General features: G+C 41.2%; 1 protein-coding gene across 2 annotated transcripts; it reads right to left on the bottom strand.

The window, feature by feature from the left end:
* Positions 1–16,203: 16,203 nt before the first annotated feature.
* Positions 16,204–111,449, bottom strand: ARHGAP25 (Rho GTPase activating protein 25). 2 transcript variants are annotated; one of them, XM_056124556.1, is made up of 11 exons: positions 111,187–111,449; positions 64,102–64,301; positions 53,860–53,947; positions 50,262–50,378; positions 33,079–33,286; positions 26,838–26,970; positions 24,722–24,795; positions 24,049–24,170; positions 22,757–22,953; positions 20,212–20,744; positions 16,204–17,516 (listed from the first exon to the last, which is right to left on the bottom strand). In XM_056124556.1, exons 1-11 carry the CDS (start codon positions 111,335–111,337, stop codon positions 17,309–17,311), a joined length of 2,031 nt encoding a protein of 676 aa, XP_055980531.1. In that variant the 5' UTR covers positions 111,338–111,449; the 3' UTR covers positions 16,204–17,308. The 2 variants fall into 2 exon arrangements, with proteins under 2 accessions (XP_055980531.1, XP_055980543.1); XM_056124568.1 differs by lacking the exons at positions 50,262–50,378; positions 53,860–53,947; positions 64,102–64,301; positions 111,187–111,449 and adding exons at positions 41,623–41,792; positions 42,112–42,128.
* Positions 111,450–144,179: the final 32,730 nt, after the last annotated feature.

The raw sequence follows: 144,179 nt of genomic DNA on the forward strand, positions 1-144,179 counted from the left end.
CCTTCAATGCACTGCTCTCTGGTTGTAGAAGGTGGGCTAAGAGGGACCCCAAGAAAATTTAGGTTATGACACCCACCTCGTCTTTTCAACACAAATCATCCTCCCCTCAGCCAAAGGCAATTAAGTCTCCACTTAGATTAAGCATCCTGGCTCTGAAAAGCCCAGATGACCACACAAACCCTGTAAATAGAGCTACTTACACACATAGAAGGAGAAGAAATCTAGCTTCATCTGCCATCACATTCCTTCAAACCCCTAGTTCCCTCAGAACTGCACCACCTGGAACCTACAAAAACACTTAGGGCTTAAATTACCCTTATTTCTCAACCACCTGATTTTGACATTAGTCAGTACTCGTTTCTTCTAATTTTTCTATCTAGGAAACAAGTTTTTTTCTGAGGGATCCTTAAAAATTGCCAACATTATAAGCATGGGACATGGTGTAAACTCAAAACCCTGAACTTCCAGCAATCACAGTAAGAAACTGGGCTAGTTGTGTGAGCTTATCAATTCTCCTTTGTTTGTTCGGTTATATAGTTATTGATTTAGTGAACTAGAAGTCATCATCCTAGTAATCTTTACTTCTTAAGATTGTGTTACCATTAATTGGAGAGTCCATGAAAACCATATGAATCCTGCACTGTGAACAAAAACAATTTTGACAAGTTATCAGAAATTATCATCATTATTAGTATGATTATTAAAAGAATGAAGGTAGGGACTGAGGGTAAGGTTTAGCAGTAAAACACTTGTCTTGCATATGTGAGGCAAAGAAAATGACAAGGAAGGAAGGAGAAGGAGGGTAAAACAGATCTTCTCCTTGGGGATAATTTTTCTCCAAGTGACCTTTTAGTTAAATTTAAACAATTTTGTAGGGAAAGTGCTCAGGTCCAAACTGCCATCCTGAGTCCATGAGTCAATCAATACATATCACCCAAACCATTTCACTTCCTTGGTACTTTTTCAAGGTGTCCCTACACAAAAAGAGATACCTAAGGGCACCATTCACTAAGTACCTTGCACTGAAACAACTTAGTAAGTTGTTTTAATTATTTAGCAGCTGTTTGGGAAAAACACCCATATATTTAAGAAAAGCAACATGATTTCTTATTTCACTTGTGATTACCCACAATTGCTAGTGGAGTGGTGCCTTTTTTGTGTACCCTGTGGTTTCTCACACCTTGGAATGAGACTGAACACTCTCACCCTCCTTTCCTGTATCATGCCATTTTTGTGAGACACTGGCATTTGATCACAACAACCACCTACATTCAGCTTAAAATTTTTATATCACTGAAAGGAAGGAAATGACTTAATGTTGGTGCTATGAACTACTTTATGTTAGAAAGTTGTTCTGGCTGCTCTGGATGTCAAAGATTCCTTTTTCAATCATAAAACAGATGGGGCTACATTAAACTGAGAAACTGCACCTCAAAAAAAGCAGTGAATAAAATACAGAGAGAGCCCATGGAGTGGGAGAGAATATTTACCCAAAACCCATCTGATAAAGATTAATATCCAGGATATACAAGACACAACAGAATTGTACAAGAAAAAACCTACAATCGTATCAAAAAATGGGGAGAAGAAATGAACAGAAGCTTCCTCAAAAAAAGAAATACAAATGGCCAAAAGGCACATGAAAAATGCTCTACATCACTAATCATCAAGGAGATGCAAATAAAAACAACAGTAAGATATCATCTCACACCACAGAGACTGGAACACATCAAAAAGAACAAAAGCAACCAGTGTTGACATGGATGTGGGGAGAAAGGAACACCCCTTCATTGTTGGTGGGAATGCCTATTGGTTCAGCCTTTTTGGAAAACAATATGGGCATTCTTTCAAAAAACTAGAAATTGAGCTTCCACATGACCCCACAATATCACTTTTGGGAATATATCCCATGGGTGCAAAAAAGCACAGCAGAAATGACATATGCACCTGTATTTTCATTGCAGCACTGTTCACAATAGCCAGAATCTGGAAACTCGAGTTCCTGAGAACAGATGACTGGTTAAAGAAACTTCAACCAGGTGTGCCCCAGGTCCCGCACACCTGGGTTCCTCTGCCGGTTCCTTCATGCATGAGGCTCATCTGAACATGTGGAGAGTGGTCTTAAGATTATAAAACCCAGCTCCCGGAAGAGAACAACACAGAATCTCCTGCCTCCGTGCCTGGCTATCTTCACCCGGGCCCCTTGGAGGAGGGTGGGTTGAGTTTCCCTCCCCGCCCAAAGCAAAGCCCGGGCAGCTGAAGACCTCCGATTTCAGCCACAGCCATGCTTAAGACCACTCTCCACATGTTCGGATGAGCCTCACACATGAAGGAACCAGCAGAGGAACCCAGGTGTGCGGGACCCGGGGCTTAGATCTCCAAGCCTGCACAGATTGGGACTGGGCCTCTTTCACCCAGATCCCCCATCTTCCAGTATGTAGACATTACACCCACCAACTGCCCCTGGCTCCATGTAATCTCATCAAAGGCCCCCTGGTATATTCAATATACCCAAAACCAGTAACAATGAAGGGTCTCATTCTCCTGACCCTGAAAGAGCCTCGAATGTGGCATTTTCTAAAATCTCAGGGCTGGGGTGAAGGAAACGTTACTGGTGCCTGCTTGAGGAAATTGATGAACAACAGGATGACAGTGATACAGTGAAATTTCACTCCATGATGCAAAAAGAAGATGCCTGTTTTCCTCAAGAACACAAAATATGATGCCCTTGTGAATTTTCTGTGACTTCTAGGATATCAAAGGCCATATGTGAGGACTTCTGCTAAAACCGTGGATCTAACGCATCAATTCAGGGACATCACCATCTATGTCCTATGAGTCTTACCGAGTGGTAGAAAGACCAACAATCATCAGTTTTATCTAGAGTTGCTTTATCCCATGCTTTGACGGATGCAATAAAGCAAAACCAGTGTGTTGCCGCTGAGCCAAGTTCTCAGACCAAAGTAAAGACTACCCTCATTTTGCTCCTAGTCCACAAGTCCACAAATTATAGATTGTAGAATCCTTCTTAAACAATGACTGGTATTTGGGGGGAAAAACTTTTATTTGGGCCCACCAGTGAGGTTCAGGGGTTGTTCCTAGCTCTGCAATTAGAAATCACTCCTGGCAGTGCTCGAAGGACCATATGGCAAGCCAAGGATCAAATCCAGGTCAGCCTGCAAATGCCCTACCTGCGGTTCTGTCATTTTAGCCCCAATCATTGTCAGATCAGGGCTGAGCATCCTCCACCCAGAGTCTCCTGCCCCCACGCCTGACTGTCCTCGCCGGTGCCCCTTGGAGGGGAGCGGGTTGAGTTTCCCTCCCCACTCCAACCAGGGCTCCGGCAGCCGAAGACCTCCAGAACCAGCCACCACCATGCTGAGACCACTCTCTGCACACATGAAGGTACCGGCAGAGGAACAAAGGCATGTGGGTCCCGGGACTGAGATCTCCAAGCCTACTCGGATCGGGGCTGAGCATCCTCCACCCAGATCCTCCAAATTCCAGTAGGCGGGGGTCACACCCACCAACTGCCCCCCCCCCCCTCCAGCACCGTGTAATCCCATCAATGGCCAAGACTCAGAGACTATAAAACCCAGCTCCCAGAAGCGCGCGGCCACATTCGTGGCAGCGCAACATCTTATTATCTCATTCCTACTTTGGACAAACTGGCAGGCTATCGAATGTAACCTGCCCACACAGCAGAGTCTGGCAAGCTCTCCGTGGCATACCCAATATGCCAGATACCAATAACAATGATGGGTCTCATTCTCCTAACTCTGAAAGAGCCTTGAATATGGCACTTTTAAAAAAATCTCAGGGCTAGGACGAAGGAGACATTACTGGGGCCTGCTCGAGGCAATCAACGAATAACAGGATGGTCGTGATCATGATCATTATTAGTCTTAATTAGATAATCCATCAGAGTGTTGGCTACTGAGACCTGATCTCACATCTAATTACTCCTAGTTTTCAGGGAAAAAACTAACTTTATTTGAACTAGGCTTTTGCTGCAAACCACCAACTAGGAAAGATGTCTGGGACTTTACAAGAGATGCCATGGGCAAGATGTAGTTTATGGCATGGATACAGGTTTTCTGTTCTATACTATGGGTCTTCACCCTTCTCTGTAGATGTGTAATTTTTTTAAGCAGGAAGAACTGAAGAGGCAGGGAAAAGCCCCAGATCTCTGCCAAACTGGGAGCAATAAGAAGAATAAAAAACATTATATAGTAGAGAAGAATTCTGATCTCAACCTGTCACCTGGCAGGCCCACCAGAACATCCTCACCCTAAAGTCCTATCAAGCCCACACAGCTTCTGGTTGACATAGGTATGAATGAAGAGTGCCCCCTAGTGGCAGCAGTGGGCTGCCAACCTTTCGAACTCCCCATTTTTTGTTTCCTATTCATGTTAGTTTTATTTATTTATTTATTTATTTTGCTTTTTTGGTCGCACCCAGCGATGCAAAGGGGTAACTCCGGGCTCTGTGCTCAGGAATCACTCCTGGCGGTGCTGGGAGACCATATGGAATGCTGGGAATCGAACCCAGGTTGGCAGTGTGCAAGGCAAACGCCCTACCCGCTGTGCTATCACTCTAGCCCCTCATGTTGGTTTTAAAGGTTATGTAAGTCAATGATGACTGGAGGGATAGCTCAGGATAGGAGGTGTCCTGAAAGTAGACAAAGGATCAAACGATGGTCTCTCAGTATCTGTATTGCAAACCATAATGCCCAGTTAAAAGAAAAATGCCTGCTATTGAGGCAGGGGTGGGGTTCAGTGGGGGTGGTAGGAAGGCTACTGGGGACAGTTTTTGGCAGAATATGTACACTGGTGGAGGCTGGGTGTTTGATTACTGTATGACTGAAATTCAATTATGAAAGCTTCATAACTGTATCTCACAGTGACTCAATTTAAAAAAAAAAAGGTTAAGAACTAGATGCTTATGATTAAATACCATGCAGTTGGGACCACCATGACAAAGACAGTTGGAAATGCTTGCTGAAAACAGGTCAAGAAACAAACATGATAATGTCTCAGTACCTGTATTGCAAACCATAATGCCCCACAAGGGGGGGAGAGAGAAAGACAGAGAGAGAGACAGAGAGAGACAGAGACAGAGACAGAGATGGAGATCAAGAGAAAGAAGGAAAGTATCTGTCTTAGAGATAGGCTGGGAAAAGGGTAGCAGGAGGGAAACAAGGGCCACTGATGGTAGGAGATGTACACTGGTGGGAGATGTACACTGGTGGAGGGATGGGTGTTGGAACACTGTAACTGAAACCGGACTAGCTTTACGATCAGCTTTGTAACTCTGCATCTCACCGTGACTCAAAAATAAAAATAAAAATTTAAAAAAGGATGGGAGAAACATGCTGAAAGTAACTATAGATCAAACATGATTGCCACTCAACACCTCTTATGCAAACCACAACACCCAAAAGGAGAGAGAGAACAGAGGGGAATGCCCTGCCACAGAGGCAGGGTGGGATGAGGGGATGGGGGGTGAGAGGGATACTGGGATTCATGGTGGTGGGAAATGGGCACATGGGCACTGGTGGAGGGATGGGTATTTGATCATTGTATAATTGAAACCCAAGCACAAAATTTGTAGGCCTACAACTGCACCTCATGGTGTCTCACTAATAAAAATTTTTTAAAAGTAAAAGTAAAGTAAAGGCCCTCCCGTTGATCATCGATTTGCTCGAGTGGGCCCAGTAATGTCTCCATTGGAGACTTTGTTGTTACTGTGTCTGGCATATCGAATACTCTCGGTAGCTTGCCAGGCTCTCCGAGAGGGGCGGAGGAATCGAACTCAGGTTGGCCATGTTGGCTGCTTGCAAGGCAGACGCCCTACCCGCTGTGCTATCGCTCCAGCCCTAAAAATAAATAAATAAATTTTTTAAAATTACATTAAAAAAAGGGGGGATTAGATGTTTAAAAATGCCGTCTTTGCCTTTCTTATGGAATTTCTCCAAATTCTGGTTCTATAGGCCTTCATGCCTCCATGCCTGGATGAGTGTGGACTGCTCCCTCCCTCAACACATCTTCCCAGTGATTTACATACTAGGAGGGAAATTTATACTCAACTCATCTGGGACAGAGAAGGTGGCTTAAAAGGCTGTAGCAGATGCTTTGCATGCTGGATCCCTGGGCAGTGGCCCCCCTCGCCCCCCCCCCCCCCACCTATTAAAGTCAACTCATTGCGCCTCTATTCATCTACCACTTTCTTTTTCTGAGGACAAAGTTGTAAATTACACACACACACACACACACACACACACACACACACACACACACACACACTGGGGTCATGCCTGCTTCCCACAACAGGGAGAAAGATATGGCTGCTGGAGAGTCGGGAGTGGGTGGATTAGGGAAACTTTAAAGGAAGAGTGACAAGAGAAGTGGTTTCCCACCCTCCCGCCCTCCTACCCCCCATGACATTTCTGACGCCTGCCTTTTCTCAGTGTCAGAGTGATATTGAAATCTCAGAAGGAAAGGGCTGAGGAGGAGGACAGTCAGCAACCAGCAGAACTCTAACCCACGTTCACAGAGCTAATCCACTGGCAAAGTGTTCCGCACACATCCACGGGCATTTAAAGTGTATTATGAGGCTAAATATTCATAGTGATAAGGAATATAGGGTTGTCTCGCTTATCTCCCCAAAACATGGCAGGGCAGTATATGTTTGTGAACTCAGAGTTTCGTATCAGGTTAAATGCTGTTCTCACATGGCTAATAAAATACTATTGTTGACAATATACATCATCTAATCAATAAATTAAAGATATGCTATATAATACAAGTTAAAGAAGTTTTCCCAAAACCATTCGGTTCCTTCTCTATGGGTGTGCAAAATTTTCTGTGATAGACTACTTTAAAAAAAAAAAAGCTAATTCCTGGTTTCCCTTTATGAGGATATTAACAGTTTTTATGTTAGCCATGTTTTTTGTTTTTTTTTTTCCTTTTTTTTAATTTTTTTTTTTATTGGTGAAACACCATGAAGTACAGTTGCAGATTTACAATTTTTTTGTGCTTCGGTTTGATTATACAATGATCAGATACCCATCCCTCCACTAGTGCCCATTTTCCACCACCATGGATAATATCCCCCCCACCCCTATCCCCCCATTCCCCCCTGCCTCTGTGGCAGGGCACTCTATTTTGTTCTCTCTCTCCTTTTGGGTGTTGTGGTCTGCAAAAGAGGCAGTGAGTGGCAAACATGTTCAGTCCATAGTCCACTTTCGACATGTATCTCCCCTCCTGGGAGGATCCTCCAAACACCCTTTATTTGGTGTTCCCTTCTCTATCTGAGCTGCCCTTTCCTCTAGAATGCCCGACTGGCCACTAAGCTATGGAGTAATCCTCCTGGTGCTGATCTCAGCTATTCTTGGGTATTAATCCCATATTTTGCTACTTTATATCCCCCAGATGAATGCAATCTTTCTATGTCTATCCCTCTCTTTCTGACTCATTTCGCTTAGCATGATACTTTCCATGTTGTACCACTTGTATGTAAATTTCATGACTTCATCTTTTCTGTTAGCCATGTTTTTGCTGATGGTGTCCAGGGTTTGCTTCTGGTTCTGTGTTCAAGAATTACTTCTGACGGGGCTCATGGCTGACCAGAATCAAACCCCAGTTGGCTGAGTGCAAGACAATCACTGTACTATCACTTCGTCCCAGATATTATTATTTTTACTTCTGTGAAGGTATGATGAAAGATGGGGATCTCTTGAGAGCTGTAAGTGACATTACAAAACAGATCTCCCACTGTGTTGGGAAGATCTATGTCCTTCCCAGCATGCCGAAACCCTAACTCCTTAAACAGCAGCTCTGCTTGGAAAAAATGATCAAATGAGGTCACCAGGATGACCTTTAACTCAGTGTCAGAGGTATTTGCACCAGAAGCACTGGAAATATGGACACAAGAAAAACGTAGGAAGGAGAGGGTCCCAGAAGAAATGAACCTTGCTGGTACTTTGAGCTTAGACTTCTGATGTCCAAGACTGAGAGGGGGAAATTAGTCTCCAAAACTAATACAGCTGCACTGAGAGTTTCTCTGGTAATTGTAATGTGAAGCAGAATTGAAAATGATACTGAATAGAATAGAACTGAGATTCCAAAGCAGGCAGTTCTCACCCCAGAGTCCTTAAGGAAATGGAAAAATGTTGTTAATGGTTCACCCTCTTGACCTGTTTTGAAACAGTGCTGTTCCCAAGCTATTTAAGAACACCTTGGAGAAAGTATTTAGGGGGGTTCACGAGGAAGAGATCTGCCCTCCTGTTGTTCATCGATTTGCTCGAGCGGGCCCAGTAATGTCTCCATTTTGAGACTTGTTGTTACTGTATTTGGCATATTGAAAGCTTTGCTGTGCGGGTGAGGTACTCTCAGTAGCTTGCCAGGATCTCCGAGAGGGGCAGAGGAATCGAACCCGGCTTGGTCGGGCTGGCTGTGCGCAAGGCAAACACCCTACCCCTCTGCTATCACTCCAGCCCTGGGGGTATAGGTCAGTGGTAGAGCATTTGACTGCACGAGGAAGGAATCTGTTTTGTTTTTTTTTCTCTTTTTGGTGAGGGTGCACAACCAGCAGTACTCAGGATTCATTCCTGGCTCTGCACTTAGGGATTACTCCTGGCAGTCTCAGGGGAACACATAGTATGCTGGGAATCGAACCTGGATTGGAGGCATGCAAGGCAAACACCATACCTGCTGTGCTATTGTTCCAACCACAGTAGACTGCTTTTTAAGTGGCACTGAGTGCTAACTAGCCTTACACCTACACCTTTCAGCATCTTGGCATCCCTCTGAAGTGCAGCACAGGTGTCTGAGCTCAGCATCTTCAGGCATTTCTCAAGTGCTCTGTGAACAGAGCTCCTGGAGAGCAAAATACAAACACAATCCATGGAGCTACCCCAAGCTGTGCAAGCACATTTCTGCCCAACAGCCTCCTGTATGCACAGTATGATGAGGACTTGAAGCAATAACAGCTCATTTTTTCCAATCTGCATCAGTGGGGCTCAAAGGCTAACCTGCTTTTTGAGTGAGCATGCAGAGAGGAGCTTGGATAAAATCCTGCCCTGCAGGGAGAGTTCTGCATGGTTTCAGGCTTATCCCAACTGCCTACAAGCTGCTGGGAAATGAGATCCAAAGTCTTCTACTGTAGACATATCTATTAAACATAGTAATAAAACTCCTTTATGGCCCAATACAACTTATTAGCTTCTATCCCCAACACAAAGCATTCAATCTAAAGGATATATGCACATTTATGTTCACTGCAACACCTGGTACAAAAAATAACCTATAGTTTTGTAGCATATAGTAACAATCCAAATGCTCGACTATGGATGTAAGGATGTGCACTATGGTAACTAAATTCCTAGTTTTCTGAAGAAGGACCATATTGTCCTCCCAAAAGGCTGGACCTTCCCAGCAGCAGTGAATGGAGGTCTCTTTCCTGAAAGAGGAATTGAAAGAGCTATGCTTGGAGTATCACGTTTCACTCAAATGAGAGAAAGAATCCGGAGATGATAATCAAGAATCAGGGATGCTGTCTCGTTTGCCAAGGCGTCGAAAATCAGATGGGCTGGACACATAATGAGATTTGGAGATGACTGCTGGACTAGAGCCATTACCAACTGGATTCCACAGGATGTCAAAAGACCGCGTGGCCGCCCACCTACCAGGTGGTCAGACTTCTTCATCAAGACACTGAATGATCAGTTTGAGGCTCTTCATATTCCTAGAATGAACAGATACCATTGGGCTACACTAGCACGCGACAGGGACAAATGGAGACATTACTGGTGCCCACTTGAGCGAATCAATGAGTAACAGGAAGTCAAGTGATCAATCTTATAATTCATGATGATTCAACAAAAAAGAATGTAAGAAAAGAAGTTGTGCTGCATATACACAACATGAAACTATGCAGCTCCAAGAAAGAACAGAACAATACAATCTGCCACAACATGAATGGATCTAGAGGATATCAAGCTAAGTGAAGTCAGTCAGAAGGAAAGGAATAGAAACAAAATGATCTCTCTCAATATTTTGGACTTAAAGGTATACGGAGAAATAGCAAAAAAAATGAGGGGTGGGGTGTTAGAATTATGTGCATGGACACCACTATTAAGAGTACTGTAAATCACAGAATCCCAACCAGTCAAAGGAAGTTAAACATTTTCAGGGGTAGGGAAATTGCAGTGCCTGTGACTAACCTGGGCTAAATCCCTGGTACCTTATATTGTCCCCTGAACGCTTCTAGGGTTGGTGCTTATTCACAGAGCCAGAAGTAACCCCTAATCATCATCAGGTGTGTGCGTATGTGTGCAAACACACACACACACACACACACACACACACAATCAACCAGTATCCTTACCACCACCTAGACTAGGAGAAGGCATTTTTAGCACGCTCATTTAGATGCCTGCTGGTTCTCTCCATTACAGATACTTTTTTTTTATTTACATGGCTACAGAAAGATCTTCTCATTTGTCAAAATCATCATTATCATCACCATTATCAGACCTTCATTTCATCAAAAGAGATATTTGAAGTCAGACTTTTCAAAAAAAACACTTAAGCTCTAAGAACTGTTTTTCCCTTCTGTCTTGGACTTCTTTTCATAGTTTCCCTGATACCGACTTTTATTTCTCGGTGAGCTACTCTGTACATCTCCACTGAAGTCCTGGGGTTTGGGAGGTCATGAGACAGACATTCTGGCTTCTTCAGAAGGACTGAAAGCCGTGCCCCAGGCACTGGCACAACCATGTGGGCTCTGAGCTTCATGCAGATACCTCTGCCTGAGAGATGGGAGGACTAAAGCTTGAACGGCAGAGAAAGACAGTAGCTGCGCTTGCCCCCACACCTGCACAATTGCCTGGAAGCAGGAAGCACCCAACCCTGCCAGAGTTCCATAAGACAAGCATTCACACTTACTGCATTTGTGTCTTTGCAGAGTTTCCAACTTGCAAACCACCTCCCACTTCCTCCTCCCAGGATTATGTTCTTCCAAACAATTATCCAGGAAGAGGCCACCACCTGACCTTGTACCTTGTCCCTGTGGCCTGACTTTCTTTGCGTGGTGTTAGATGGTAACTTCTCTCAGACTGTTTCCTGGTCCCATTTTTAGGAGGTTTCCAGTAAATTTCTTCCAGACTGGTCAAGTATGTCTGTTAGCATATGAAAGCAGGCTAACTTGCAAAAAGTTAATTTGCCAGACAAGCAATTAACTTAATCACTGGGGATTTTTTTGAAGTGCTAGTGTGCTCCCAACATCCTCTGCTCCCTGAAGCTGTCAAAAAAACAAAAAATTTTTCCTTTGGACCAGAGAAAATCTGCAGAATCACAACAAAAGGCAAGATCAAAAGCAGAAACTAGTTACTTTACTATTAAAGGGGGTACTTCTATCTAGTTCTGGGGGCTTTTTGAGAACTAACTTGGTGACTACAAATCCAGCACTGGACTAGTGTGACAGGCAATACTTGTTACCTAATAAATGCTAGTGATTGTCACTATTGAAATCGAAAACATCACACATACATTTCAATGATAGAAATTAAACAATACATTAGATGAAAAACTTACATAACACTTTATTTTTTATTTTATTTTTTTTAGCTTTTTGGGTCACACCCGGCAATGCACAGGGCTTACTCCTGGCTCTGCACTCAGGAGTTACTCCTGGCAGTACTCAGGGGACCATATGGGATGCTGGGAATCAAACCTGGGTCAGCCGCATGCAAGGCAAACACCCTACCCGCTGTGCTATTGCTCCAACCCATAACACTTTAAATAGGAATAGCAGGTGAAAAAAGACAACTAGCAGTTGTCTCATCATTTACTTTAAGTAAATGTAGCCCTGTCCTGTAGCACTGTCCTCCCGTTGTTCATCAATTTGCTCAAATGGGCACAACAAATTGTGAGACTTGTTGTTACTGTTTTTGGCATATCGAATACGTCATGAGTAGCTTGCCAGGCTTTGCCGTGCAGGCAAGATACTCTCGATAGCTTGCCAGGCACTCCGAGAGGGGTGGAGGAATCGAACATGGGTCAGCCGCGTGCAAGGCAAACGCCCTACCTGCTGTGTTATCGCTCCAGCCCTAAGTAAATGATGAGATAATATTTAAGACAAATTATGAGGCAATAGTAATGAGTCCAAATTTAAATGAAATTAAATGGTCTCATCATTTACCCAGGATGGAGGGACTGGAAGTCATATCGATATCCAATTGCCAATAATTTCACCAATTGGGTCTATATATTGAAGCCTCCATTAACTATCAACAGATGTGGTCCTGAAAACTTCCTGGCTGAGGAGGGAGCATGTTGGAGATATGGAGAGAATGGCATGTGCAGAGGGAGTTCTGTGCCCTTTCTTCACATCCTGTAACATATACAAGTAACCTTGCAAGTAAAATGTTTCTCTAAGCTCTGTGTGATCTAGAAAAAAAGGAAACGTGCAAGAGACTGGAAGCTATTAGAGGTTATTCTTGTCCTTTCATTTGAGGGGGTTGTTTCTGATAAAGCTATTACAGATTAGCAAGACTGCAATTAAAATAACTTCAAATAGAGCCTAAGTTCCTAGAAACAAATCCACTGCATGCTTTAGAGGGTGTGACGCATTTTACTCTGGATTCTAACTCAAAATTTTATTATCCCTCCATGGAAGAGAATATGGGTAGAAGGCAAGAATCTTAAGAGTCACTGAAGAGTGGGTAATAGAAACCCTCAGGGTCACCTCCTCTCAACCCCCTTCAACACCTCCATATGAGCACTGGCCATTCAACTTATGTCCCTGGACCTCAGTTTCCCTTCCTATTAAATGAACAGCTTAGATTAGACCAGCACCAAGCTGTCATTATTTGCTGCTTTACTGTGTTTCTTAGTTTTCAAGCCTCAGAGAAAAAGTCAAGTAACAATGTACCCACATGTTGACATTCTCTGATCACTTTTTAAAAATATAATAAATATGAAAAAATAATAAATATGGTATGTTCTTGGAGGGCTGGGTGTTTGATCATTGTGTGATTGTAACCCAAACATGAAAGCTTGTAACTATCTCATGGTGATTCAATAAAATTTTTAAAAATTGTATCCTTCTCTTCCTTTCCCTTTGTGTTTTTGTTGCTGTTGTTTCAATGACTGGAGTGCACTGTCCGTGATGTTCACCCATTTTCAACTGGGGGATTCATCAGAGATCATGCATAGGGTGTGGTCCCTGCTCACTCAGCCATGGCACTCAGAGACTGGCACTCCTTTGTGGCTGCTTCCACACACACTTGGTTGGGCTGAGATCTTTGTTGTCAGTTTATTCCTTATCCAAAGTCACCCAAGGCTGAGCCAGGGACCCTTCAGGCACTGTTCTCTCCCCTGCCACCAGATGCCAGCCTGGATACATGGAGTGGCATCAGGATCAAAACCTTGACTCCATCCACCCATCCTTCTCTTGCAGACAGATGTGTTTGTGCAACACATTATAAAGGTGATCCTTTGTATTGCAGAGGTATTCTCTAAGTGACTTCTCTTTCCAGGCAAGCACAGGGCCTGGCCACTGATGGTATCTGCAAAGGAAGTGGTGGAATGTGGAAGTTTACATGACTCCAGTGTATGTACATCCTCCTGTCTCGAGTCCCTGAAATACAATGGCTGCTGCATCATGGTACACCTTGTCCTCCTGTATCTTGGAGCCTGGGATGTCCTCTTGGTGTTTCCTGCTGTATGCTTTTCTGTATGAATGGGACTCAGAGCAGGGTTAGAGAATTGATCAAAACAAGAACGCTTAATGCTTAACAAGAATTTTGCCCACAAACTGTACTGGAAATGCTATACTGCATCTCTTCTAGCCTTAGACTGTAATAGAAATTCATTGAAGAGAATTGTTATTGTCTAAGTGTTGTAGACATTTAGACTCCCACCCCATCAACAACATAGCCAGAAAACCTAACCGCTAACAATGATGGTTTTAGGATGTGGGGACTTTGAGAGCTGCCTAAATCATAACTGCAGCACACCCCATGAATAAAATTAATGATTTATGAGACCCCCTGCCAGAGTCCCTCCTTCTTATGATATGAGAAGAGGGACATTTTCCTACTCTGATCTTTAGCTGATGACCTCTAGAAAGGTGAGGGATTTATTTGTATTCTTTAGAAGTCACCAGTCTCTGTTTTATAATATAACAGCCTCAATGCACCAACAAAATTTAATACAAAATAATTCAAAATTTAATACAATTGTCCTCTTGTATTTAATAGGAAATATCCTATTAGAGGACAAACTTAATACAAAATGTCCTATTCAGAGGAAAAACTTGCGAGGAACCATCAGATCTGTTTTAAACTTAAGAGAAAGTGCCCCTGTGTGTGCCAGGCTTCAGGCTGTTAAGGAAAATTAGATTTTGGCCGGGAAGAGGGAGAGGGAGAGGTTTTAAAAGTGCATACAGTAGAACTTTCAGGTTCTCGGCAGCTGTGTAGCTAGAAGAGGGCCTAAGGTGAGAGGTTGTGCATAAGGTCCCAAAAAAGTTAGATTTAGTGAAAATTCTCTCTTGGATAAACTTTGAAAGTGATGTTGGAGTCCATAAAAGCACCCCTGACATGAGCAAGCCAGGAACCATTTTCTGGTTCTGAGTCCTGGTTCTAGGGATCACACATCTGGGCATGTTACACAGCTCAGCCTTCTGAAGAACAAGGTACAGGGGCATGGACTCAAGATCTTCTTTCCTGGACATTTCTTAGAGTTGTTGTGGCCTGGTATCCTGGAAAATATGTTGTTTGTGCTCTCCTTCCAAGAACGGGAGACTAGGAGCATGAGGCAATGGAAGCAAGCCAGGTTCCCTCTCGATCATGAAAAGCAGTTGACTCTCCAGCTTCTAGTGGCTACTAGAGTGGCTTCTTTGTTATTTCCTAGTACTGTAGGAAGGATAGAACAAGAGGCATCTCTGATCGAGAGAGCTTGGGACTCAAACACTACCCCTCCCCCTACCACTTAGCCTGAGCTATTCCTCCCACACCTGCTAGGCCCAACGATGTGTACCTCCAATGTGACCCCAGAACCTCCTCTTTGAAGCTGCCTTTGAAGCCAGCTCCTTCCAGGTATGACACTCTTTCAGCTCCCAAAACGTCTGTTTAAGGGCCTCAGGGGAAAACCAGGAAAGAAAAGGGGAAAACCAGGGGAAAGCCTGTCAGAACTTCAGATACTCATCAACACAAAGTAGACATACAAGAAATATTTCCATGCTTGATGTTCTTTCATCACAAAACAAGTAAATGCCGGGAAGTCAAATATTTTATTGCTTTACTCAATAATGTTCCAAATCAGTTTCCACTACTATCTTCAGCAAGTCAGCCTCTATATGAATGTTCTAGGTGTTTTCCCTGCCCTCTATCATTGTGGTCTTCATGAAACAGAAAGAGGATGAAGGAGGGAGGCTAAAGACTTAAGTATCCTAACCCCTGTTGTACTATTCAGATGGTTAGAAATGCATCAGGGCCATTGGCATGGGGATAGGGGGATTACCCAAGTGAAGAAAACCAAGAAAGAAAGAGAACAACAGAGAAAAAGAATAAGAAAGGAGACTCATATAGCAAGAAAAGATAAACTCTGACTATGGTAATCATCAGGGCTGGAGCGATAGCACAGCGGGTAGGCCTTGCATGTAGCCAACCCGGGGCAGCCCCTGTTCGATTCCTCAGCCCCTCTTGGAGAGCCCAGCAAGCTACCGAGAGTATCGCGCCTGCATGGCAAAGCCTGGCACGCTACCCGTGACATATTCGATATGCCAAAAACAGTAACAACAAGTCTCACAATTTGTTGTGAGATGATACTGGTGCCTGCTGAGCAAATTGGTGAACAACGGGAGGACAGTGCTATTCAGTGCTATGGTAATCATCAATTTCAAATAATGAGTTAAGCCATGTGGCTTCAAGAATTCTAGTAGATATTTAGGAGTCATGGGATGAAACTAATGATGTAACACCTGCTGAGTTATCAGTGGCCACCAAAGTTGAAAGCATGTTTGTTTGTGGTGCCACACCCAGAGGTGAGGTCCGAGGGATTGAGTTTGAGAAAAGCATTTATTCCAGCCCCTTTAAGACAACAACCTTACTCCCTGAGAACATCTTTTTATATTTGTTTTTATTGCTTCATTATGATGTCCTGTGTTTTCGTTATGAGATGAATGATATAGCAATGCAGTAGTACAGCAACATAATCAACAAATAAATAAATACGCCTACGTGAACACGTGAATGTTCCGGTATTTTCTACCTGATGGGGAACATAGAAAGCTTGAGACCACTTAAGTAAAATGATGACAGAGCCATAAAATCCTCCACCATGCCTACCTAACAAAGCCTCGAGTCTCAGCAGCAGTCTACCAGGTGGGCTTAGTGCAGCAGAGAGGGTCGGCTCTCTGCTGGTCACTTTGGGCCTTGTGTCCCCTTATACTAAGAGATCATATGCACTCTGGAGAAATAGAAAACCATTAACATCATTATTATTATTATTATCTGAATCCATGACCAGGAAATCACATCAGAAAAGAAAGGTGTGCAATCTAGCCCTTGTCCTGCTTATCAATCATGCCCAAGAAGAGGGGTGTCTTTGCCCCCAGGAAGGGGCAGTTCACTTATTATCACAAAGGCATTGCATGGTTCCATTTTTTCATTTCCTTCTTTGCTTTATTTGAATATGATTTTCTTATTGGCTTTACTTTCATAAATATATTTATGGCTTTTTTTTGTCTTAGTCTCATAATAATTTTGAGTTTCTCATGCTTGAAGGTGCTTCAGTGGTAGGGGGCAACAGGAACACTGGCTTCAGCAGGTGCAGCCCCCTACCAAAACATGACACATGGTAGGAGAGCACTCAAGTGTTGCATGTAGTTTTCTGTTCCAGTCTTCAGAGATACTCTGAGGCCACTTGCAATTTACATTGTTCTGCAGAGAAAATGAGGAGCAGACTCCTCAGTCTGACTTAGGTGGGCCAGCCTGTTGCCTGGTCCTGAGATGTCACCTGCCTCCAGTGTCGCACTTATCAGTTTCCATTCAGTCTTTGACAGTTCCATACCACTTGCCTGAGACCACTGAGGAAGAGTGTACCCTTCTGAAAACAGCCACAGTTTGTGTCACAGAGGTCCACATATGTTCCCACTCATCTTCCTAAAAACTCTATTCATTTATTTACTATCAGATGGGATGTTTTCCCACTAAATGCTTTCTCCTTGTTGGGGAGTAATTTTGCTCCCCAATAATTGGTTAGTACCAATATAAGGAACGGCATTGGCTTCTGTAGGACTCTCATGCATCAGTCTTGGGTTCTTTCATTGATCTAACAAATTCTTTGACTTCCTCTTCCAATGCCTTGTTCCTTCTTTCTACATCTTCCCGGGAACGTTCCACATTGCGGAGGCTGATTTCCAAGGCTTCAAACTTCTTCTTCTCCTTCTCGAGCTCTTCATTAAGCCTCACGACCTTTGCCCAGACATCATAATTTTCCTTCTCAAGGCTACAAGGAAGAAAAGAATGAAATATATATTATTTATATTATAATTATATATTATTTATATCATAAGATATATTGTTTATATTAGTCTAAATAAAGTATATTATTTAGACTCTTTCTTCAGATTTACTCACAATTTTCTTTGTGCATTTTTATTCCTCATCACTGGATCATCTCCCTTCTCTATCTCTTAATTCACTTCACACCCCCCTCCCAACCTCACAGTGAGAACTCGCCAGAAAATCTGAATTTTTGACCCCTTCCTTAGTCATTTTTTATGACATCTTGTGTTAGTTTTTCATGCCATTTTATATTGATTTTTTTTTTAAAAAAAATCTTAAATCAGAAAGAAAAATCTTTGAAAGAGGAGCACCTCTGATGTAGGTTTATTTATTTTCCATGGCATCTTGTGTGGTCCTGATCAATAGAAATACTGAGCAGGGGCCAGAGACATAGACAGGAAGTAGGTGCTTGCCTTTCATGTAGCTGACTCCAGTTCAATCCCCAGCATCACATGGTCCTTCACGCACCACTGGGTGTGCCCCCTTTCAGTAGCTTCATGTGTGACCCCCAGAGCACCATCACAGGGTCTGAGCAACAATGTGTTCTTGAGACCAGTTGGCTGAGAATCACTGGAAGGGGCCTCCAGGGCACCTGAGCACCTGTTGAGAGCTCCCATCACCCTCCAAAATAAATGATGACTGCTGCGTCCCCTCTCTATATTCCTGTTTCCCTACACCCTTGCCAGAAGATGAACCCTTCTCATCCTGCTCAATGGAAAGCACAGAATATTAGGTGCCCTTGGGCATCCAGATTTGGAGATGTAGTGGGAATTGCCTGTTGGGGAGCAGCAGAACCAGCAGTCCTGGCCTCACTTCTTATCCCCGGTAAAGGATTTATTGAATCCGCAAATCCCCAGGATTTTCATTGCTACTGGCTAAAATTCTAGTCTGGTGCTAGGAGTCACTACCCACCCCAATCTCTCTGCCAGGCTGAACTCCCTAGGAATGAGTGTAAATGTCATTTGTTTTAAACCAAAGGGGAGAATTTGAGGTTCATGGGAAGACCAAGTGACTGGAAATTTCTATTTTATTCTGCAAGATGCTGCTTCCCCCTTCCATCCCCCACATACCCCATCTTTTATTCCTTTGGGGGCAATGGCAGCCTCCACAGCAGCCAGGCCTTCCCCTACATCCTCAGTGACTCCCACATCAGTGTTACTAGTCAGGGGACCTTTTCAGGGATAGCATTGGTCACTGATCAGAAGTCCCCCAGTGCTTACAATTTTAATTACAGTTTTAATTATAGTTATCAATTTTATGTTCTTAGACAAGTGAGCTACATTTTACATCTATATGAGCAGCATTTTGTAAGCAACCAAGGATGAGAGCTCAGATACCTGGTTCTGATAAACAAAAAAATGTCCCACACTTCAAAAAGCACACCAACTTAACATTCTACCATCTCATGATTAGTGTCAACTATGGGCTAATATGGATTGAGGTTTCCTCCCAAGAAAAAACTGGTATGAAAGAGATTTTAAAAATTTCACATATTCAAGAGAGAAAATTGGTTCTAAGACTCGGGGCTTTGTATGAAATTGTGGCAATCACTTTCTCATCAGCTGCCTCCAGCCTATAGCTTAAGTTCAACTGAAAATGATGATAATAAAAATTTGGACAAGTAGAATTATTCATAATTTCTGTATCCATTTATGAACAAGGTCTTAAGTATGTCTATCTCCTGCACTCCTGCACTTTGCTGCCCTCTCTGCTGCTAGTTAAGCCCCTGCTCTTTCTGGGCATAAACACATTAGACCTGCTCTTCCCAAGGCCTCTGCACCTTTCATTCTCTCAACCTGGCCTACTCTCCCTATGCATGTGATATCAAGGATTTCTTCTTTTCCTTCAGTCTTTGGCTTCCAGGCTCTGTCTTGGTGAGTTCATCTAACTGTGCTTGTGAACATTAGAACCTCCTCTCATTAGAACTCTTCACCTCCTGTCGGCAGTATTTCTCTTCATGGCATATTTTCTAATTACTTATTTGTATTTTCTGCCTTCCCCACTAGAAAAAGGTTCTATAGGCATAGGGACTTTTGCCTTTTTCGCTCCACTCTATTCTGCATAGTTGGGATAGTGCCTGGTACAGAACAGGTGATCAGTAAATATCTGTGGAATCGGTGAGAAGCAGTAGCAAGCATTTCTTAAGATTCTCTAAATTAATTAAGCATAAATAACCTTGAGACAGTGCACCAAGTAAGGTGCTTCCTTGTACCTAGTAAATCTTGGTTCAATCCCTGGCACTACATATGGTTCCCCATGCACTGTCATAATTGATCCCTAAGTTCAGAGCCAGGAGTACAAAGCCTGAGCATAGTTGGGTGTGTCCCCCAAACAAATAAAAAATAAAACAAAACAAAAGATACCAACATCCATGAATAACTACTACTGTGAAAAATTAAAGTGATGTCTGCTAAAAATTTAATTTTTTAATACAATAAATGGTTGTGCTATTATTAATTTACTGATCTTATCACTCATTTTCTGACCCTTTTCCTCATTAAGCTTTCTGCTACAAATTACTGAATTCTTTAAAGTAAATTTTATAATCAACATTCTGTGGCAGATAAGAACAAGCCCTATTTATTCTAAAGGTGGAAGTTACGTGGCTACACAGGGTTCCTCAGGATGTGACTTACGTTTTAATCTGTTTTTCATATGTTTGCTTCTGTGTTTCTATTTCCTCTCGAAGCTCCTGGACCATCCTTTGCAATGACTCAAGATCCTCTTCCCCACAGGTCTTTTCTCCAGACCCAGTTTCAGATTTGCAGCTGGAAAGGGAATCTCTCTTGGAGTCACACGTATGGGAAGATGAAGTTCCTGCTTTGTTCCCAGGGGATTCTGGCAGGGTTGGGACGTTATCATAGGTAGAAGTCCGCTGGGAGTCAGAGAGGTTGGACACACCTTGAGACATTGTTCTCCTATGTCCTTCCCCTGACTTCACCTCTGAGGAAGGAGACCAGAACTCATTTTTAAAGATTTCCACTTTGTTGCTGTTGACACCTTGCAAAGCTGATATCAAGAAACATTTCCGGTTAGGTAATGTCTGAGTCCTTTTCCGTGAATGCAGTTTCCAGTCCCCTAGCTTTTCCAGGGGGGATGTGCTGCCCTCTTCAAGAGATTCATCATTTGGCCGCTGTCCAGTGGGGCTGGTTGTGTCTGAGTCGCTGGTCTAGGGAAAAAAGGGCCTCCAATGTTATTTGGGTTCTTCCTATATGTGACATATTCCCCAGTAAAGGATCAGATTTAAAGCTCTTAGCTGCACACCAAGGCATCTCTCAACTTGTCACTTAAAGTGACTTTCTTCTATGAGACATTTTTCCAAAAAAGATATTGCACTTAAAAAATTTTTGCTTTTGGGGCTGGAGTGATAGCACAGCAGATAGGGCATTTGCCTTGCATGCTGCCGACCCAGGTTTGATTCCCAATATCCCATATGGTTCCCTGAGCACCACCAGGAGTAAGTCCTGAGTGCATGAGCCAGGAGTAACCCCTGTGCATCGCCAGGTGTGACCCAAAAAGAAAAAAATAAATAAATAAATTGATGCTTTCAAATAAATTCTTCAGGTAAAAGAGTGCTCATCTAGGTTGCTTTTCAAACCTCAGAACAAAGAGGGCTTTCTAGACTATGAGTCAAAATTCAGGCACCATTAGAGTTTAGTAAATTCAACCGATATGGTTTTCATGACCCCCCCAATTAAACAGAAAAAAATCATAACTGACTCAAAAAGGAAATGAGGAACTAGGAAACATATTTACAAAATCCATTATAGGCAATAGACTATTATCCATAATATATACAAGTTCATAAAAATTCAGAAAAAAAAGACTAACAACCAAGATAAGACAGCGAACAGAAGAAAAATGCCATAGGCCTTTACAGATAATAAAAGATATTTGGACTCTTTCATAGTAAGAGAAACTCAAATCAACATTAAAGTCACTTGAAAAGAGTTTTCACCCATCGGTTGGGCAACCTACCAAACATCTGACAACATACTCTACTAGTGAAACTAAGGAAAACAGGTTTTTTTCAGGCTTTGCTGTTATACGCACAAAGTAGCACAAACTTCAATGTACAATTTTTATCAAAATACATGCATATTATAAATCAGTTTACCCTCTGACTCAACAATGCTACAAAGTTTATTTTGAAGAAATAAATGAAGTTTACATAAATGCTACAAAGATGAACCACAAAATATTAAAGAAAAATTCTGCCCTAGAGAATAAAGTGACAGCCCCCAAAGGTGGTTGTTTAAATTTTCCAGCATAGCACCTACCCATAGTTGAATAAACAGCTGAAATAATAGCATAAAATAACTATTACCAAATAACACTAGAATAATTTCACTGTGTCAAATGTGAACATTTCTAAATAGCAGGACAGATACTAAGAAAACTCACAGCCACTACCACTATCTACCTTAAAAAAACAAACATAATAAAAAACATGTAGTTATCTCAGAACTACTAGTCTGGGAAACAATTACCTATTTCTACTCAACCAGAACTTTTAAATTCATTTCTTGGTCTCACATGAAAAATTAAGTTGCTATATACAGACCACATGTTCTTTAAAAATATCTCTCTCTATAAATATATAAAAATATTTGACCTTTGTAATGTATCACACTAAAATCATCTACATTTCAGAGTCTGCAGAGCTTTCAACTCTGGGAACATGAGCCCCAACCCTTGAGTACAAATGAGGGTCCTGACATTGCCAAGACAGCTTATCAAGGAATGAGAAATACTACACGAACACATCACATACACTGAGAAAGAAATCACGTTTCATGGGTTAGCAGGAAACCAGCTTTCTCTGGATTTTCACCAGGAACTTTTAACGACTTTTATGAAAACAAGGATAATATGATCCCACCCCCTAGCCTAGTAAATATCCCTTGGCTGTGTGAAAGGGGTTCTCTTCTTCAATGAGAATGCCACTGCTTGCTCACTGAGCAAATGGTATATGTTACAAACTATGCCTCCAACATGTCAACAGAGACTCCATTTTGAAAGGGGTCAGTCTTCCCTTATACATACAAGTGGGGTCAGCCTTCCCATTGAAGCCACTGCTAGAGCAGAGTCCAAAACTCCCCAATTTGTCAACCCAGGGCAAGTCCTACATGGATTGACCCGAGAACTAGAGAAGTTGGACAGAGGAGGAATGCTACTCACGGTGTTACTAAAGCTATCTGTCCGAGAGATTGGAGGATCTTCAGTGGCATCCCAGCCCACAGAGCTACGAGCTACTGGAGGTTTCTTGGGGTCATTTTTCTGGGCAGGAGGGGACAGAGGTTCATCCTTGGACTTAGGGAAGAGGACCTCATGGTCTCTGATCATCATTGTCATCACCCTTTGAATCTGAGGAGTCCCTGAAAGAAAGAAGGAAGAAATTTTTAATGTTAGACCCAGAGTAGTGGGATAATAGGTGAGCATACCCAAGGAATCTCTCCTTATGAGACGGCTCCAAACTCAGCTATAAAATGACAGGGCTGAGAATAGACATTTTAAATATTGTATTTAATGATAAAAATAAGTAAATAAAGTAAAATAAAATGACAGGGCTCCAAAGAATGAGTTTTGCTCCTCACAGAATTTTTCTTAATTGCTTGGAGCAAAACACTGTGAAAGGGATGGGGCAGAAGGATGATATGGGTGTGAGCTGCAAAAGATTACTTGCAGACCACTATTCTCTGGATCAGTATTGATCAGAAAATAGAAAATGGAACAAGAGAGAAAAGGAAGGCCCCAAGTGGGCCTAATTATGACATTTATGCCAGGTATATTGCCTCCCTAAGCCCAGGCCAAGACTTTTGCTCACTGAAGTAAGTTAATAGCCTCAGAGAACTTCAACACAGCTTTATAAGCAGACTTAATTTTTTGGGGGGGCTTAAGGTAAAGAAGTCATCTCAATAAAGCATTGACTTATTTATTCATTTATTTTAGTACTCCCCAACAGAGTTCAGGAGATTCAGAAACTCCCCCTGAGGATTCTTTTACAACCAGTTCTGCAGTTCAAAAAGGGGCTGATGATGCAGTGCTGCTCAGATCCTGAATTACCTGGATTACCTGAACCCTCCTGGCAGCAGTTGGGGACCTCCAGGGTTGTACCTGGTAATATCTTGGGGACCATGATCTACGAGGGATATAATTGGGGTTGGCTGAAGGCACCATAACTCCTCTGCTCTTCTGACAGTAAAGTATTAAAATTAATAAAAAGCTAAAAAACATTAGCTAAATGCATTTTACACTACCCGACTGCATGGTAAATGGAAAAGTCTGTAACTTCTATGCTCTGCTGAGCTATTGAAAATGGACATCATTCCTTCCCTTCCTCTCCCACAGTCTAGTTAACATTTTAGACAAGATAACCAGCTGAAATGCTTGGAAATTGCAGAAAAGGTGAAAATATAAGGCATTGTAGTTGCCACTTCCTTTGCACCTGCTACTGCAGGGGGCCAGCCTACCTCTCATAATCACTGCAGGATCTTCAATCTTCGACCTGATGAGATTTACTCCAATCACAGTAGCTAGATTATCCACACTCATCTTGTTAACACCACAGTTCAGCTGGATTTCATGTAGGAACCTGCAGGAAGCCAGGGAATCCGAGAGTAGAAAATAGTAAGTTGCCAGAAGGAAACACTTCGAGGTACCAGTAAGATCTCAGGGATGGAGACTAATTCCTTGTCCCTAGTCGCATAAATGGGACTACATTAAGTACATATTCTGTCCAAAGATTCCATATGAAATGACAAATCTGTCCAGCCTTGGCAAAAGCACACATAAGATAGTTTCTATGCGCAGCTGATTGGGGTTCAATTCCCAGCATCCCATATGGTCCCCCGAACATTGTCAGAAATAATTCCTGAGTGTAGAGCCAGGAGAAACCCCTGAGCATAGCCAGATGTGACCCAAAAAGAAAAAAAAAGTTAGTACCTATGGATGTTAATTTTAAAGGAAATCTACTGTTATCAATCAAATCACTTCAATTTAAACATTTATCCTGTAGACCCTTATTAGTGCTATTGACTGGAGCTGAACTTCCAAAGGTCAAACCAGCTTCTCTGAGGAGTTTGCATGGAGGCTTTATGGCACAGGGTGGGGCTAGGAGCCATGGGGCAGAGGTAGGAGACTCACCTGCAGATGTAGCTCAAGAGGTTGTAGTTGTCTCGAGGAAGGCTGGAAAGCTGTTTCATCAACTCCTGCTGAGCCTGAGAAGAGATTATTTTCTTAATTTGGTAATTTGTACGTATTAAAAGATACTAACACCATTTTTAAAAAGCCTGCTTACCGCCAGGGATGAAACCTGGAACATAACTAGCATACCTGAGCAGACACAATATTTGGTAAGTCAACTCTCTTACAGAGTTTGGAGAATTTCAAAAGACTTTTAGAATAACTATATATTCTTAGGGAGTTTCAAAAAAATACAAAAAGGCTCATAGCTTCTTCAGCATATATACATATATATAAATACACATACATTTCAATTTGTCTATAATAAGGGTTTTTTTTCTTGGACTCAGATTTACTGAAAGGCAAGGATTAGTTGTACTTAGACTTGGAATAACTTTGTTTCATGAATTCTTGAGAAGTCACAATTCAAAAATGACTTGGATCAAAATCAAATTCCGTCAAGTTACTTTAAAGTAATAAGGACAACACTTCTGAGAAAGTGACTTTTCAGAGAACTGCTGACCAAAGCCAGACTGCAAGCTGAATGCCAAGTGAGAGACTGTACTGTGCAAGCTCTGTGGTGTTCCTGAGAGCCCAGCAAGGTATATGAAGAATGCATGTACCTTAAGTACATACAGGCGTGAACAAGAAGCCTTGCCCTGTTCTTTCCAGCTTTGCTATCTTCAGGGTCTGTAGTTACTCTCCGTGGCATGAATTTGTAAATGTGCACCAGTTCACCTGAGTAACACAGGCTCTCTTCAAGCTAGAACTCCAACTCATACAACCTGACCATCTCTTCGCTTCTGGAGAAAACAGTCTGAATTTGCTAGGTGCAGACCCTTTGCTCCACTGAGATCCCTTTCTCCTCATCCCTGCTTTTCTGAGGACAGTAGGGACCAGACCTCGTCACATCTTCATTGAGGAGGCCGTGCTATCTCTGCTCAGTCTAGATATACACTGTGAAGAATTAGAAATGATGATACAGCAAAAAAATGGGGGGGGAACAAGACTAAAGCGAGGACTTCAGTATGAGTCTTAATGTCAGAATAGCAGTCATCACCTCTTTTTCTGTCCTTCGGACCACAAGAAGAGATGCCACCTGAAACATTTATTTCCTATTCCTAACTTTTAAACCTTATTCTGTAAAGTGTTATTACTTTACAAAAGTGAGCTGGTCCATCTGCTTAAATTCAGATTTCCCTATCTTCTTTACAACTCCCCTAATATATAAATCATAAGCAAAGTACCCTGTATCAGATCACGCAACTTAATTTTTCTGTTGGAAAATAGCATAATGTCTACAGCATATTAGTTGCAGCACTATTATTCACTTCCTTTCATAATGATAAATGCAAAATTTCCCCTTTTCTTGTGCCAAGATCAATTTTAAATCACAAGACCCTTAAAGAAATCTAGATATTTGACACATGACGTATGTATATATATATATATATATATGTGTGTGTGTGTGTGTGTGTGTGTGTGTGTATTCTTAAGAGAGAAAATATAATATATTAAAAATACTCCAGTGTATAAGAGTATTGATATTTTTGGAATCAATAATTGGAAAATGTCACTCATCTTTATTTTATCCCTTCTTCCTCAAACCAATACCAAGAATCACAGATGTTACTATGAAAGTTGTCTGAGTTTGTCTTATTAAGTACACCTGTTACTTTCTATATGTGTCTATTTTAATAAAATAAAATTAATAATTTGATTTTGGGACTAGAGGGATAGTACAACAGGTAGGTCATTTGTCTTGCATGTGGGCAACCGAAGTTTCATCTCTGGCACCAGCAGGCTCCACTAGGAGTACTTTACTTTTCAGCATTACCACATGTGACCCCCAAATCAACCAACCAAAAAACCAAAAAAAAAAAATTTGGTTTCTTGGTCGTTCTGAAATTTTCAAATGCCCTAAAGCTATGTGTGGGTAATGGTGACCACACTTGACAGTTCAGACAAAATCTCATCAAACTCACCAAAAGTTCCAGGGACCCCTGTTGCTTACCAGAACAGTGTTCAGTAACCATCACCTCCTGTTGAAGCAAGCTATCTCTAAAGAGATACTAACCTTTGCCTCATCAGCATTCATGAGCTGTCCACAGACCAGGAACCCTTCATACTGGCTCCAGGGAACTACAGGCTCTGGTAGGTCTCGGAGATAGAGCTTGAACAGAGAGGCCACTGTGTGCACATCTGTATCTCTGCAAATAAATAAATAAATAAGAATAGCCCTTGAAAGTCAAATTCCAGAACTCTTCTTTCCTTCCCTCTGTGATCCACTGAAAAGAATTCAAGGTTTCAAAGGATAATTAGCAGGAAATCACTTTTCTTTTTTTTCCTTTTTTTTAAAAAAAAAGATTATCAGATTAAACATTTTTAAATATTTGTTCTTTCATAACAAACCCCTAATACTTCTTCTTTTACCTCTTCTACCCGATTTCCTTAAAGTATAAATTTAAGGTCTACTTCCTCATTAAGCCTGGTTTAACTAGTCTAGTATTCATTGCTTTCTTCTTCCTCCAAGTCATTTTTTTTTTCAAAATTAATTTTATTTCCAAATTTTTTTTTATTTTTATTTACCTCCAAGTCATTTTAGTCCTTTATAATTCAGTGTTTTCTAGCCTTCAGATTGTCAGATAACCCAGTGATAAGTCCCTCATCTCCATGGCCATTGATCTAGTCCTTCAGAGGGTTTACCATGGTTCTGGGACTCATTCAGATGTTGATAATGAGAGAGAAGCAAAGGCAGAGCCATGCCAGGCTCATAAAGAAGCCAGAGAAGCTAGGCATAGGTTTCGGTTCCAGAATTCCTAGAATTGAGGAGATACCTGGAATTGAGTCATGATTTCCCCGAAGTGAGATAGCCATGGTGAGGCAACTAAAGGGTACCAATCAGATGCAGGTAGGGAAGCCCACCTATATAATCCTTATGTAACTCTTATGCAACCCTTATGTAACTCCAACTTATAACCAATCAGTTAAGTACAAGTAGTCGAAAGGCCCTCAGATTGCAGCCAAAAGTCTGTGTTGTATCATGTTAGGCATAAAAGCCCCTCACCTTTGAGACTCAGACTGTTCATTCCAAGAAGGCTGCCACTGTGTCAATGAGCCGCTGAGCTAGCCAATAAAGACCCTTTGCTTATTGCATCACAACTTGTTTTCCTGAGATTCTTCTGGGGAGATCTCAGCGCGGTTTAACAATATGACCTTTCATTCAATCTATAAGCACTCCTTTCATTCAATCTATAAGCACTCCTTTCATTCAATCTATAAGCACTGAGACGAGATCATTCTGAACAGGAACTGAGTGTTGAAAATAGGCAAAGGGATATACCTGATAACTTTTCAGTATCTGCATTGCAAACCATAAGGTCAAAAGGAAAGACAGTGAGAGAGAGAAACAGAGAGAGAGAGAGAGAGAGAGAGAGAGAGAGAGAGAGAAAGAGAGAAAGTGCCTGCCATAGAGGCAGGTGGGAGAGGGGACAAACTGGGGATATTAATGGTGGGAAATGTACACTAGTTAAGAGACAGGTATAGGCCCAAAAGTCCATGGCTTTCTTATATACAAATAATGAAAGAGACAATCCCATTAAAAAACAATCCCATTCACAATAGTACCTCAGAAAATCAAGTACCTCGGAATCAGCTTAACCAAAGAGGTAAAGGACCTATACAAGGAAAATTACAAAACACTACTTCAAAAAATAAAAGAGGACACAGGAAATGGAGACACATCCCCTGCTCATGGATAGGGAGGATCAACACTATCAAAATGGCAATAATGCCCAAAGCACTATACAAATGTAATATGGTCCCTATCAGGATACCCATGACAGTTTTTCAAAGAAATAGACAAAACACTTCTGAAATTCATATGGAACAATAAATCCCCACGAATAGCTAAAGCAATCCTTAGGGAAAAGGAGATGGGTAGCATCACCTCCCTCAACTTCAAACTGTACTGCAAAGCAGTAGTAATTAATATAGTATGGTATTGGAATAGAAAAAGACCTGAAGAACAATGGAATAGAGTTGAATATTCTGTCAAGACACCCCAAAATATGAACACTTAATCTTTGACAAAGGAGCAAGAAATGTGAAGTGGAACAAGGAAAGCCTCTTCAACAAGTGGTGCTGGGAAAACTGAATAGCTACCTGCAAAAAAATGAACTCTGACCTCTGTCTAATGCCAGGCACAAAAGTGGTTCAAAGTGGATTAAAGACCTCAATATCAGACATGAATCCATAAGATACATAGAGGAAAATGTAGGCAGATATTGAAGCTAAAGGCATCTTTAAGGTGAAACAGCACTGACCATGCAAGTGGAAGCAAATGGGACAACATCAAACTAAGAAGCTTCTGCACCTCAAAAGAAACAGTGACCAAAATACAGAAAGAGCCCACAGAATGGGAAAGAATATTTACCCAATACCCATCTGATAAAGGATTAATATCCAGGATATACAAGACACTAGTAGAATTATACAAGAAAAAACCTCCAACTCCATCAAAAAATGGGGAGAAGAAATGAACAGAAGTTTCCTCAAAAAAGAAATAAAGTGGGGAGAAGAAATGAACAGAAGTTTCCTCAAAAAAGAAATACAAATGACCAAAAGGCATATGAAAAAATGCTCCACATTGCTAGCCATCAGGCAGATGCAGTCAGTTTCTTATTGTGAGAGAAGCCTCAAGTACTTATGGCAGAGACTACCAGGTCTCTAAAGCCGGAATTATTTTTTATGCAGCCTTATAAGAAAAGTAAACCGACTCCTGGTTTATAGAACATATAACACATAGACTGCATATATTTCACAGCTCTGTAAGAGAAAATGTACCCCACCATGTCACATACTTGAAGTTCCTCAGTAATGAACCAATTATTTCATACTGAGACATTCTGAAACTTTTAAGAGCAGTCCTGGCAGTTTGGGGTAAAACTGTGATGTTAAGGAGTTCAGACCATGTGAGTGTCTCCTCAGTGTCAGTGAGGGGAAACACAGAATCAGCAGTCCCCAGGGGCCATGGGGTGGGCAGTACATAAACAGGCACAAAGGTCCAGGATTGGAAAGAAGGAAGGTGTTTGAGGAGCAGAAATGAGGGATTGAGTGGAAAGTTCTACCTTAGTATTTGATGCACATTTTTATTTGTTCTGACAATCAGGGGTAGAGCTGACTTCTGACAGCTGTTTGGTGCCTGTGAATTCTCTGCTGAAAAGAAGGAGAACTGGCATGAAGCCCTACTATGCCCCACTGTGACTCTCAGGAAATTGGGGGTGGGAAGCCTCCCTTTTACTTGGGAATTCTGGAAATCCTGCCCCTACTGAGTCACTTCCTTAAAATATCTCTGGGCAAAGTCCTTGTCAAAACATGAGAAGTTTGCCCCGAAAATAGCAGAAGACAGCAGAAGACATCCAGCTGGCCAATTTCAGGAGCTCTCTCTCTTAAAGTTCTGAATGGGAGTCTCCACCTGCGCCTGCAATGCAATGCCCCTTAAGGTCTTTTTTTTTTTTTTTTTTTTTTTTTTGCTTTTTGTGTCACACCTAGCAATGCACAGGAGTTACTCCTGGCTCTGCACTCAGGAATTACCCCTGGCGGTGCTCAGGGGGACCATATGGGATGCTGGGAATCGAACTGGGGTCGGCCGTGTGCAAGGCAAACGCCCTACCTGCAGTGCTATTGCTCCATCTCCACCTCTTAAGGTCTTGATCAGTTTGACTGGAAACTCTCCTCACGCATATTCAACTGGCCTCTCAAATTCCTTGAACCTTACTGAGTGTCACGTGACTCCTTCAAGCCCCTTTTGTCCACTCATTGACTGATTGCAGATAGTCCTTTTCTTTTTTCTTTTTTAAATTTTTTTTCATCGATTTGCTTGAGCGGGCCCAGTAACGTCTCCATTGGAGATTTTGTTGTTACTGTGTTTGGCATATCGAATACATCACGGGTGGCTTGCCAGGCTCTGCCGTGCAGGCAAGATACTCTCGGTAGCTTGCCGGGCTCTCAGAGAGGGGCGGAGGAATCGAACTCGGGTCGCCCATATTGCCTGTGTGCAAGGCAAACGCCCTACCGCTGTGCTAGTCACCATGAGATGTACAGTTAAAAAGCTCTTCATGATCAGGTTTCAGTCATACGATGGTCCAAAACGCCCCCCTCTACCAGTGTCCATTTCCCACCACCACTAAAAGTGACCAGTTCCCCTCCTTATTTATTGAAATTTAGCTTAAATGCCATTCTCATGGGCACCATGTAAAGCTGCGAGACGATGTCAAAATAAAACCCTATTTTAAATTATTGCTGTATCATCTAGTTTTATTTTGGCACTGAACACAATGAAAGTTACACAGTAATTACTCTAAATTTATGTCTTTGCCCTCATTTTAACAGGGCTGACGCCAAAATCATTATTACCATGTAAGTTTACATTTCAATTTTTTCTGAGTCTGCTATTCCTTCAATCCCTTCAACATCCTTAAGTGTACTTTAGGATCAAGGACTGATAATATATCATGATTCAGGAGGCTGCTGTACTCAATACCTGATCTACCAGAGATCAGCCAAGACCCTCAACTGCCTGGGTTTCTCCTTCCCTTTTAGCACTGTGTCATGCCTCTATGTCTGCTTCTACTGAAACAGGAATAAGAAGTATATTGTTTTTGTGGCCCAGCAAATTTCATACCAGTGGAAATTCAACAAAGAGATTTTAAGTTCATAGTTATTTATTTAATACACACCAAATACACTTGCACTAGAATCTACCATATAATAGCTCCTTTGTTTCTCTTCACTCTGGTTAGGCAATTTGGGGGTTCTTGTATTCAACTGTGTAGAAGATTTTTATGTATTCGCAAGGTTTATGTGTACCCTTTAGTTAGTCCTGGAAGATCTTGCAGAATTCCAGCCCTTAATTCAGGAATGAGAACGTCGTGGCAAAGTGTGGTAACTCCCACACACCAAATATCCAAACCCCAAGATTAAGTTGACAGGTGCATAAGCTCAAGCCTAGGGCAGGTATCTGGTGAACCCCTCCAATCTTTTCTTTCTGACTATTTACATTGCCTTAGTAATAACTTATCTGTACCTTTTGATCAACTTCAGCCTAATGAGACGTGCTAGAAGAAAACTAAGTGTGAAGGTGGCAAGCTTAATGGAATCCATGCCTACAATGACATAGGATTGGTGGTGCTACTGAAAGATTCTTGAATTTGATGCCTATAGCTCGCCTTAGTTTCAATAACATCTCTACCTGTTGCCTTACTATTAAAATATAGAAACCTCAGCAATTAATCTATTGCGTGACAAAGGAGCAAAGAAATGCATAAGGTGATCCAAAGTAGGTCTATGGAAGTAAACACAGACTATGAGAGATGCCTCAGAGGGAGCACAGGCATGTCTGGTGGCTGAAGTGGGTGATAAGGAACAGAACAGTGAGCACATCCAGAGAGCAAGGCAGTTAGTTCCTCATGATTTTCTCATGATTTTCCCAGTATCACCCATGCTCCGTAGTCCTAAATAAGTTCTTAGTGAATTTAAAACTTTGGAAATTGGTTAAGAGTTCAGGCCTGTCATACCAAGTCTTGGTTTGTGGGGCCTTGATTTGGGAAGAACAATGGCTCTTTCTTGCCAAGGGACAAGTGCATACAAGTATTCAGGGCGAGCACTGCACCACAGGCAGTGTAGCATGCCAGGGTGAGGTGGTGCTAGCCAAGCATAGCAGAGAAGAAACACTTAGATACATGGCTAAAAGAAAAAAAAGAGGTGGGGCTGGAGGTGGATGTTGGGATGAAATGTCACCCCATCTGATATGCCCCAAACAAAGCTTGGCAGTGTCCATAGAGGAACCTGGGCAGAACGCCAGGCTACCAAGATGTCAGTGTGAACTCCCTCCACAAGGGCTCAAACTAATAGAATTTGTGATTTCACCCTTGCAGTCAGAAATCCTAGATCTGGTCATTTCTGGGAAGCAGATCCCCTCAAGAGAAGTACAATGTATTCTCCACAATGTTGAGTCTGACCACATGGCCAGTTCTGATGCTATAAGTTCCTCTTCTTCCCTATTCTTGTACTTTCCCTCCTATGCCTCTTGATTGCCCAGCTGGGCTCTAATTCTTGCTCACATCCTCTCTCCATAAATGGTCAGCACTCCTAACTGTGCTCTAGATTCCCCATGGTTGAATTAGGAGCAAAACAAAAAGCTCTTTCTGCTGCAGGTGAGAGCTCTGTGAAGTGCCCATGCAAGTCCAACAGCTCAGCAGGAAAAAGGGACCCCCTGTGGCTAGCAAAGCAGATTGGAGAGTGAGAGGACAATGTACCTGTCAAAGGAGGGTCGCTCCCCTGCATCGAAAGCATCTCTCAGCTGTTTCACCAGGTTGTCCTGCCCAGGCAGACGGAAGATGCCTTCCTCATGCAGGCCATGCTCCAGGATGAACTCAGCACACTTCTCCACCAGAATGGGCACCAAATGGGGACCAAACTTCTGCTCATAGGCCACGGTCTCATCCAAACGCTGGCCAAACACCGCTGGGAAGAGAAGGAACAGGAACTGTTTATTATTCTGATTGCCCTCAGCTCAATAGAGGTGTCAAGTGCTTTGCTTATCATTTAAAAATATGTCATCTATGACCTCAAAAGTTTAAGGACAATGCTATAAAAAAATTAAGACTATCAACCATATTTTCTATGATTATACCCTGGGAACAGACTCTGTTAGTCTTTTCCATTTGACCCATACTTTTACATATTACAAAAAACAAAACAACCTCCACTTGATGAGCACTTGCTGTGTCCTAGGAATTATGCTATGTACTTTGTATACTGGGCTGGAGCGATAGCACAGCAGATAGGGCATTTGCCTTGCATGCAGCCAAAGCGGGTTTGATCCTTCATCCTGCTCAGAGAGCCCGGCAAAATACCGAGAGTATCCCACCTGCATGGCAGAGCCTAGCGAGCTCCCTGTGGCATATTTGATATGCCAAAAACAGTAACAAGAAATCTCACAATGGAGATGTTACTGGTGCCTGCTCTAGCAAATCGATGAGCAGTGCTACAGTGCTACTCTATACTGTATTTCATTTCATCTTGACAGTCATCATGTGACATGACGAGGTGGTTAAGAACTGTTACACCCAACTTTACAGGTTCTGATGAACTTGCCAAGGCCAGGTGGGAGAGCCTGGAAGTCAGAATTCAAGCCCAGACTGTAAGATCCAAACTCTTGACTAAAATGGTCAAGCAGGCCCTTTGAAGTTAGCTTGTGTCTTACAGTGTTAGAATATAGTCATCTGGCATGTGGATGTCACATACTGTGTGTTAAACTACTGTGGCATTTTTATCATTCAGGCCTGTTTACCACATTTTGCTATTAGCTACTATTAGTACTGTCACATTAAACATGTTCATTCTGCCCAGCAACCTGGAGCAATAGCACAGCGGGTAGGGCGTTTGCCTTACAAGAGGCCAACATGGCTGACCCGAGTTCGATTCCTCCGCCCCTCTCTGAGAGCCCGGCAAGCTACCGAGAGTATTCGATATGCCAGACACAGTAACAACAAAGTCTCCAATGGAGACGTTACTGGGCCCGCTCGAGCAAATTCTGCCCAGCAAAGTTCCTGGAATATCTGAAGTGCAAGGTAGAACTTTGAATTAGTGATTTAATTCATTAACATTTGGATAGACAAACATGGGCTTTCATTCTTTTGAACTATTTATTTAGGAAAAAATCCCCGTGGTTTGAGCAATTTTTTTAATTCCGTGGTATGCAAATGACTTTCTAAAAATATTTTTCCAAACTACACTGCCTCCAGCAAAGCATGTGTAGACCAGCTCTGCCCCATCTCTGTCAGCACTTGGTTCTACAATTTTTCCACCTTGGTGGGTGGTATAACAAGGTTACTTTATAAACTTGGAGAATTATTGGCTCCCCATTTTCTTATCAGGGCTCCATACTCTTTATGTCCTGGAAGTTCAGTGGAGGGAGATTCAGAAGACAGACCAGGCTTCTGCTCTGTCCCTCCTGATCTTTTCCCATCATCCAGACCGCACTGGAACCACACCAAGTACTCTAATCCTTAGGGCACTAGTTCCCAGTCTTTTGTTTTTTGTTTGTTTGGGGTTTGGGGGGTGGAGTGATAGACAGCACAGCAGGTAGGGCATTTGCCTTGCATGTGGCTTACACTGGCTTATTCCTCCGCCCCTCTCAGAGAGCCCAGCAAGCTACTGAGAGTATCTTGCCCACACGGCAAAGCCTGGCAAGCTACCCGTGATGTATTCAATATGCCAACACAATAACAAGTCTTGCAATGTTACTGGTGCCTGCTCGAGCAAATCGATGAACAACGGGAGAACAGTGACAGTGACAGGGTTTTTTTTAGACAATTCTTTCTGTGTGTGGTCATCTTCTCTAGCTAGTTCCTAATCCTCATGGATTTCATGTGGGAACAAAGAGCAGTAGTGATTTGCCGAGCCCACCAAATCCTCCCTGCTCCTCACTACCCCAGGCCAGACTGAAATCTCCTTCTGCCCATCACTGCTGAGGCCTCTTGGATTCTCCCATGTCCACAATCCCCTGTGCCCCTCCCTGCCTTTATAAACCACTGGTCTAAGAGAGCACATCTGCCCAATTTGAGCAGTGATCGACCCTTTCCCTGACTTCCACAGCAATGCTTTCCAAATGACCCTCCAAGTTCTGAGGATTCCTCTACAGCCCTCCCACAGCATATCAGGAACTCAGACAAGAGGATTTTGAGCAGCAGGGAGCTCTGATCTGCTCGTTGGTTGTGTTTTACTTTATGGCCTCCTGTCTCTTTGGTTAAATATTTCTGCGACTAAATTTGGAAATGAGATCTGACATTTCTTAGGTTGACCTTATGCCTGATAATGGCCTACTTTTTTTTAATTTTAAATAAATGTTATTTTTGTTGTTGTTTTCTTTTCTTCTGTTTGTTTGGGGCCATGCCTGGTAATATTCAGGGGTTACTCCTGACTCTGCATTCAGGAATTAAGTCCTGGTGGTGCTAGGGGACAATATGGCATGCCAGGGATCAAATCCAGGTTGTCCATGTGCAAGGCAAACATACTACCCCTATACTATTGCTTCAGATCCTGGCCTATCCTTTGAATCTCAATTCCTGCCACACTTCAAAGGCACCACACCCCCAGAATTCCCAAAACAAGAGCATTCTCTTCATTTTGAGCCTATCATCCATGTTCAGTGTTCATCTTCTCCTTCCCACAATCCACTGGAGAACTCTTCTCAGTGTCCAATCTGTTCATTACCCCTTCCTTATCTGTAGGAATCTATCCGTCTTCCTTGGCCTGACTCAAATATCAGCACTTTTGCCAAGCCTTCCCTGTCCCAGCTTGAGAAACTCTATGCCTACTCTGCACCCATATTCACACTCAAATTCTCCACCTCCTCCCAACACTGTGCTGTAATTACCTGTGTGTAGTTGTGCCTACTGCATGACTATAGGATTCCTGGTGCCAGAAATGGGAGGAGGGGCTCTCCTCATCCCCAGAATTTAGCATAATGGCCTGACACAAGGAAGACTGTCAACACATTTTGCTGAACGACTTAATGAACCAGTAAATCTTTAAGCAAATGTTTTCCATGGTTAATAGCAATCTTGGCATTTCTTTGGTTTGAATGCTAAGAAATTTTAGCCCTGAGATTTTAGCAATGTCACCTTACTCTTTCCCAACACTTTTGTATTGGAGGCTCTTTCAGGGTAAGGGCAAAGAGGCCCGTTATTATTACTGTTTTTGGCATATCAAATACGCCACAGCATACCATATACTGCTAAAATCTTAGGGCTGGGACGAATGGAGACATTACTGGCACCCGCTTGAAAAAAATCTATGAACAATGGGATGACAGTGACAGTGACAAATGCTAAGAGATGGATATCCTCAGTAAACCAATTCAGCTTCACACTAATGTTTGGGTGTATCACCACACAGCAGCAGCAGGCCACATGGAATAGGTCACAGAGACCAGCAAGATGTGATTCTTACTCTCAATAATCTCAATACTGAATTATGAAAATGAAAGAGAATCACGTGCAAAAAAAATGATAATTAAAGAACATGGACAACTCTAGAAAATTAGGCTTCTATTGGTCCATGAAAGAAACTGTTTAGATATTTTCACCAAATGGAAGAAAATGCTTGAAATCCTTGGATTTAATACAGAACATGTGGCGTTTCAGGGATCACAAAGGTAAGAATGAATGTATTTCAGAGAAATCGAAACTTGGACTCCAGGGTCCCATGGGATACACTGCTGGGAAAGAAATCCCAAACAATGTGAGGATGTGCATGAAGACATCAGGCACCCGTGTCTTTCAGGAGAGAGCTTCCACTTTATGAGTGACTCATGTCCTTTTAACCTCACAATGGAGTCACTCCTCTAACTTTTCTCCCCACTTGAGCCTATCAGTCATGTCCAGTGTTCATCCTCTCCTCCCCACACTCCTCTGTTAGTCATGGAAACCTCACTCTCACTGGTACACTCATTTCCCAACATTCCTTTTCCCGCCTTTATCTTTACTCTGCCAATTCTCTCTGCCCTCTCCACATCTTTATCAGGTCACTGAGAGCTAAGTAGGAACATAGCAAAAACAATGTCATGGAAAACTTCTATTTCTAACCTCTTTAAGTCCTTGGTACCAAATCTTCACAGTTCCCCTTGAGCTCACCAGCCACTACCTTTCCCCATTTCTTCTACCCCCCATCTCAGCATATGACCTTGTCTCCTCTCTCCTTTATCTCTTGGAATGAAGGATGGTGTGAACCTCCTTGTCTCCAAGCTCTGTCTCTCCCAAGCTTTCTGCTCTGTTTGTCCATCTTCCCTCTCTTAACGGGAGAACATAACACTTCACCCTATCCACAAATGATGCTTTCTTGGACTGTGGATTCCATTCGCTTTCTACTTCTCCTAGTACTTTAGTTAATTCTTTTTCTGTATCTGAATTTTTCTTCTCATTCAATTGAAAAGGTCCCCATAAGTTTAAGGGTTTTCCTACTTATAAAAGAGCAGTTTCCCAAGCCAGCTCCCATACAAATGATGAAAGCTGACCTTTCTCCTATATACACAGAAAAATGGGCTTACTTCTGGCCCACGGGAAAAAAGCATAGGTGCTTAAAGTGCCTGCCTTACACACATGCAGTCACCAGTTCAAATTCCCAGTGTCCTACATGCAGAAAGCATTACTAGCAATTTTGTTGTTTGAGCTGGCAGCTCTACTTTCTGCAATCCCCAGTGCCACAAGAGATTTCAAACCATATATCACAACCAGGAGTGTGCCAACACCATAAAAAAAGGTAAGCAACTCAACAGCTAGGAAGAACGACCTCTGGTGAGCGTGAATGAGCACTGCTGTGATCTCCAGTGAACACCACTACCATAACTTGCGTGTGTCAGCTAAGGGGCAACCCCTGGCAAGCATGTGTATTAAAGACCACAACTTAAGGACAGTAAACCTTGGTGACCACTGGAGCCAACTGTGCAAGCACCGAAATCAGATGTTCAAATACCCTGCTAAAAACATGTAAGCTCATAGCTAAGCCATGTGTGCAACTCCTGTTCACAGTAAAAAGAATAAAGGAAAAGGAGGAGAAAGAGAATGAAAAATATGAAAGAAAAAGAAAAGGGTCTACTTCTGAGGTCACCCATCCTCACAGCCTCTACTTCTTCACTTATCCATCACTTCTCACCTATTCTGCCCATCCCAATCTGCTTTCATCAGCCTGTGCTTTCCTACTCAATCTGTGCACTAAGATTTCTACTGCACTTCTAATGGCCACCTCTGCTCATTCCTATGAGTCTATTGCTTATGCTCAACTGATGTCTGAGATTCTACTGATGGGAAGGTTTTTTTCTTTCTCAAGTTGTTCTACATAGCTATAAAAGCACCCACTTTCATTCAATCCCATTTCCCTGCAGACTCCTTTGCAGCCTTTTGTACTTGCCCCTTCCTGCATATGTGCCTTTGCTGTTCACTTCCTGCTACGAATTAGGCTTCTTGGTCTAGTCATTCTACTTAGTGGGAAAGTTCATATTAGTTCAAATTCATTTAGAGATCACCTATAAATGAGTAATGCATGCATGACTCATCATAAACCTGCATGTCAGATCCCAGTCTACCTCTGCTGCCACCCTTTTGTCCCTCCTCCTTCAGTCTCATAAATCCACCATCTAATGGCAGCACTACATGTGTATTCTCTAATATCACTCTCCTCACACCCCAATAGTCCCAGAGTGCTATTTCTCTTGTAATCCTTCTCAAAATCAAGAGCTTTCAGTCAGGCACTAGACTAGTTCCTAGGCATGGAGAATTTCAGGTGTTTTTTGTTTTGGCGGGGAAGAGGGATGGAGGGGCACACACAGCAATGCTTAGGGCTTATTCCTGGCTCTGCACTCAGATCACTTCTGAAGGGCTCGGGGGACCCTGTGTAGTGCCAGAGATCAAACCCAGGTCAGCTGCATGCAAGGCAAGCACCTAACCTGCTGTACTATGATTCTGGCCCCAGCACGGAGAATTTAAAGCCATTAACACAACAATATTTACACTTGACCAATCTAATCAGTAAAAATGTGAGTGTTAGGATTATCTGAAACTCTCCTCTTGTCCTACAAACAGATCAGTGTATTTTAAATAGACTAAATAGTTTCTCTTCTCTGTCCGCACTTCTGCTATCAAAATTAATGTCATGGCTTCCTCTATAACCCTGCTTCTTGCAAATTTCTTCTACTGAAATCCACAAAAACAAGAGCTGAGCATCCGAGTATACTGAGCATCTGTTCAGCACCACCTAACTAGTAGTTGGAAATTATAGTAAAAAAGAAGAAAAATTGACCTTTCTCTTAAAGCCTCTGGAGCTAATAACTTTCCTCATTTTCCCCACCTGGAACCACACTTCTCGTGAATCCCAAAACCAGCTGTCTTTTGCTCAGGGGACTTGGTCACTCCCTCCTCTGCTCAGAGAGTATCCTGCATATGCCTCTATTCTATGGTTTATGTAGTTTTATGATTTATTTAAGCATCTCTCTTACCCTGGACAGTGGTTTCTTCAAAGCAGACAGCCCGTCTGCCTTTGTATCTATTTTCATTTCCTGGCACAGAGCCTGGCACCTGATGGATGGGTCCTCAAGGAGCCCTTAGTACCTGCAGTCTCTTGTTCCTCCCCTTCTCTGTCCCATCTCTCCTGAGCACGCTCTGTCCAGCACTTCTCCAGACTTGCTCTTATCAAGAAAATCAACATTATCACATCTTCCAATCCAAGAATCAAATTCTCAGTCTTTGCCTGAACTGCTCCATCAGCAGCATGTGATACAGTAAATGGCCCCTCCCCTTGAGACACATTTCACAAGGCTTTGGTCCACTACTCTTTCCTGTTCCTCCTATTTAACTCATTGGCTACTCCTTCTCAGCATTCCTGAGTGCTTCTTCCTCTCCTCCCTGTCCTCCTTGTTGAAGTGTTTCTGATTTCCCCTTCTTCAGCGGCTCTTATTTCTCCATAATCTCCTGGCTTTAAATATCCCCCCATATGATGAAGACTCTGAACTTCACATCACCGGCCAGAAAAATCAGTGTTATTCCCTTAAACAAGAATAAACACTGCATGCTCGAGAGATAGAAGCCCATGGTCCCTTCTTACAAAAGAGAAAGCATCCTGTTCTTTAGTTAGTCTAGGTTAGACTTGGCCACTCTTCAATTCAAACTACCTATGAGCAGTTTGAAATCAAAAACATTCCTGAAACCCCAAATATCTTCCAACCCCTGACATTTGGCTCTAGACTGCCACCCTTCGGGCATAGGCAGCCATGAAAGAATTTAGATATAGGGAAACAAATGAAATGAGAATTCCCAAAGAAGCTAAGAAAGAAACCAATGGAAGAAGAAGAGAGCTGGCAGTGAGGTGCTGGGCAGACAGAACACTGTTCACCCCTAGGAAACCATGGAGCAAAACCCAGACTCCTGTTCCCTGCCAAGGTTACCCACTCCTTCATGGAACCAGTGCTTTTTGCTCTTCCTACTTTCTGTCAGCATCTTATTAACTCATACCTGCTTGTCACTGTGGAACAATCATTATTAACAGAGACACTTTCATTTTAACAAGTACAAAATTCAATACTTAATTATAATCTATAATCATCATTTAAATTATTCATACATTAAATCAATGAAGTTAATTTTATGATGATTTGCCCTGAAAGCTTTCATGTGTGCTCTCATTTAGCGCTCTTAAGAACCTTTCAAAGTCGATATTACTGTTCTATTTTACAGATAAGAAAACTGAGGCACAGATTAGGAACTTAACCAAGGTCGCATATGCCCTATTGTAAGTTCTAAAACTAGCATTTTAAAGCCTTCATCTTCAATCCAGTGAAATAAAGCTGTCTAGATGACATTTCAGACATCACCAAGTTTCAGAGGGAAGAAGGAAGTGGTGAGGAGTTCACAGGTTAATCCTCCTCTTTACTTTTCAAGCCCTGGTCCCAGATTTGAAAAAACAAACAAACAAACAAACAAACAAACAAAAAACCTGCAGGGGATATGGTTGTAATTGAAAGGAAGGGTTAGCTGTTATCTCCTTTCTATCTCTTCCTTCCCTCCTGGTAACTGAAATGCTCCTGGGTTAGGTACCGAGCCCCCCTCTGTCCTGCTAGTCCAGCTCTGGCCACCAGGAGGGCCCTTCTCGCCACTACTGTCCAGCATCCCCATCAGCCCTGCACCTACAACTGCTTCCCAGGGACTTGGTTCCAAGATTGTCTGCATCCCTGACAGGGAAAGGAAGAGGGGTGGGGAAGGTATCCTTCAAAGAAAGCGCAGAATCACACAATAGGGAAGAAATACCTTTCTTTCGTAGCTTGGGAGTTTTCCTCCTGAAATTCCAGCAAAAGAGAAGTGCCCGGGCAGTCAATTCACAGCCTAGTTCCCAGCGCTGCGTCCTGGGACGCTGAGGCATGGCGGGTCGAGTGGTGAATCCCTGCCAGGCCAACTCCAGGCCCTCCCTCCTCCCTGGGCTGGAAGAACCATCCTCTCTGGCTTCCAGATCAGCACATGCTTGTAAATACTGCTCAGGTTCTGACTGCGGCACGGAAACCATGGGATCTGTCAGCACCTGCCCCGGGGCCCTCCCTTCCTCCTTCCCACACCACTTCCCCCTCCCCACTCACCTTTACACACATGACTCTTGGCTTTTAAAAAGTGAACATAAAGCTGTCAGGGCCCGCAATAAAAATAAGTGCCTTCTTTTACTTAGCAGCTAATTGTCAACTGCCATTCAATAGAAACCATGGAGGTGGACTAATTTTTTTTTTTAATCCCACACACAGCCCTTACCAGCATTGCTCCATATATCAAAGCATCTGGCAGGAACACAGGATTTCACTTAGTGCTGATGAAGCCAGCCCACTCTTCTCTGGAAAATGCTTTCAGCGATGCACGTGGTACAGTCAAGAGTCAGAGTGATCTTGGAGGTGGGCTGCTGAGTAAACTGAGATGAATTCCTCCCACCTTTCAGAAGTCAGCAAATAGTGTATCAACCCTTCGCAGACATGCCCAGGAGACTCGAAATGGACTCAGCATCCTAGGGCTGGCCACTGGGGGTGGTAAAGAGGATAGACAGGAGAAGGAAAGGACTGCCAGGAAGGAACCTTGGCAGTGGGATGCTGCTAACCCAATGTTTATTCTTCCACTTAAAGTACAGGAACCAAGGATTTCTCTGTGGTCCTGCATCTTCCTTCCATGTTGAATTCACTCCTATGTCTTTGCAATGTTACCTCAGAATTGTTACACAAATCTCTCTACCATCACCACCCTCATTTGAGTCACACTGGGTGAAGATCAGCATCTTTAACAAGGTGATTTCTTCTGGTATCAATTTCTTCTCACTCCAGTGCCTGTTCTCCTTTCTGTCACAGGACCTTCACACATGCTATTACTCTGACTAAGACACCGTTTTACTTTCCCCTTTGTGCTCTAGTTAGTCTCTAATGACCCTTCATACTAAGCTTAATTATAACTGGTTCATGGAAGCCTTCCCTGAATTTCCTGACAAAAACACTCCCTTCCCACATGGCAACATGGTACTTTTCAGTGTTGTAACTTTAGGGTGTTTGGGGGATTTTTATTGAATTTTTGAAACTTTTCTAGAGGAAGAGTTGCTTGAGAGAAAAAGCTTTACCTCATTCCCCCCCCCCCCCTCCTTTCTCACCATTGTATCCTAGAGAGAACCATGCTCTGTACAAGGCACATATAAAAAAATATGTTTGGGGTAGATGAAGAGCTCCAGAATTAGGGTGTGAATTAGAGGAGGGGTAAGGACATTAATGGAAATCAGTACAAATAATCTCTTAATGTTCATTTTTGCTAAAGCTCTAGAACACACACAGTAACATTAATGCACAGAGGTATCACATCCCCACAGGCCACCCTGCATGCTGTACATTGTGAAATCATTCTCTGAAGAATGCAGAGAAGTTAAAAAATGAGAGGAAGAAAAGGAACCCAAGTCATACTCAATATTTATGTACTCTGTGCCTAGTGTTGGCAAGCACACAAAAATGCTTAGACTTGAGACTTGCCTGTGGGCTTTAGTGTTTGATTGGGCTAAGCACAACTATGCATAACCAAGTACAGGGCTGAAGTGCCCAGCAGCAGCCTGAGAAAAACCTTCAGTTTGTCTTCCAGGGGAAGAGGGCAAAAGCAGGTCCCAATGGGGTAACAATTTGCAACGCAGACCGCTTGCTCCTGGGAACAACACAGAAACCAAGTTTCCAGAAGGGTCCAATGAAGGCAGAATCTTCTTACTAAAACATAGGGGTTGTTTGGCAGAAATGGGACTTTGAACTTGAGAACAAGATGCTGGAAGTTGAGATGTGATTGTCTTTTGTCCCTGCCTCTTATGCAAACAAGGAAAAAGATGGAATTGTTTCCAGAACTTAAAAAATGAGTATATAATTTCCAGTTAGAACCATAAAAGAAGATAATGGAAAATAAAAGACATAAACTGACTGCTGGAAAGAAAAGAATGTTGAAACACCAAGGTGCTGTTCTTCAAAGTGTGACCTGATGAGTTTTTAAGAATTACTCGCTTAGACTGTGACCTGTTTCTGGCACAGAACTAAAACTTGGAATTTCCTGTCGTGAAAGAGGTACCTAGTTACCAGTAGATCTTGTGATTAGAGGGTTGAAATTTTTAGAGCCATTCTGGAACTTCAGAGAAGGGTGAGGTGCTGATGCTTGAATCAAGTGCCAAAGACCAAAGATTTAATCAAGCATGACTATGTAAAGAAGCTTTCTATAAAATCCCCAAAGGACCAGATTTAGAGAGCTTCCAAGTTGTGAATACATGGGAATTGGGAAAGAATGGCAGGTTCAGACAGAGTACAGAAACTCCAAGGCCTTTCTCACGCACCTTGCCCTATGTAGCTTTTTTAATCTAAATATTCCTGTTAAAATCTTTTATAATAAATCAATAATCCAGAAGTGAACTGGTTACCTGAGTCCTATGAGTGGCTCAAGCAAATTAATTAACTCCAACCAGGGGAGCAAAAGAACCTCAAACTATAGCTGCTTAGTCTGAAGCACAGATGATTATCTAGACTTTCCTGAATATGTGTGTGTGAAAGGGTCGATCTTACTAGGACTCAACCCAATATGATCAGCCCTGATAAGATCAATGGGTGGATCAAGATTGAGTAAAACTATAGAATACCTAGCCCAAATCCAAGAATTGCTTGGATGTGTTGGGGAAACGCACACATTGAAATGGATTCCACAATCAGACAAGGAATGTTCAGAGCCACTGCAGGGGCAAGAGTCAAGAAGCTGGGTGTGCTGTGGGATCACATTGGTTATCTCTTCCTTTAAGGAAGGAAAGGAGAGAGAAAAGGGTTGGAACATGACAAAGCCTTAGCACTGTAGAGTTGTTACTAGAGTGACTTATTAATCTCAAAGTTAGGATTCCATTTTCTAGGGTGAACAGATAGGCAACGATGTTCTGAAAATATCCTGAAGTCAAATGCAAAATTATTTCATTTCTCTGGGGAAAGTTCCTATGACTTTTATCAGATTCTTTAGTTGGACTATGAAGAGCCCTTCACCAAAGCTCATCATTAACATGCCTGTAGGAGGAAATTTTGGAGGGAGAAACACATTTACAATCTAAGTGATAATCTGATCATCAATTAAGAAAGCCTAGAAACAGAAGTTGGTGTTGCCCTGGAAAAAGGAGGCCATTCCTTAGCAGCTACTGTGCTGGGTATTTAGTGTTGACTCTGGGATACATCATTGAACAACAACAACAACAAGATCAATCCTTCCAAGGAGTTTGAAGTTTTCATGCTAGTGAAAAGAGAGCAATGATAATAACTAAGATATTTAAATATTTATCACATGAGAAGTGGTAATAGTGAAGGAGAAAAATAATGCAGGAAAGAGGAATGGGAGGGACAGGGGTTCCCAGGGGAGGAGGGAAATGGGGTGATTTAGAAGCAGGCCCTCAATGTTTGAGTATAGACAGATGTGAAGACAACAAAGGACCCAGTCGTGCAGCTAACTGCTACCTGGGGTAAGAGGCAGAGGAAATAAGACATGCAAGGGCTCTGAGCCATGAATGAACCTGGGTTATTTAGGGAAGGGTACGAAGGCTGATAAAGTTAGAGTGAAATGACATGGCAGAGGTTCCAGAAAATAAGTTCAGAGGAGTATGGGAGGTTGAAGGGCTATTACTAGACTTTAGGCTTTTTTTCTGAAAGAAAAAGGAAGCTACTATGGAGTGTTGAGCAAAGAACAATCTTAATGAGACAGGTTTAACATGTTTACTATGACTGATCTGCTGAAAACAGACTGAAAACGGCAGGACGAAAATATGGAGATGAGTTTGGGCAAACTGCTTACAATCCAGACAAGAAAGTATGACATCTCAGTCAGTAAAGTGAAGCAAAGATGGTGGGAAGTGGGCAGTATCTGGGTGAAGAGAGCCATAGGAACATTAGCCATGCATGTCAGTGGTTACAGGAAGTTTATACCCCGCCAACCCAGCCTCCACCCAAATCCTCCATCTTCCAGTAGGCAGGGGTCACACCCACCAATTGCCCCTCCCCCCCCTCCCCCGGCCCCAACTCCCAGCACCGTGTAATCCCATCAACGGCCAAGACCCAGAGACTACAAAACCCAGCTCCGGGAAGCGACATCTTATTATCTTATTCTTACTTTGGACAACCTGGCAGGCTACCGAATGTATCCTGCCCCACGGCAGAGTCTGGCAAACTCCCTGTGATGTATCCAATATGCCAAATACCAGTAACAATGATGGGTCTCATTCTCCTAACCCTGAAAGCTTGCCTTGAATATGGCACTTTTTAAAATCTCAGGGCTAGGACTAAGGAGACGTTACTGGTACCTGCTCAAGGCAATCAACGAACAACAGGATGATCGTGATCATGATTGTGAACCCAGCAAACACAGACTGGGGGCAATGTACAAACATCACACTGTGTTGGAAGAAACCTGCTTTCAGATAGCCCTGGTCTGGCCCTGAACAGCTGGGCCTCTAGGACAGATCATTTACTTCCTCAGGATCTAAGTTTCCTGTCCTACAGGAAGAGCACATGCCTGACTTGCTCCTTGTTCTCAGACTATGAAAGTCAGAGGAAGTATGTGCCTGAGGACATGGGTTCTTGGGATGAGCTCAGTATTAATGCAAGACAATGTCGCTCAGAGACAGCCCATCAGTTGTGCCCAAACACTATTTTTTTGGGGGGTGGAGGTAAGGGCAATAAAAACTTTTCAAACTCCTCTTTTGTTCTATTTGGTTGAACCTGTCTTGCTAATCACTGAACCTCACCATTTTGCCCTATGAGACAACCTGATTCAGGCTGTCCATTAACTGTAGTTAACTGCTATTATCTGCCACTGATCCTAGAGACTTACTCTAACTCAAAGGGATATTCTGTTCCCTGTGGAACTTTTGGTTCTACCCTAAGAACTTTTTACTTTTTATTTTTAAACCTACCGACACACCCAGATTTTCTGCTTTTTCAAAGATGTCTTTTCATCCATGATTTTACTTCAAAAGGCAGCTTCAGATGTTTTATCTGAGCTGCACATCAGAGCCTAACTGTGCTCTTAGAAGTAATAAACAGTATTGCATTCTTACTTCTCCCTGGACTTTTTGCTGCCTACAGGACTTACGCTTGACTTGTTTTTCAGGGTGAGGAGCCTTGTGGTGCAGTACAGGAGAAATCCCCACATGTATGACGACAGCGCCTTAGTGGCTCACCACGGCCAGACTGAGAGAAGACCACAAGCACTCAGGTGCTGGTCATAGTACACTGACAGCATTTTTGACTCCAAGCTGGTGTGTAATTAGGCCCTGTCCATTACCGAGGGCCATGCAGTTAGCCTTGAGCACTGGACTGGGAAAAATGGCCAATGTCGATATAGCTCATTCCTCTCATTCAGAGCTCTAGGGAAGACTGCAGCTAAGACCAAGCAGGCTGCAAAGCATACAAATGCCTCAGCTCAGCCTGATGAGCACATAAAATATGTTATGTCCCGAAACAAAGTGGGGTGGCTCATGAAACTCTGCTCCCTTTTTCTAATAGGAGGCAGCTGTCTGGGTTAGTTATGGCAAACTTTTGTTCCTGGCTGTGCCCTCTAGGCTGTCTCTTCTCTTGCAGCCCCACACAGGCCAGCTTCCTTGTGGCTCATGGGTCCTCTGATCGTCTCCGGACCTCTGATGAGCCAGATAGATGGATGTTCTTTCTTGGGAGTTAAAAATGAGAGTGGATAGGTTGGTGGAGGCTGGGACAAGGAAGTGGGAGGCTGGCAAGGCAGTATTTGGGATAAGCATAAGCACAAAGGGACTGTTAAATTTTGGGTTTGGGGTTTTGTTTGTTTTTGAGCCACACTCAGGAGTGCTTAGGGCTTATTCCTGTCTTTGCTCAGGGATCTCTCCTGGCAGTACTCAAGGAGGGAAACTGGATCAGCTGCATGCAAGGCCTTAAGCCCTGTACGATCTCTCTGGCCCTGAGGTGGTTAACTTGACAAAAAAGGAAAGTAGACAGAGAAAAGTAGAAAGAGAAGCTGTATGCCCCTGAGAAACCAAAAAGATAAACTCAGAGCTGATGGTCCTATTCTTGGCCCCAGCCCCTTAAGTCTTCATTCTCTGCTCTTGGTTCCCCTGAGTAATTACTGTGCCTAACCAGCAAATCTCTCATGGTTGGTTGTTTAACATTGCTTGTTGCGATTTCTATTTCTTGTAACCAAATAATCCCAAATAGGTGTCAGTGAAGATTATATAGCAACATCCTACTTATAAAATGAAAGGTACTAAATTGTACAAACTCTACTTTTTTCATTATGGACCAAATAAATGTATACTTGAACAGTAGCTAGAAGGTAAACATAAAAATGAATCTATTGTTTTAGGGGTGATATATATATATATTTACTTTTTCAAATTTCCATAAAATTGTTAGAAAACTCATAATTTACTTTTTCTTTTGGGCATCATCCAGCAGAGCTTGAGGGACCCTGTGCTGGGGATTGAACCAAGAAGCACCATAACCCCTGTACAATCTCTAATGGCCCTGGAGTTCATAATTTGTAAAGAAGCTATTGTACAATTAAACAAATGTTTAATATTTGAGTTATTTAATCCCTCCTAACTCATTTCCAAAACAGCAGATAGTATAACTAATATAGATTGTTCAGTTATTGCACAGCTAATCCAAGTGTGTTCCTATAAAGTAGAGGGAAAGTAGTCATTAAGATCTGTTATGCCAGTTCTTTTACTGCTGCATAAAAAGAAAAACCTTAGTTTCAGATGATTTTTTCACATCAGGTTTTTTGATATGATTTTATTTTACACACAGGGCCTGCTCTAGTGTAGTCACACCAACAGGGTTCCCAGAGACCCCAAGTCCTTGAATTGCTCAACTGATTGGAGTGTTCAACTCTGAACTCACTATATGCCTGTAAGACTCAGGGCCTTAGCACTGACCTTAAAAGCTATATTTACTCTAACCACCTCCTTCTGACCAGCATCTTTATTTTCCTGCACTTATCTGATCAACCTAACCCAGCTTCCACACAGTTCTTGCCATGAACTGCCTCAGGTCCCTCACCATTCCCATAACCCAGTAGACTCAGATTGCTACAGAATAAAAGGACTGCTTCTGGGAATCGCATGTTGGATAGTAATCCAAAGTATTTTAGACTTCATCAGTAAAATGCCCCTTTCCTCTCCCAGAGAAGCTTATGATGCTCTTACAAGCATCCCTAATCCCCCCAGTTTATCTTTGACCTTTCCTTTGAGCTTTATCTCTCATTGTCATAATTCTTCAAGTTAGGGTTGATTACTTATAAGTAAAAATTGCTAATAACTCTGGACTTTGTATTTGTGCTGAATTACTTGCTTTTCTATTTCCCCTATAGCCTTTTCATATTTTACTATAGAGCAATGCTCTTTGCTTAAACAGAGAAAGATCATTAATGCTGTGCTCCTAATATTTGGAAGTTGATTGACTAGGAACTATATCTGCTCCTGGGTGTCTATAATTGTTCCTTGATTCAGGCTTTGGTTGCTGTAGTCCCTAACCCCCCAAAAGGGGGGGTCTCACCACGGGACCTGGATAGACCTTCGGTGAGCGGCAAAGCTACCCTAACAATGAATTGAAATGGGGAAGTCTAGAAAGCATAAAAGCATAGTCTTGATGCAAGCTGTTATGACTTAAGAGATGGGACTCCCATAGTGTAGGATAAGCTGAGCCAGGCTGAGGACTTAGTTTGGGATTTATGGTAAAAACTTGCTTGTCCTTAGAGAACTAAGTTTTGGAATCTATATCTCTTACTGTGTTTATCCAAATAACTACAAGTATTAATAAGAAGTAGACTTGTTTAATATGTATAATTAAAGGAAAAGAGAAGATCAATATAATGCGTGTCACCCCTGAGCAAATCTCTCTGTATTGCCCCTGGAAACAGAGTGTTTCCACCCCAAGAGAACTGCTTTCATTGAATCGCTTTACCTCTGTAAATGATCAAACATACCTACTGCATAGGTATATGCAGTCCTATACCTCAACCCCTTTCAGATGTTCTGTAAGTATGCTAACAGCTCTGCATTAAAGGGGCTATTTTCACCATCAGTCTGTGGTTCCCCTTCTCTTTGTTCCTCTGCTGGGGAGGCCAGGGGAGGTGGTTCTCAGCCACTGAATGCATTGCCACCCACCCACCCTTTGAACTCATAATCACACAAACTTGCTGATGAATACAAAGGCCCTGCACACCTTCTAGCTAATCTAAAATGGGCTTTGACATGAGCCAGTGAGGGGAGCTGGAGCTCTTACCATGCACAAGGTCTCAGAGTTGTCTTCTCGTCTTCCAGGACCACCGATAGAGGATTCAGTTGTGCAGCCATTTCCTCCCCCTCCCTGAGATATTAATGGATACCTTTCCAGAGAAGCCTGCAAGGTTCTTACCTCCAGATGGTGTGCCAGCAACTCTCTTTAGGAATTTAACCCATTCCCCCATCTCTGTCTGGGAGTTTGCCATGAGGACATAGGAGTCCTGTCCTGTACGATTCTGGTCCATTGAAGCTAGAGGAAGAAGCAAATTAATACATGTCTTAGAGTGGTGAGCAGGTAGAGCTAGGGGAAACCAAAATCGAATTGCTTCCTTGATTCAACTGAACTACCAGTCAAACAAAGCTAGAACATTATCTGCTTTGCCTCAGAGGAACTAAGTAAAAGGAATAAAACTGCAGCTGTTTCATTATTATTGTTTCCAAGAAGCTCTTACTAGAGACAAATCAGTGAATACTGTGGTCTGAAATTAGGATGACTTGGGCTGAGAGCTGCTTCTGGGAGGACAGAAGCTATTTCCTAATGAAAAAGAAAATGGGGGAGAGACAATTTGAGGGGACAGCATTGGTGTCAGAAGCATCAGGAGTAGCCTACACAAGTCTGAAGACTTAAGTCCAACATGCTGATCGTGGCTACTTTCTTAAGTCAGTCCTGAGCTTAGCCGTGGAGGTGGGAAGAAGGACACCAAACCACAATTCAAGTCAGAGGGACCACAAGCATGTCTACTTCCTGGTCACCATTACTGCTCTTCTTCCTGCACCCCAGTTTGCAAATCGCAAGTTCTCAAAACACACTTGATGGAAAAGTGAAATCTGTCAGCATGTTACCATTTTCACTTTAAACCCAAGATTATAGATAGGAAGACAAAGAGTGGTTCCTGAGTTGGTGTACTCAATGGACAAGAGGATGGAAGAAATGATAGAGGGAGTAAAGTATATCCTTTGATATACTTTACCAAAAGAGTAAAGTATATCAAGAGAAGGAAGAAAGTTACAAAATGAGGAAATAGGGAGAGAGAAGATAGAAAGGTGAGCATTAGATAGAGGTGTTAGGAAGGAAAAGAATGTAAGAGCAATCTCTCTCAGTTGTTGGGATAATATTAAGTTACAGAATGACTCTGTAGATAGAAACCCATTGTCACATCTGGGAATTTCCCTTAAAAAGAGCTTGTTTGAATATGCCAGTTGTGTTCAACTTGAATTTTCTTGCAGAACAAACAACTTTCAAATTCCCCGTGGTACTGGTCCCTTGAACCCATCTTGTATCACAAAACTTCATATTCAGGTCCTCAATTCTAACCAGACATGTCAGTCCATAGAAGCCCTAGACATCTGGGAACTTAGTATCTATCAGGAACTAAAAACTAGTGATAGCAGAAGTAGAATGAGAAGTAAAACATGGTCAGGGTTACCATAGGGTATGCCATAGGAATCACAATATCCCTTTGAGGTAGAAATATGGCTCTAGTATCACTTCAAGATGGTAATAGCTAAAGCCACAGATAATGCAACTGAAGTACAGAGATAGACCGTCCTGTTAGAACCCAGCAAATCATCGCCAAATTCTGAGCAAGGCACTGGTTTCCTGCATTCACTAGAGCTCCCATTAGTTATACTGTTCAAATTTGACATAGGCCAAAATTTGTGAAGCATCCTTTTCCCACTCCCATGCCTACACTCCAGTCAGGAACATGACTTTTCAATTTGTCCTGTGTCTTGAGTTAATATTTGAGTTATTTAATATTTACTTCTACTCTTGTTGTAATCAATCCCAGCTCTCAGGATGGTCCTGAATGACCTTGATTTTCAAAGACTAACCCTTTTGTCAGAAGATTAAGATGAACTCAATCAGGGTGTCCCAAAGTATATAGAAGGTGAGGCTTAGTGATTTTAACATGAATTTAAGAATTTAAGAGGCACAGGTATTAGGGTGTATAAGGTATTACCGTGGTTTCTCTCTCAGGAAAACTGAAATTGACACAGAGATCATGGATAGCAACTCCGTCCTCAGACATAAACTTCCTCTGGTTTAAACATCTGTTTAAGTTCTGTCTAGCCACTTTTGGCCTCCTGACATTTCCCTCCTCAGAAATGAACCCCCTTCTTGTTCTAGTTTTTTCCTACCTATGAAATACCTTTCTAATCCTCCCTTAAAACCTAACTCACATATTGTTACCTTCTTCAGGGATTCTTAATATCTTCTCCTTGGACTCTAAATTAACCAGTCCAGCCTCTAATTCCTTGTCATCTGACCTCTATCACAGCAGTAGTCAAATTATCCCAAAGATAGGTTTCCTTTTCATGAAAACTGAAGGAAATACTTAATGTATCCAAAACTACAGCCCTGGTCATCCTCTCTCCCCTTCTTTTCCTACATATCACACACACACACACACACACACACACATAAACACACACACACACCTCAAAAAAGCTTGTCATCCACACTAATTGGCACATGAAATTCATATGCAATCAAATTCAATTGTCAAATACCAAAAATCCTCATCTATCCCATCATGTAGACCAAAATTTGGAATCAACCACTGTTATCACCATATCAGCCAGCACTTTTTTTAACTGAAGGAACTAAGGTGTGTGTGTGTGTGTGTGTGTGTGTGTGTGTGTGTGTGTGTGTAAGGTTTTCTCCAGAACTCTATGGGAATGCTGCTAGTGTGAGAGATATGAGAGTACAAATCATCATCCTATCTCATTCCATAATCATAATGTGCCCTAGACTTTTTTGGAACCGGAGTGAATTTGCAGTCACAACTTTCAAATAAGTTGCCTTATATTACTGGACATGTGTTACTATGGATAGTTACTAACCACAACATAAAGGAAAAAGGAATCCTAGGACTAGAAGCAGTCTTGTGGAAAAGAAGTAAGGTTTTCCTTGTGAGGAGACACTGAAAAAACTAGGTTCTTCTTCAACATTAATTTCTATTTGGTAATTTCATGGAGTTATCCCCAGTATGCCCAGCACCTATACAGCACAAATGATATGCCAAGTACTATACCAATGTTTACTTATACAGTAAATAATTTATTGAATCCTCATTACTATCATTATTGTCTACATTTTACAGATAAAAGATAGGGAGAAATTAAATATCATGATCATAATTATATAAATAGTAAGTGGTGGGGGAAGTAATTAGATGGACCAAGGCAGGCTGGCAGGCTGCAGACTGGGCACAACTAAACTCGCTGTTCCCTTGCCTCCTCTAGCAGGTTTCTTATGCACACTGCTCTGCCTGTGTGAGCAGTGAGAAGTACATCCACACAGGGGTGATCAGGGAACCACATAAGACTGACTACCAAAATGCAACTTCCACATAGTTCCATTTATATTTTAACCATTAATTTTTAATGTCCCACTGCTCATCTACGATGGGGTCCTTTTTATTTTTTAAATCTTATTTATTTTTGGCTTACATTACTGCTATTAATGGTTTCTCATGGACAAAATGGTGGGACTTGTAGCTTTAAGCATGCATTCATGAAATTCATATGCAATGAGGCTATGCCCATCCATGTAGTTCACTTGATGAACTAGTGTTCATTAACCTGTGTACATTCATCACCTTCACATGCAACTATTCTGCATTCTGCTGATTAATTGGTCAGTCACCTCAGTGAACACTCTATACTTCAAGGATACAAAGTAAAATGGGAATTTAATGTGCCACCTTGTCCCACAGCTTTTCACTTACCTGGAGTAACTTCAAACACAAACTTCCCAGCTTCTTCTGGATTTGTTGCAATCTCCTTGATTGTACTTCCTGGTAGGTACATGCAACCCTGAAATATCAAAAGTCAGATCTTTAATGATATTCAGCAATCATATCACCTATGAATTGATATCAAATTGGAAAACAGGATGACGAGCGGTGGAGACAAAGATGGGAAAGAAGAGTCCTAGTTTTCATTGTGTTGCTTTTGCTATTTGGGCTATTGTCAGATGGTGGCTATCTGAGAGCAAGGTAGGCGATAAACAAGATAAAAGGACAAGGTCCTAAGCTAAGGGGCACTACCAACAACACTTGTCTCTTCCCACATTTACAAGAATCATGATTTACTGGCCAAGAGACATCTGATTTTTACGAAGGCAATGATAATATTGAATAGATCATATTTATACATCTGGTCACCAGTATGAGCACTGAGTACACATAGCCATTCAAAGGAAAAGGATACTTTGCAGCAGCAAGAGGTACTAAGAAGTTCATTCTAAGGACTAGAGAGATAGTGCCTCAGGCAGATCACTTGCCCAACATGTGTCCAACCTGGGTTTGACCCCTCACAGCACATATGGTACCCTGAGCCTCACACAAAAGTAAACCCTGAGCATCTCTGAATGTAATCCCTCCCCAGAACAAACAAAAAAGTATCCATCAATGGCAGAGGGAAATGGGCACTGGTGATGGGATTGTGTTGGAACACTGTATGCATGAAACACAATCATGAATAACCTCCTAATTCACAGTGGAAAAAAAAAGTTCATTCCAGGTGCCTGCCCCTTTGTTAAGCACTTTGAACATATTTGAATACATTATTTAGTCCTTTCAGAGATCCTCCAGATAAGGCATCCTTACTTAAAAGTGAGAAAACTGGGGATAGGAGAAGTTCTACCCAATGCCACAAAGCTAGTAAATAGCAGAACACTAATTCTTCAGAAGTGGGTTCAAAGTCATGCTCTTTATTACTACAACTATAATGGAGACCTGTGACCTAAATGCCACACTGGGAGTGGGAAGGAGAGGAGGGATCTGCATGCAGGAAGGATGTAGGATAATTAAGCTCCTTACGAATATGTATCAAACAAGTCACTTCCACAGCAGCATGCATATGCACTTACATGTAATATCCAACAAGATCTCCAAAGCAGCTTTGTATGGCAATATTTACTACTTTTTACTTTGCGACTGAGTGAATCTGCACTTTAAATGTCTGAGACTACAAAGAGGGATATAGTTAATTATACTGAGTTAGTACTCATGACTGAAATCTCCCCAACTGCTACAGGTTGCATGTATTGTGAGCTGAGGTGCATTTTTTCCCTACAGAACAAAGTATAGATGGAGAGGACTGCCCTCAGTCAGAAAGAGACTCTTAAAGATTTGTCAGATCAGCCAGAAGCCTTAATTAACAAATCAATGTTTCTTCAGAGTCTAGAAAAAGAAATGTCTTGGGACTGAGTGGAAAAGAGCTTAAAACAAAAAGAAGAGGAAGAAACACATATAGAAGGAAAAGATAGATGAGTAAGAGAAAGAAGGAAAGAGGTGGGTGAGAACAAAAGTCCATATAAGTTTTAGACAGGCAGAAGCTCACCTAGTAGAAAAAAGTCATTTAAGAAAAACCAGACTCTCTGAAGAAGCTCTCTAAATTATCATTTGCCATCTAAAATAATATTTTTCTCCAAGAAAAAATACAAAATATATAAAAATATGAATACGACTTTTATTTATGAAGAGTCAAGTTCTGTGTAAATTTATTATCGTACCTAATATTCGTTAAAACTCTGTGAAAGATTGTGTAATAAGGATATTAGGTGCAGAGGGTTAATTAGCTGAGCGTAGTTTACAAAGTTACTGTAAATAGGAAATCTATGATTCAACCTCAGGCACTGGTATTTCAGAATTACAGAATGCGTTACTTATAATACTCACTTGTTGGAAGAAGTAACCACCGGATTGAACTTTACTCACACCAATGCATAAACGGCAAACTGCAGACCCTTTCCACACAATAAGAATGAGAGCCTTGGCCATTAAAAATGAACAGAGCAGAGAGAAAAGGAACAGGAGTGGAGAGCAGCATAAGGTATGAGAGGAGGTGGGAACACTGAAGGGGAAGGAGGCGTTGTCTCAGACAAGGAAGGACCAAAGTGGCTGTGTACAAAGGGTGGACTGTGTACAAAAATGGAAAGAGGGGAACTTTGTGTTGGAGATCACGAGTCCTATGGCAATGATTCAGGGTAAAACACGGTGGCAGCGGTGTAATAGATGTAGATAGATTGGTTTGTTCTTGGGCCAAAGATCACAGGACTGTGGTACTTACCTTGCATCCAGTCAAACAAAGTTAGAGTACCCAATACCACATAAGATCCTGTAAGCAACAATTTAGGTCACTTCTGAACACAAAGCTAAGAATAGTCCTTAGAGAACCACAGCATGTGGCCCCAGACCCCCTATCAAATAACTTGACTAAAATAAAAAAGAAATATTAGATCACAAGAACAAACTGCTACATTTTCAAGAACTCTGTAAACCAGTTGTTAAACACAGCAATTATTACAATTAAATTATATAAACTCACAGTGCAATATTTTATATTAAGGCAATATTACTTCTACTCAAATATTACTAAAAACCTACAATTTTCTAATTATATGGTATAGCTTACTGTTATTTCTATTCCCTTAAATAATTGCCATCTACAATGTAAAAGACTGTAACATGGTACTTTGCACATCTCTCTAGTCTGCATTCAATGAAGTCACCTTGAAAAGCTTAATCAGCTATGGTAGGAACATTTACACCACAGAAACTGGCAAATGCTGCATCCAAAACTATTCCTTTATCAGAGAGAGAGAGAGAGAGAGAGAGAGCGCTGGGTGATGCAAACCAACCTGTGTTAACTTAACAGATTCAAGATGAGGCAGAGGGACAACATAGCTTGGAGACTATCTCAAATCCTTGTGGCAGTGGAAATTTGTGGGCAGATCTCCAAGATTATTTTTAAATTCCCTGAGAAAAAAGTTCTTAAAAGCAGTAGTCTACAGCTATTTCATAGACTTATTGACTGGTCGAGCTGCACAGACCTTTCTGAAAACTCAGAGAAAAATATCTTCCACAGAACACCAAGGTTCCATGAAGCACATATATTTAAAAAAATCTATTATATGAATTGCATGATTCAATCATTCTCTTTTAGCAGATATTCAGTCTACTGTTTCATATTAGAAATAATATTACATATATCTTATTATTTCTCTTGTATAGCTTCTTACAATGAGAATAGTGGGTCTAATGATATGAGTTTTGGCGCAAAGGAAGGGGACTAGGGCTCTTGGAAAGCTGGTCATTTGATTTTCTAGAAAGGTTTCATGAACCTACATGAAACATATACATCATCAATGTACATGGGTGCCTTTCTCATTTGATTACTCTAAAATCAAGTGGGGATATTTCCTTTCAGGTTTTGTTTCCAGGTTGCATGTATTTTATAAATGTATAATTAAGAAATAAATAAAAATGTTTAAGTAATTTATACTTTATAGAACTTTTAGAAAAAAAATTTAAAAATTGCATATGTAACTCCAGTATTCAGGTAAGTCTTGTTAACATCTCTGTGTATTTTTCTTCCCAGCCTTTTTCTATAAATACAAATTCACAACTTTCCTCCTCATCCATGGGATTAGTACATATAATATCATCTGCTATACATTGTACATCTTGGTTTTGTTTTTTAAATATTATGTAATGAAAATGTGTATTTCAAAATGTACTAATTTAAAGTTTTAATAGTGGAATTACATTTTATTGCACAAATATATGAAAAACTCCAGATAAAACTTAACCATCGCTGCTGGGTATTAATATCCTTACTATAAATACCACTGGTGAAAACCCTCTTAGGGGAATTTAACTACCTACATCAGTCTTAATAATCAATTCAGGTTAAATTTTAAGAATTAGAAATGCAGGATCAAACAAAGAACTTGAATTTTTTAAAAGATTCCTCCAGAGGATCCTCCCAGGAGGGGAGATGCATGTCGAAAGTAGACTATGGACTGAACATGTTTGCCACTCAATGCCTCTTTTGCAGACCACAACACCCAAAAGGAGAGAGAGAACACAGGGGATTGCCCTGCCACAGAGGCGGGGGGGATGGGGGGTGGGGGTGGGGAGGATATTATCCATGGTGGTGGAAAATGGGCACTGGTGGAGGGATGGGTATCTGATCATTGTATAATCGAAACCCAAGCACAAAAAATTGTAAGTCTACAACTGTACCTCATGGTGTTTCACTAATAAAAAAAAAAATCAAAAAAAAAAAGATTCCTCCAGAAAAACTGTCAGAATTTGAATTTCCACTAACTAGGCATGAAAATCCTCTTCTCTAGTCTTTACCAACACTGTAATTCTTGAAAATATTTATTGATGTATAAGGAGACAATGCTAGCTAATCAGCTTTCACAGCACTTCTTTGTTACTCAGATAGAACTTTTTAATACATACTTATTGGCCATGATTTTTCCTTGATAAATTATCATTTGTGCCATGTGGTTATTTTTCTATTGAACTGTTTGAACTTATAGACTCGAAAAAATTATTTTAAGCATTAAACACACTTATTTACCATACAATTTTCTCGATTTTTGCCGTTTTGTTTTATTGTGTTGGGTTTTAAATAGACATTTTTATTTCTACAATTAAATTAGTCTTTCTATTATGCTGTCTTTGCTGTTATACTTGAAAAAAATAAACTCTCTTCTGAAGATTATGCTCTTAGCTAATTTCTTCTAGTACTTTTTTTATGAACTCGGTAATTTGAGGGATGGAGGGGCATTCCCACATGTGCTCAGGGAGTACAGGGATCACTCCCGGCAATTATAGACCAATCAGGCAGGACAGTTAAATGAATAAAACCAAGGATCACCAGGGCACTCCAGCAGTGCTCAGGAGCTTATGTGGTGATACCCAATGGTGTTCAAAATCCTCCAGGGCAATATCTAATAATGCTAAGGATCATATGGTGCTTGGGATAGAACTGGTGCCCCATATATGCAAGACATGATCTCTGACCTTTGTGGTTTTTCCTAGCTCTTGAATTCAATTTTCTCTTTTCTCCCCACACTTGTTCTCATATACACATATATATAAATATACAAACATGTATATTTATAGTATGATATATATATATATACACACACACACACACACATTGCAGGCCAGAAGGGAAATAGAGAATTAAACCTTTTACCCAATTTTCTTCCTCAGCCCAGTCTTACTGTCCCAAATTTTAATTTCTGAACAAAATTTTCACATGAAAGTCTTTAATGCATCCAGAATTATAAGTGATATGACATATAGTATGGAAAAATACTTTTACGCACTCCCTTCCCCATTTAACTCTTATCTGTAACTTTCATTACTAAATACTTCCAGATTCTAGGGACTCCAGAATTTTGTTAAATGGTAGCATAATAAATTACTTTATCTCTCAGAGAGCCTGGCAAGCTACCAAGAATATCCTGCCCACACAGCAGAGCCTGGCAAGCTCCAAGTGGCGTATTCGATATGCCAAAAACAGTAACAAGTCTCACAATGGACATGTTACTGGTGCCCGCTCAAGCAATTTGATGAACAATGGGAGGACAGTGATACAGTGCAGTACTATTTTGAATAAATTTTTTTCTCTATAAAATTAGGGTCATAAAAATCTACAAAGATGCTACTTAATAAATAATATAGAAAGATCAGCCCAAATCCTCAATTATTTTTTCAGTAGGATTTTTAATTAGAAATGTCCTTACAATACGATGTTTTTATTATCGCTAAGAATTGCATAATAGTACCTGTCCACATCTCCTCTTGAGATGTGCAATTTCTTAACCTTGTCTTGCCCAAAGCTGCCTGAGGTGTGTATTTTCTTTAGGGCACATTTGCCCATCCCTCCTTGGGATGTGAGTTAGTTTTATCCACTTTGGAGAAGTTGTATTTTCTCTTGAACACATTTCTTTTGTTTGTTTGTTTTTAAGAACTGTGATTTACAAAGTTACTTATAGTTGAGTTTTAGGCATATAATCTTTCAACACCAACCCCATCACCACTGTCAACTTCCCTCCACCAGTGTTCACATATTTCCTCCCCATTCCAACCCCCACCTCATCTCCACCTGTCAATAGGACAAGCACATTACAAAATTTCAGTAATTGCAGCTTAAATTTCATATTTTCAGTTTTGTTGAGTCTGTGTTTTGGATATATAGCTATACCACTCATCCATATCATCACCTGTAACTGAAGCCCTGATGCCTGTTTACCCATTACTTCCTATTCTTTTCTTTCTACCTTGATTTCTTTCCTTCTCTGTCCTTTTCTTTTCTAAATTCTCGGGTCAAGGGTGATCTAGGCATCTCCCCTTTACTACAATACATCAAGTATTGTATGGACCATACGTAGGTCAGTGAGGCTATCCTGTATTTGTCTTTCTTCTTCTGGCTTACTTCACTCAACATGGCATCTTCCAGTGCCAACCAGGTTGAGGAAATTGCACGATTTCATCATTGAACAAGTATCTTCACCCCTTCCTTCCCTCCCTTTATTTCTTAAATAAATTTGTTTTTTAAAAAATAGAATTACATGATAGCAAAATATTTACTTTTGTATAAGGTAATATTCATGAAAGTGTCAATTTGTTTTGGGTCCACACCCCTCAGTGCTCTGGGTTTACTCCTGTCTTGCACTCAGGGATCACTCCTGGAGAGAGTCTGGCAACCAAATTTGGTGCTGAAGATCAAATCCAGATTCCTGTGTAAGGCAAGTGCCCTACCTATATTACTATCACCCCAGCTGCGATATTGTTCATTTTTCAATTAAATATTATTTTTTCTAATTTTTTATTCGTAGTAGATATTTCTAAGTATGTGAGACAGAATAAGTGAATTTAAGTGGATCATTCCTTCTAATGGAATGGTTCTTATTTTATATATACTTTAAATTTCCTATCATGTACACATGTAGTTTTTGTAATCAATATAGACATAATCATATAAAATATACTTACTTTCTCTAGGAAGTTATCATTTTATTCTTAAAAGCCTGTTCAAAATTTTTATATCCAAAATGAGTATTAGGGCATAGCACAGCGGTAGGGTGTTTGCCTTGCGCACAGCCAGCCTGGCCAAGCCGGGTTCGATTCCTCCGCTCCTCTCAGAGAGCATGGCAAGCTACCAAGATTATCTCGCTCACACGGCAAACCCTGGCAAGCTACCCGTGACGTATTCAATATGCCAAACACAGTAACAACAGTCTCAAAATGGAGACGTTACTGGGCCCGCTCGAGCAAATCAATGAACAACGGGAGGACAGTGTCTGTTATTGTTTGAGTATTAGACTTTAGCATATGCTATTCTTAGTCATCTATTTAGGGGTCGTGTGGTTTTGTTCATTAACTTATTAAGCGTAATCCATTAATTTCCTGTATTATATTAGTAGATTTCCTAAAGAAAACCACACTTCTAATCTCAGAAGAAGCTTTACCTAATTAAATTCTCAGTGGACTTTGAATTTTCTACCTTCAGAAGTAAGAGAGAGAAAGCAGGAACTTCAGTAATTTATTTTACATGCTAGTATCAGTTTACACTTTTGCACAACAGTTTTTATAGGTTTTATACTTGTTTATTCCTATGACAATGCATATCAGGTATCATTCCATTTTATAAGACGGGGTGGTGCTGAAAGTTATAATCAAAAAGTAGTAGAGCCAGGAAAAATACACAGTTTGGACATAAGCCTGTACTTCTCACCCTCTGTAGTTTGCGGAAGCAAGTCCTACCAAGCTGCCCTTTCTACTGTTCAAGAAAGCTATGCACTATTGCCTTCTTTATGTAGATGAGAAGCTCTCTTACTTCAGTGAGTAATGCACAGTTCACCCCATATTTGGCCTGCTATTGCAGGCTTCTACAGATTCTGTGCAGTACATAAAGTAAAGGAAGTCTATTATTCTTGCATAGAAACTGGAAAAGAACTTGGAGTAATGGTACATTCTCGGAGGTCCTTTCCTGGCCTCCACAGTGGCTAACTCAATTTTGTCCTCAATCACAGGGCCCTGATAACTAAGTGCTGCTGATACATCACAGATCCTTAAGCCTGGCTTTAAAGAAAATTGTTCCTTCCAAGATGCTTCACTTCATTTCTGGTCACATTCCACTATACCTCCCCAACATCCTCATAATTCTTGGGGCTTTTCATATTCCTCTAGATTCTGGAATCCATCTTCTCTAATACGTTCTTCCCGACCAAATCCACTCTTCCTCAACAGCTATGAGCTTTGGATACCAATATCAGACATTCTGGTTGCCCATATCTAGTTTAAACATGGTGTCCCAGGGCCAGTGTTTGGGAGGGGAGTGGGTAAGGGAGAGTTTTGAGGAAGTGGGTTTAGACAAAAATGGTGGTACTTAGGGAATCATTCCTGGCAGTGTTCAGGATACCATCAGGAGACCTTGGGGTGTTGGGGATCAAACCAAAGCCAGCCACATGCAAGGCAAGAGACTTAACTATGTCCAGACCCCCCCCAAGGTCATTAATATGTCCAGACGCCCCCCAAGGTCATTAATATCACCCTCTGTACTCTCTGGTACAATGATGGCCATGAGAAATCAAGGAGGTATACAGAGAAGAGATACTAGACCCAAGATTTAGTATCAAATCCCTCTCTAGCCCCATCCATTCCATCAGGATATCCTATTTGTTCTAACTCCAAAGTATATCCGGAATATAATCATTTCCTTCTAGTCCACAATTTCCACTAAGATTCTAAGCATCATAACCTTTCACCTGAATTAGTTTCAGGTCTCCTCCCCCTAGTCCTAAATCTGTTTTGAACACAAAAACCAAAATCATCATTTTAAAACATACGCCAAAAATGTTTACTATTCATTGGGGATCCTGCAATCCTCCCTATTATACTCAATGCTTACAATAGTTAACAATGTCCTTTGCAAATTGAGCTCCAACTGATAACACCCTCCCATCTCTGACCTTTTCCTTCTAATCTTCTCATCTCAAACTTTATTGCCCCATGCTCTTCCCTGCCTATCAGACATGCTCTGCCTCAGGGCCTTTGCACTGGCTATTCCCTCTGCCTGGCAAATTACCTCACCTCCTTAGCCTATGCTCAAATGTCACCTCTTTCAGAGATAACAACCAAAAAAAAAAAACAAGTGTTTTTGCTTGTTTGTTTGTTTGTTTTACATTTTGTTTTTGTTTTGGGGGGACACCCACACCTAGCTGTATTCAGAGCTTACTTCTGGCTCTGAATTCAGGAATCACTTCTGGCAGTGCTCAGGGAGCCACACAGCCATGCCAGGGATCACACTGGGATTAAAAGTGTGTGTGTGCCAAGAGTGTACCCAGAGTACTCTCTCTCTCTCTCTCAGTTCCTTCAAGAGGTGATTCCAAACACTTTTAATTCTAAACCCTGTCCCAAATGCTTGATGCCCACCTTAGTCATTCTACTTTTTCCTCATAAAACTAGTAATTTTCTAATCAACATCTTACTTTCCTTACTTACTTTTTCTTCCCCTGCCTCTCCCCCAAATCTTCTAAATTCTATATAGCAGGATTTTTTGGGGGGGGAGGGGGGAGTCACACCTGGCGATGCACAGGGGTTACTCCTGGCTCTGCACTCAGGAATTACTCCTGGCGGAGCTCAGGAGAGCATATGGGATGCTGGGAGTCGAACCCGGTTCAGCCACGGGCAAGGCAAACACCCTACGTGCTGTGCTATCCGCTCCAGTCCCCATAGCAGTAATTTTTGTCTTGCTGGCTTATTTCAAGCGCCTAGAACAGTGCCTGCCACACAGCAGATGCTCAAACAATATTGAGTGAACAAACGAAAGGCAGCTTCAAATCTATTTTCTTGAACCAAAGTCTACTTCCTGTATCCCTGTCCTTAGTCATCACCCCCCAGATCATATTGCCAGCCTTGATTTAGAGCTGCGTTTCGGGAGCTCCACAGGCTCCTGAGGGGAGGCAGTCACTGCCTCATCTTTGCCCTCAGCTTCTGCATCTGGAAAAATAAATGAGGCAAAGGAGACCTCCCCTCAAAAGGCCATATTTTGAGTCAGATAAGGAGACCCCTGGGAATATACAAGCCACACGGGGCCTGGGTCCACCGCGACCTCCTGCGGCTCTGGAGGGGAGAGCCCTGGGCAACGGGTACCTGTGGCTTCGCGTCGTCTTCATCCTTGTAGTAGTAGAGTTGCTGCGCCCTCAGCACGAAGTACCGCTGCTGCCAGTTCTTCACGATGGACCTCTGCTTCTTCAGCCAGCCCATCTTGATCGGCCTCTCCAGCGGGTTGGGGGTGGTCGCGGGGTGGAAGGCCGCCATCTGCTCGCCGGTCATCACGCTCCTGGAGCGAGCTGGAGAGAGGAACAGACAGGCGGCCTGACTGACTGAGGGACCAGCGGGCTGAGGAGAGGCCGGGAGGAAGCTCCGAGGGGCGGAGGAGCGGCTGGGGTCCCTGTCGGGTCCAGCTCAACGGTCCAACTCTGGGACCAGCGAAGGCCTCCTGGGCACCGCTGGGCAGCTGAGTGGCCGGCGGCCTCCCCGATGGATCCCACCCGGGAGTGGGCAGAGCTGCTGCAGTCCCGCAGCCCCGAGCTCACGCAGGCCGGCCGCCCGGCGCGGGCCCCTCATGCTGCAATGCGAAAGCCTGGCTGGAGCCTTCGGAAGAGGAAGTGGCCGCAGCATCTGACAAAAGGTGTTTCCTTTTTCCTGCGTGGGAGTGAGTATCTGACAAGACCGAGGAGACTTATAACGCCTCACTCGCCGGGGCTCGGGGTGAGTCCCACGCAGCTGCAGCACGGCCGGAAGCCACCGGGCGGCCTTCCACAGAGGAGGAGCGGCCTGCGCACTCTGCTGCCTGGCCCCACGCCGCCTTCCACAGAGACCACCCCGCCACCGACCTGAACGTCACCCCCCCAACCCCCCCCACCACCGACACACATACACGCCCCGCCGCACACACCAACCCCCCACGCCCTGCCCACGTAGCCAGGGGAAGGAAGTGGGCACCTCCCGAGCTTTCCTGTCCAGTGTCCTCATCTTCCAGCCTGGCCCCAGCCTGGCCCCAGCCTGCTGAGTTGTATTTACAGCTCTCTCTGCTGGACCCGGGGGTCCCCTCTCACTGCCCAATGAGGAGACTTTCAGTCACTTGTCAAACTCTCCTGAGGCTGACAGCACACCAAGGAAAGGAAAGCAAATACGGATCTCTTCACAGAAGACAAGCCAAGTTGGAATCTATCAGCCTCCACCCACTCCCTCTTGTCGTTCTCACTTTGGTCACAGGGATTTGATCCTGGTGGACTCTACATCTTGTCTCCACAGTAACTTCCATCCAGGACCACTCTCTTCTTTCCATACCTTCGCAGCAACTCATATTCCTGCCTGTGCCTCATATTCCCTTCAACATGTCCCCTGAACCTTGCCATCCTTTCCCAGCAATTTCAGCATGTTCTTGACCTATTCTGCGCTGTGTCCATACACAAACTCAATGTTACATTCCTCTACTGGCTGGGGGATAGGGGGGAGGACAGGAGAGAATCTCCATAGTCCAGTCCCTCTGTTAAACTTTTGTCAACACCCAGAACATTCACCCTGGAACTGACTAAACCAACTGCACTCTCTTCCTGTTAAAGGTCAAGGGCTTCCTTTCCTAGATCTTTGGCCATAGGAATATTACACAACCTCTCTGAGCCTCTGTTTCCTCACTTGTTAAACTGGGATAATAATAGTTCCTATTTCATGGAATTGGATGATGATTAAACGAGCTCATATGTATAAACCACTTAACACAGTCCAAAGTAAACAAATAGGACTCATTTTTATCAGCAGATTACTTTCTACGGTAAGGATGAAGATCATCTCTGAGAGCTCTCTAAATTCTCTAAACTTGAGAAGGAAAGTGCCTGCCATAGAGGCAGGCTGGGGGAAGAGGTTGGCGGGAGGGAAACTGAGGTCATTGGTGATGGGAAATGGACACTGGTGGAGGGATAGGTTTTGGATCATTGTATGACTGAAACCCAATTATGAACAGCTTTGTAGCTGTGTATCTCACAGTGACTCAATTTAAAAAATTATAATAAATAAAATGAAACAAAATATATAAACTCTAAACTTTTAGCTCTCTTCAGTTGACAATGTTCTATCCTTTTTCTCTTCATTTCTATCCATAAAGCTTTATATCAACAATACATCTCATGGATTTGTATTCTTTTCTTTCTAGTTCCTTTCTAGTTTATAATTTTTAATGTTTTTATGTCCATGGCATACTTTCAAATACCAGAATTTGATACAGCATTAAAGATCCTTTCTTTCACTGATTCTAATTGTATCCAGAGTTATCACCTATCTACATATTCTTTTAGTCTGATATCACTGCCCAATACACTACCTAGGCTCGCTGACCTCAGAAAAGGTCTGTGTTACTATTGCATACCTTTATTCTCATTTTTGGCTGTTGGTTTATGGTCACCCCTCACTTCCCATTGGGGACTAGGAAAGTATGGTCACACTGTGTTGTATACCTGGGAGTAAAAAACACTTGATTCAACAGGAATTATCATAAGGGTACATATATCAGTCGTTTTAAAAAGTAATTTGGAATTTTGATGAAAATTTTGCAGCATGGGCAATGGATTTTTAATTTTTATCAATATATCATGATACCCCAGTTTTTAAAATGTTGCTATAAGTCCTTTCCTTTGTTTACTGCTATCTTCAAAGTCTTCCATCTATTACTCAAACAGTTGGGATGGTCATTTACTCTAAGACCATGGAAATATCTGAAGCTAACCCAGGAGAGTCTGGGAAAGAATATAATAATGAGGTAAACTAAGGAATTTTACAGTTTTTGTATAAAACTTAGTCTCTTTAGGTCAGAGACTGTAGCTTGAAAAGATTCATATCAGTATTACAAAGAGGGCCAGAGAGATAATACAGGGGTTCAAGCATTTGCCTTGTATGCAACTGATTCCCACTTGATCCCCAGCACCCCTTATGGGCTCCCAAACACTCCCATATGATTTCCTGAGCACTCCCAGGAATGATACCTGAGAGCAGAATCAGGAGTAATCCCTGACCACTGCTTACTTTCTTAGGTGTGACATAAAAAACAAAAAAGACAGAGCCAGGAGTAAGCCCTGAGCACTACTTAGGTCTTTGAGGTGTCTTTTAGGTGTGGCCTAAAAGACAAAAAAGAGGAGGATAGACATGAAAAGAATGGCGCACGCATGATTTTGGGAGAAATTGAAAGAGAAGGCATTCTGACAGATGCAGGGGGATTTTAAGCTGCAGTGTAGCTTAACTCAACATTACTTCTGTAATGACGCAGCTGTTGTGGCATCAGACATGGGAGGGAGAGACTAGCAAGGAGAGTAGTGGGAGATAGAGAAATTAAAGGTCCCACAATTATTGACTAAGGGAGATAGGAAGAACAGAAGCTTGAAAGACAGTACAAATGAAGAAAATTAACTCAGCACAAAATTCAGTTGCTGGGATATTCATTTTTGGTTAGTGCTGGAACTTTTGTGTGATTTATTAAGGAAAAAACAACCCACACAAAATCACACAAAAGTCAAAGCGTCCTCTTAGCACACCTATGCATTAAAGAATGGTCTGGCAAAAGCAGGAGAAAGGTATATTATATTCTCAGACCTGACCAAGAGGAATATTAATGTCTTTGTGATAGATAATGATTTTTTTCTGCCTATATATGCTTAAAACCTTGACTAACCATGTTTTATATTCAATAAATAACACCATTTGTCCATATACTGTTTCTTGATTCTTTTTATCATCCTCACATAGTCTCATGCTATTGTGGCTATGGCCATTGGGATATATAAATTTAAAAGTATGGGTGGTGTGTCTCCTAGTACCACAATAAAATGTGACACTCCCAACACTACAACAAAGTATGTGACCCTCAATACTGTAGCAAATACAAGTGATTCAATCCCCAATACACCCCCAACACTGCAACAATAAGCAGCGTGGATGGCTCAGTACAAAACTCCACCCTGTCAGAGTTAAGCCCAACAACTGAAACGATGACACAGTGGCTTTTATGAGCTAGTAACTAAGCAGAGAAACATTTTGTCTGTCTCAGAGCTTGCTCCCTGTCTCACTCCTCAGCATAATTCAACAATCAGGACTATCTTGAGATAATTCCAGTATCAAGAAAGAAAGTCCATCCCTCATGGGTTTGACTTAGTTCTGACTTACTTTCCTTGTTAATTCTTTTGAACAGTCTCTGTGGGTGTGACTTGTTCCTAGATAAAGTAAACAGAGAAATTTGTTGCTATTAATGGCACTGTTTTTCCTCATGAAAAACATAACCCTGATAAGCTTTGCTTGTGAGCCAGTCAGTGTACATTGCGTACATGCTCCCAGCCCTTCGGCAAGAAGATCTGAACCAAGCTGTGGGCTAGAGAGGGGACTGCAGGCAGACTAGGACAAGAAAGCAACAGTTGTAGAACAAGGAAGCAACAGTTGTAAAGTATTTAAAGAACCTCTTGGAGAAGAGGAAAATGAAGAAATGAAGGCCTCAGGGAAGCTGGAAAACTACTATTATCTAGTAGAGAAAAAAGAACAGGTCTTTAGCAATACACTGTCCAATTTAAAATCCGTTAACCTTGAATATCTATATACATGTAAGTAGATTAACATACATTAAATTCAGTTTTTCAGTCATAGCAGGCAATTTCACATGCTTAGCAATTCTATATACCTCACAAACTACAGTACATGACAGCCGATAGAAACAATTTCCATCAGCACAGAGAGTTCTATTGGAAAGCACTTCTTGGAATCTTTTAATCTTCCTGGAATAAGTAGTATTTCATTCCTTAGTATGGGACACAATGAGCCCTCAGGGTAAGCCATAATTCCATAAGAGAAATCAAGCTAAAGACCTAAGAGAAGTAGTTTCAGGTGGCAGAGTGCATTCCACCTTGATCCAAGAGGTCAGAGGGCGCCATGCTATGTATTTAACAAGGAGATCCATGATAAAATAGAGATGAATGGGCTGGAGCGATAGCACAGCGACAGGGCATTTGCCTTGCGTGCAGCCAGCCCCTCTCGGAGATCCCGGGCAAGCTACCGAGAGTATCTCTCCCGCACGGCAAAGCTTGGCAAGCTACCCATGACGTGTTCAATATGCCAAACACAGTAACAATCACAGATCAGATCACAGATCATCCTGTTATTCGTCGATTGCCTCGAGCAGGCCCCAGTAACTTCTCCTTCATCCTAGCCCTGAGATTATATTCAAGGCTCTTTAGGAGAATGAGACCCATCATTGTTACTGGTATTTGGCATATTGGGTACGACACAGGGAGTTTGCCAGACTCTGCCGACAGTAACAATAAGTCTCAAAATGGAGACATTACTGGGCCTGCTCAAGCAAATCGATGAATAATGGGAGGACAGTGTTTGACAGTGTTTGACATGTAAAATTGAGTTGGATCATATAATTTCTAATTTCTATAGACAAAAAATAGGCAGGAGAGAGAACATACTAGAAAGGAAAAACAAATGGAAGTGCCATATTCCTGGAGACGTAATTTCTGCAGTAAGAGCATTAAATGTTCTTTTTTTTTACCCCAAGTTTGAGCAAGAGAAAATTAAAGAGGGAAGTATAAGAAATCAGCTGCAAGGGCATTATCACTTTCTTTCTTCATCTTCTCATCTTCTGACTCCTACGTAACCCCCAAAATAATCAATAACAAAATCGTTTAAGATCTACTTTTGAGATATTTCTTCTGTCTGTTCTCATCACTTCCTCAGCTTAGAGATTCTGTTTTTGATTATTTCAAATGTGTGGGTGACATGGGAATTCACTCATAGCTGGGAAACTACTTCTACTTACATTGTTATGAGCAATGTTTTTGTCTGGCTGCCATGCTTAAGTTTATTTTTTAAAGTAGTAGAATTTACATGATCTTACTCCATACCTCTCTTCTCAGCTGTACACCCACCTGTCCTGCTGCCTACATGAACATCAGTGTGAATCTCAAACGCAGTACACTGCTAGTCAAAGTTTCTTCTTTTCCCTATTATCTTGCATGATTCCCTTGGCTTGTATCAACATAGGCACAAAACCTGCTTTTCCCCAAACTGGTCTGTATAAGCACTGTGAATGATATCCCACCAGCTGACTAAATCACAAAACTGCCCTTTCCTACAGTCATCAACCAACAACTCTCTAATCTAGCTCTCCTCCCAACCCCCACTTGCTCTGGGAATCCTTCTGTCTTGCAAAATTCCCTAATCTGTCTTCCTTCTACTGGTCTCACAACCAGGCCACAGACAACAGTGTTTAAATCCTTCTAAAACACATGTCTTACATAATAGTACCCATTAAAAGCTTTTGATGACCCCCCCCAAAAAACCCTTAATTCTAGATGATGAAGAAAAAACACCCCACAATGGGACAAAAGGTCATTTGTGATTTCTTCCTGCATTTCCTCTTGTTTCTTCACACTCATTTTTCACCAATATGCTATTTTCTCTGTTAGTATACCCTCTCACCTATCCCCTCCCACCACATTTTAATTTCTTAGAAGTTCTTGTTTATCCTTCAAGTATTATTTCAGGCCATGCCATTCATGAGAAACTTTTTCAACCCAGTCAGTCTGTTGTTCCTTGGGTTATGTTTCCTCTTAATTTGGGACACTTGTTCATAAAAGCATGAATCATCCCTCCTGGTGCTTTCTCTGTCTTCCTTCTCCATTTGCTCTCTAAGAGAACAGGAATTTGCCTTGATGCTTTGGCATTATAGCCATCCTTATTACCCCTCCTCCTATCACATCACCTGATAAAGAGAACACAGTATTAAGGAGCAGATAGGTAAAGGTTTCTAATTATAGCCTTGGCTGAACCATGCTTTATCTCTGAGGATCAGTGCCTACTCTGTGAAATTCTGATGATATACAGATCTTTGTGGGGTGATTAGTTAACAGAGATTAATAATTGTATAACAATATCTGTATTTTAAAAGATGGGTGCTAAATACCATTAACTGTATTATGACAAATATGTGTTAATTTTATGTTAAATGAGAAAAAAGAGGGAAAGGATGAAAGAATGGAGAGGACAAAAGACAAAAATGGAAACCCTAGCTGGACATACTTTAACACTTCTGGCACAAACCCAGAGGCATGAATTAGAATTCCGGCAATGAATAAAGAAAGAATAGGAGAGAATGCTGTGAACATCAAGCTGGCTGAAAAGTAAATGGCAGGAAGGAAAGGCTTAGGAGAGGTTTGGAGGTGAAGTATTTCAGGTCAAATAGTCTTCTTCATCCATTCATTTCTTAGGCAGTGACTGAACACTTGACTGAACACTTGATAGGTACCAAGAACAGTATCAGGTTCTGGGGTATAACAATGGCCAGACCTAGCCCTGCCCCCTACATATTTCATTAACCTTGGAAACTCTTCCCCAGAACTAGAGAGGGAAGTCAGAGAACAAGATGGATTTGAACAGGCAAGGGAGTTCAGTCCGGGACATAAGGAAATGTGAGGCATGGGATGAGAGAGCTTTGGACTTCCCAAGTTTGGGTTTGAAGTTTAAACCTGAATTTAGGTCTTACAGGTAAAACCTAATGATTCAGAGGGTCAGAGATTGAAGGAAAGGAACATGCAAGTGAACAGGAAAAGTTCTGTGTGACATGAAGACCTCATATCCAAAAATTTGCTCAGTAGATATTCAGAAAACAGAGAAAGGACTAAGCACAAGGAAAACTAACATTGAAGGAAGAATGTCTAACTCAGGGAATGAAGATAAACTTAGGCATAGAAGAGAAATGGGTACTGGTTTTCATTGAGATCTTAAAGAGAATTTGCTCTCTGTCAAGACTGAGAGGAAGTGAAAGATATTTAAAAAAATACATTTCCCCAGTAGTTTGGATGATGCTGCCTAGAAGCAAAATCTTGTGCCAAGTTATCTTGTGCCAAGCTCAAGGCCCTTTTTTATTCATTTTACACCTACTATAGGATCTATCTTTAAGGAACAGATGGTACCTTTGGGTAGAAAAGTCAGATCCTCGAAGGGTTCTGGGAGAAAGGGTCAGTGCAGCTATACAGCAGAATAATGGCATGGTAAAAGGAGCATGAGATGGATTTCAGCCCTGCTCATCTTTTCTACCTAAGCCCTGTAGCATCATGCACAATTGCACAAGCTTACGTGTTCTGCAAGAGGCTATTTAAAGATGTGAAATACCATTCAAAAGTGAGAGGCTCTTTTTTTTTTTATAAAAGGGTTCAAGTTTCTGATCTCAGTTTTCTTTCTCAGGAAATAATATTTGAATATAAAGGTGAGTTGAAGGTCCTAGGGCTTCAGGAATAAACACTGTGCTTTGATTGCTGATCTGTATGCTATATGATAATGAATTATAAATTGGTTCTTGCAGACAAGGACTATATCTTAGTCCTTTTGGCACCATAATGACCCTCATAGTGACTGACTCAGAAAAAAACTAATTGACAAAAATAGAGGAAGTCTATGTATATGTGTGAAGAAGAGAGAGACAGACAGGTGAACAGACACAAAAAGAGAGAAGGGGGGAGAAATAGTATTGAATTAAGAAAAAACTTACAGGATGGGTCCTCTTTAACAAAGAAACCCACTTTCTTTGCTTTTTGGCTTACACCTGGCGATGCACAGGGGTCACTCCTGGCTCTGCACTTAGGAATTACCCCTGGCGGTGCTCAGGGGACCATATGGTATTCTGGGAATCAAACCCGGGTTCGCCGCATGCAAGGCAAATGCCCTACCCACTGTGCTATTGCTCCAGCCCCCATCCATATTCTTTTAATTAATCAATCACAGGAGTTTTCTTCACAAATCTAATCATACTTCTTAGTAGTACATGGTCAAGTGAAGGTTCTCAATAAAAATTTGTTGAGTAAATAAAGTTAACATTTAGAAACAAAATGTTAATCCCTGCCTGGCATTTTATTTTTGCAAAGTAAAAACATATAAATCTTGATACCAAAAGCAGACAGAGATACCACAAAGAAAGAGAATTACAGACCGATATCCCTGATGAACACAGATGCAAAGATCCTGAACAAACTACTAGCAAATAGAATCCAACTACTCATCAAAAAAATCATACACCATGACCAAGTAGGATTCATCCCAGGGATGCAAGGATGGTTCAACATTCGGAAATCAATCAACATAATCCATCATATCAACAAAAGAAAAGATAAAAAGCATATGATTATATCAATAGATACAGAGAAAGCATTTGACAAGATCCAGCACCCCTTTATGATGAAAACCCTAGCCAAAATGGGTATAGAGGGGACCTTCCTCAACATAATTAAAGCCATCTACCACAAGCCTACAGCAAGCATCATCCTCAATGGGGAAAAACTTAGAGCCTTCCCTCTAAGATCAGGGAACGAGACAAGGATGCCCACTATCTCCACTGCTGTTCAATATAGTACTGGAAGTACTTGCAATAGCGATTAGGCAAGAAAAAGATATTAAGGGCATTCAGGTAGGAAAGGAAGAAATCAAGCTCTCACTATTCGCAGATGATATGATACTATACTTAGAGAACCCAATAACCTCCACCAAAAAACTCCTAGAAACAATAGACTCATATAGTAAAGTTGCAGGCTATAAAATCAATACCCAAAAGTCCATGGCTTTCCTATATGCAAACAGTGAGAGAGAAGAAAGCAACATGAAAAAAACAATCCCGTTCACAATTGTGCCCCAGAAAATCAAGTACATAGGAATCAGCTTAACTAAGGAAGTAAAGGTTCTGTACAAAGAAAACTACAAAACGGTACTTCAGGAAATAAAAGAGGACATGAGGAAATGGAAAGATATCCCCTGCTCATGGTTCGGGAGACTTAACATTGTCAAAATGGCAATACTACCGAAAGCATTGTATAAATTCAATGCAATCCCTATAAGGATACCCATGACATTCTTCAAAGAAATGGAGCAAACACTCCTGAAATTTATATGGAACAATAAGCCCCCATGAATAGCTAAAGCAATTCTTGGGAAAAAGAAAATGGGAGGAATCAACCTCCCGAACTTCAAACTGTACTACAAAGCAGTAATAATTAAAACAGCATGGTACTGGAACAAAGGCAGAACTGCAGACCAATGGAACAGGGTTGAATACACTGACATCTCCTCTCAATCATATGACCATATAATCTTTGATAAAGGTGCAAGTAATGTGAAGCGGAGTAAGGAAAGCCTCTTTAACAAATTGTGCTAGCATCACTGGATGGCTACATGCAAAGAAATGGGCTCAGAACTCTGCCTAACACCATGTACAAAAGTAAGATCAAAATGGATTAAAGACCTCAACATCAAACCAGAAACCATAAGGTACATTGAAGACAAAGTTGGCAAAACCCTCCATGGCGTTGAAGCTAATGGTATCTTCAAAGATGCCACACCACTGACTGAGCAAGTGAAAACAGAGATAGATAAATGGGACTATCTTAAACTAAGAAGCTTCTGCACCTCCAAAGAAACAGTGACCAAAATACAAAGACAGTCTACAGAATGGGAAAGGATATTCGCCGAATACACATCTGAAAAGGGGTTGATATCCAGGATATACAAAATACTGGTTAAACTCCACAAGAAGAAAACATCCAACCCCATCCAAAAATGGGGCAATGAAATGAACAGAAACTTTCTCAAAGAAGAAATCCGAATGGCAAAAAAGCACATGAGAAAATGCTCTACATCATTAATCATCAGGGAGATGTAGATCAAAACCACAATGAGATACCATCTCACACCTCAGAGACTGGCCCACATTCAAAAGAACAAAAGCAACCGATGCTGGCGTGGATGTGGCGAGAAAGGGACACTCCTTCACTGTTGGTGGGAATGTCGACTGGTTCAGCCCTTCTGGAAAACAGTATGGATGATTCTCAAAAAATTAGAAATTGAGCTCCCATTTGACCCAGCAATACCACCCCTGGGAATATATCCCAGAGAGGCAAAAATGTATAGTCGAAGTGACATCTGCACTTGTTTGTTCATTGCAGCACTCTTTACAATAGCCAGAAACTGGAAGAAACCTGAATGCCCAAGAACAGATGACTGGTTAAAGAAACTTTGGTACATCTACACAATGGAGTACTATGTAGCTGTTAGAAAAGATGAAGTTATGAAATTTACATACAAGTGGTACAACATGGAAAGTATCATGTTAAGCGAAATGAGTCTGAAAGAGAGGGATAGACAGAAAGATTGCATTAATCTGAGGGATATAAAGTAACAAAATATGAGATTAATACTCAAGAATAGCTGAGAGCAGCACCAGGAGGATTACTCCATAGCTTAGTGGCCAGTCGGGCAATCTAGAGGGAAGGGCAGCTCAGATAGAGAAGGGAACACCAAATAAAGGGTGTTTGGAGGATCCTCCCAGAAGGGGAGATGCATGTCGAAAGTAGACTATGGACTGAACATGTTTGCCACTCAATGCCTCTTTTGCAGACCACAACACCCAAAAGGAGAGAGAGAACACAGGGGATTGCCCTGCCACAGAGGCAGGAGGGGATGGGGGATGGGGGATGGGGGTGGGGGGGATATTATCCATGGTGGTGGAAAATGGGCACTGGTGGAGGGATGGGTATCTGATCATTGTATAATCAAACCCAAGCACAAAAAATTGCAATCTACAACTGTACCTCATGGTGTTTCACTAATAAAAAAAAGAAAAATTAAAAAAAAACATATAAATCTTGAGTGACTTAAGCATTTGGGAATTCTGCAGCAGTTTACTTTTGTCCACTCAGGCAGAAAAGGAATTTTAGATCTAAAAATGGTGATTCATGTTCATTGTGATGTATTGACTAAGTGCTTACAGGACGCCAACCACAGCGCTCTATAAGTCTGGTCTCATTCAAGCCTGGGTCTTTTAGGGTGTGCATAATGTTGTTATCTCCATTTCACAAAGAACTGAAGCTCAGGGACATGAAATGGTTACTTCCAGGGACTCAGCTAGAAATCTGATTTCCAAACATTATAGCCTTGTAGAACCCACCAGTCCACAAGGAAGTACATGTTCTAATGAGAAAGAAAGATATCTAAGCTGGGACACTCAGGGATACTGTGGAATAATTCACAGAGTTAGAAAACCAATGGAGTGAGGAGAGATAGTGAGACCACCTCTTCTGGGCAAGGACAGCCAGCTTCTCACTGTCTCTAACTGACTCTAACCCACCACATGAACACTTACCACAGCCACTACCTACTTTACCTCCCTATTACACATACACAGTTTTGTGTCAGTTTTTCCCTCCGGTGTATATTCTGCAAGTCCTAGCAAACCTTGAAAAAAAAACTGTGAAAGAGAAAACGTAGAGAAACCTCAAGCCCACTCACAACACTGTGCTAACACTCCAACAGGAAAACGGACATATTAGGAGGTAACATTGCCCTGCTTGTCAGCTATCCTTCTGAGCTCATTTTAAGATCTCGAAGGATTCTCACCAAAACCTAGCATAGTCGTGGGAGGAAGAAACCCAAGATAACCAGATGTGGCCCAGTCCTCGGGTCCTCACTACAACTCATAGCCAGCCTGCCAGGCTGAGAGGGGGCTATTGGGGAGCCTTGTGAGAAAATAGACCCATGGGGGCTGGAGCAATAGAACAGTGTGTAGGGCATTTGCCTTGCACGTGGCAGACCTGGGTTCGATTCCCAGCATCCCATATGGTACCCCGAGCACTGCCAGGAGTAATTCCTGAGTGCAGAGCCAGGAGTAACCCCTGTGCATTTCCAGGTGTGACCCAAAAAGCCACACACACACAAAAAAAGAGAGAAAATAGACCCTTATCACTATCTCCCTGCAGATAATAAAAAGGGGGTTGTATATTTTGGCCCTTATTGTACACATGCACTTGCTTATACACACATACACAGACCCATGGACACTACGCACTCCCATACAAGCAGACTTCAGTCCATCCACTTATCAGATAGATCTTCTAGAAGAAAACTAAAGCTCTTAACTTCAGAACCTCCAGGCTGACTTGCTTTATTCTTTCTTCCTCTTCTTTCTCAAACACCAGTTGCTCTTCAATTTTTAAGTACCCACTACTTATGAGGGTTGGAGCTTTAAATTTTTTTCTCCATTTTCCTAACTTAACCTATAGAATATAAAAAATTTATTCCAAGATTGCTCTCCTAGATTTTTTTCTTAATTATTAATTATGATGATGATGATGATGATGATGATGATGATGGTTTTGGAGACACATGCAGTAGTGCTTAGGGCTTAGTCCTGGCTCTGTGCTCAGGGACCACTCTTGGAGGGCTTGGGGGACCATAGTAGCTCGAAAGATCAAACTCAGAACAGTTGTGGACAAGGCATGTTTCTTACCCACTGTGCTATCTTTCTGGCCTCAGACAGTTTATGGTTTTTAATTCTAAATTTGTTCTTTAACTTTGTGTTTATGAACATTGTCCCTGCAAAATATATAAGCCTGAGGACAGAAAAGGGGGCTTGCTCTGTGCACCTGGGAGACCATCATCAGGGCCTTTTCAGGGTGTTCATTCATGAGACAAATCTATTCAACCTAATTCAAAGAAAAAGCTGAAAATGGTTCCCTGCATGCCTGCTTTCCTACCTATGAACTGAGCTGGTTTGGTTTTCCCATGCTCCCTCACTGGTAGAAATGCGCTTGGTTATTTGACAAGGATGATTTCAACCTAAAAAAGCAAAATCTGCATGGGAAAAAGAACACACAGACAGCTGTGTCTTTTGCAGGAAGAGGTAAAAATGTGGTCTTAGTGTGGAGGAGAGAGAGAAAGAGAGAGAACTTGTGAGAGAGGGCGGGGGCAGAGATGGAGGAAGGGAGGGAGGGAGGAAGGGAGAGAATTGGCTTTCTGTTTCTTTGTAAAATTTGTGCAGGTCTTCTAAGCTCTGACAACCTCACTGTCCCTTGGTTGCCTCTGTAGGGACATGTTTCTGCAGTCCAGGCATTGGAGTATGTGTGTTTCTTTGGAAATTAGTGTGCTCTTATGCATGTGTCTCCACCAGTTACAACACTTCACCGGTCCCCTCTGCCTCTTTGCATAACAGGAAACCAAGTTTAATAACAAGAAGCTTGCAGAATTGTGTATGCTTCCTACTGAACACCCACTGGCAGGCCTTGCCTCTTCCTTAGCACAAGAGAAAGGGGAGATTTGGCATCTGGACTGTAATTTAGCTGGGGTTGACTATGTGACAGTTGAGCTATATATGGAAGCTAATGGCCTTCTAGAATGTGTGAGGAAGGATTTTTGTGTAGTAGAGGGCCATGGAACAATTAATATAGTGCTCAGGAGTGTGCAAAAGTAAGAAAAGTCTTAGACTAAGTATTGATCCTTCTGTGATCAAAACTAGTCATTGGCTTTGAGTAAGAGATTTTGCCATTTATGAACAGCAAATTAGGATGCTTGAAGGGTTAATCTTTTAGATGCCCAAGGGGCCAGTATCAGCACTTTACAGCAGTCATAGGTAGCCTGAGCATTAGGGCCTCAGTGAGTAGAAACCATCACCTATATAAACAGATGTTACCCCGATCTGTTCCTAGTCCTTTGCAGAATTCAGAAATAGTGACTTTTAACTCTGTAAAATGTAAATAATATACAATTATTGCAGTGAGGTAGGTCTGGCATGGAAATCTTACTATGTTTTTCTAATTATACAACTTAAGAAAGAGATTCTATTGAAAACTAAAGCATTGATATTAGAATAGAGGTTAGAAAGAACCAATAAATTTATTTTTCAAGTCTCACCAGGACAACATGGTTAGAAAACTAAACATCCATATTTTAAAAGATGTATACTTAAGAGTAAGAAAATTACAGTGTCTAAAGCTTACTTTAAAATAGCTCAGCAAAGAAAGGACAAAAGGATGAATCCAATGTGACCAATTCTTGATCATTCTGAATTTAAGTAATGAATAACCATAAAGCGTCACTATATTTTTTTCTCCATGTTGGTGTTTAATATATACATACAATAATCTTCCCGACAATTCTATTAGACATTAAAAATAGGATTTATTAAGAATATTTTTTCCCACACAACAGCTATTGCCCTGAACTTCAACTTGCTCATTTTCCCAGGCCTGTATTTCCAGACCTGTTAGTTATTTCTCTGAGCACAGCAAAATGATACTAGACAGATGTTATACCACACACGTACACAATCCCTCCCGGACAAATCCTGCCCTTTACTTCCCCTGCACTGTCATTTTATCAGTTAATGAAGGGGAAGAGCTAGAGGATTCCTGATGTTTCCAGTTATGGATAGTATTTCCTGTAAAGTCAATTTTTACTCAAAGAGTCAGTGGTGATGATGTTAAGCATGTATGTGTGTGTGTGTGTGTGTGTGTTTATGTCCATGTTTGCATGTATCTACACACGTATACACATAGCACAACACCCGAAAACATAAAATTCCTCAGGGTAGGGAAAGGAGAGACTTACAACACCAGCCTGAAAAGAATATCACATATAAGATTAAGACTAAGAGACTTTGTTTTTCTTCCTTATAGGATATTTTCTTCAGTAGTTGGGAGAAGGTGGGACACACCCAGTAGTACTCAGGGCTTGTTTCTGGTCCTGTGCTCCAGGAACACTCTTGGTAGTGCTCAGGAAACCAGATGAAGTACTGAGATCAAATCAGGATCAACTATGTGCAAGGCAAATGGTTTAACTCCTTTGTTGTCTCTCTGATCCAGAAACTCTGTTCTGCCTGATGCTTTCTTCTACCTGGGAGAAATATCTGGGTCAGGAATATCTAAGTCCTAGCACTGGCTAAGTGGAAAGAATGAAATGTATGATTCTCCGTGTTTGCCAAGACAGCATTGGAGGAAGTGGTGGCCCTTAGGCTAACTCTGCAGCATGGCAGATCACCAGCATTTGGTCATAACTCTCCTCTCTATGCAGTAGAGAGGCAGGCAGCATAGGGTAAACTGATTGCATCAGAGATCCAGGTTCGACTTCCAGATCAGACACAAACCAGCTGTATAAAAATCTTGACCTACCTTATCCTTCATTTTATCAAAAACTATAATGACTGAAAAAAATCTAGAATGTATTTTTATCTTAAATTTTAAAATTAAATTAAAAGTAAAACATCTTTCAATTATTTTGTGGAGCTATGATCCTATTTTAGGCATGACACATCTAACTTAGTGTGCTAGGAAGGACTACAGTTATCTATCAAGAATACTGATCTAGGTATTTATATTTAATTGATTTAAAAAATTGAGTTTGGGGGCTGGAGTGACAGCACAGTGGGTAGGGCATCTGCTTTGCACACGGCCAACCTGGGTTCAATTCCCAGCATCCCATATGGTCCCCCGAGCACTGTCAGGAGTAATTCCTGAGTGCAGAACCAGGAGTAACCCCTGTGCATCTCCGGGTATGACCCAAAAAACAAAACAAAGAAAAAAAGAGTTTTTAAAAGATATAATATGTGTGATCGATTTTATTTCTTTTACTTTTTGGGTTTCCTAAGTGGTGTTTAGAAGTTCCATGAGCTCTTATCAGTAATTCTCTGCTAGCCTGTCTGTGACTCAATGCCAAGTTCCAGGAACATGATGTTGCTCTTGAGCCTGTGGTACAGGAATTAGTTGGGTTCCCCAGCAGAGCTGGGCCCTCCAGGGTTGAACCTGGTGATGCCTGGGGGACCATGTGATGTCAGGGATGGAACTGGCATTGCTGCATCCAAGGCCTTAACCCCTGTACTCTTTCTAGCCCAATCTGGGTAATTTTAATCAATCACATGTTTTGGCATATCTCTGGGTAGAGTCCTTAGTGAACTTTCACATAAGGCCCTGGGAAGTCCCAGTGATAACATAGGGAGGGAAGTACAAAGACAAAAGCCACTGTATCTACTAGTCAATAGGCTATATTGTGATTGGTTCAGGGAAATACTTTAGCTCCCAAATATTATAAGCTTAGGATCTTCTGAATATATTTTTCCAAGTAGAAACCAGACTTTTAATATGATAAATGAATTAAGTCAAACATACTGTATGATTTCACTCAAAGAGAGATTTTTAAGGGAAAGAACACTCAAACCAATCCTGGCTTCTGACAACAGAAAGGTGGTTGCCAGAGGGAAGAAACTAGGATTGGATGAAGTGGGAAGAAGGATTTGACTGGACTTGATTGGATGCTGGTAGGTGAAAGCCAGGCCTTTGATGGGAACAGAGGTGGTATATATACTTTTTTGATGCATGAAACTCTAATACTGAAATTTATACAGTGTTATAAGCCAATATTACCTTTAAAAATTAGCTGCAAACATTTCTTTACCCTTTCAATAAAGAAAAGCTTCTAGTAATTTAGTTCAATGGATCTTACATAAGTATTTATATCTAATATATTATGATAATATATTTTCATAAGTAATTTACTGCGATGTTAGTTTTTAAAACTGTGAATGACTAAATGTACAATAATATGAAATCAGTTAAAAGAGTATAATATAGCCAGAGTAAACACAATGTAATCTTAAATGTGATTTCTTAGATTATAATGATGACATAGAAAAATGTCAAAATTTTATAGTTAAAATAATTTTGCCTATTTAAAAATATTATACACATGTGTAGTATATATGTGATAAAATACACACACACACTGAAATACACACTGAAACTTAAAAGTAAATGCCATGTAACACAAACATAATGGCAAGATTCACACCAGACTAGCTTAGATTGTTTTTCAGAGAAGTGAGATAAAGGATAATTTGTAAGTTTTCTGTTTGATTGCATATGTTATTATTTTTAAAAGATTTTTTATAAAATCTCTGTCAACCTTTTCTTCAAAGACCTGAAGGCTGCTTCTTAACCTAAAAAATTTGTTAAGTGAGAGAAGAGAGAGAAAAATGTTTGAGGGGAATCTGTCTAAAGTTGGGTCAGTTTTCCACAACCTTGACCAAACAAAAACAAACGTTTTAAAACAGAACCTTTCGGAAACTACCTGTGTAATGTTGGGCAAATTATTCTTCCTAGGATAATGAAATTATTTTCAACAGGAGACAACATATAAATGTCCTGGATGAAATTCAAATTTGGTAGGGATTTGCCATTATTATTTTCCTTAACAAGAATAACTTCTACAGAGTTTTGTTCTCTTAGATACAAAATGAGATGATTGAAAAGCATGCTTATTAAGCTCCTCAGAACCAATATCAATATCCTTTGTATATAAATATACTTTCTACAAATACCCTAAATGCTCATAAAGTGTTCTGTTAAAGAAATGTGATAGAAGTTATCTGGGAAAGTAAACAAAAGAGGTAATCTGAGCTCATTAGTAGAGCCTCTCGCCTTGCAGGTATGAAGACACAACCTCATTCCCCAGCCCCACATGCCAAGTATAATCCTAGTGGCATTGTGATTCAGGATCCTTGGCACCACCACAAAATGTGAGATCTCCTGCATAACCACAACAAAGTGTGTGTAAGCCTTGAAACTAAAGTATGCATGCTCATACCACGTGTGAAACAAGTTTGTGCAATATTCTACTTACTACAGCAACAAAGAGATGAGTAGGGGGAAATAAAATAGAAAGAAGTCAGGGAAGGATAGGAATCAATACAGGCTGGAGTTGTCAACCAAATGTCACTGGAGCCCCAGAATGAACATGTTCTTTGGAATGAGAAAGCACAGGCCTTGGGAGAGGGAAAGGACAGCAGGAACTCCTGGGGGAGGCCCCTGGATGCTCCTAGTGAGCCCAGGAAGAAAAAGACAATCAGGATGCTAGGTGGTTTGGCTTTACTGGAGTAGAGCCCCATTTCTAAATTCCACCAAAATGATTTCAGTGGTAAGAAGCATGAATTGTTAAATGAAAGCAAAAGTGAAGACCGCTAACTGTATCTCTTGGGTAGAAAAGAGGGTTTCTGTTAAGGCACTGAGAAGAGAGAAACATGGCCAAACTGTAATTCATCTCTGCAGAAGGATAGAGATGGTCAGAAGAGAAGTGTCTGTGCCAGCAGCTGCCACAGTGGTGCCAGCGTCAGAAGCCACTGCACATGACTGGGGATTCCCACAGAGGAGGCCTGCCTGGGGCAGGTGTTTTTCAGCTTCCTCCAGGTGCTGAACAGCAGGATCGACAAGTAGTGGAACAGACTTGCTGGTTCCTAAACCAAGTCCCTGAACTGAGGGCACTTTTCAGACTAACCCAGGGTCAACACAAGGAAAAGGGATAGAAGGGTAAAAAATGATCTTTTAACAGACAGAGGTGGATTTCTCTCCCTAAACTGGATTCTTCTCTAAAGGTTCCAGGTAACTTGGTCATATTCCCAGTAATTTTGCTCCAGGAATCAACGCATGAAATCACATGTCGTAAAATATCTTGCATACAAAGGTTCCCAGGAGCATTATTTATAATGGCCACAGAGGAGACAATCCAGTGTCCAGCAACTGCTGATGGATAAACAGAGTATAAGATTGCCATACCATGCAACCTTGTTCCAAAACAAAAGAGATATGCTTGCTCTCCAACATGATGGATCACAAAAGTGTTACATTAAGTGAAAGAAGCCAAATACAAATACCGCAGATTATAAATACATATATAAGAAGCTTCAGGAGCAGGACAGAGAGCTAAAAGGGATGGAGTATACGATCCTTGGGTTCTATCCCTCACAAGAATGACTTCTGAGCACTTCTAGGTGTGGCCTCCAAACAAAATAACACCCAGAAGAGGCAATACATTAGTAATGAATTATATCTGATTGTCTAGGGTTGAGGGCAAGAGCTGGAATTGACTGCAAGTGGCATATAGGACATTTCTAGGATGATGAAAATGTTCTAAAGATGGATTCTAGTGCTTTCATAATTTTATCAAATATCATTTCATTGGGCACTTAACAACAAAAGAATTTTAGGGCATATAAGTTATGTGTCAATAAAGTTTTGAAAAATAAAGATTATATATACACATATATATTAGTTGTCACACACACACACAAGCACATGTACTCAATCACACTAAATCAAATTTTCTCTGTGTGGAAAAATAATGAATAATTCTGAGCGCATCTCCAAAAACCATTTTATTAAGACCATAAATTTCATAGCATTAGAGATATACCTGTTTATCATTAAGGTAGCCAAGTGTCTAGACTATTCTAGAAGAGTAAGAATACTTCGATATTAGGATAGGAAAACTATTAAATATTTTTATCAATAGGTAAAACAGTAAAAAAAGTAATGCAGTTTCAAAGAATTGTGATAGATTTTATATTTCAAAAAGTTTAATACTGGATAAAAAACATTATCAAGAGTAGGGACTGGAGAGATTGCACAGCGGGTAGGGCATTTGCCTTGCATGCGGCCAACCCGGGTTTAATTCCCAGCATCCCATATGATCCCCTGAGCACTGCCAGGAGTAACTCCTGAATGCAGAGCCAGGAGTAACCCCTGTGCATCGCCAGGTGTGACCCAAAAAGAAAAAAAAAAGAGTAGAACAATACTTAGGTAATAAAGAATTACGAATTACTATCTCAGGGACTAGCTGGGGAAATGGCTCAGAGGGCTGGAGCAGAGGGCTGGAGCACGTGCTTTGCATGCCAGACCCCTGGCCCCATAGGCCCCAGGCTCACCCAGTACAGCTGAGGCTGAGCCAGACTTAGCCCCAACTGTAGCCGAGTGGGGACCCAAACAACCACCTGCCCCCACCACCTCAAAATATTAAAAGAACATGTCTCCAATCAATGTGATGGAGTTGAGAGAATGTTCTTTGTTGCTGAAGATCCAACTATTGAAGATCAGAAGAATCTTAAGTTCTTAAGTCAAACCAAGTGTTTATGTTCTAGAACAATGTCCAGGCAAAATACTTCAAACTGACCGAAAACGACAGACCATTACATCTTTGAGACTTGTATTGTGTGATATAAGGGAGAGGGGTGGAATGTGCGTGCGAGTTCTATATTGTGACATTTTGCAATCCTCTGAATTTATTTAGTATTTGATGAAAAATTATTCCAAAAACCGTGAAACATAATAAATATTTAAAAATCAGTATGAACATCTTGCTTACTGCTATTGGTTTATGAAAAAATTACTGCCATTTTACTTTTAATAAAAACTGTCATTTTTCAATGTGTCTTTTCATTTCAGACTTTGTTATATGATACTTGAGAGACCTCTCAGAATGCAAAATTACCCCTCTACAGTTCTTCCATTGACACCCTGAAGTTCTGCTTCCACTTGAAAGCTGCCACTTGATAACACACTGGACAAGCCAATTGCTTTGCATGCATTGGGTTCTATCCCAGACACCACTTATGGTCTCCCAAACCCCACCAGGAATAAGTCCTGAGCACCAACGGGTATGGTCCCCAAATCAAAACCAACCAACAAACCAAAAAGCTCTGTCAACACCAAACCATCAGCTGTTTGGAAAAAATACATTTTAGTGAATTTCCCAAGGATCTCAAAAAAGTTAGGATTTTTTTTATGTCTCTGTGAGTACCTCTGCCCGACCTGGGCTTGCTTTGCTTGACTTTTGTCCTGATAGATCTCCCTGTGCTTGGAAAGCCTTCACATTCTCTATACCAAGACTCTTACTACCCATAGGAGAGCAGGAGAACATCACTCTTCTTTCTTTATCCATTTGTTTGCCTTTCTGAACATTAAACTATGGGCACAGAAGCTAAAGGGACAGAAAATGCAGATGGACAAACAGGAAATGAAAGAGGAAAAACCATGAGTGAATTACTTGGTGGCTGGCCCCTTGTCATACAGAATTTACTCCTGATTTCCCCAGTCCCTCTGGTATAGTTTAGAACATAAGAGGCTGTTTCAAATTGAAAAAGGACTAGACATGTTTGGGTAATGCTTTGTTTTATGGAAATCATTTCATTAAATTTGATATGTACGCTTAATGGAAACTCTTCAAGCATAAAACAACTGACATGTCTTATATATATGCGTGAAATACAGTTAGAAAATAAATAGTAAATATTTTAATGTGGAATAAAAACAGGGAAAACAATACTGTATGTGCCTGAGAATGAATCCTCCTTTAACATTCTAACACCCCGCCCTACACCTACGCTCCTTTCTTCTCCTTTTTTTTTTTTTGGTTGGCATTTCATTATTTTATCAGCTGAAATAGTCTGACTTCCCATTAGAAATCAGAGAAAGCAGGAGGGGAGGGCTACCCTCAGATTTTAAAGTTCCCTTAAAAACTCCTTTCCCTGGATGAGAAGATATTTCAAAATATAGGCAGATAAACATGGCTAATAAAATTGACTTAGACATTGAATCCCACTGTTTTCTGTTTTTATGTGTAAAAATGTAGTTTTTAAAAAATGGACTCCCAGAATGCCATTTTTACTTGCATAATTTGGAAAAAGCTTTCAGAAGAACATTCCGGAGTGTTCTGCCATAAAAAATAGTAGGGCCGTTCCAATCCTCTAGCACTTTCCCTGTTGTGATAGAAACCACTTCAGAAAATGTGACTTTAGTGATCTTTGAGAGGAAGCCTGGGAAGGCAGACTGAAGACTCAGAGTGACACAGGAAGTCTGTGTTTGTCATGCTTGAATGCGGGGGTGTGTCCGTGTGGGCAGTGCTAGAGAGAAAAATGAAAAAAAAAAAAGTTTGCAAACCACTGTAGGCAGGAGCTGACAATAGACTCAAAGAGTCTATAGTATTAGAAAAACATGTTTGCTGGGCTGGGAAGAGAGCATAAAGGGTCAAAAGCACATATTTTACATTCAGGAGCCATAGGTTCAATCTCTAGCACTGAATGGTCCCCAAGCACTGGTGGGAGAAACCACCAAGCACTGAGTGGAGAGTAGCCTCAAGTCCCCACCAAGTATGGCCCCCAAACCCAGAGCAAACTTATTTGATATCTATAGAATAAACTGAAATTATCAAAAACAAACATTGACACCAAGAACATAATCTATAAAATAAAAACTGAATATAGGACTTCATAAAATTTAAAACCTCCTGCTATCTGAAAAGCAGTACAAAAAATAAAAAGTAAGCTACAAATTGAGAGAAAATATTTTCAAGTCACATATGTGACCAAAAAATTAGAATCTGAAATGTATAAAGAACCCTAAAACTCAATAGTAAAAACACAAACTCATTTTTTAAATTAACAAACGCACAATTAGATACCACTATGCACTATAGCACTGCAGCACTGTTCTCCCGTTGTTCATTGATTTGTTCGAGCGGGCACGAGTAACATCTCCATTGTGAGACTTGTTGTTACTGTTTTTGGCATATCTAATACGTCACGGGTAGCTTGCCAGGCTTTGCCATGCAGGCAGGATACTCTCAGTAGCTTGCCGGGCTCTTCAAGAGGGGTGGAGGAATTGAATCCTGGTTAGCTGTGTGCAAGGCAAATGCCCTACCCACAGTTCTATCACTTCAGCTAGATACCACTACATAGTTAATAAATTAATAGTGACATGGACTGGTAAGAATAAGAAATAACTAGTACAGCTACTTTTAAAAATAATTTGGTAATTTCATACAAAGTTAAACATGTACTTGCCATCTGACCCAGAAGTCATGCTACTCAATATTTACCAAAAAAAACCCTTTGAGACATTATGTTCATACATTAAATACTTATGAGTACATATTTGAAGCACTTTATTCATAATATTTAGAAATCAGAATCAACCCCAATTGACCAATGACTGCACCCAGGCATTGGAATTCCACTGTAAAAGGACAAAACTAGATAAAAGCAACAACACAGATGAATCCCAAACAGGTTGATCTAAGGAAAATAAATCAGACTCCAAAAACTTTAATGAGTTCATAGGATATTTTAGAAAAAGCATAACTATGGGATGGAGAACAGAAGTTCTGGTTAAACATGTGTAGAGGTGGTGAAGAGGTTGACTGAAAAGAGGCAGTAGGAAAAGAAGAAAGGAGAGGTAAGTGGACTGAGAGCAGATCCATCATTCTTCTCAGTGATGTCTTAAATGTGGTATCTGTCACTTGACTCTATGTATTTGTCTAAACGCATAACCACAGATCAAAATGAGCACATTCTAGTAAGTGTTAATTTATCTGTTTACATGCTTGTTAGTTGAAACCTTCTGATATTCTCACCTCTTCATAACCTTCAAATGTGTACAGACATAATACCATCCCACAGTGATTAGGGTTAGGTGAGTAAGATGAACAAGCAAGGCAATGAAGACCATCCTATCAAGCTAAATATCCCCAAACAAGGGAAGTGAGATCTTGTAGTCAGCAAATGAAGATGAGACAGTTTCACATTGCTTGCCCCTTTCATCAGTACCCAGGAAGGTCAACTTAATGTTGATCCAGCCACAAGTTCAAATCCATGATCCTCACTCAGATGATTCATTTTGGTGCCCCAAAATAATAATGGGGTAGAGCTAGTAGTGTTTCCTTCCATGAATGCACTCTCCTAATTCCAGTGCTACTGGATTTATTATAGGGATAGCACAAAACTTGCAATTTGATGGGGTTTGAGGCACTGCAAAAGAGTCCTTTTGTGAAAAGTAGTGTAAAGGCTCTGGAATAAGGCTCAGGATGACAAGCATAGCTCACATGTATGAGGCCCTTTCACTGCAGAAATTACCAGAAAGACCATTGGATAGCATCCAGGGACCTAGTTCAGTTTCTGCTGCTAGCTCGATGTGTTTGGAAAGATCACAAAGTTCCCCATATGTTCTCATGGTCTTGAAAACATTTCTTTTGACAGCAAGAAGCCAATTCTGTCAGTCAGATTTAAGATAGGTAGCAATAGATCAATGATCTCAAATGATGACCATTTAATCCTCTGGAATGAATATGAGGAAGTCTGGAAGTATTTTTGAATATCGCGTCTGGGAGGGCTGCTATGACCTCAAGTGGGTGAAGTGCAGGGATACTGCTAAATACTCTACACTGAAGCACATCCTTGAACAGCAAGTAATTTTTCAGCTTCAAATAGCAAGAGTATCATCAGTGAGAAATCCTGATATAAAAGTAGATACACACTGGACAGGAAGATAGCTCAAGTGGTAGAATATATACTTAGCATCAGGGAGGCCCTGGGTTTGATCAGTAATAATGCATGATTGTCCCTCTCAACCCCACCACTGGCCCCGATCACTGAATTGTCATGCCTCTACCTCCAAGTCTAGGGGCCCTTGGCTCCCAAGCAGTACTGGTGCTATAAAAATGCACACACACACACACACACACACACACACACACACACACACACTAACACACATACACAAATGTCGTAATATGTATGTATGCATGCATACGTGATTTTTTTTTGCATACATGATTTTTAGGCATTGTTTTGTTTTAAAAAATTAAGGAATTTGACTGAGGATGGGAGAATTATAGCTCAGGAAGAATAGAAATGAAGGCAGATTTTGAGGGTTGGTTTTTTTCTCCATGTTTTTATTTATTTATTTATTTGGTTCCTGTTTTCTGTATCATACCAGCAATCCTCAGGGCTTACTCTTAGTTCTGTCTTGAGGGGGTCACTTACTCCTGTTGGTGCTCGGGGAACCCTATGCATTGCTGGGGATCAAACCAGGATGAGTTGCATACAAGGCAAGTGTGTTACCTACTGTGCTCTCTCGAACCTAGATTTTGTGTTTGTAACAGACTTTCTTCCAGCACTCCATGATTTTCTAGAATTAATTTCCAAATGCCTGTTCTACTAATAGAAATCAAGATAGATATAACTTGAGTTAAGAATATATAGGGCCATATAAACCATATTTTTGATTATTTTGTTCTGTAACAGATATACAGATATTTGGATAGTTGTCTTTTTCCCTCCATTACAAAAAACATTGTAGTAATCTTGCTTATGTTTTTAATATTTATGCTTTTTTCCCAATTGGAATTCTTAGACGTGGAATTGCTACATCTTGGTCCACACTTATACTCTTTTACTTGAAAAACTTTATGAATCTGATGAGTATGAACAGTATCTCATTTTGTTCCAGTTGCATTTTCCTGGTTGCTAGTGAGATCTAGGTGTTCTATATTTCATTCCTATGAACCATCTCATTTTTCTTATAATTTGTCTTTTCCTTCTGTATTTGCTAATTCTTCATGTGCCAAAACTCTAGTTTTAGTCTGTCCCATATGGTGAGGTAGTTAACCTTGCTAATGGTGCCCTTTTTGAGTCACATTTTATATTTATTTGTAGGTAAATTTATTAGGCAAATGATACCTGCTTTTTTTGGCTTGGGGAGGCACACCCAGCAACACTCATGGCTTATTCCTGGCTTTGCACTCAGGAGTTATTCCTGGCGGTGCTCAGGGAGGTGTGGTGGGTGTGGTGGGATCAAACCAGGGGCAGCCACTTACAAGGCAAACCTCCTTACCCACGGTACTCGCTCTCTGGCTCTGATTTTTCTTTTTATTATTTAGGAGGGCATTTGCCTTGTACACGGCTGACCCGGGTTACCTGGATTTGATTCCTCTGCCCCTCTCAGAGAGCCTGGCAAGCTACTGAGAGTATCCCACCCTCATGGCAGAGCCTGGCAAGCTCCCCGTGGTGTATTCAATATGCCCAAAACAGTAACAAGTCTCACAATGGAGACGTTACTGGGCCCGCTCGAGCAAATCGATGAAAAACGGGAGGACAGTGCTGCAGTGCATGTGTGTGTTGTGTGTGTGTGTGTGTGTGTGTGTGTGTGTGTTGAGTTAAGAATATTCTCATTGTATATTCTCTCTCTATATATGCATATAAGTGTATATTCTCAGTGCGGATCCAAAATTATGTCCATTACCAGACACAGTGAAATTATTCTGAAGCTAATGAAATGGCCTCCACGAACCTGCTGAACCGTCCAGCTGCAGCTCTAGTTCTGTTTGCACCAACCAACTGCACCACGTGGCTGAGGCTGAGTTTGCTGCCATCTGGTGGCCAATCATCAGCTTCAGTTTGCTTTTGAAAGAACAGGCGGTAGTAGACCAAGACCACAGAGCAATTCTAGAAATTTCCCAATTAGTGTTCACCCTCTTTTAACAAAAAAAAAAAAATCATCACAGGTATTGTGGTTTACAATATTGTTAATGATAGGGTTTCAGGCATAGAAGTATCCAGCAGCATATCCTCCCTGAGAGTGTCCACTTTCCTCCACCCACTGCCCACCCACACATACACACACCCTGGGGAAGCATTTCTGAAGATCACTTGGGCATTTGGTATACTCCTACTTTGTTCCTTTATATACTCATATAATGGAGATCATTCTGTATCTGTCCCTCTTCTGGCTAACTTCACTCAACATGATACTCTCCAGCTCTACTCATGTTAGCACCAAATTAAATTATTTTTATTGTTTCTTATAGCCGAGTACAGTCCATTCATAGGTGTCATAATTTCTTCATCCAGTCAAATGTTCTTGAAAATTTTGTTGAAAAATTATACACCGCCTCCTCCTTGATCCAAGATAGCGAAAGAAGTCCTATGGAAAAAAGATGGGAGACATCTCTTCCCCCAACTTCAAACTGTACCATAAAGCTGAACCATAAAACTGTACCACAAAGCAATTTGGTACTGGAATAAGAACAGACTCTAAGAGCAATAGAATAGAATTGAGAGTCTGAGACACACATACTCAGGGACATGGACAATTTATCTATAAAGAAAAAAAGAGTATGAAGTGAAGCAAGGAAGGTGTTGGGAGAATTGATCAGTCACATGCAAAAATAATGAATCAGACCCTTTCCTAATACCATGCACAAAAGTCAAATCCTAATGAATAAAATTCAGTATAAGACCTGAATCCATAAATTATATTAAGCAAAATGTATGTAGAATATACCACAACATTGATGCTAGAGGTATCTTCAATGAGGGACATATATATATATGTATATATATATATATAGAGAGAGAGAGAGAGAGATTCCCATATATGGAATATCAAGAAGCATAGTACCTCAAAAGAAACAGTGATCAAGATCCAAAGACAGCCCACAGAACAGGAAAAATGATTTGCCCAATACCCATCTGGCAAAGGGTTAATATCAAAGATACAGAAGGCACTGGTAGAATTTGGCAAGAAAAAAAGCCATCCAACCCCATTCAAAACATGAGCAGAAGTAATCAACAGAAATTTCCTCAAAGAAGAAATACAGATGGTCAAAAGGCAGGACAAAGAAAGGACCCCTATGACAATAATAATTGGAAATGATCACTCAGCAAGATTGAGTGCTGAAAAAAGGCAAAGGATTATATATGATAAACTTTTAAATACCTGTATTACAAACCATAATGCCCAAAAGAAGAGAGAGACAGAGAGAGAGAGAGAGAGAGACAGAGAGAGAGAGACAGAGAGAGAGAGAGAGAGACAGAGAGAGAGTGTCTGCCATAGAGGCGAGCTGGTGGGGGGTAACAGACAGGAGGGAAATTGGGGACATTGGTGGTGGGAAATGTACACTGGTGAAGGGGTGGGTGCTGGAACATTGTAGACTGAAACTCAATCATAAACAACTTTGTAATTATCTCACAATGATTCTGTAAAAATAAATAAATAAATAAATAAACTAAAAAAGCATAGTAAGGGAATACAATGGCAGAATCTTCTACCCCAGTGTCAAGCTGTCTTCACTGGGGTCCCTCAGAAGATGGGGCGGGTTGAGTTTCCCTTCCTGCCCCAAGCAGAACCCCGGCAGCTGAAACCCTCCAGAACCCAGCCACAACCATGCTCAAGGCCACTCTCCACACGCACGGACGAGTCTCATGCATGAAGAAACCTGCTGAGGAACCCAGGTATGAAGGACCCAGGGCTGAGATCTCCAAGCCTGATGGGATCAGGACTGGGACTCCTCTACCCAGATCCCCTATTTTCCAGTAGCTTGGCAGTCACACCCACAAACTGCCCCTGGCACCATGTAATCCTATCAACGGCCAAGATCTAGAGACTACAAAACAAAGTTCCTGGAAGCTCACAGCCCCATTCACAGCCACACGACCTCTTATAGTCTAGCCCACTGATGTACCTAAAGCAGCACACATGTGTTGGTTTTAACGTACTTGCTTGTACTCTCATATACATTCTCTGTCCCTTTTGGAGAGCCCGACAAGCTACCAAGCGTATCCTGCCCTCATGGCAGAACCTCGCAAGCTCCCTGTGGTGTATTCGATATGCCAAAAACAGTAACAATAATGGGTCTCATTCCCCTGACCCTGAAAAAGCCTTCAATAAAGCACTGTTGGGAACGACGAGTAAGGAAAGGCTGCTAAAATCTCAGGACTGGGATGCAGATATTATTGGCACCTGCTCAAGCAAATCGATGAGTAATGGGATGACAGTGATGACAGTAAGGGAATAACAAATGGCCAAAGGCAACAAAACCTGAAAATTGATCTACAGAACTGAGCTTACTCTAGCAGGAAGAGGGTAGGGTAGAGGACAGTTCAAGATGGCACATTAAAACAATGGTAGAGGGAAGCAGTCACTTTGAGTGGGATGTAGGATGGAACATTGTATGCATGAAATCCAATCATAAACAATATTTGAAATCATGGTAACCAAAATTAAAAAATTTAAACAAACAAAAGAATAGTTACAACTCACCCATGTGTTGCTCCAAATTAGTTTCAGTAACCAAAAGTCTGACTTCCTCCTCTAAAGAGTCAGAATTATGCATCTCTAGGTCAAACCATTGCTCAATACCCATTAAGGACAGTAAAAATCAGACCTTTGTCTTTTTTATTTACTTATTTATCTGGAAATGTGGGAAATTTAGTAACCTCTGGGTCAGTTCCACCAAAACCTCCTCAATCAGCTGCATGTCAGGCACTGTTTATGGCACAATGATTTAGAAGTGAGTGAAATAGACCAAACCCTGCCTTCCAAGAGCTTAGAATCCTGTGGTGTTTAGAAGCCATAGACATAAAAACAAATGAATGTGATCATTTTAAGCAAAAAAGAATGTTATGAAGAGGGTTGGAGCAATAGCACAGCGGGAAGGGCATTTGCCTTGCACACAGCCGACACAAGTCCGATTCCTCCATCCCTCTCAGAGAGCCCGGCAAGCTACTGAGAGTATCCTGCCCTCACCTCAGAGCCTGGCAAGCTCCCCATGGCTTATTCAATATGCTAAAAACAGTAACAACAAGTCTCACAATGGAGACATTACTGGTGCCCCCTCGAGCAAATTGATGAACAATGGGAGGACAGTGCTATGAAGAAAATAAAAATAATAGAGACTAGAGTCATGGTGCCTCATCAGTTACTGTGGTCACAAAACACCCCTTTAGCTTTTTGAAGTTTTTTTCTGGTGGTGCTGAGGCTTGCCAGACAAGTGATCTCAAAATATCATCAATTAATAGAGGTTCTAACATAGGTCCCCTTCAAACTGTGAATATTTGGACTAAAATGGAACAGAATAGAAGAAAAACCTGGTCAGATCTGGAGAAAGGCACTTCAAAAAAAAAGTATCAACTGGTCACCTCGGTCACGTGTGCAAAGAAGAAAGGGGGCATGAGTAAAGGAAAATGAGAGAAGATAAAGGGGATATCAGGTGAGTTGTGAGAGAAGGAGCAGGGTCCAATACCATTGGTAGAAATATTGCTTTGAATTTCACTTTACACATATTGAGTGTTCTCACTATGGCATAACATAACCAGATTTTTACATTTTTAAGATCTCAGATTTGGCCATGGTGCAGAGCATACAGGGCAATGACGAGGGCAAGAAGACTAGTTTGCATAGGACCATGATAAAAGAGGTGAGCAATGATGGAGTTTACAGTATCAGAGGTGGTGGGAACATCAGACTGGGGACATAATCAGTGATGAATCCAAACATTTTGGGGGATGGATGGATTAGATGTGAAGTGAAAAGAAAATGATGAACAGTAGATGATGCTAGTTTTTCAGCCTGAGCATTTTACCAAGACTAGGTAAAGCAGGTGGGAAGGGGTGGGAAGAAAGAGAATTCTGAATTCTCAGCTGGACATGCCAGGAAAGGTAGATCGTTAGATTACTCATGTGGATAAGTGGAGATCTGAGCTGTCTAGAACCCAGAAGGCAGGTTGGGGCTGAAGACTAAAACTGTAAATGGAATTTAAAGTCACAAGAAAGAATGAGATCACACAGGTAGTGATAAACAAGGCGAAGAGGATCTGGAAGCCGAGCACTTTGCTATCCCCTATCCCCCACGTTGGGTCCCTGTGGATGGTGGTCCTAGCACCTGGGAGTTCATTGTGGCTGGAACACAGAAGCCACATTGCATTTTGCACTGAGTCCCACACATGGCATAGCCAGTTGTGCCTGGGATGGTTCAAGGTGACAAGGTCTGGAGGCAAAGAAGAACTCCATCAAAGACTTAGAAGAAATGACTATTAAGAAAGCCTTGGGAAGAAGTGTTTTCAAGGGGAAATGGCTGTTTGTCCAACACAGAGAGAGGAGTGAGAGGAGAACATAACCCCCAACCCTCAAGGTCCCCAAGGTGCAGGTTACCAGTGACTTTGATGAGAAGCTTCCTAGTAGCGACTCAGCCATCTAACTTAGTTAGGGGACTGCGGAAGGAGAAGTGACCAGGTCTACCAGGAACAAATGAATACTGAGATCCTTTTCTTCCCAGTTCCCACACTGTTTCTCATAGCAAGGGGCCTCACACACATACCTGGATACTGTAGCCCACACACCCAAACTCTGTTCTGGGCCTCTCTGCATATTAGCCTTCAAAAGCCCAAGAAAACACAGCCTCAGAAAGAGCTCTGGCCTCCTTCGAGGAATTCCACTTTGGCACTGTCCTCCCGTTGTTCATCGATTTGCTCGAGCGGGCCCAGTAACGTCTCCATCATGAGACTTGTTGTTACTGTGTTTGGCATATCGAATACATCGCAGGTAGCTTGCCAGGCTCTGCCGTGCGGGCGAGATACTCTCGGTAGCTTGCCGGGCTCTCCGAGAGGGGCGGAGGAATCGAACTCGGGTCGGCCATATTGACTGCATGCAAGGCAAACGCCCTACCGCTGTGCTATCGCTCCAGCCCGAGGAATTCCACAGTGAAAAATATTTTAAAAATCGAGTCAGGAGGATGGAGAGCAAGCACAGGGATTAAAGTAATTGTCTTTCATGTGACCAAGTCTGGTTAGATCCCTGGCACCTCATATGGTTTCCCAAGCACCATCAGGAGTGTGCCCTGAGTGCAGAGCCAGGAGTAATCCCTGAGCATTGCCAAGTGTGGCCCAAAAGTCAAAAGCCAAAAAGAGGGGGATAAAAGAGGAGAGAAGTAAATAGTAAGTACAGGCTTCTTGGTGGTGTTCTGATCTTTCTCAGAGATATTCGGCTGCTCAGCTATAATCATACCAAGAAGGTAGATCATGTTAAAACAGTTTAGAGCTTCTTCCAAATGGTGATGAATGTGGGACAGAAAAATAGAAGATTTTAGTGTGTGCTCAGCAGTCCAATATTGTCAGAATTGCTCATTTAAAGTAAGGATGAGATGGGCTCTTGGACAGCTCAATGACATAGTGCTTGCCTTGCAGAACTGAGGTCATGGGTTTGACTCCTAGCACTGTCCCACACACTGTGTGGTCCCCATAGTACTGTCATTTGTAAACCCAGTATTATAATAAAACGTGTAATAGATGGCCACAACCAAGAGTGTGGAACTCCCAGACATCTCAAAAACAACAATGAAGGAATGAGGCAAGGGTAAAAAGGAAGGGCAGGGGGAAAGTAAGAAGAAAATAAATCAGATGAGTGATAGGGGAAAGGCGGTAGAACAATGTGGAGTAGCTCATTTATTTTAGAGAGTTTCTGGAGTGGGCTGGTTGGGGAAAACAGACGCGGCGGCCACACAGTGGGCACCCAAACACTGTAATTTCAGAGATGGCACAACTGTAGGCCATCATATGGTTTACTTATGACTGTGAGCAATGGAGCTAGTAGGTGGAAGTACTATTGGAGATGAAATCATCAAAGGGGAGATAGCACCAATAAAACACAATGGATTGTCAGGCAGTGTACTGAGTGACTAATAAGCACATTATTTAACACAACTGAAGTGTGTAGAACACTCACCACCACACCCCTATATTTTCAGAAAAGAACCACAACGAAGCCCAGAAAGATGACTTCTAAAGTCAGGTGATAAAAGGCAGGGCTGGAAATCAGCCTCAGGCTTATCTAAACTCAGACAGCTTTCTTATGACCCCACTCACTCAGATATGGCTTTTCAGAGAAGTGTGTGTGTGTGTGTGTGTGTGTGTGTGTGTGTGTGTGTGAGAGAGAGAGAGAGAGAGAGAGAGAGAGAGAGAGAGAGAGAGAGAGAGACTCTTTTTATCTAGAATCTATTCTGTGAGAAGGCTCAAAAGGTAACTAAATATCCAATTTCATTCATTCTAACAATGCTGAGCATTTCAGACCACAGAAAACTTCGATTTGGGGATATGTTCCCCTTGACCAGAGACGTGTTAAAGAAACCTAAAGGTTTTTCATAGGAAATAGACTTGCCACTGCCTTGTCTATAGGCGCCCTCTACTGGCACTTAGTCAGAACAGCAAATTAGGGCTGGACTGGTATTGTGTTAGGGGCCGAAGAGCCAAACTAACAAGCAATTTCTTATCCCAGGGAGATACTGAGAGGCTGTGGATGTAAATGAGATATAATAATTTTGTTAGAGAAAAAATCCTGTGTTGCCTTTGTAAACATCATAATCATTGTTACATCACTTATGAACAATGAGTCGGCTTCTCCTGAATATCTGTGTAATAAGACAGCTACTAATCATGCGTGGGCAATTTGGGAAGAGAGGAGAATGGTTGTTTCCTTTTTAATTGAATCACAGTGAGATACATGTTTGCTTTCATGTTTGAGTTATAATCATACAATGGTCAAACACCCATCCCTTCACCAGTGTACATTCCCCATCACCAATCTCCCCAATATACGCCCCCTCTCTCTCCCTCCCCCTGCCTCCATGGCAGACAATTTCCCCCCCACTCCCTACTTTTGGACATTATGGTTTGCAATACAGATACTTAGAGGTTATCATGTATGGTCTTTTATCTACTTTCAGCACACATCTCCCATTCCAACCGATTCCTCCAACCATCATTGACTTAGTGATTCGAGAAGGGTAGTTTTCAAGGTAGCAGAAAGAGTTACAATTGAAAAACATACAAAATGTAGAATAACAAACTTTAGTACCAAACATCTTTCCAAATATGGGAGCCTCTGATTCTAGAAAGAAGCACCTGTGAGCCCCTGAGAGGGTGGCTTATGATCCTTGCATAGAAAGGATGAATAAGAACAAAAATTATATTTAGAAAAAGATTTAAAAGGCTAGAGTGTGAGATTCAGCTTCAAGGTAAAGAAAGAGTTAGAGTCAGGGCTGGAGAGATAGCACAGCGGGTAGGGCGTTTGCCTTGCACGCGGCCGACACGGGTTCGATTCCCAGCATCCCATATGGTCCCCTGAGCACTGCCAGGAGTAACTCCTGAGTGCAGAGCCAGGAGTAACCCCTGTGCATCGCCGGGTGTGGCCCAAAAAGGAAAAAAATTCAAAAATTTAAAAAATAAAGCTATTTAAAAACAAAGAGTTAGAGGGGGCTGGCAAGATGCTATTATGGATGGGTGCTTGTCTTGCACGTGGCCAAGCTGGATCCAATCCCCTGGACCCTATATTGTCCCCTGAGCCATGGCAAGAGTGATCCTTTAGAGAAGGGTCAAGATTAAATCTGAAAACATTTGCCTATGTCTACCACCTTCCCCCACCCCGCTAAAAAAAGCCCTTAGAAAAGTTAGGGCTTAGTAAAATCTTTTCATAATCTCATTTTAAACTAAACTGTGTACTCTTACTGGAAATTCAATTCCAGAAATATACAGAGTCTTTGTCACTACCATGCATTTAAATAACCAAGAGTGTGTTTTACCAGTTACCACATTTCTGATCTCAGAGAACCCCGGGGTCAGAGTGACTTTTCTTGTTTTCATACTGAGCTGCTCAGAATCCAGGAAAATCAGTACTACCATCACCCTAGATGGCCTGAAGAACATGGAATGGTTCCAAGAGAAATTTGGTGCCAAACAAAAATAAAATAAGTTGGTCCTGCTTAGGAAACAGACTACAGTGGACCTTAACTAAGGAGGCCTTGTGCGTAACAACTACATATTGTGACTGTAACATCATACCTCTGACTGTGTGTAAGGTGAGGTATCTCCGCCATCAGCATAATGACTTACTGGGTTCTTGATGACCAAGAACTCAGAATAATGGTGAGAGAGGAAAAATGCACTTGCAAGAACTTTTGGGAATCATCAACAAAACTGAAGCCTGGGAAGTCAAGAATCTCATTTCTGAGGTTCTGCTGGTTTTTCACATTCGCATGTAAAACCAGTGTTAAGAAAACAGGCTGTGTACAGGATTCTTAGTATAAACCTGAAAACCAGTCTGCCACTCTTAGGACCCACATGTAAGTCATCACAAGCATTAAATATTGACCCTACAAAGGTCCAAATAACATTTTTAGTCTCACTTCCATAGCTAGAGTGACAGTGGGACTCTTAGTAGTTCAAGAGCAGTGTCTTCTGTGGCCAGAAGGCAGGTGACACCCTAAAGTTATTCTTTACCTACCTGCAGTGGAATCTGACGAATAGCTTCATCAAACCAGCAAGAAGAGAGAGACAGGAAACGTGCCAGAAGCTCTACATTATACTTACCAAAAAGTCACCATGCAGGATTTTTACTAATTTGGGGAAAAGATGGGAAAAAGCACATAACGTTACAAGAAGAAAAAAAGGAGAAAAAAAAACAGGCTTTAAGACATGTGTCTTGGACTGGAGCAATAGCACAGCGGGTGGGGCGTTTGCCTCACACGCTGCCGGCCCGGGTTCAATTCCCAGCATCCCATATGGTCCCCTGAGTACCACCAGGAGTAATTCCTGAGTGCATAGCCAGGAGTAACTCCTGAGCATCGCTGGGTGTGACACAAAAGCAAAAAAAAAAAAAAAAGACATGTGTCTTGCACCCAGGTACTGCACTTTCTCATGAGCAACATGGGGTTCAGCCCTGCAGGCCTCTGAGTGCCACTGGTGGTCTCCAGCACTGTTGGGCCCATGTCTTAGCATCACATCCTCAGGGCCTCACACTGAATCACCTGCCTGGTTGGAGGAGAATTGCTGAGACAAGCTTTGGGTTTCCTGAGCACTGTTCCACCTCCAATAATAAAACCAATATAGATATTAATTAAAATGTGATAAGTAAATTTTTGTGCATTAATCAAGAGCTGCACATTCAGAGATTGGGGATTTAAGGAAAAAGTAACAATACATGGCTAGTCATAGTGTTGGGGGCCAAGAAACAATACTGGGCAGGAAAGTGGATCAACAGATATTGTAATAGCTGCAGGTCTAAAAAGAAAGAATGAACGTAGACTCAGAAAACCAAACCCCTAACTGTGGGCTTCACCAGGGTCTTGGCTGAAGGAACAGATATTAGATCTACTTGTAGTAGCGGTCATGATGATGATAGTGGTGATGAAGACAGCTACCGTTTATGAAGCTCATACCAAGGCCCACTATCATGCTAAGGCTTGATAAAAATCAGTAAGATAGAAGTAGCAGCAATCATTCTCTACAAGGTGATTCTTTACAAAGACCGCCTCTATTTTTCCTCTCATTTTTTATTGAAGATCCATGATTTACAATACTGGTAGTAACAGTTTCATGAACTTATTGTTTCAACACCACACCAGAGTACCCACTTCTCTCTACCAAGGTCCCAAAGACCCCACACACCTTTCCATCTCTGCACCCCAAGTAAGCTCAGTAAGAGAGACCAACTCTTCAGCTCTATTACTTTTGGCCATTTCTTGCTCCGTTTACTTTGCAACTTTATTTCATAGATTCTGTTCTTAGTGGTCTGTTTTTTAATCAGAAACGATTTTATTTATCTTTGTTTAATCCCCCACCCCCACCCCACGCTCCATTTCTCTGTGTGATTCATTTCCGTTTCTGGAGCATTGTGATCTGTGAGAATTGTTGCTGCTACTTCTGTCTTATTGATTTTATGGAGATATAATTTGTGACCTAGCATGTGGCATATATATATACATATATATATATTGCTTTTTGGGTCACACCCGGCAATGCACAGGAGTTACACCTGGTTCATGTACAGGAATTACTCTTGGCGGTGCTCGGGGGACCATATGGGATGCTGGGAATCGAACCTAGGTTGGCTGCGTGCAAGGCAAATGCCCTACCCGCTGTTCTATTGCTCCAGCCCCGCATGTGGTCTATCTTGAAAAAATGTCCAGTATGCACTGAAGAAGAATATATACTAAACTTTTGGGCGACGAAAGTTCATGTTGCTGCACATGTTGCTAGGTCCATTTTTTTGTTTGTTTGTTTCTTCCTTAAAGACCAGTGCTTTCTTGTTAATTTTTTTTGTCTAGTTGGTCTACCCAGCTGTAATAGAGGAGTGTTAAAGTTTCCTACTACCACAATGTACTATTATTATCTTACTTCATGTCTATTAGCAGTTTAAAAAATATTTTGATGGTCCATAATAAGTATATATGTTTAGAAGTCTGAATTCTTTTAGGAGTACTGATCCCTTGATCACTAGGAAGTGACCATCGCTGTCCTTTATAGTCTTTTGAAAATTGAAGTCTACATTGTCTGATATAAATTATCAATCCCAGCAATGCTTAGGGAATTTTTTGCCTGTAAGATTGTTTACCAGCCTTTGGCGTTGAGTCTGTGTTTATCCTAAGTATTCAGATCTGTCTCCTATAGATGGCAGATAGTTTTCTGATTCAGTTCGATTTTCTAATCCATCCTGCCATTCTTTGTCTCATGATTAGAGAGGTTAGGTCATTGATAATGAGTGAGATTGCTGAGATGCAAGAGTTTGTTACCATCACTTTATAGAAGTTATGCATGGTTGTGAAACTAGTTTTTTTTAAGAAGCTCTTTTAATTCTTCTTGAAAAACTTGTTTCTAGGCTATGAACTTCTTAAGTTGTTGCTTGTCCATGAAGCTTTGTAAATTGTCTCTTTCAAGCCTTACAATAACTATATGAATTAGCCCTTTGATCGAAAAACTGATAACCAAATCGGAGAGCCAGCATTTAGGGGTAGTAGAATTCAAATTTAGATAATCCCAAAACTTGCTTTCTCTCTACAATATTATCACTGGATCATTTCATTGCCACTTATTTACTTTGCCACAATATTATTTTTATAAACTTTATAGAAATCATTTTAAAACATTAACCAAATATTTGATCTCAGTCTCATACTTCCTCTTTCAATCTGAAACCTCCAGACCAACAAGGAAACATAGACATGGATGAGAAATCATAGGCCAGGACTTAGTGCTAGATTAGCCACATCTGGAACAGAGGTACATAGGCTCATTTGGAGGGGAAAGCGGAGAGGAACGTTGGGAGGAAGTAGGAGGTGACGTTGTGGTCACCTTAGTCAGTCCCAGTTCTGATTACAGACACCTCACAGCTTGTGGAGAGCAAACATGAGGTGGCATCAAAGTCAAAAGACACTTTTGAGGGGGTTGTTTAGCAATATAGTTTGATGGACAAGGGAATGCAAGCCTCCTGAGAAGCACAATATGAAAAATGCTCCTTGAAAAGGACTTGTTAGGGTGGGATGGGGGGATGGGTGTGGGAGGAATACTGGGATCCATGGTGGTGGAAAATGGGCACTGGTGGAGGGATGGGTATTTGATCATTGTATAATCAAAACCCAAGCACAAAAATTTGTAAATCTACAACTGTACCTCATGGTGTTTTACTAATAAAATTTTTTTAAAAAATTACAAATTAGTTTTAAAAAACAATTTAAAAAAAGGACTTGTCATCTAGAAGTGCACTGATTTAGGTTTCATGAGTGAGTGAGTGATTAAATGATGAAAAAAATATTTAGCCAAAGTGTACTGAAGATACCATCATTTTGTGTCACTCCAGGGAAATAATATGAGTGGTCATAGACAATTGTGCTTCCATGTAGGAACTAAACTCATTGACTCTCACTCCCAATGTTTTTGATTACCATTTTAAGAAAAATTGCAAGGCCTCAGCTTCATTGATATAAGAAATATTAAGCCCACCCAGTGGTTATCTGGTGTGTGTCCTCATATAGTGCATATATGAATATTCTTTTACAATGAAGACTTAATGAAGTTCCCTATTGAAATAGAAAACTCACTTGCAAATGAGCTCATAAACTTAAATCAAAGGCAAAGGAGGGGCTGGAGGAATAGCCTTGCACACAGCCGATCCGGGTTGGATTCCCAGCATCCCATATGGTCCCCTGAGCACTGCCAGGAGTAATCCCTGAGTGCAGAGCCAGGAGTAACTTCTGTGCATCACCGAAAAGAAAAAAAAAAAAAGGAAAATGCATGCATGCTAACTGACTTACTGGGTCAAGTTGCTGAGATTGAACTTCTGACAGTAAAAACAAAAGAGAAACACTCTAAATTGCAAACTGCCTTACTAGAAAGGAGGAAGCACAGCAGTCTTGCAAACAAAACGGTTTTTCTGAGCATTAAATTCTCAACCAGTTTTCTCTGGAGAATTACACATAAAGGTCCTGGAATTGTCCATCAAAAGTAGATTTTATGACATCATTACTTGCAGTGAAGAAAAATTAAAACTGGGACAGAGTCTTCTCTGAGGGTATAGATATAATGGAATATGAGTGTAGACTCTAGTCGGAGCCCAGATAGAATATTAGATTATTGATCATTGTATGACTACTGAAACTCAATCATGAAAGCTTTGCAACTATATCTCATGGTGATTCCATTTTAAAAAAAGTTTTTTAGAAAATAAAATTAGATTATCGATAAAGAAATAGGTGCTTACATTTAGGAAATAGATGACACATTGTGCACATAAACTAGTTTCTTCCTCAATATTTGTGTTTAAATTCCTATTTGTTGAATGTCGTGCCTTGAGGCTCTCTGCAGATGAGCTGATGGGTCCCAAACTCATGAATATTTTCTGAATCACACATATCCCTGGCCCCTCCATCCCACTAAGAGGAAATTCATCCAGTAGAACATCTTCAGTTTATGCCTCCTTTTATAGACAACTTGAGTGTATGCTCTTTAAAAAGGGCCTAGAGCACCAGTCTTGCACACCACCAAATAAGGACACATTGCTTTCCAAAAACCAGACAGCTGATTGGTAAGTTGATTCATCTCATGCACGGCTGTCTGAAAGGAAGCCTATAATCTCTAGGGCTATAAGACTCTGCTGAAACCACTGAGCAAAGGTTCGCCATACTCTCTAGTGGTTTGCAAATTTAAGCACTCCGGAGGACTAGAAGTCTCAACTGTGCTAAAGCCTAGCGACAAGGGAGCCATGAATATAGGACTCCAGGCAAATGAGAAAGAGCAAGAATCTGAATAAAGGAGGGTGTAGTTAAGAGTTGTGCACGCATGCGTGTGCGTGTGTGTGCATGTGTGTGTGTGTGTGTGGTTGAGTGTGTGCACTTGAGGAAACTAGTATGGCAGGAGAAAACAAAATGAACAGGACCAGCTCACAAGGCTGTCCACTTGAATCTCTCCACAAAGTGGTGCTACATGTAATTACCAAGCCTTTTTCCTCTCCAAAGAAGCTGATTCTTATAAGGAAAATCATGTAAGGACTCTAAGCAAGCGGGAGCTGCTGCAGAGCTATCTCAGAGGGCTGGAGCTATCTCAGAGGGCTGCATATGCAGGTCTCCAGGTACCACATGCCTGAGTACTGCCAAGTGGAGTGCTGGTGGTCCCCCAGCCCCGCAGGAGAGAACCTTCCCCAAAAGAACACAGATACTTATAACTTATAAGGAACAGCAGTGGGACTGGAGCAATTAGTGTCATGAACACCTAAGTACCATACCCTGATTTTCATTTTGTTCACTGGGCTGGCAGTTTCATGTTAGGTCTGAGGATGCAGTGCTGCTCAGGTCCTGTGGAACAGGGCCACCCAGGGCCACCCTGATGAAGCTCAGAAGACCATTTGAGACCAGGACTTGATCACCCTGCATGCTTCCTAATTCCTTATGATGGCCTCAGCCCTGTATACTCTCATTGTAACTTCCATGCCTCAAATCCCCTCTGTAGATTCCATAGAAAGGAACTGTTTCCTTGGGAAGAATCCCTCCCACAGGCCTGCAGCTCATCGCTCTCCCCAGGATACCACTGGCACTCAGTCTGTGGCCACAGCTGGAACTTCCAGCCTTCTCACCCTCCAGCCTCTGAGCTCTAACTAACCCGCTGCCCGGCAAGAGAGGTAGGGCTCTTTTTCTCTCAGATTGTCTTATGCATGTCACATCACCACCAATTTAATCTTGCCCATCGTCTTAGGAACTTTCCAACAGTCCTGTCCTGAATGCTCTCTACTCAGCACCCTCAAGCTCTGAGAGGATGGGGGAAGCTCCGTGGGTGTGTTCCCTGGGGTGCTCTGACCAGATCCATCATATCCTGAGCAGGTCTAGAAGGGAGTCGTGCCTACGGATACCAGAGCAGGGGTAGGGGTCTCTTTTCCCAGACCCACTGTTGGAGAGTTGCTAAGCTCACTCACCTTCCCCATCCCAAGTGCTCTTAGAGGTTCCCAGCCCAGCCCCATGCTCAGCATCTCAGTCAATCTTACCTAGTGCCTGTAGGAACAGGTATCTACATGTGTCAGGAAAAAACAGGATTTAGCTTTCTATCACTATTTGGGGTGGTCCTCACTGCACTCATGTTAGGTAGACAAAGATGACATTGTTCCCTGTGCCCTGAGAGTCCAGGAGGCTTTCAACCTGGACAGCGGGAGACGTGTACCTTGTGGAAGGAAAATAATTTACATGAGTAGATAAATGAATGTTGGCTAAGGGCCATAATTTCTTGAACAAAAAGTGCAGACAGGTTTGGGCTCCAGAGGGCTCACTGTTTGAGGACACACAAGCTTCTTCCTGACTTTGCCTGCAGGTGTGGGGCTTTTCAGCCATCAGGGCTCCCAGGATGCTCATGGAATAAAAAGCTTCCACCACACCTAAGAGAATTTACCAGCTAAACACTACAGACACATACCTGCTCCTAACGGCTTCGTGGTCTCCAGACTGCCAAACCCATGTGGGTATTCAGGTAAGGTGAGAAATCCAGCAGATTGGTCTGGTCACTGTAAGGTTGTATAGCTCCTCCCAGATAGCTTTGTAGACTCAGTTTTGGGGTCCAGAAAGTCTGCAGTTGGCCATGGGAGACCCCTGCAGTCAGGGAAGGGTTTTACTACATACCTGTGTGGGTATAGCCTGTCTACAAATCTTTCACTTACAGTTAACTACAAGTAGCAAATGGATATATTCTTCTGGACTTTAAGGATTTATTTTCATGTTCCTGTCTTTATTCATTTTGCCTACAATCACAAAGTTCTTAGGAACCCACCACTCACTAAGATCCCTTTGTACTTCTCTTCCTTTCCTCTCCAAGAGTCACAAGCATCCTAAATTTTATTTTAGTTGATTTCTTATTGACTGTTATAGATTTGCCACATGCAAATATAATTTTTTGCCATACTGTCAATAAATCCTCTCCTTTTCTTCTGTGATGTCCCTTTTTTGCCCAATGTTAGATTTTTACTATTTGATCTCATTTTAAATATATGGTTAGAATTACTTTGTGCTATTTTAGTGCATTCCATTTCACAAAGGTTCGATAGTTTATTTTTCTATTCTATTGTTGAGAGGCATTTGGGCCGCTTCTAATCCCCTGTTACGACAAACAATGCTAGTAACTGTAAGATTAATATTGGAAGGTTACACTGGAAGATTAATACTGGGCTTAATACTGGAAGTTCTGTTCATCTGTTCTGGCACAAGGGCACAAGAACTCCTCCAGGGATTATCTCTGGAGTGAAAAAGCTGTTGTGCAATGTTTGTGCATCATCAACGTCACCCAGCAATGCCAAATGGTTTTCCAACTAACTGCACCTCTACGTGTGAGAGCTCCTCCTTCTCCACCTTCTCTACAGCACTTGGTATTGTCAGAGTGTTGCGTTATAGCCAACGTAGTAGTCGAGAACAAGTATTGCCGAGCTTTCATTTTACTCCTGACTCCTGAGATTAAGCATGTTTCCAAATGTTTACTGGCAGCATTATTCCTATTCCACAAACTGTCTCTTCTTGTTGTTCTTGAATCTTTTTGTGCTGATTTATTTGGCTCTTATGTATTCAATTCTATCTCTGTGTATTTATCTGTTGATTTATATATATATAATTATTCTTTTACTCAACTGCCACCATGTTCATGGCCACCCTCCACATGCTCAGGCCGAGCCTCACCCACAAGTGAACCTATTCCTGGACACTTCATACCACACACCCTATCCATACTCCAAGAGTACCACACCATATTGCCAAAAGTAGGGTTCAAAAGTAGGAGACAACCAATCTTAGAGGGAATTTTTTTTACACACACACATATATAAATATATATAAAAGCACACAAGGTTAAACCTTTAACAACATGTTAGCGATCTCTTATAGAAGGGCTTAATGACCCTGTGGTGAACTACAACAATATTCACACTCTTTCCCCTAAGAAAACTTTTTGTAGCATTTTCAGCTGCTTTTTATAACAAACAATACAAAATAAATTATTTTGGTTCTGCTTTGTGGCAGGGGTTGGGACTCGGGATGGAAACATCTGAAATATGGTGGTAGGAAGGTGCAATGGTAGTGAGATTGGTGTTTAACTATTAAATGTAATCAAATATTGTGAACTACTTTATAAAATAAAAATTAAATGAAATTATTATTTCAACTCTCTTTTAACAATAATAAATCATCTGCATTGCATTACACAGCTCAGTCTAGTTAGAAGGGCTAATTGCAGTGAATGTTTGCATCCCCACCAATATGATTTTCTAAAGGGAAAATCCATACTCCAGATATGTGCCAAGTCCCCAGACATTGTGCAAGAAAGGATGATAGATCCAAGAGTATAACCACCAGGGCTTAAAATCCACTTAGACACTGGTGTGAAAGAAGAAAAGTTTTGAGTATGAGAGCATGAAAACAGTAGAACATGGTAAGAATTTTCACTACTAAAATGGAAGATTATGAAGAATACAAAGTAAAATAAATCCCCTCAGCTCTTGCTTCAAGCTAATCTATTTTCCAACCCCTGTTTCCTACCAGGGTGAGTAAATAGGTCAGATTAAGGGAATCAACACAATTAGGCTAACTGTGGTGGTCTCTGCCTGCCCTTGCCAGCCCTGCAGACCAAAGAAGAAAGGACCTTCTGCTCCCCCTTCACAGACTTTCAGTTTCACTTCAGTCCTGGCTCAGCACTCACAAGATTTAGAGGAAGCTGGAAGCACAGCTCACCAAAAATATGTGAGACCCTTTCTGAACTACATAACAGATCAGTATTTTCACTATCTTGTCGTTTCCCAACAAAATGATCAGCCTGGTGTCCTCTCTATGCTATTGCTTCTCCACCCCTGCAACTTGAAGGTCTGAAAGTTGACTTTGACCATGAACAAGATGTTTAGTGTTTAGTTTCAGGTCACCCTTATAATCACAATCCTTTGGTGATCATCTGTTTTCTGATTCTTAACTAGGAAAGATGTTGTCTTCTGTCCAGAGGACAACTGTCAATGTCTGCAGGCATTTGTTTGAGTCATAGCAAATGGTGGTGAAAGTGTTACTGTCTTCTATGGGTGAAAGACAAGGATGGTGTGAAAGCATGTTATGTGCAAGACAGGCCCCCACTAAAACATATTCAGTCTCAATATCAATAGCATCCAGATTGAAAGAGCCGATCTACTCCTCAACAATCTAGTCTGGAAGAGTCACACAGCACTGACCTCCCTGACATGAGTGCCGTCATCCACATCTCCTTAAGAAAGGTGATCTTGAGCAGCCAGTTCCTATAGTCACACCTGGGCAAATGATGCTAGAGAACAGATCACAGATCCCATGGTGGAATCAGAAAATCTCCTTGATAATTGACATGTATGAAATATATTCATGAACATAGCTCAGTTATACAGGGTGACAAAATGTTATGGAGAATTGCAAGGACTCATATATTTACTTGTATAATTTTAGACTATTAAATAAACTTTATTCAATAACATCATCTTCTTTTGGTTAGTCACTTTGCTAGTAGATTCATTATAAGTCGGGGGAAGAGGACAAATACCAGAGGATTTACTCATTTGTAGTATATCTATATCTATTTTCCTGAGAGAGAGAGAGAGAGAGAGAGAGAGAGATCAAGAATAAAGGGATGTTATTGAACAACTGCAAACCCGTGACTTTGAATTTAAAAATTGTTTACCAAATAGTGGGGAAAAGGATGGGGGGAATGGAGAGAGAAACTGGAAGTTACATAGGGACAGTGGCAAAGGGTCTTGGACACTTTGGTGGTGGTAGGATATAACAACTTTGTACATTAACACAAATGTTAACACTGTAGTACCCATGTTACCAAAATTAATAAAAATAAATTATGAATATGAAAATAAATATATTTCTCAAATAAATCCGCCAATATTTATAACATGCTCACTAGGACAAGACACCATACCCAACATATGTTTAATGGTAACTGTGGAGATCTGCTAACAAGTATCTGCTAACTGTGGAGAACTGCTAACAAGGATTCCCTTGCAGATGGGATGGAAGCTTGGGTCCTTGTGACTGCAGACTCTTGGACCTTTCTTTGGAGTCTGATTTTATCAGTCACGTTGTATCTAGGAAACTGTAGTTTTAATAATCACCTGATTATTAAAGTGTACCCATGGGATTAATAAAGTGTACCCATGGGACCATGATTTAAGAAATCTTGGTAGAAATTATAAAGCCCACCTAAACTAATTGCAAGTCTGAGAATATGCAGTCCTGAACTGAGAATTTTCCTGTATAGTTAGAAAAAAATCAATTTAACTGTTGTCTCAAGTTTTCCACTCTTAAGCAGAGAGTAAGATCTATGAAAACACAGATAATGAGAGAATAAAATGATCCTATATAAATAGAATCAGGATATATTCAAACTAACCAAAACATAGAAGTTTAATTTCTAAAGATGAATTTCATGACATAGAATGTATCATTAAAATGCATTAGTGTGAATAATAGGAGAAAATATCTTGTTTGTGTAAGAAGTTTGATACCAAATAGCCTCTGAACCAACCTCAACATGCAATAATTCTGTTTGATTAGGGACTGCTGATACTCCTCCGTTACCAAAACAAATGGATTCACTGATTACTCTCAATTTTCTCTCAAATGCTTTCTCATACCTACTTCATTAACACTCCATTATGTAATTTTGCAGTAGACCACTTATTTTAGTAGCACATAGGCCACAAATAGAAATCCAAATCTAAATCTTGTTCCAAGAAATATTTTTTCAAGCTCTTAGAAATACCTTACCACTTACCACTGTCCACTACATAGAAGTGATCTCACTATAAGGGTAAATGTATAAAACACTGGATTTCACTTTGGACAAAATTGCTCTAGCATAAGTTACTATGATCAATTTATTAGAAGAATAAACTCATGAAAAGAAACTCAAGATAATGATGACTGAACAGATTACAATCAATATATCACCATTATCATTAAAGAGAAAAGGTATGGATTAAGAGGCCAGTATCTCTGATAACATCCTAGCATCCCTGAAGCTAATTTATTTTAAATACCTCTTTTTTCAGGTCTCTAAGGATTTCATTTCAATCTTCTAAGATGTGTTATACTTGCAAATGTCTCTAAGTTTCTCTCTTGACCTTGTTGTTCACTTATTGCTGCAAATAAACTCACCTCAGACCAGCTCTGCACCCTCCATTCCCCAGAGTCCAGAGAAAAGATTTGGAGTCACAGTGGGCTCATAAGACAGAACACTGGGAATTTATTCACAGATTAAACATTCAGAAGTCTCACTTCTCTATGTTTGAGTCAAAATCCATTCAAACCATGAATCGGTTTTCAAATCAAAAACGATACTCACATGAAAAACAGAGAAAAACTCACCATTTTGTGTGTGATCTTTAGTCTTAGCCCATATGAAGTACCCTAGATCCCTCACACCAGAGAACTCCATTTTATGAGTATCTCCAAGTGAAAAGAAAAGCTCCTAACCTAGAATTTGAGAAAATTAAGTTGGCAATTCTACTTAAATGCAAATTTTCCCCAAACCCAGATTTGTTGAGAGATCCCTGCTTAAGAAGATGACACTCCCTGCAGGCCAGCATGCAAATGGAGCAATCAAGCATAAGAAATCATAAAAAAGGAAACGGAATTGTCATACCTATTTTCCCAGCCTCCATCTTCAAGTTAAAATCCCAGTTTCTTGGCAACTTCAGGGACATTTTGCTTCTAGTTCCGGTAAGTAGCAGAAGAAGTGTTGAAGCTATCCCAATCCGTGCTCTTTTCAGCCTTTTGGTCTTTGCTTCTAGCATGTGTATGTGAGTTTCCTCCTTTATGGTTACTTCTCAAGCAATCCTATGGTTCAGGTTGATTTTCCAACGTGTCTCCTCCTTTGTCTCAGATTAAAGGTCTTTCCATCTGCTACTTGGGGGTGATACTCAACTCCCCATCTCACCCAGTGCTTCTCCTACTGCAAGGAGGGCTTGTGCCTGGTGAATTGGGCACCTCACTTTACTTGCTTTCAGTTTTACCAGAAATATCCCAGTTGACACTTCGCTCTGCGTCACGGGAAGCAAAGCTCCTATTTGAAAGAATCTTGGGCCTCACTGAGGCAAAGTCGTGGTAAACAAGTCCTGCCTCTTGGCTCCTTTTTTTTTTTCTCAACTGTCTGCTTCCTTGCATTTGAGGAAGTGGGTGACTGTTCAGTGTAGATGATACATTATGAGAACTTTCTTGAGAAAACGATTTTTTGAATTGCTTATGTAAAATAAGTATTTTTAAAAAATATTCAGTTAAAGAAAAAAGAATCGAAAACCACCACCATTTACCTCTAAATTTCACCTACCAAGAAGGATAGAGTATCTGAAAATGGTCAAGATAACATGCCCCCTCCCCCCACACACCCCTTGTATTTAATATTACTCCTGCTCTATGGAACCCAAGCAGTAAGTTCTCCATCTGTTCAAGATAAAGATAAAGGTGTCTAGAATCTCAGCCTGATGTTGAAACATACCTGATAAGTTACTCTTAGCTTGGTAGATCCACTCACAAGTTTTAATGGTCCTTTGGCTTATGCTTGGGATGTAGGTTTTGAAATTAGACAGACATTATTCAAAATTCACTTCTCTCATTGAGTTAAAAGCACTGCAACTTTTAACAAGTAACTAAATGTCCCAACACCAGTAAAATTACATTGATAATAACCATGACTACAAAGAGCTGTGAGGACATCTAGCATAGAGCTTCACTCGCAATGCTTACACCACAACATTTATTTAGTACTTATTTTATTTACGTTCCATGACCAGCTTGCATAAGTTTAACTGGATAAGCATAAACAGAAAAACAAACACTGTCCTCCCGTTGTTCATCCATTTGCTTGAGTGGGCCCAGTAACGTCTCCATTGTGAAACTTGTTACCGTGTTTGTCATATTAAATACGTCACTGGGAGCTTGCCAGGCTTTGCGTGTGGGTGAGATACTCTCGGTAGCTTGCCGGGCTCTCCTAGAGGGGTGGAGGAATCGAACCCGGCTCTGCCGGTCTGGCTTCGTGCAAGGCAAATGCCCTACTGCTGTGCTATCACTCCAGCCTGAATAAGCATAACTTAATGATTATTTGGCCCCTGAACTTGGACTGTCAATGTTCAAATCTTGGCTTTTCCATTTGGGCAAGTTTGACCACTCTTTGCTTTAAAGTCCCTATGCATAAATGAGCCAAATAATTGGGTCTCTTTAGAAGACTGTGTGAGGAATTCTTAGTCAGTGCATTATTAGAAAGTAGGTTTTCTTAACAATCCCTGAGTGACAGCATGCAAATGGTATATTCTTGGTTCAGTTATTCTTGAATAACTCTGTCACACTTTTTTTCTTGCTTGTCACATTCTCACTCTCATTCATGATCGGGCTAACTGTTTCACTGAGAAACTTAATGAAACTAGAAGAGAATATCTGAAAATACAATCACATATCTACCCATTTTCTTGTGTCAAAGTCTAAACACTCAACCTTAATCTTATGAAAATAGGTGAACCAACCCTCATCCCTTCTCCATCTTCACTGCAGTATCAGTTTCTTGTCTTTCCTATCATTTCTATCAACAATTAATCCTGCTTTTTTGTTACATAGTTTCCAAAAATAACTCTTTATACTGCCTCCCTCACGAGCTATATCCCCAACTCTCTCTAATTTCTGAACAAAACCTGAGTAAGAACTGTCTACTTGTGAATGTCTCCCTGTTAGTCTTTCCTAAATCCCTTCCATCTATGTTTTTGCCTTTGTGACTACCCAGACAATTTAGGACATGATGGTATCCCTCAGATCCATAGGTCAGGCCTGCATCTCACCTTTTTTGCCTTTCAGCAGCATCTTTGGACACATTTAACCACTTTCTTCAACTCTACCCTGGCTCTTTAGAGCCAAGGCCTCCTTGCCCCTGACTCTAGGACCCCCTCAAAGGATTGTTGTCTACTTGCCTTTCCAGCTGCTACTTCTCCATTTCCTTGCAGGCTCTTTTTAATTTCTCTGAACTTTAAATATTGGAAGAAATCAAGATTCACTATGTGAACTTTTATTCCATCCATAACTAAGTGCTGTCTGTTGATACTTCAATGCACATTTTTTAATAAAACATTAGTTTTGATTTGTAAGTCTACAACTGTACCTCATGGTGTTTCACTAATAAAAAAAACATTAGTTTTGGAGTCACACCTGGCAGTGCTCAGAGCTTACTCCTGGCTCTGCATTCACAATCACTACTGGTAGAGCTCTGGGGATCATAGGAGGTGCCAAGGGTTGGACTCAGGTCAGCCACGTGTGAAATAATCAAGTACCCCATCTGCTTTGGTGTCTCTACAGCTTCTTCAGTGTATATTTATAGCCTAGGTTTCCTTCAGAACCCCAAATCAAATGCATCTCCCCTTAAAATCCATCTAAAAGCCACTTTATATTTAAGTACCTCCAAAACTTATCTTTAGGAGATCAGGTAAAAGAAGAAATGATAACCTGAAGCATGTTCCCATTGTGAACAAGAAAAATGTAAGAGGGAAAAAAATCACATAAGCATATTTAAAATCTCTTGTTTAATCAACAATAAAATATAAATAAATTAATGGATGAATGAATAAAATCAGTCTCTTGCTCATACATGGAAGGTTTTAAAGAAGTTAAGAATAGCACCAAAGCCACAACTGTCAATTAAAAAGTTATGGGGGAAGGAGTGGGAAGGAAGGAACATTGGACGGGAGTGGACATAAGGATTGGGGAAAGGGTCATGGGCAATTTAGGGCAGTATCTTTGTACCTCAATACCGGAAACTTGATCACTGTTTTAACTGTTACCTAAGCTATAGTAAGTAAATAAATAAATCTCCACCCATATCACACCTGCTCATGTTCCAGTAGTCAATATATATCATGTGGTCAAGTCCAAAGTCTGTGAAGGTGAAGTATACACAGCTCTAAAGGGGAGGAATATACAAGGGTGTGAACATTTGCTGACTAAAACAAGGGCCAGAGTGATGGTACAATGGGTAAGGTACTTGCTTTATGAACCAATCCAGAGTTCAATCACTAGCACCCCATCTGGTTCTCTGAACCCACCAGGAGTGATCCCTGAGCACAGGCGGGTATAGTCCAAAAACACAACAAAACAAAATTTAAAAATGAAACTCCAATTCAATGCATAAACGCAATTTACCCCAGCTGTTGTCCAATCTCCACAGGGGCATGGGTTCATCTGGACTTTGCCTGCCCAACAGCATCTCCAACATCTACAGTTTCTGTCTTGAAACCTTTAATTCAAGAACTCTGACAGTAATTTAAGTGTAGCATTTAGAAATACACAGTTAACTTCCTTTACTCCTACAAGTAGGTTCCTGTGAGTCTTGGAAAAACTCATGACCAATGGGGAAGTTGGTTGTGAGTACTGGAAAGGCAACCAGAAGAGAAGTACTCCCGGCAAGGTCCAGCACATCTCAGGGTAGAGGGCAGCCATCTGTTGAGTGCTACTCTCCCCTTTCCTAACCTGCAGAAAACAGAGAACTAGATATCTTATCTGGTCACAAAGTTTGAATCTATAATAGCGAAAGCAAAACCTCATGTAGGTGCTTTGCAAATGCTAGTCATTTATTGAATAATGGAGGAATTTTGTGAAACATGAGGGACTGTCATGAATAAGCACATTTGGTTTCCACCCCTATTCAGCTTGCAATGAAATAGAGAGCAAGAGTTATGTTAGGGAAAGTGTAGAGGGTTTTGGGAATTTATATTCAAGGGGCATAATTAGGATTCAGGAAGGAAGGGAAAAATTCCTAGAGGAAGTGTGTTTTAATTAAATTAGGATGCATAAGTTACGGAGACATGAGTTAGGGAAATGCTTTCAGAAAAGCAAATAACTCCTTGAGAGGTATAAAGTCAAGAAACAGCTCACTGGGTTTCTCCTGAAAAAGATGAAATGGTTGTGATAGAGGAATAATGAAACTCAAGAGATAGGCAGGGCTGAATGAAGCCTGACCCACAATAAGTATCAGTATTAATTCTGACTTTACCCTGAAAGAATGAAGCCACTGAAGAGTTTTCATTGAGGTGGGGTGAGTAGGTCATGGTAGATATTCAGGAGAAAGATAAACAGGCCAGCATCAGTGAAAAATGGAAAAATTGCTCAAGAGCTATTTATATAATAGAATTGATAGCCCTGAAGAATGGAGGAAGAGAGAGCTAGAGAGTTAGATGTACCCACTACAACCACTGAACTTGTTCTATTTTGCATATTCTGAACATTTCATATAAATGGAAGAAATAAAAGAATATGTAGACTTTTATATGTAATTTTTATACTTAGTGTCATTTTTTTCAAGAGTCATCTACGCTGTAATGTGCACCAAAGATTTTTTTATGGCAACATAAACTTCCTCTATATGGAAAGAGCACATTTTGTTTATCCATGGACATCTGCATTATTGCTTCTTTTTTTTTGATGTCTTGAACAATGCTGCTGTGAACAAGTTTTTTTTTATGAACATGGACTGTTGTTTTCCTCAAGTAGTCCTTACAAGTGGAATTTCTGGTAAGATATAATGACTGAAATTCAAATTTTGAGAAACTTTCAGAATGCTTTCTTAAGTGGCCATTGTATATTCCCAGTAGCAATACAATAAGATTCCTTTTTACCCCTACATCCTTTCCAATACTTGCAGAATTTATCTTTTAAATTCCATCTATCCCAATGGATCTGAAATAGCATCTCACTGTTTTGATTAGCATTTCCTTATTGGCTACTGATGCTAAGCATCTCTCCTTATTGGTGCTTATTAGTTAATGTGGTTTTTCAAAATATAATTCTTTCTCTTAAAATATTCAAAGATGTAGCCACAGGGAACCTGTATTTCTGTGTCCAACTATAACAGAAAGCTCCAATTTTTCACTTAATTCTATTGGTTTGTTTTGGTTACTTTAAAATTTTCCTTAGAGAAATCTGATGTACATTGTGCTAAATATCTATCATTCCAAATTTACAGCAGCTTATTCTACAAAGTACCATCTTCCCCTACCCCCTGCCTGGCTCCCTAGATGTTGAAGTGATGTTATGCACGCAAAAGGAATCATGCCTTCCTGGTAGTGATTGGGTCTACTAGAAAGAGTCACTTGCCTCCCAGTGATATCTCCCTCTTTCCTGTCTATGTTCCAGATTGTGGTTTGTCATGTCATCTTCATCGTTACTGGTATAGTCACTGCTTTCTGCAGTGCTGGACTAGCAATGCACCAACTGCCTCAGGATGGACACTTGAAAATTGATCGCATTGGAGAATTATTTTCTGTGTCTCCATTTTTGTCTTTCATATGAGTGCAGGAGAGACGTGTAAGTATTTGCCTTTATTAGAAGATCTCTGCTCCTGAGACAAAGTCAAAGAAGGTTTTCTGAACCCTACATGAACAATACCTTGATCAGCGATTTTGCCATCTGAAGAGGAATTTGTTGATAGCCAAATAATGTTGTTGCTTTAAACAGAATCAATAACACATTTTTTGAAAAAGGGTGCCATCAACAATGATAAATCTTGAGCATCTTAATGCTGGAGTTTGTTTTTTCTAAAATAATGGGACTTTCTATTTTACTACTTAGTCCCTACCACAAACAAACAAAAAGTTTGAAATACAGATAGATGGATGATGATTGCCTCAATCTCAAGTATCTCCTACAATTTTTGAAGAACTCCTTGATGAAATTTAACATCCTAACTACATTGGAAAATTCCTGGGGATCCTTGAATCTAATAGGATTTGGGTTGGGGTTGGAAGTGAGGGGAAGGAAACAAGGCACACAGAAGAAACCTTCTCTAATGAGGCAATAGAAAGCACTGACCAGAGAGAATTAAGATAATAAGTAAATTAATTCCTTGTTGTTGTTAATTTATCATTATATGTGATAAATAGTATCTTCACTTAAAATCTCCATTTTCTTTTAGCTGGATGAATTCCAACTTCCCCTTTGATAAGATTCCATATCCCTTCTGGTTATAATTCCATGTTATGTTAGAATTCTCTTCTTGCTATTTGCTTTGACTGAATATACCACTCTTCTACAATTATAAATACCATCCCCATCACTTCCCAGTCTATCACTCTCAGTATTTGAACACTCATGCAAGTTCTGCCCTGTTTTCCCCAATGGTGAGCTATATTCTTATGTGAGTTTTTAGGTGAGCCTTGAAGTCAAAGCAGATGTCCTTGCTTTGGAAAACATTCAGGATACCATCCTACAAAGAAATGCTGTAGATGGCTGCATCTTAATGATTTTATCCTAAACAATGGGGTGAAACATCCACTTTTCTGTAAATGACTATTAAATAGGATGACTATTAAATGACTGTTTAAGGGTTGACTTTCCTTCTCCACCCCGAGCAGAGCTCCTGCAACTGAAGACATCCGGGACCCAGCCACAGTCACACTGAGACCACTCTCCACATGCTAGAACAAGCCTCACACATGAAGGAACCAGCAGAGGAACCCAGGTGTGCGGGACCTGGGGCTGAGATCTCCAAGCCCGCTCAGATCTGGACTGGGCCTCCTCCACCCAGATCCCTCACCTTCCAGTAGCTAGACAGTTACACCCACCAACTGCCATGTAACTCCATCAATGGCCAAGATCCAGAGACTATAAAACCAAGCTCCCAGAAGTCATGGCCACTCTTGAGGCCGCGCAACCTCTTATTGTCTACTTCTTGCTCTCAGAGAACCCGGTAGGGTACCGACAGTATCTTTCCCACATATATGTCTGACTGGGAACACCTGTAAAGGTGATTAGAGGCTGCCCCCAAAGCTTCCATCCCTCTCAGAGAGCCCAGCAAGCTACCGAGAGTATTCTGCCTGCACGACAGAGCTTGGCAAGCTACCTGTGGCATACTCGATATGCCAAAAACAGTAACAATGATGGTCCTCATTCCCTTGACCCTGAAAGAGCCCCCAATATGCCATTGGGCTACACTAGCATGTGACAGGGACAAATGGAGATGTTACTGGTGCCTGCTCAAGCAAATTGATGAAAAACGGGGTGATAGTGATAGTGATTAAATGACTGTAGCACTGTAGCACTGTCCTCCCATTGTTCATCGATTTTCTCGAGCAGGCACCTGTAACGTCTCCACTGTAAGACTTGTTGTTACTGTTTTTGGCATATTGAAAATGTTATGGGGAACTGGAGCAATAGCACAGTGGGTAAGGCATTTGCCTTGCATGCAGCCAACCTGGGTTCCATTCCCAGCATTCCATATGGTCCCCTGAGCACTGCCAGGGGTAATTCCTGAGTGCAGAGCCAGGAGTAAACCCTGTGCATCGCCAGGTGTGACCCAAAAAACAAAACAAACAAAAAAAGAAAATGTTATGGGTAGCTTGCCAGGCTTTGCCGTGAGGGTGGAAAGCTCTCGGTAGCTTGCCGGACTCTCCAAGAGTGGGGCGGAAGAATTTAACCCAGGTTGGCCACGTGCAAGGCAAACACCCTACCCACTATGCTATTGCTCCGGCCCATTAAATGACTACTAAATATAAAATAGTAAAACTATTTTAAATCCCTTTTAGGTTTATAAAAAATAAATTTAAATATTAATAGTAGGATAGCACAGCGGGTAGGGCATTTGCCTTGCACGCAGCCAACATGGCCGACCAGAGTTCGATTCCTCCACCCCTCTTGGAGAGCCCAGCAAGCTACCGAGAGTATTCGATATGCCAGACACAGTAACAACAAAGTCTCCAATGGAGACGTTACTGGGCCCGCTCGAGCAAATCGATGATCAACGGGAGGGCCTTTACTTTACTTACTTACTTATAAGTTCTCATAACCACCTCCCTCTCTTTACATCATAGAGTTCTACACTTCCCTTCATCTTAATTCAGGAATGTGTTACCTTATCACAAACAAACCAATATCTCCACATTTTTATTAACTAAAGTTCACATTCTTCACATTAGAACTCACTCTGTTGCAGGTCCTATGGGTTCAACAAATGTATAATAACATGTATCCATCACAATATATTTACTCAAAATAGTCCAGCCATCTTAACTATCCACTAGATAAAGTCCCCACTTTTTGGATATCTCTTCAGGCTCACTCACATTGGGTTTTTCCTTTATTATACTTAATTGTTGTGATCTTGAAGCAGGTATTTTACATAGATATTGGAGTTTCTGGTTGTGAGTGCTGGGGCCAAGATTAGTGCACTGGCTCAGTCTCTGACCACAGAGCCCTGTTCCTCTTCCCAGAAATAAGCTGTGGGGAGTAGGAGGTATATCCTGTTCATTACTAATTTCACTTCTTCCAAGATCTCTGATGTTGGTTCTGATGGCTGCTCCCAGTTTGACAAACTATTAACCTTCACATTTTCTAATCATCTTATAAAAACAGCACAACAACAGCAGCAGCAACAACAACAACAATAAAAACCTATTTCCTAAAACTTAGTCCTAAAAACCGAGACTGGCATTACTGCTTCTGATGCTTTACCTGGAGAGAGCTTTTTCTTCAATCCTAGAGTAAAGGAACAAAAAGTCTTAGTGCTAGCCCACTAGGTGGTTTGTGGTTGGAATGAGTTGGTCTTGATCCCCCCAGGCTCTAGCTGGTCTCCCAATCTACAGAAAAACTTCTTGTTGCCTTGTTTCTGAAAGGAGGTTTCATATTCTCAATATGCGTTGAGGACCTGAAACTAGCCACTTCTCCTGATGGATGACCATAGACCATTAAAATGGCAAGCTCCCTCTTTGTTGTGTGCTTGTGCTCCTCTTCTGGAACACAGACCCTTGTGTCCAGCTGAACCCCATATCAGGTCATCTCTCCCCAGTTTGAAGAGCCAGAATAACTGCCCATCATGTTTATCTGAGTCCTCTGCACAGACCTTGACAACATTCTGTAGCAACAAGACTGTTAGAGATACAGAAATGTCGAAAGAAGAGTTTAAATCGGGAAGACAGTGACATGATAGGAGCAGGGGCCCTGGAGCCAGACTCCACAGTTTGGAGCCCCAGGCCCCCAGGTCCAGGGTCCAAACATCTTGATCAACCTCTCTAGTTGACTTTTCTTTTATTCAAATTAAGGTATTTTTTTCTCTCACATAGAGCTGGTGGGAAGATCAGACAAGATAGTACATCAAAGGGACATACAGCACAACATCTGCATCAATCGACTCTTAATAAATGTTAACAAATATTGTTCATTGGGAAACTTTCCTGAAGGGCCTGGAGAGCTCCAAAGTTCAAGTGTGCACTTTGCTCCAACTCGGGGAATAGGAAACACCAGCTATTCCTCCTTTATTTTTTTTTAAAGTGCAACCACACTGTAATGTCCACTGGGGTCTGCTGGAAGAGTCATGGTCAGGAGACAGAGGGGTGCTGCCTACCCAAAAAGGACTGTAGAGCTGCGAACTTGAGGATGGTGGTTAATTCTTGACCACACACATGGACTGTGGTTTAAAGAGCCTTTCGAGCCAGCTCCACAGTGGCACATGTGCAAGCAATGGCATATCCAATTGCACTAGTTTGGACATATTGGGGGCAGGAAGTGGTATGGTAGGGAGTGGCAGGTAGGATGGGTACAGCTTCTAATCTAATTTTCCGAAAGGGAAAAAGACCCAAGGTGCATAAAGGCTATCTTTCTTTTGTCTGCCTGGCATCCTGAGAAGGACTCTACTCCAACAGTCAGAACCTCAATTTTTATGCCAAACCTGAACCGCTCTGTCTGCCAGCTTCTACTCCCCTGAGATCACAAGGTGCTTAGCAGAGCACTATGAGAACAGGAAGTGACAAAGACTGCTGATTGCACCAGTGATAGGAAACCCAGACTTCATGTTGAGTAATTACACAGAGTTCAGCCAGATCTTGGGGGGAAGGGGAAACTTAGAGCAAGTAATTCCACCTGCAATCCACTACACACACACACATACACACACACACACACACACACACACACACACACATACTTTTGCTTCCAAATTCAACAAAAATCATTCCACTTCAAGATTTTTATCAATCCCTTGACAATTATTCCCATTTTACAGCTAAGAAAACTGAGGTATAGCCTAGCCAGTAGTGTATATTTTGTCCATGAATTATTGCAAACCTAAGTGGTCAAGAAATATAAAATCTAATACCTAAAATAAAGACAAAATTCAAAATAAAGAATAAATGGATTTTTGCCAGTCTCACCCAAGAAAAAAATTAATTTTAGGGCACTTTCATTAAAAAAAGAGTCTCCACACTTTATTTGTTCTTCAAAAGCGTGTTAATGAAATGTGAAGTAGACTTGTGTACATTTTCATTTTAAATATAACTATTCCCAACATCAATCTAGATTTGACATCAATTAAAGTGGTCTCTGAGATTAATTATTTATGTATGGTTCCAGATAATTGAGTGGAAAACAAGTAGTCAAGATGCTAATCCATAAACAGATTTTGGAGTCTGGGGCGAACTTAAGTGTCACTGCATTCATTCGCATCCGTAATTGAGGAGAATTTGATCTCTCCCAAAAGCAATGCTGTAAGAGCAAGGTATGAATTATTTTAACTTAATAACAAAACAAGTACATGAAAAGTGGAAACATTCTCATGTCTGCAATTTCTGCTCTCTTCCAATTTCACTCCTCTGTGCCATCAGAAATCTGAGACAGAGTTTATCACAGAAGCCGGTTCAAGTAGCATCTCCTAAACAAAACCACCTCTGCCAAGGGAGAGCAAATCGAGTCTTGTGATTCTAAAATTGAGAACCTACCCCCTAAGGAGAGTGTGTGATTTCTAGAAATAAGCTGATCAGTCCACTGACAGTGCCCAGTAAATTTCCTTCCCAAGTTATTGTACACAAGCTATCACATTGATCTTTGTGTGACATTTTGAGGTTCATTCTAAAAATAAGCATGGCCTTTCAATCACTGGACATGATAAGGAACCAACGACCCCAGGACTGTCCCACATGCCTTGAATCGGGGAACAATTTGGAGAATAATGTTGATGACATGAGCCAGATGCCAAAGGTTCTTGGTAGGTCTGGATGGATTGAGAGTCAAACCTTACTCTGTTTTGCAAGTTTCTTGTCTGCAAGAATGTGTTCATACACACTGTGAGACATTCTCATGAGGATTGGGTTTCTGTGGGTAAAGATCCTGGGTCAGGGTGGGCATTGTTAAATAATAGTGAAAATGTTAACTTAAAATTGTATCTGACAGCAGAGCTGAGGAAGACTGAACAATACCCCTCAAAGATACCCACCTCCCCATCTCTGGTACCTGAGGATGCATGCAGGGACTTTTCAGTTGTTGTTAAGTCAAGAATCTTGAAAGGGGACAAGCTCCTGAATTTTCTAGGTGTGTCAGTGTATCACAAGCAAGGCAAAGGGAAAATGATATGAGTGTAGGTGTGGAGATGAGAGTGTTTTGAGAGAGGGGATGCAAACCAAGAAAGCAGATGTCTACCAGAACCTGAATAAAGGCCAGATTCTCCCCTCTGAGCCTCAAGAAGGAGCTAGCACTGTTGACACCACAATCTTTAGCAGCCCCATGAGGCTAATTTTGGAGCTCTGACCACCAGTGTTTTCAGAGAATAAATCTGTGCTGTCTTAAGTGACTGACTTTGTGGTCATTCACTATAGTAGTAAGTGAAAACTCAAGCAAAGATTATGAAACTGATTTTTTTTAGTGGCCCATAAACTGATATGGGGGCATTTCCCAACAAAACACTCTTTCCCGTTTGTTCAGAACAAGATTATCACATGTTCATGACACATCTCTTTTTACAGCAGATTCAAAGGTGAACCCAATGAGGAATGGATTCAGAGAAGCACACCAACTGTAAAGTGAATTCCTGAGCAGTGATTCTGAGACTTTCCTTGTGATTTGGGGGCCATTGAAAGGGTTTGATTGCAGACGTGGGATGGTGCCAGTGACTGTGTGTGTATAACTAGTTCCCAATGAGGGTAGAGTGACCCCAGAGCACTCTAGGAGGTACCAGATTCCAAAGAAGTATTTCCTCCATGAGGGATATATCTTGGGGCATCTGGGGGGGTACTGGAATGATGCAGAGGGCATTAATGAGTTCGAGTGTGGAAAAGGGCATGAGGGAAACTGGGGACATTGGTGGTGAGAAATGTATACTGGTGGAGGGATGGGTGTTGGAATATTGTATGACTGTAACCCAATCACGACCAGCATTGTAGCTTCATCTCACAGTCATTCAAGAGAGAAAGAAAAGGAAGAAAGAAAGAAAGAAAGAAAGAAAGAAAGAAAGAAAGAAAGAAAGAAAGAAGAGAAAAACAGAGAGAGAAAGAGAGGGAGCCATAAAAGAAAGGGTCACACCTAATAAAGTGTTTGCAAAATCTTGGGGTAAAAAAATAACTTTGGGGGCAATTGGAGTGCATTTTCTGTTTGCTTAAAGAAGAATGTTTTCAGGGGCTGGGGTTTGAGTGATTTTATTCCTGGTTTTCTGAAAAGGGTGTGGTGGGTCAAATAAGTTGGAGAACCTCTGCTCTAAAGGGTCACTTTGAAAAGAACATATCATCTAACAATAGCGACCCTTGATTAATATTCTTACTCTCTTCAATCCTCCGTAAAAGGTGTTTTGGGGTCTTTTTGGTGGGAGGCACACCAGCAATGCTCCTGGCTCTGAACCCAGGAATCCTGGCAGTGCTCAAGGGACCATATGGGATGCTGGGCATCAAAGACCTTTGCACTCAGGTAAGCTATGTGCAAAGCAAGTGCCCTACCAACTGTACTATCTTTTTGTCCCCTTCTGTACAAGGTTTTGATGGCTGCCCAGATCTTCCCTTTGCTTCACTCACTTCACAACCACCAAGAGAACTGGGTGAATGAACTCAGCTGGGCCTGTTCCCAAGAAAATGCATCCCAAAGTGATGCAGGCTCTGTCTGCTTTTCTAATTATGGTATGGAGTGAATTACTTAAAGCAATAAAATTTGAGTGTCTGGAAAAACACCAAAGTTCTTTCTGTAAAAACTAAGTTCACAGCTTTGGAAAAAGACAATACATGTGTATCACTATAAAACATGTCAAATCACATGTGATTAAACAGAGTCATAAAACTCTTTTTACTTAGTCTATTTTAAACCAGTGTTTCTCATCCAGGAGTCATATGGTTCTCAAGGGCCCATAGTCCAAAAGGGACCACAGGTGAAAATTGCATAAATAAGAAGGCCACAGCATAAAATTAGGAGGTCAACCAAGTAGGACAGGGGGCTAGAGGAAAGAAAGAAGGCTGGAGGAAGCGACGGTAGGAAAAAGTTGAGTAGCTCTATTTTAAACTATGCCTGTAACTTTTTGCTTCTGCTTTGAATAAAACAAAAGGTTTCTATAAGTACATTATGCATAAGGAAAGAAAAACTAGAGCAGATGTTCCCAAATGTATTTGGCCTAGCCTCCCATTTTCAGGGGGAAAAAATCACTTCCCGACAATATACCTCTGTAAATGAACAAACAAAAAAATATTCCTGCCCTAATTGTACCTGAGGCTACTACCAACACCCCCTCTTACACAATATTCACACACACACACATACACACACACACATACACACATCAAATCATTTCAGGGCATCTCTAGAGGATGTATCGTTGGGAAACACTGAGATAATGAAATATGCAGAGCTGCTTTTAAAGTGAAAGTTTCAAAAGCTAAGTGGTTGTGGTCACTCTTCTTGGTGACCGTGGTATCTTTGCTTTTTTTCTCTTCAGAACTTTGGTTTTACTTGTATAACACATGCTCCCTCCTATCACCCATCAGCCTCAGTGATTGTCAGGTACTGTGCTTTAAAGAGAAAGAGAAAAAAATCTACAAGAAGTGAACTGACTTACTTTTACAGTCAACAAAAACCTTGATATCCTTCCCTAAGGCTGGAGCATGAAGTCCAGGTCAAGTTCTTGCCTTTGAAGAGAGCCTCCTGACTAGACACAGCTGAAAACTATCAGTTTACGTAAATTTAACTCTGTAAGAAATCTGAAAGCATACCCACAAAACAAATGCATCTAAACAAGCAACATTTAAGGAAGGAGTTTGTTCTCTCTAATTAGGATTAAGTAAGGCTGAAGGAAGTTCAGATCAGAAAAAGCTGCAAAGAAAAACTGCTGATGCTTGTCAGAGATGGCCTGAGAGTCGTGTGGTGGTTTCTCACTAGTGTAAGTGGCCCCTGAAGATACACAATGTGGCAGAGGGCTAAATAACCATAACATACATGCTCAATCGGTGGCAGTTGAAACTTTAGTTTTATAAAATTAGGAAGACCAAAGCACTTACGTCCCACATCTGAGTTATTCTCTGCAGAGGAAGTATGCTGACCAGTGCTGCTGGAAAGGGAAGACACCGTCTTAGGCCAGTTCAGGAGCCCTGCTGGCCTTCTCCTCTGACATACAGATTCACTATAGTGTCCCTATTTTTTTTGAAAGGACTGCATGTTCGGGTTCTAAGACTAAACCTCTAGGCCGCATGGTGGCAGGATCATGGTGGTTGCCCCTCCCCAGGCCCCTGCCCACCCAGTAGACTGACTGTCATGCCCACAATTTGCATCCAGGTGCCTTCTTAGTGCACCAACAGCCCTGGCCCAAAGACTCCCAACTAAATCCCAAAATGGATTAGTGTCATGCAGAGATGTCTCTGTAAATTAGAAATTTACTTTTCTCATTGCAGTTGTGCAAGTTCTTATGACATTAAAAATAATCAATGGAAAATAAATTATCTAGCATCTGTCCCTGGAAGGTAGGCTTAAATAGTGGTGGGAAATTTCAAGCAAAACATAATGCCCAAAATTAGAGACAATACTGGGGAAATTGTCTGCCATAGAGGCAGGGTGAGGACTGGGATGTGGGTGGTGGAAAATGTGCACTGGTGTAGGGATGGATGTTCCATCATTGTATGGCTGAATCTCAAACATGAAATCTTTGTAACTCTATCTCACGGTAATACAATTTTTTTAATTTTTATTGAATCACCATTAAACAGTTATAAGCTTTCATGTTTGGATTGCAATCACACAATGATCAAACATCCATCCCTCCACTAGTGCACATTCCCCACCACCAATGACGGTGATACAATTTAAAAAAAAAAAGTAATGTGGAGTCCATGCCCAATTCAGTCAGCTAAATCAATGGCTGAGCAAATAGCAGTACTCCAGAAGAAGAAGAAGAAGGAGGAGGAGGAGGAGGAGGAGGAGGAAGAAGAAGAAGAAGAAGAAGAAGAAGAAGAAGAAGAAGAAGAAGAAGAAGAAGAAGAAGAAGAAGAAGAAGGAGGAGGAGGAGGAGGAGGAGGAGGAGGAGGAGGAGGAAGAGGAGGAGGAGGAGGAAGAAGAAGAAGAAGAAGAAGAAGAAGAAGAAGAAGAAGAAGAAGAAGAAGAAGAAGAAGAAGAAGAAGGAGGAGGAGGAGGAGGAGGAGGAGGAGGAGGAGGAGGAGGAGGAGGAGGAAGAAGAGAAAGAAAGAAAGAAAGAAAGAAAGAAAGAAAGAAAGAAAGAAAGAAAGAAAGAACTGTATGTTGAAACAAGTCATGACAGGTAGAGATTAGAAGAGCTCCCATGGCATCTGAGTATGATCTTGAAGGATGTTCCAAAGAAGACTTCACTAAACAGCTCTCCTCCTGCACTTCCTCTTTCCTGCTTGTGAAATGGGCTAAGAGGGATTGAATATGTATGGGAAAATGATGGAGTAGCTTCATGCTCTTGGCCCCTCTTCTTACCTCTTCTCTTCACAAAAGAACTCCATGACAGGACGACTCCAAGATGGGTAATGCTGGAATCCTAGTACATCACTAGGCCTGTAGAGTCTTTTCTCCATAGGTTTATCCGTGCTGAGTGTGCTCACTTGTCCCATGATCCCAAAATAGTGGCTGACACCCCCTCCTATCACCATCTCATGACAACACCAGGTGGAAAGACTGAGGATGGCTCCCATCTTGTTTTTGGTTTGGTTTTGTATCACACTGGGTGATGCCTAGGAATTACTCCTGGCTCTGCACTCAGGAATCACTTCTGGCAGTGCTCAGGGGATCACTTTTCCTATTATCTCCTTTAAAAGCAGGAATTCTTCTTCCCAAAGTCTTTCCAAACATCTACCCTTTATATCTTTCTATGGCCAATTCCCCTTTATATTTAAAAATGACCTTTTGAGTCGTTTTCAGACCTAATATAAAATCAACCGCATAGCTGCTTGTTTTTATAGATCAAAAGAGACTCCTAGTCATCATACTCTTCAGTAAGGCATTTCTCAAACAGAATAACACTATTGCTTTACAAAAAAAACCCAAAACATTCTTTAACTTTTAGAAAAAGTAATATGAAGTGAGCTGTATTGATCACTTTGTCTTGAAATCCAAATTCCATTTTATTCTGTTCTCTTTATCTCTGAGAATAATACTAAAACAGCACAGACAAACCCAGTGGCTAGTATGAGTTGCATTTGTTCTCCTAATTGCTCAGAGACTCCATTCAGGAAGGTAGAGTGGGGTAAAATAACAATGCCAATTTTGGGACTTCGATATCTTGGCTTAATGTGTTCTGAAGTGTATCTTCATATAATTTGGAGAAAAGACAACTTTCTGTTTCTCTATGTTTTTAGCTCTTAGAAATATTTGGTGGGAGAAAACTTGTTTTTCAACTCCCTCTGCTGGCCTTCTAGAAAACCACTTGTCACTTTCTGACCAGAGTCAGTGCTCTATATACATATAAGGCATCTTCCTGCTAAACACAGCTGAATTGAGAAACAAGATCTATGTCAACTGGGAAAATTTTGAAGACTCCAGTGTTCAAAACATGAAAATTCAAGAGAGGGGCAGCCTAGTGGTGAGTCCAAACTAAAATTCAGATTCCTTAGTCAACCCATAAGGAAACCTAAGCTGGAACCAGATACATTTATTCTGAAAGAGGAGCTACTGGTCATCAGTTTGATTTTATTTTGAATTCAAATCCAGTTGCTTCAGCTCAATCTTTTATCTTTCAGCTTTGTTGTGGTAGAATAGCGGGAGAGGGTGGGGAGGCTAAACCTGAATCATTAACTTCACCCACTATGTTTGGTTATTCAAATGCCACCTTTAGCTCTGATGAATCCCTAACTCATTTTCCTTCCTCCACGATGTCTATTTTCCTGAGAGATTCCAGGAACCAGTAAAAACAGCTCAGAAGCATTCAGAAACTCAGTTTCTGAGGCATTGCTGCTTTCTTGTTTGGTTTTCCTCCTTTCTTATTATTAAGGGTTTTGCTTTTGCCAGTGCATTTCTTCAGTGCATTCCTTCAGCATTGCTTAATGACAGCAGGGCCAGGTCGGCTCACTGCCGTTCACCGAGCATGATTGCAAGAAACTGCTGTTGAATGACACAGAGTGGATATGAATCCTGCAGTCTCGAGGCCTACTTTTTTTTTATTTTTAAGAAAACTTTATTACAAGTGCAGCAATTACTGATTTTATGTTTTTCTTATACATTTTCTTTTAGTTTATTTCTTATGCTTTTATTTTTTTTTATTAGTGAAACATCATGAGGTACAGTTGTAGACTTACAAATTTTTGTGCTTGGATTTCCATTGTACAATGATTGAGTGCCCATCCCTCCACCAGTGCCCATTCTCCACCTCCACTAATCCCAGTATCCCTCCCACCTGCCTCAGCCCCCCCCCCCCCATCCCACCCTGCCTCTGTGGCAGGGCATTCCCTTTTGTTCTCTCTCTCCTTTTGGGTGCTGTGGCTTGCAAAAGAGGCATAGAGTGGCAATCATGTTCAGTCTAGTGTCTACTTTCAGCATGCTTCTCCCATCCTGGGGGGATCCTCCCAATACCCCGCATCTGGTGCTCCCTTCTACGTCTGGGCTGCCTTTACCCCTAGAGTGTGAAGCTGGTCGAGGCCTACTCTTTAAACATGTCTGGAGCCAGAGAATAAATCTTGGCACGTCTATTTAATGATTTAGAGATTGCTTCTTGCAGGTGTTGACACTCCTATTCTATTTTGTCTAATAAGAACTGCACTAAGGAAGACCTCTCCCTCTTCTCGGCTGAGGTGCCCTCTGAGAACATAGGCCAAAAGGAACCCCCCCACAAGTCTTAGGAGAATGCCAGAAGTGAACTGATCTGCAAGCTCTTTGAAGGCACTGAAGGGTCCCCTCCCCCCACAGGTAAAGATGTGGTGGTGGGTATCCGGGGTGGCAGCCACTCCTGTGACTGCAGTTATTTTTCCCTTTCTCAGCACTTTGGACTCACATCTCAGCCTCCATTATATAATTCTGATGAGGACAGCCTGACTATACCAAACACATTAGGCCAATAATCCACCAGCCTATTCCAATCAAAATATTCCCAAAACTCACCAAAATAGTGGTGAACATAAGAACCGGAACAAGCCTAATGTAAAAAGAATACATCCACTGAAGCTGCCCCAAGGGCCTCACATATGGCACAGAGGAGCACCAAAAAGTAGTATTCTTAAATGGGGGAAAAGGAGACCACCATCAGCTGAGCCCACCTAGAATTCTCCCTCGCAGTGAGAGGGGAATCATTGATAGTAAACTGGAGGCACCCACCTCCGTACCACTGCAACATGAAGAAACAGCACAGATCCCCACCACAAGGAGAGAATGAAGAAAAGAACCCTGCAGCCTCAACAGGGAATACCCACAAATACAAACTTTCTGATAAAGAATTCAAAAATAAAATGTTGAGGATGATCAATGAGTTCAAAGAAATGGTGGAACAGGCATCCAGTAAATTAAAGAAGGATATGAAATAAACAGTGGAACGGACAGACAATAAAATATAGGAATAAATGAGAGCAGAAATGAGAAAACTACAAATAGAAGTGTCACTAATAAAAGATTCAGTAGATGAAATAAATAAAACTCAGTGGGTGCCCTCCGTACTAGAATGACAACAGCCAAAGACAGAATCAGTGAGCTTGAAGATGAGCTACAGAAAGCATAAAGAGAAAAACATATAATGGAAAAAGACCTAAAAATAGCAATTGGAAGAATAAGAAACTTAGGTGATGAATCATTGGAGTACCAGAAAGACAGGGAGGCAAAGTAGCAACAGCTAAAGATATCATTGCTGAGAAGTTCCCAGAGCTGGAGAATGCAGGCATCCAAATCCAAGAAGTCCAAAAGGTATTAGCTAAAAGAGACCCTAATAAAAAAAAAACTCCAAGATATATCATAATTAGAATAATGAATATCACAGTTAGAGACACAATGCTGCAAGAATCAAGGTCAAAGAAGGAAATCACATACAAAGAAACATCCTAGATTTACAGCAGACTTATCAGAGGAAACCGTCTGAGCCTGAAGATAATGGTAGGATATAGTGAAAAGACTCAGTGAAGTGGACACCTCACTAAGAATACTCTATCGACTAAACTCTCACTCAAACTCAAAGGAACGATACACTATTTCATCCATAAACAACAGCTCAGTAACTTCATAGACTCAAAACCAACCTTAAAAAAGTACAAAAGGGGATACTGTAAGACAAGAAAAACCCCTACAAGCACAACAAACCTCTACAGAAAGATGACACAAAACCCCATGACAATAATCTTTCTCAATGTAATGGTCTAAATGCACCAATTAAGAGACATAGAGTGGCAAAATGTTTTTAATTTTTTAATTTAAGTTTTTTAATTAATCCACATTCTGCTGCCTACAAGAACAGTTCAAACACACCTGAACAGTCAGAACAAACACGGACTCAAAATCAAAAGATGGAAAACAATCTGTCAAGCAAACAACTCCCTCAAAAAAGCCGAGGTGACCATACTAGTATCCAATAATATAGATTTCAGGCTAAAAAAGATTAGAAGGAACAGTGAAGGCCATTTTTTAATAATCAAGGGATATATACATCAGGAAGAAATCAAACTCCTTAAATATATATATATATATATATATATATATATATATATATATGCGCACATATATGCACCCAATGAGGTGTCAACAAAATACTTAAAACAACTGCTAATAGACTTCAAAGAGGATATGGTTAGCAACACAGTAGTAGTCAAAGACTTCAACACCACCTTAACACCTCTTGATAGTTTTGATCAACAAGACTAAAACTCAGCAGGAAGTACTGGCTTTGAAGAAGAAATGGAAGAGAGTGGGCTAATAGATGTATACAAGGTTTTTCATCCCCCCAAAACCAAATACACATTTTTTCCAGTGCACACAGAACAATTTTCAAGATAGACCATGTGCTGGGCCACAAAACATACCTCAATATAATCAGAAAAATAGAAATTATATCAACTATCTTTTCAGACTATGATGCACTGAAGACAGAAGTTAATCACACACAAATAAAGAATCTTAGCAGAAATCAAAGATCATCAGAGATTACTTTGGAAGCCTGTATGCCATGAAACAAGAGAACCTAGAAGAAATGGATAAATTCCTGGATTCCTATAATGTCCCAAGGCTGAGCCAAGAAGACTTGGAATACCCGAGAAGGCCTATCACTATCAAGGAAATTGAAACAGTAATCAAAAATCTTCTGAAAAACAAAAGCCCAGGTCCAGATGAATTCACTAGCAAATTCTTCCAAACATTTAAAGAGGACCTATTGCCAGTCCTTTTCAAGCTTTTCCAGGAAATTGAAGAAACAGAAACACTCCCAAGCAGTTTCTATGAGACACATGTCACTCTAATATCAAAAGCATACAAAGACACGACCAAAAAAAAGAAAATTACAGGCCAATATTCCTGATGGATACAGATGCAAAAATCAAAAGCAAAATATTAGCAAAGAGCATCCAACAACCCATCAAAAAGATCATGCACCACAACCAAGTGGGATGCAAGGATGGTTTAACATTCGCATGTTAATCAACATAATCCATCATACCAATAAAAGAAGAGATAAAAACCCATATTATCCTATCAATAGACAGGATTTGAGAAAGCATTTGACAAGATCCAGCACCCATTTATGATGAAAACTTTCAGGAAAATGGAAACTGAAGGAACTTTCCTCTAGATAATCAAGTCATCTATCACAAGTCCATGGCGAGCATTATCCTCAATGGGGAAAAAACTAAAAGCCTTCCCTCTAAGATAAGGGACACAACAAGGATGCCCACTCTTACCACTTCTATTCAATATAGCACTTTCCATAAAAGTTAGACAATAAAAAGATATTAAGGACATCCAGATAGGAAAGGAATAAATCAAGCCCTCACTGTTTACAGATCACATGATACTATACTTAGAGAACCCTAAAGTGTCCACCAAAAAGCTCCTGGAAACAATAGGCTTGCATAGCAAAGTCACAGGCTGTAAAATCAACACCCCAAAGTCCATGACTTTCCTATATGCAAAAATTGAGAGAGAAGAAAGAGACATGAAAAAAGCAATTCCATTCACAATCATGCCTCAGAAAATCGAGTATCTCAGAATCAGCTTAACTTCAGAGGTAAAGGACCTGTACAAAGAAAACTACAAAACCCTACTTCAAGAAATAAAAGAGAACACTAGGAAATGGAAACACATCCACTGCTCATGGATTGGAAAAATTAACTGTCAAAATGGCAATAGTTCCCAAAGCATTATGCAATCCCTAGAAACATTCTTCAAAGTAATTGATCAAACACTTCTGAAATTCATATGGAAAAACAAGCCCCCATGAATAGCTAAAGCAATTCTTGAGGGGAAAAGGTGGGAGTCATCACCTTCCCCAACCTCAAACTGTACTACAAAGTAGTAATAAATAAAACAGCATGGTATTGGATCAAAGACAGATCTGCAGACCAATGGAATAGGATTGAATATCCTTATGTACACCCTCAAATATATGATTATCTAAACTTTTATAAGGGAGCAATAAATATAAAGTGGAGCAAGAAAATCTTTTTCAACAAATGGTGCTGGCAAAACTGGACAGCTACATGCAAAAAAATGGGCTCAGACCTCTACTTAACATCATGCACAAAGTCAGGTCAAAATGGATTAAAGACCTCAACATCTGACCAGAATCCATAAGGTACATTGAATAAAAGATCAGCAAAACCCTCCACAACATTGAAGCTAAGGTATCTTCAAAGATGAAACATCACTAACCAAGCAAGTGGAAACAGATATAAACAAATGGGACTATCTTAAACTAAGGAAGCTTCTGCACCTCAAAAAAAAAAAAACAGTGAACAGAATACAAAGACAAATAGCCTAGATAAGTACCAAAAACTTTACTCCATGGCTTGGAGGCCAGTCACACATGCTAGGGGAAAAGGCAGCACAGATAGAGAAGGGAGCACCAAACAAAGGGGGTTGGGAGGATCCTCCCAGGATGGGAGAAGCATGCTGAAAGTAGACTATAGACTGAACATGATTGCCACTCTAAGCCTCTTTTGCAAAGCACAGCACCCAAAAGGAGAGAGAGAACAAAAGGGAATGCCCTGCCACTGAGGCAGGGTGGAATGGGGGGGATGGGTGGTGGGAGGGATACTGGGATCCATGGTGGTGGAAAATGGGCACCGGTGGAGGGATGGGTACTTAATCATTGCATAATTGAAACCCAAGCACAAAAATTTGTAAGTCTACAACTGTACCTCTTGGATAGTCACTAATAAAATTTTTTTAAAAAAGAATACAAAGACAGTCTACAGAATGGGAAAGGATATTTACCCAATATCCTTCTGATAAGGCATTAATATCAAGAATATACAAGGCACTGATTGAACTCTACAAGAAGAAAACATCCAACCCCATCAGAAAATGGGGGGATGAAATGAACAGAAACTTTCTCAAATAAGAAATACGAATGGTCAAAAGGCACATGAAAAAATGCTCTTCATCACTAATCATCAGGGATATGCATATCAAAACAACAATAAGGTATCATTTCACACCACACATCCAAAAGAACAAAAGCAACCAGTGTTAGCATGAATGTGGGGAGAAAGGGACTCTCCTTCACTGCTAGTGAGAATGCTGACTGGTCCAGCCTTTTTTGAAAACAATATGGACATATCTCAAAAAACTAGAAATTGAGCTCTCTTTGACCCAGCAATACCACTTCTGGGACTATATCCTGTAGATGCAAAAAAAAAAAAAAAAAGAAAACCACAGTAGAAATGACATCTGCACTTGTATGGTTATTACAGCACTATTTACAATAGCCAGAATGTGGAAAAAATACTCAAGTGTCTGAAAACAGATGACCGGTTAAAGAAACTTTGATACATCTACACAATGGAATACTATGCAGCTGTTAGAAAAGATGAAATTGTGAAATCTTCATATACTGATTTTTGTAATCTTTGTATCACTTACAAAAGTAAAGTATGTTAAGTCTGTAACTGTATCTCATGGTGATTCATTAATAAAAAGTAAAGTTTTAAAAAAAGAACTGCACTAAAAAATGATTTTAGGCTTCTAAACTGTATCCATGACATTGCTAGACTTTTTGCAAAAGCATGTTATTAGTTATTTCCTATAGGTAAAAATAACTTAAAATTTTCCTAATAACCAAAGGTCAGTCAAGGTGCACACAAAATAGGGAAACAAAATAGTTTACATATATTTTTGACTTAGTAGAGTATTATATACATGCAATAAAATACCTTCCTATAATCCTTCACCTATACAAAGTGTATTAGTAGTTGCTTTACATCAAGTTTTTAGTATTCTACTTACAATTGTATTCACAATACAAACACAGATTGATCCATCTCAATGGCTTGATATAACTGATTTATCACTGTACATGGAAATGCTTATATAAACTATTGAATATACTACAATGCATAATAAATAGGTAAGACTCTGGGTTTTTCAAAACAAAGCATTTCTTAAAAATAGTTTCAGATGCAACATAGCTCATCATGCACTAAAGGTTAGAGGCTTTATAATTTCATCAATGTTTTATAACTTAACTTGTGATTATTCAAAAAAGATGCCAATATTCACCATCCACTAAGATTCTTCTACTTATAATTTTTGTTTTGTTTTTGTTTGTTTGTTTCGGGGGCCACATCTGGAAATACTCAAGGGTTACTTATGGCTCTGCACTCAGAAATCACTCCTGGCAGTGCTCAGGGGGCCATATGAGATGCCAGGGATTGAACCCAGGTTGTCCACCTGCAAAGCAAACACCCTACCTACAGTGAAACTATCTCTCCACCCCTCTTTTGTTCCCAATAACTAAAATAGAATGAAATCTCACACAAATCTTCTAAATTAAAGTGAAAATAAACTTCAAATACGTCCCCACATTTTGTGAGTAACTTGAATGGTTACCCAAAAGATATATATAGGTCTCCTGACTCTCCCCAAATGATCTAGGTCTCTTGGCTGTCTTGCCAAATGATGTAAGTGATAGAAGTAGTGCTTGGGGAACTGTATGCAGTGCCAGGGATTGGACCAGGTTCGGCCAAGTGCAAAGCAAGCACTTTACTCACTGTACTCTCCAGTCCTGAAGTACTTATTCTTTTTTTTTTTTTTTTTTTTTTTTTTTTTTTTAGTGAGACACCATGAGGTACAGTTGTAGACTTACAAATTTTGTGCTTGGGTTTCAGTTATACAATGATCAAATACCCATCCCTCCACCAGTGCCCATTTCCCACCACCACGGATCCCAGTATTCCTCCCACCCCCCATCCCCCCACCCCACCCTGCCTGTGTGGCAGGGCATTCCCCTTTGTTCTCTCTCCTGTTGAGTGTTGTAGTTTGCAAAAGAGGCATTGAGTGGCAATCATGTTTGGTCTATAGTCTACTTTCAGCATGCTTCTCCCATCCTGGGAGGATCCTCCCAACCCCCTTTGTTTGGTGCTCCCTTCCCTATCTGTGCTGCCTTTTCCCCTTGCATGTGTGGCTGGCGTCCAAGCCATGGAGCAAAACTCCTGGTACTAATCTCCGCCGTTCTTGGATGTTAGTCTCCTATTTTGAAGTACTTATTCTTACCATAGAATGCCCTCAGCTTATATCATCTCACTTTCACATGTAAAGACCTCTCATCAGGATGTTCTCATTTTATTACTCTCTGCCTTTGTGCTATTATTATTATGCATTTTATTTTACATGCTATAAACCCAATAATACAATGTCATAAACTTTGTTTTAAGTTGACAGTTTTTTTAAAAGAAATTTACAAAATTTAAGGACTTTTAAAGTCTTCTGCTTAACAGAACTCAACCAGATGTTGTACCTCCACTAGTCATGCATTTCACAGGTTAAAGGCATTTTAAACTGACCTTCAGTTCATAATCATCAGGTGATAAGATGCATGACCAAAAACCTTTTTGTTTTAATAATACACATCTCAGTTTCAGAACAGATTTCCTCCTGTAACATTTTGACAAATGTCAATTATCTGAATATACAATATTTAGATTTTAATGCAACCTAGAACATTAACTCACTGGATTGAGTTTAGTAGTAATAAACATTTGGGGAAAAGAGTATGTTGTAATGCTGAAAATAGACTATAGACCAAACATAATTGCCACTTAATGCCTCTTCTGCAAACCACAACACCCAAAAGGAGAGAAAGAACAAAAGGGAATGCCCTGCCAAAGAGGCAGGCTGGGATGGGGGGGATGGGGGGTGGGAGGGATACTGGGACCTGTGGTGGTGGAAAATGGGCACTGGTGGAGGGATGGGTACTTGATCATTGTATAACTGAAACCCAAGCACAAAATTTGTAAGTCTACAACTGTACCTCATGGTGTTTCACTAATAAAAATTTTTTAAAAAGAGCCTGCTGTAGTCTACTCTATAGTCATTTTTGCAACATTAGGAGCTAACAAAATTGACTACATATTGTGCATCAGGCACATATTATATTATTTCATTTAATCATGTTCTTTCATCTGCTCTCATAGTGACTCTCAATCAGAGCATGGGTTCATGCCTCCAGGGAATGGATACAAACAAAAGGCAGAAAGAAATCATGCAATGTTTTGTTTTGCATTTTGTTTTTTTTTCACTTTGGATGGAAATACATTTTATTATGAGAGTTAGCTCAGATGAGTACAATTTAAATAAAGCCCTGCCAAACTACTTGATGGGAAGGCAATGTAAGATTTCAAAAAGAGACTTGCAGAGAAACACTAGAGAGCCACGGGTAGTAATGGCCATCTCATTTCCTGCCAAAAACCGTTCTTAACACTGCATGCTACTTCTCTATTTATCTGCTTTATCAATCAGTAAAATGAGAACCTCATGACAAAGCCCTTAGCCAAGAGAATGAGATTAGACAATGTGCAAAATCAGCTTCCACAGAAGCAGGATCTCACTACTAAGAGAATGGAGGTTTAGTCCCTCTCTGTGAACTGAATTTTTCCTAGGACCTCGAGTATCCACCTCCCTCCTTCCCACCGCCCTGACTTAAACATACACTAGAGACTAGTTAGTGGCAAACAAAGAAATCAAAGTGTGACTTCAGAGGACCAGAACTTTCAGAAAGCCCTGCAATAACCTACTCTCCCCAAAGCTGACCCCGTTCCCCCAAGAGGCCTGAAAATTATCTTCTCCCACAAATTTTTTTCTTCCCTACTTATAATAAAGGAAATAACAGTGAAACGTGTTGTAAGGTTGGATACTTATCCCATCTCAACTAGCTGTTTGTGATCTTTCTCTACATGGTAACGGTCACGATCCTCCCATTGTTCATCGATTTGCTCGAGCGGGCCCAGGAACGTCTCTATCGTGAGACTTGTTGTTACTGTGTTTGGCATATTGAATATGTCACGGGTAGCTTGCCAGGCTCTGCCGTGCAGGCGAGATACTCTCGGTAGCTTGCCGGGCTCTCTGAGAGGGGCGGAGGAATCGAACTCGAGTCGGCCATGTTGGCCGCGTGCAAGGCAAACACCCTACCGCTGTGCTATCGCTCCAGCCCACATGGTTAACATCTTTGGAAAATGAGAAAATTAAACCAGTGCACTTTGGAGGTTCCTTTCTACTCTGAAATTTGAAATAATGCCTAATTTTTGTTTTCTTGTTTATTTGGTTTTTGCAAGGATGGCCACACTCCTGGTTTATTTCTGGCTCAGTGCTCACAGAGCACTTCTGGCAGGGCTCAGTGGACCATATTGAGTGCCTAGGACACTTGGTCGTGCTCAGGGGACCATATGTGGTACTAGGAATTGAACTTAGGCTGACTGTGTGCAAAGTAAGTGTCTTACCTGCTGTACTATCGTCCAGAGCTGCTGTACTATTTTCCAGAGCCTACAATTCTAGTCACTGTCACTGTTCATCAATTTGCTCGAGCGGGCACCAGTAATGTCTCCATTGTGAGACTTGTTACTGTTTTTGGCATATTGAATACATCACGTGTAGCTTGCCACGAGCAATAGCATAGCGGTAGGGAATTTGTCAGCCCGGCCGAGCCAGTTCAATTCTTCCGCCCCTCTCAGAGAGCCCGACAAGCTACAATTCTAGTAGAAAAAGCAATTTCATGAGTTAAAAATTTTCAAGCTTCAAACTTAACAAAGACTCAGAATCAAATCAACAATACCCCAAGGCTAAATAATTCCTTAGAAGTAAATTGTTTCTAGAAATGTTATTGATGAACATTTATTTTTTATTGCAAAATTTTACTTTACACAAGAATTAATTGGTCTATTATATTGAACATGTAAATTATCTGAACCTGAAGTCAAATAGGCTGTGTAGGAACATAAGAAACATATGTCTCTCAAATCTAGAAGGATGGAGATCACAGATATCATTCACAATTATTTTTTTCATCATCTTTTATTGGAAAGACATGTGTATAACAGCACAAGCATCTTAATTAGGGGACAACTGGCCTTCATCAGATGAGTTCCCTTCTCAATATGTGACTCCCCCTCATCTCTCCAAATTTTTTTTGTGCTTTTTGGGTCACAACTGGCATTACACAGCAGTTACTCCTGGCTCATGCACTCAGGAATTACTCCTGGCGGTGCTGGGGGACCACATGGGATGCTGGGAATCAAACCCGGTCAGCTGCGTGCAAGGCAAATGCCCTACCCGCTGTGCTATCGCTCCAGCCCTCTTCATCTCTCCTTTAAACCCCAAGTTCCTACTTCATTCCTTAGTTCAAGAAAGATTTCCTCATATCACCTCATTGTTTTTAGAATTTACATTCATATTTATATAACAATTTTAAAGTATTTTATTTTAGGTACGGTGATTTATAATTCTGTTAATTTTAGCGTTTCATGCATAAACTCTTATCTAGTTCTTACTCTTGGAGAACCTGAGAGTATCCTGCCCTCACGGCAGAGTCTGGCAAACAACCTGTGGCATATTCAATATGCCAAAATCCAGTAACAATAATGGGTCTCCTTCCCCTGACCCTGAGAGAGTCTCAAATGTGGCACTTTCTAAAATCTCAGGGCTAGGACGAAGGAGACGTTACTGGTGCCTACTCGAGGAAATCAATGAACAACAGGATGACAGTGATACAGTGATGCATAAAATATTTCAACATGACACCCTCCACTACTAGAGTGTCTACTCCCCTCCACCATTGTCCCAGTGTCCTCCACCACCATCCAATTCCCCACCCTCATATCCCCGCCTTGTAAGCATCCTACTAAACACCAGTTTTCAGTTTCTGTTGCTTTTGAGCATTTGTTACTTTCCTACTATGTTTTTTATATCCCACATATGAGGGAGATAATTTTGTATCTATCTTCTAACTAACTTTGGTCAGTGTAATACTTTCTAGATCCATCTATGGAGCAGCAAATTCCATGATTTTGTTTCTGCTTTACAGAGTGGTATTCTATTGTGTATATGTACCCTCATTTCTTTACCTGGTCATCTTGTTCTTGGACACTTGGACACATTTTGCTATTTCCAAATTTTGGTTGTTGGTAAGTAATAGTTCTGCATATATACAGCACATGTTATGCTGTAATATATGAGTGCAAATATCTTTTCTGAAAAGGGTTTTTTGGACCCGTGGGGTAGGTGACAAGAAATGAAATTGTTGGATCATATAGAAACTCAATTCATAGTTTTATGAGAAGTGTCCATGTTGTTTCCCTAAAGGTTGGACTAATCAATGTTCCCACTAGCAGCAAATGAGAATCCCTTTTCTCCCACATCCCTGTTCCTTGTGATGTGTGCCAGTCTCACAGTATGAAATAATGTCTCACTGCTTTTATTTGCCTTTCCTTGATGACAATGAAGCAGAGCATTTTTAATATATGTTTTGGCACGTCTTTTCTGAGGAGGATTCTGTCCATCCCTTTTCTTGAGGAGGATGTTTTGTGTTTTTTTTCCCTATTAAGTTCTACCAGGGTGTAATAGGTCTTGCATATTAATCCTTTGTAGGATTATTAGTGGGCAAATATTTTCCCCTAGTCTGTGGGGTATTTTTAAATTCTGTTCATTGTTTCTTTTGTGGTGTAGGAGCTTTTTGACTTTTTTTTTTTAATTTTATTGGTGAATCACCATGAGGTACAGTTACAGACTTACAAACTTTTGTGCTTGTGTTTCAGTCATACAATGCTCGAGTGCCCATCCTTCCACCAGTGCCCATTCTCCACCACCGATGATCCCAGTAACCCTCCCACCCACCCCCACCTCATCCCTCCCGCCCCACCCCACTTCTGTGGTAGGGCATTCCCTTTTGTTCTCTCTCTCCTTTTGGGTATTGTGGTTTGCAATAGAGGTATTGAGAGGCCATCGTGTTTGATCTGTAGTCTACTTTCAGTGCGCATCTCCGATCCCAAGCGGGTCCTCCAACCACATTTTACCTGGTGTTCCCTTATCTATCTGAGCTGCCTTTTCATTCAGCATGTGAGGTCAGCTTCCAAGCCGTGGAGAAAACCTCCTGGTACTTATCTCTATTATTCTTGGGTGCTAGTCTCCCATTCTGTTATTTTATATTCCACAGATGAGTGCAATCTTTCTATGTATATCTCTTTTTGACTCATTTCACTTAGCATGACACTTTCCATGTTGATTCACTTATATGCAAAGGTCATGACTTCATCTTTTCTAACAGCTGCGTAGTATTTCATTGTGTAGATGTACCAAAGTTTCTTTAGCCAGTTATCTGTTCTTGGGCACTCGGGTTTTTTTCAGATTCTGGCTATTGTAAACAGTGCTGCAATGAACATATGAGCGCAGATGTCATTTCGACTATACTTTTTTGCCTCTCCAGGATATATTCCCAGGAGAGGTATTGATGAGTCAAATGGGAGCTCAATTTCTAATTTTTTGAGAAATTTCCATACTGTTTTCCAAAAGGGTTGAACCTGTTGGCATTCCTACCAGCAGTGTAGGAGGGTCCCTTTCTCCCCACATCCACACCAGCACTGGTTGCTTTTGTTCTTTTGAATGTGTGCCAATCTCTGTGGTGTGAGGTGGTATCTCATAGTTGCTTTGATCTGCATCTCCCTGATGATTAGTGATGATCACTTGATCACTTGACATCCCGTTACTCATCGATTCGCTCAAGCAGGCGCTAGTAATGTCTCCATACGTCCCTGCCAGGTGCTAATGTAGCTCAATGGCGTCTGCTCGTTCTAGAAACACGAATAGCCTCAAACCAATCATTCAGGGTCACAGGTATCTTTTTCAGAGCTTGCCAGGCTCTTCCATGGGGGTGGGATACTCTCGGTAGTTTGCCAGGCTTGTATCTACTAATAAGAAAATACAAATATGAAAATAAATTAAAAACATCAAAATAATAAGATGATAATAAAGAAAAATCCAGAAATGACCCAAATAGCTCATCTGACCACAAGCAGTAACCTCACTTTGATGTCAGTGGGACCCATGGGTGGTTCAAGTTAAGTGGGGAGGAGAAAGACGGTCACTTTCTCGACATCTGCCTCTGCCACCTGGGACCCAGGGTTACTGTGTTCTTGTCTTGCCTCTCAGAAAGAAATTTCAGGAGTAGACCAGCAGTGAAATTGCAGTTTTTATTTGGAGGTTTTGCAGGGAAGGAGGGAGAGAAAGTGGAAGAGAGTGGAGAGTAACATGCTCAAAAGAGAACCTGGGCTGCTCCAAAGGCAGAGAGAACCTCTACACACATTTCAACGTTAGATATGAAAGCATGAAAGTACACATCTCAAGAGAGGAGATGCGGGAGACAGGTGCTCAGGCACCACATGTGTTCAGCCACGTGGGTACAAGCAGCGCAAGGGCTGGGGCAGTATATGCGCCCTTCCTTTGTTCAAGATGGCCTTTATGGGGTTTCTACGACCTGCCCCCAAGTGGGGTTTCTACCTAGGTAAAAGTCCGTTGCTAAGAAGGTTTACCAAGGGAGGGTGGGATTGGTGATGGTCTTCCTTGAAATTCTTTTTCTGGTCGTTTGTTTCTGCAGAGCTTCTTTGGTTTATTTGCTGTAGTTAGGTGCCTCCACCGCAGCACCAGGGGACGCCAGGCCCAGATGAAAGGCAGGATAGACCTACACACCTCCACTGCAATTCCCACAGCTGGTTCTAGAAGGAGAGTGAAAGGAAGTTAAAGTCCTCAGGCTGAGCCCTAAGGATCAAAATCAAGAAATGCTCGGTGACAGTATAGAGGTCTAGGAATCTGAAGTCCAAAATCAGTTTCAGTGCACTAAAAAGGACCCTCTTTCAGCTTTTATCAACCTTGCTTGTGACTCATTTTCCACCTTCCAGGGGCAACACTCCACCCTCTGCTTCCATGATCTTGTCAGGGCATTTTCAATAACATTTAGACCCTAACTGGCTCCCCCATACACACACACCCACTTTGATCTCATGATTCTTGATTTGGGTTGTTGCTTAGAGCTTAACTATTGTAAATAGGAGCTTAACTATTGTAAATAGAGCTTAACTATTGTAAATAGGAGCTGGAGCAATAGCACAGCGGTAGGGCATTTGCTTTACAAGCAGCCAACATGGCCAAACCGAGTTCGATTCCTCCGCCCCTCTCGGAGAGCCCAGCAAGCTACCAAGAGTATCTCGCCCGCACGGCAGAGCCTGGCAAGCTCCCCGTGACGTATTCGATATGCCAAACACAGTAACAACAAAGTCTCCAATGGAGATGTTACTGGGCCCGCTCGAGCAAATCAACGATCAACGGGAGGGCCTTTACCTTTACCTTTACCTTTAACTATTGTAAATAACACAGCAATAAACGAAATCATACATTTGTTTTTTAAATATTTTTTTATTATTTAGATTCATACCATAGAGTAGAATTGTTGGATTAGATGGTAGATCTATTATCAAATTTTTTTTTTTGAGAAATGTCCCTATTGTTTTCACACGGCCTTATATCCACACTGACAGTGATTGGACAGTTTCTCTTTCTTCACACCCTTGTTGTTTTTTGCATTTTTATTTAGACCATTATCACTGGTGAAGAGGTAATATCTCATTGATGATTTTGATGTAGGCAGGCAAGCAGATAGGGAAGGCCCCCTCCCAAGGTAGTGGCAGTAAATCTTCTGTGAAGTAATAGCCCGGACCTCATGGAGAACTGATGCCAGTTGTAACAGACTCCTAGGAGGCTGGACCCTACAGAGATGACTGCAGCAGAGATAGAGACCAATTAAGGACCTGAAAGAGATTCGTCAGAAACTCCAAAGCTGTTCCTTTGACACCCGACCAATCCCCACCTCTGCCAGAAAACTCCAGACTAAGGCATCAGGCATATGAAAACCAGTCTTAAAGATCATTTCAAGGCTTCTCCACCTTTGGGGAGCCCGCACTCTCCTCTGAGTCTCTCTCTCTCTCT

This window comes from Sorex fumeus, unplaced genomic scaffold, assembly GCF_029834395.1.
Source record: "Sorex fumeus unplaced genomic scaffold, SorFum_2.1 ptg000006l, whole genome shotgun sequence".
In the NCBI taxonomy this organism is placed as follows: domain Eukaryota; kingdom Metazoa; phylum Chordata; class Mammalia; order Eulipotyphla; family Soricidae; genus Sorex; species Sorex fumeus.

Bases quoted from the DNA above. Each gene is read 5' to 3' on its own strand.
- ARHGAP25 (XM_056124556.1), bottom strand. From the start codon at position 111,337: ATGCTAGAAGCAAAGACCAAAAGGCTGAAAAGAGCACGGATTGGGATA. The intron at 24,796-26,837 runs GTTAGTATCTCT...ATCTCTTCTCAG, and splicing joins TGAATGCTGATGAGGCAAAG to GCTCAGCAGGAGTTGATGAA. The intron at 22,954-24,048 runs GTAGGCTGGCCC...TCTTTCTTTCAG, and splicing joins TCCTGCAGTGATTATGAGAG to GGACTCCTCAGATTCAAAGG.